Source organism: Miscanthus floridulus, chromosome 1, assembly GCF_019320115.1.
Source record: "Miscanthus floridulus cultivar M001 chromosome 1, ASM1932011v1, whole genome shotgun sequence".
Classification (NCBI taxonomy): Eukaryota; Viridiplantae; Streptophyta; class Magnoliopsida; order Poales; family Poaceae; genus Miscanthus; species Miscanthus floridulus.
The window spans coordinates 8,133,956-8,276,318 of record NC_089580.1 but is presented as its reverse complement, the minus strand read 5'-3'; the positions used below and the strand labels follow the sequence as shown (position 1 = coordinate 8,276,318).

The 142,363-nt window shown below is 45.6% G+C and overlaps 9 protein-coding genes, 1 non-coding gene and 2 pseudogenes across 15 annotated transcripts; 4 read left to right on the top strand and 8 right to left on the bottom strand.

Moving 5' to 3' along the window:
• Positions 1-7,503: 7,503 nt before the first annotated feature.
• Positions 7,504-10,003, bottom strand: LOC136472192 (9-cis-epoxycarotenoid dioxygenase 1, chloroplastic). Its single transcript, XM_066469927.1, has one exon. It carries the CDS (start codon positions 9,896-9,898, stop codon positions 8,063-8,065), a length of 1,836 nt encoding a protein of 611 aa, XP_066326024.1. The 5' UTR covers positions 9,899-10,003; the 3' UTR covers positions 7,504-8,062.
• Positions 10,004-14,299: 4,296 nt separating this feature from the next.
• On the bottom strand, positions 14,300-15,533 carry LOC136451777 (uncharacterized). Its single transcript, XM_066452466.1, has 5 exons — positions 15,504-15,533; positions 15,241-15,414; positions 14,770-15,163; positions 14,477-14,685; positions 14,300-14,392 (listed from the first exon to the last, which is right to left on the bottom strand). Exons 1-5 carry the CDS (start codon positions 15,531-15,533, stop codon positions 14,300-14,302), a joined length of 900 nt encoding a protein of 299 aa, XP_066308563.1.
• A 46,862-nt stretch (positions 15,534-62,395) lies between these two features.
• LOC136537693 (uncharacterized) lies at positions 62,396-68,089 on the top strand. Its single transcript, XM_066529682.1, has 7 exons — positions 62,396-62,876; positions 64,067-64,207; positions 64,420-64,760; positions 65,724-66,468; positions 66,552-66,645; positions 66,726-66,780; positions 67,628-68,089. Exons 1-7 carry the CDS (start codon positions 62,492-62,494, stop codon positions 67,688-67,690), a joined length of 1,824 nt encoding a protein of 607 aa, XP_066385779.1. The 5' UTR covers positions 62,396-62,491; the 3' UTR covers positions 67,691-68,089.
• A 257-nt stretch (positions 68,090-68,346) lies between these two features.
• On the bottom strand, positions 68,347-69,508 carry LOC136537780 (pyruvate dehydrogenase E1 component subunit beta-4, chloroplastic-like; annotated as a pseudogene).
• A 3,507-nt stretch (positions 69,509-73,015) lies between these two features.
• On the bottom strand, positions 73,016-78,147 carry LOC136537875 (pyruvate dehydrogenase E1 component subunit beta-4, chloroplastic-like). 3 transcript variants are annotated; one of them, XR_010779149.1, is made up of 7 exons: positions 77,862-78,147; positions 77,693-77,766; positions 77,529-77,575; positions 75,924-76,316; positions 73,767-74,420; positions 73,527-73,656; positions 73,016-73,419 (listed from the first exon to the last, which is right to left on the bottom strand). XR_010779149.1 is itself a non-coding variant. In XM_066529942.1 (4 exons), exons 1-4 carry the CDS (start codon positions 77,932-77,934, stop codon positions 76,673-76,675), a joined length of 297 nt encoding a protein of 98 aa, XP_066386039.1. In that variant the 5' UTR covers positions 77,935-78,147; the 3' UTR covers positions 76,343-76,672. The 3 variants fall into 3 exon arrangements, 1 of the variants encoding a protein (XP_066386039.1); XR_010779164.1 differs by having other exon boundaries at positions 73,527-73,839; positions 74,035-74,420; XM_066529942.1 differs by lacking the exons at positions 73,016-73,419; positions 73,527-73,656; positions 73,767-74,420; positions 75,924-76,316 and adding an exon at positions 76,343-76,775.
• Positions 78,148-78,903: 756 nt separating this feature from the next.
• Positions 78,904-80,929, top strand: LOC136451769 (uncharacterized; annotated as a pseudogene).
• A 349-nt stretch (positions 80,930-81,278) lies between these two features.
• LOC136472169 (uncharacterized) lies at positions 81,279-83,101 on the bottom strand. Of its 2 annotated transcripts, XM_066469908.1 has the most exons (4): positions 82,940-83,101; positions 82,633-82,858; positions 82,367-82,563; positions 81,279-81,654 (listed from the first exon to the last, which is right to left on the bottom strand). In XM_066469908.1, the coding sequence occupies exons 2-4, from the start codon at positions 82,850-82,852 to the stop codon at positions 81,364-81,366; spliced, it is 708 nt and encodes a 235-aa protein (XP_066326005.1). In that variant the 5' UTR covers positions 82,853-82,858; positions 82,940-83,101; the 3' UTR covers positions 81,279-81,363. The 2 variants fall into 2 exon arrangements, 1 of the variants encoding a protein (XP_066326005.1); XR_010762287.1 differs by lacking the exon at positions 82,633-82,858 and having other exon boundaries at positions 82,915-83,101.
• A 2,424-nt stretch (positions 83,102-85,525) lies between these two features.
• Positions 85,526-89,279, bottom strand: LOC136472182 (expansin-B12-like). Its single transcript, XM_066469918.1, has 6 exons — positions 89,223-89,279; positions 88,720-88,818; positions 86,672-86,838; positions 86,440-86,552; positions 86,167-86,360; positions 85,526-86,049 (listed from the first exon to the last, which is right to left on the bottom strand). The coding sequence occupies exons 3-6, from the start codon at positions 86,826-86,828 to the stop codon at positions 85,617-85,619; spliced, it is 897 nt and encodes a 298-aa protein (XP_066326015.1). The 5' UTR covers positions 86,829-86,838; positions 88,720-88,818; positions 89,223-89,279; the 3' UTR covers positions 85,526-85,616.
• A 3,849-nt stretch (positions 89,280-93,128) lies between these two features.
• Positions 93,129-97,402, bottom strand: LOC136472153 (expansin-B12-like). 3 transcript variants are annotated; one of them, XM_066469889.1, is made up of 6 exons: positions 96,996-97,402; positions 96,847-96,911; positions 94,482-94,649; positions 94,249-94,361; positions 93,945-94,168; positions 93,129-93,809 (listed from the first exon to the last, which is right to left on the bottom strand). In XM_066469889.1, the coding sequence occupies exons 3-6, from the start codon at positions 94,639-94,641 to the stop codon at positions 93,383-93,385; spliced, it is 924 nt and encodes a 307-aa protein (XP_066325986.1). In that variant the 5' UTR covers positions 94,642-94,649; positions 96,847-96,911; positions 96,996-97,402; the 3' UTR covers positions 93,129-93,382. The 3 variants fall into 3 exon arrangements, with proteins under 3 accessions (XP_066325986.1, XP_066325978.1, XP_066325993.1); XM_066469881.1 differs by having other exon boundaries at positions 97,001-97,402; XM_066469896.1 differs by having other exon boundaries at positions 96,860-96,911; positions 97,001-97,402.
• On the top strand, positions 96,971-100,265 carry LOC136451757 (uncharacterized). The gene is made up of 2 exons (XM_066452452.1): positions 96,971-97,423; positions 99,720-100,265. Exons 1-2 carry the CDS (start codon positions 96,971-96,973, stop codon positions 100,263-100,265), a joined length of 999 nt encoding a protein of 332 aa, XP_066308549.1.
• A 6,521-nt stretch (positions 100,266-106,786) lies between these two features.
• LOC136511244 (small nucleolar RNA R71) lies at positions 106,787-106,895 on the top strand. Its single transcript, XR_010772668.1, has one exon. It is a non-coding gene; the product is annotated as a small nucleolar RNA R71 (small nucleolar RNA).
• A 28,318-nt stretch (positions 106,896-135,213) lies between these two features.
• Positions 135,214-136,747, bottom strand: LOC136472143 (receptor like protein 29-like). Its single transcript, XM_066469873.1, has 2 exons — positions 136,070-136,747; positions 135,214-136,002 (listed from the first exon to the last, which is right to left on the bottom strand). The coding sequence occupies exons 1-2, from the start codon at positions 136,736-136,738 to the stop codon at positions 135,220-135,222; spliced, it is 1,452 nt and encodes a 483-aa protein (XP_066325970.1). The 5' UTR covers positions 136,739-136,747; the 3' UTR covers positions 135,214-135,219.
• Between the last annotated feature and the right edge of the window lie 5,616 nt (positions 136,748-142,363).

Genomic DNA, 142,363 nt, shown 5'->3' with positions numbered 1-142,363 from the left:
TTGTTCTTCTCTTCCTTGAGCTTCTTGTTCTCATCTTTGAGCTTCTCATTCTCAAGGATCAAACCATCATCATAAACAATAGTTTCTAGCACAATAGACTTGGTGGTTTTGAGTTCTTCAAGATCTTTTTTGAGCTTTTCATTGTCATTCTTGATCTTGATAAACTCATCATAATCATCGGCCTCAACCACTTGCTTGCCCTTGCTACTAGAACTTTGCTCAATGCTCTCAACAATCAAGTCATCACATGATGTAGCTATATCAATTTTAACAACATCGTTAGTAGCATCATGTGGCTCATTAGATAAGAATTCTTGAGCAATAACAAAGTATCATGATTAACCTTAAGAGTGGTATATTCTTCTCTTAGCTTGTTGTGGCTAGTGATGAGCTCATTATGTGTCCTCTCAAGTTTATCATGTTTATCTTTAAGCTCTTTCTTAGAAGATTTGAGCTCCTTGAGTTTGGATGATATAGCATCATTTGCTTCTCTAAGCTCAACACTAGCCTTTTCGGTTATATCACATTTAGCTAAAAGTGCATCATTTTTAGCCTCTAGCTTTTCATTTTTAGCTCTAGTTTTTATAATGATCTTAGTGTATTGTTTTAGCAATCTAGCAAGATCATCATAAGTAGGTGATTCATTTTTATCATCATCACTATCGCTATCATCATCACTAGCATGCTCATCATCACTACTATCATCATTGTTCGATACCTTGCGGTCACCCTTGGCCATAAGGCATAGGTGTGTAGAGGATGATGGTGGTGGTGGCGATGAAGATGATAAAGAGTTGATAACAATTGCAGCCACCTTCTCGTTGTCACTATCATCATCGGATGAGGCACTAGATAAATCAATGTCCATGAGCCAATCACCGACAATGTATGCCTTTCCACTTTTCTTCTTCTTGTGAAAATCCCTCTTCTTGCCATCTCTCTTCTTGTATGGCTTGTTCTTCTTCTTCATTACTTGAGTCATCTTTCTTGCCCTTGTATTTATTCTTGAACTTGTCTTTTTTGGGCTTAGTGTATTGGTGTGCTAGATGACCAAGTTCTCCACAATTGAAGTAATCTATCTCGGAGATTGGCTTCCTTCTAGAGCTAGTGAAGAACTTTTTCTTCTTGCCATCAAACTTGATGTCACTCTTGTTGAGCTTCTTTAGCATCTTGGCGGTCTTCTTCATCATAAGAGCAAGACTTTCATCATCAACTTCATTATCACTTGAGCTCTCATACTCAAGTCTTGCTTTGCCCTTCTCTTGACTAGCTTTGAATGCTAAGTCCTTATCTTTCTTTTTTGTAGAGGATGAGCCATCTTGAGGTGTGATGTGCATGTACATCTCATGAGCATTGATCTTCCCCAAGATTTATGTCAGTGTAGCGGTGGAAAGATCACCTTGATGTAGCACGGTCATAATATGCCCATATTTATCAATGGGGAGGACACTCAAGATCTTTCTTACAACATCGGATGGTTGCATTTGAGTAAGTCCAAGCCCATTGACTTCCTCTACAAGAATATTCAAACATGAATACATCTCATTAGCACATTCTTTAGGAAGCGTTTCAAAAGAGTTGAGCTTTTTCATAACAAGATGATAGCGTTCCTCACGCTCACTCTTAGTTCCCTTATGGAGCGCACAAACGTCCGACTATAGTGCATGGGCGTCTTTGTGGTTCCTCACCCAATTGAATACATCTTTGCAAAGGCCTCTAAAGATGGTGTTTCGAGCCTTTGCATTCTACTTCTCGTAATTCACCTCATCGCCTTGTATGTTAGTAGCATCCCGAGGTTTTGGGAAGCCTTGTGAGGCGGCTCTAAGTATACCAACATCTATAGCTTCTAGATACGCCTCCATGCGAATTTTCCAATAAGGAAAGTCATCTCCCTCAAAGATAGGAGGTGGTCCATCTCCGTGAGACATCTTGCTCTAGGCGGTTAAGCCTAAATACGTGAGCACGAGGCTCTGATACCAATTGAAAGGATCAAGATGCCTAAGAGGGGGGGGGGTGAATTGGGCTAATTCTAAATTTCTTTGCAATAATTAAATCCTATGGTTAGCTCAATTAACCCCTTGTGCCTAGAAAGTGTTTCTAATTGTTCTACCGCACAAAAGACTTGCAACCTAAGTTCCAATACTACTCTAGCATAGCAATTCTATGAATGTAAAGACACAAATTGAATTGCTCAAAGTAAATGCTCAAAGTAAAAAGCTCAAAGCAAATAGAGAAGGAGGAACGCGGCGATGTTTTGCCGAGGTATCGGAGAGTCGCCACTCCCCACTAGTCCTCGTTGGAGCACCCGCGCAAGGGTGTAGCTCTCCCTTGATCCGTGCAAGGATCAAGTGCTCTCTACGTGTTGATTCTTCGACACTCCATCATGGTGAATCACCCACAACCGCTCACAACTTGAGTTGGCTCACCCACAAGCTCTATCGGGTGATCACCAAGCTCCCAATCACCACCAAGCCGTCTAGGTGATGACGATCACCAAGAGTAACAAGCACGAACTCTCACTTGACCACGACAAACCTAATGAGAAGGTGGATGCACACTTCGCTACTCTTGATCTTCACTAATGAGTGATCTCTTTGGGATTCTCAAATCTCAATCACCTCACTAGGACCTTGCTCTTCTTGGCACTCTCTAAGGTGTTTCTCAGATGTTGGAATGAGCAAAAGTACCCCCACACACGAGCGGAGGTTGTATTTATAACACCGGCTGAAAAATGAATTGTTATGTGCCTCTGCGGGGTGATCGGACGCTCTGGTCAAGTTGACCGGATGCACCGGTCAGTACACCCCGAACTCTAGTGGTTAAGTGTTGATCAGACGCAAGACAGCGTCCGGTCATCACTAACCAGACGCATCTGGTCATGTTTTACCCTCACAGGAACCTTACTGATGTCGACCGAACTCTAGACCATCAGCGTCCGGTCACTTGCTGAGCAGCATCCGATCAGTAACCGAAACCTGATCAGCGTTCGGTCAGCATTGATCGGACGCGTCCGATCAGAATTCTCCCTCTTTGGGACCTTACTAGAGTTGACCGGACGCTGGCCCTCAGCGTCCGGTGACATGACCTCGCAGCGTCCGATCACTTCCAAGCGCTTTCTCCTTGGTTAAATGAACTGACCGGACCCTGAGCCAGCGTCCGGTCAGTACTTGATCCTCCATTCACTTCCAACTCTCGATCATATGTGAATGAAGTTTGCTCCATCGGATCAAAGGGCTGTTGTGGAGCTACCTAGTGCTAGTTTTAACAAGCATGCACCACGCCTAACTCACTAGACTCATCTAGGTCAAGCTACCCGTTCATACCCCCCTTAATAGTACGGCCAAAGGAAAAATAAAGTCCTAAACTACTCTAAGTGTCTCTCCAACTCCAATCGACACTTAGAACTAGTCCATCCTTAACCTTGTCGTCCATTCTTTGAAAGCCGAAGTGATTTCCATCGTAGGGGCATGACAACCATGATTGCCCAATCGATCTCCATTACCGTGACCTAACTCAATTGTTTCTGCAAAATACATGTTAGTCACAGTAATCACGTATTGTCATTAATCACCGAAACCCAACTAAGGGCCTAGATGCTTTCACCCACTCTGATGATTCATGAGCCATTTTTCTCACTACATGTTGTCGCTGCACCGACAGTGCAAGATACTGTGGTGCCAGCACCTGTTGTTATTCTGCCTATGGCAACAATAAATGATGATGAGAAACTTGTTCTTTAGGATCCTATAGAACCTATTGCCACACATTAGGGGAGCAACAACAGCCTTAAACATAAGATATGCCAAATATGGAGGTCCCTAGAAGGTCTCAAAGAGTTAGAAAATCAGCTATTCCTGCTGACTATGAAGTATACAACACTGAGGAATTTCAAATGGAGGATGATCCCACCTCATTTGAAGAAGCCATGAGAAGTGATCATTCATCAAAGTGGCTTGAGGCTATGGAAGATGAAATAAAATCTATGAATTTCAATAAAGTTTAGGACTTAAAAATAATTCCTAAAGGAGCCAAAACTGTAGGCTGTAAATGGGTCTATAAAATAAAACTTGGCTCTCAAGGGAATATAGAGAGATATAAAGCACAACTTGTGGCAAAAGTCTTTACGCAAAGAGAAGGGATTAATTACAATGAGACCTTTTCCCCAGTCTTATGTAAGGATTTCTTTTGAATCATAATGGCATTAGTGACACATTACGATTTAAAATTATATTATATGAATGTAAAGACGACATTTTTCAACGGGGACTTAGAGGAAAATATTTACATGGCACAATCAAAAGGTTTTGTCATAGAAGGAAAAGAAAGAATGGGATGCCGCCTAAAGAAATTCATTTATGAATTAAAACAAGCTTCAAGAAAGTGGTACTTGAAGTTTGATCAGACAATAAGGAATTTTGGGTTTAAAGAGAATATAGAGGACAATTGTGTCTATGCAAAGTTTAAGAATGAGAAGTTTATCTTCCTTGTCCTGTATGTGGATGATAGTAGTGATGTCAGTCTACTACTGGAGACAAAGAAATTTTTGTCCTTAAAATTTGATATAAAAAATCTTGGTGAAGCTTCGTTCGTTCTAGGGATCGAGATTCACCGAGATAGAAGTAAAGTGGTATTAGGACTGTCACAAAAGACATACATAGAAAAGAACTTAAAGAAATTCAATATACACAAATGTAGTCCCTCACCTACTCCTATAGTCAAGGGCGACAAATATGGGGATTTTCAATGCCCCAGGAATCAGTATGAGATCGATCAAATGAAAACAGTTCCATATGCTTTAGCTATCGAAAGCTTGCAATATGCTCAAGTATGTACACGCCCTGACTTGACATTTGTTACCGGGTTACTTGGCAGATTTCAGAGCAATCCTGAAACAGAACACTGAAAATTAGTAAAAAAAGTCTTGCGTTATTTGCAAGGAACGAAAAGCCTCATGATGACGTATAGAAGATCAGATTCACTCCATATAGTGGGATATTCAGATTTTGATTATGCGGGAGATGATAGAAAATCTATGTCCGGATATGTATTCACTCTCGCAGGGGGAGCTATTTCATAAAAAAGCTCAAAGCAAACTGTTACTACATCGTCCACAATGTATGTCGAATTTGTAGCGTGTTATGAGGTAACGGATCCGCTTACAAAAGGCTTACCACTCAACGTGTTCAGAGAACATGTAGTCGGCATGGGTTTAAAGGAAATACTATAATTCCTAGACAAAAGAAGGCCCAAAGTTAAGTATCTATTTCAGAACAGAGTGGTGTGTTGTAGTTGTTAAATCTATCGGTAATTGATCGTGACGATGAAACATGCTCTATGCACTAATCTGTAATGGAATGAACAAAAGTAAATGATATGAAATTAAAAGATGGTAGGAGATCAAGGAGGAGATTGTTAGATTGATCTGTAATCCCAAACTGGACCCAACGGCCCAGTTGGGCCTTTGATCCGCGCTCTGATCGGGGGCGCCCAACTCATTATGGCTGGAGGGCCCCTGTCACATTGCGTAATATATAGAGGTGGGAGCCGGCGGCTCTGAGTACGAGGTTCGCCTGAGTCGAGCTCCCCACCGAAACCTAAACCCTAATCCCGATCAGAGAGGGGCGTAGCCAGTGACGGGAAGCCACCAGTCGCGCCGCCCCGCTCCACCGACGTCGATGACTTCATTGACCTTTTCCTCGAACGTCGCTGCCCGTGCGCAGACTTCAGCGACGAACGAGATGGTGGCTTCTGGACCATCTCCCTCTGCGGTGTCAGGTTCTACACCCTCTTCTTCTACCCCTCTCTTTCTCTCGTTCTATCTACTGTTACTGTACTCGTAGATGTTCTAAAATTCACGATTTATCTAAGTGTAAGTAGACATGCTAGTTCTATACCTAGATATCATGCTTTAGGGTCTAACATGTAGTAGTATCTGTGTATGTGGACGCTCTTGTTCCCGCGCGCGGGAGTCCCGGCCCGGTGTCGCGGTCACACTCGCACGCAATGGGACGCGGATCAACGTGATCGGGATGCGCGTGGTCGGCGCGATCCGTGCCGCGGCGTCTTCACATACGTGCCAGGCGCGCGACAAAAGCAGCGCACTCCAAGCAGCGGAGCAATATATACCCCGAAAGGGACCCCGGCGCCGCGTCCGTCTCCGCGAGAACGCATGAGCAGCAGCGGCGTGCGTGACTGCGTCTGCGTGGACACACACACTTCCCGGTTCCCGCACGAGAGCGCCAGAGCCGGTGTGAAACACGACGGCAAGGCGGGCCAGATTGGAGCAGCTAGCTACTCGTCTCCATAGCGTACAGTAAGAAGATTAGGCAAATCCATCACATTGTCCATGCCTCTGCCGTCTGCCGCTAATTCTTAATCTCACTTAATTGGCCGCTCCATGCCGAAAGCAATCAGCATCAACAGCCACGGGAAGCGTATGGTCGAGCCCACGCACTCACACGAAAAGAACGCATCGCACGGGCGCAAATTTAAAATCAGTGCTGCAAGAACTAAACCTTGCCCAGCGTCTCCTGACTCTTGGCATGCAGCTGACAGAAAAGAATCGGTGCGCCTTTCTTCCCTCTTCCTATATGCAGTCTGTTCGTTTGCTCGCATATGATCGTGGATTATAAACTGGAATAGTATTTTTTTCTCACATCAAACCAGCCAGTAGTAAATAATTCATGATCGTTTACGACGAAACGAACAGGCTGATAATCTATGAGCAGAATCAAGAGTCTGCATTCATTCGGAATTCGAAATTCAGGTACCGTTTAGTTAGCAAAATTTTTGGCGAAATGTCACTGCACTTTCGTTGTTATTTGGCAATTAGTGTCCAATCATAATCTAATTAGGCTTAAAAGATTCGTCTCGTGAATTTCGTCTAAACTATGTAATTAGTTTTATTTTTTATTTATATTTAATACTTCATGCATGCGTCCAAAGATTCGATGTGACGGGAAATCTTGAAAAATTTTACAAAATAAAGTGTAACTAAACAGGGCCTCAATTGAACTGACCAAACAAAAATGTTGCCCAGTGACAGTGAGTGGACCGACTCTGAGATTCTTTCTGAAGCACATTCCACTCAATCACAATGTCCGTCGACACTCGACAGCATCTGGAAGCCCTCACCTACAGCGACGAACCGCATCACAGACGACAAACCCCCCATTTCACCTCAGTTAGCACAAAGCCCATCATAACACACACACACACACGACACACCCAACGACATCAGAACACAGTGGCAGGAAAGAACCAAAGAGCCCCCACACAAGTGGTCAAGTGGACAAAGCGGAGAAGCGTTCGCTTGCTGTGGAGGAAGCAAATTCCCATCTGCGTTCAAAATTGCTGTGCCCGTCGACAACGAAGGCTCTGCTCTGCTTGTCCCGGCAGCACAGAAACAGAAGCCCCACATCACGACACACAGATACTCTACGACTGATGAATAGAAACGAAATCGGATCTCTGAACAAAGATCGAGACAGAAACCGTCACCGTTCTTATTCTTATATCATCATCAATCATATATTATACTTCTATGGACAAATGTACACACACTGATATAGAAGCCAAGCCAGCAACACCTCAGCAGCAGCAGCAACTGGGTGGCAATGGCGAGCAAGTAGCAGCAACCAAGATCCTAGACACCCCAGTCCACTGGACCGAGTGACAACAACTGGAGCTGGATGCATATCCATGTTATCCCATCCAAAGAAAAAAGGGATAAAGCGAAGAAGGAAAAAATATACTCTATACTAGCAAGAGGCGCCACCAGCTGAGCTCTGGTTGCTCGATCTCTAGAAGCAAGCACGAGCTGGGCGCCTTTCTTCTCTCTACTACCACTACTAATCTCTCTCTAAGCTGCCACTATGGCACTATCCCAATTTAATTACACTAGTGTGAAATGAAATGAAATGAAAAAAGAAAAGCAACTACCAACTGTAACTGTGGTGTGGGGGGACGGGAAGACCCCGGGGAACTGATCTCGGCTCCCTCTGGTGACTTCTCCCCTGATCCATGGTTCCTCTGTTACTCCTCCAAGAAACGTGGAGCTCGGTCAGGCCTGGGCCTCGAGCTCCTTGCCCGTGATAAAGGTGCCGTGGAAGCCGAAGGGCACGCGGGACGGCAGCTGGACCGTGGCCTCCAGCCGCATGTCGACGGCATTGACCACCAGGAGCTCCGACGTGCCGGCGCGCTCGTCGTGGACGAAGGTGAGCACGTACCCGTCGTCCTCGCCGCGCGGGTGCGCCGCGGCGGGGTCCATGGGCACGAAGCAGGGCTCGCCGCCGAACCGTCCCTCGCCGTACTCGAACTTGGTGAGCTCGCCCGTGGCGAGGTCCACCTTGGCGAAGCCCGAGACCTTGGGCCACGGCTCGGCCACCGCGAGGTACGCGTACCGAGTCTTGCGGCCCAGGAGGTTGCGGTTCACCATGCCCACCTCAAGGTTCACCTGCTGCGACGGCGCCAGGACGGCGCGGCGGGTGGACCGGCCCGTGCGCGTGTCGAGGCGGATCTCCGTGAGCACGCTCTCGAGGCGCTCGTCGGACTCGTTGAAGATGGAGTCGGCGGGGGTCATGCAGGAGCCGATCACCACCACCTCGCCCGTCGCCTCGTCCTCCCACGCGTTCCACAGGTGGAAGCAGAAGCAGTCCGGCACGTCCACCCACGCCATCTCCGACGCGTCGGCGGCGTGCTTGGGGAGCACGCCGAAGCGCGACGTCTTCTCCTTGTCCAGCACCACGGGCGAGCCGCCGCGCAGCATCTCCTGGAGCTTGAACACCACCTGGTGGTCGGGCACGACCACGAAGTTCTCGGTGATGGCGAAGTCGTGGATCATGGTGGGCTGGTCCAGCGGGATCTCCACGTCGTCGGACTTGGTGCCGTCGGGCCTGAAGTAGAAGTACTTGAGGTACGGCTTCTTGATGACGTCGTAGCTGAGCGCGTGGAGCTCCCCGGTGACCGGGTCAAGCTTCGGGTGCGCGATCATGGCGCAGCCGAGCTGGCCGTCGAAGTCGTAGCGGCCGACGGTCTCGAGGTCGCCGTCGTCCGCGACGCGGACGTGGTAGGGGAGGTCGTCCTCGGACATGGCCAGGAGGCGGTCGTTGAAGTAGACGAGGCCGGCGTTGGCGACGCCCGTGCCGGCCGAGGGATCGACGAGGCCGCACGCGGCGCGCGCGTAGAACAGGGCGAGGCGCGCGATCCCGGAGTGGCCGTGCAGCTCGCCAATGGCCTTGGGGAAGACGGGGCGGCCGATCGCGCGCTCCTGGGTGAGGCGCGCGGTCTCCGTGAAGCGGCAGGCGTAGGACTCGGCGACGCCGTTGCGTATCCGCAGCGCGTGCACCATGCCGTCGCCGTCGAAGAGGTGGTGCCCGGCGACGGGGTCGAAGCAGGGGTTGGCGCCGTTGCGCGCGTAGACGCCGTTGATGAAGGGCGGGATGCGGCCGGAGACGGGGAGCTCGCGCACCGGAGGCCTCTCCCCGACGGGCGCGAAGTTGCCGGCGATCTGCACGGCCGGGTCGGCCGTGCTGGGCAGCCCGTGGGGCCGCTCGAGGACGTTGGCCACGAACCCCTCCTCGAACGCGTCGAGCGCGGCCGCCGCGGCGCGCTGGAAAAAGTTGAGCTGCTTCTTGCCGCCGCCCGTCTTCCGCGGCGCCGCGGCGTGCCTCGGGACGGCAATGGCAGCGGCGGGCTTCTTGGACGGCCCCGGCAGGTCGGCCGCGCCGGGCTTGTGGAACGGCGCCTGGAAGCTCTCGGCGGGCGCGGTGGCGTGCGGCACGGAGCTGACGGCGCGCGGCGAGAACCTGACGGAATTGGAGGCCCGGGCCCTGCTGGACCCGGCCGGCAGGTGCTGCCGGTGTATGGAAACAGAGGTGGGCGGGGCGAGACTCTGCATCGCGGTGGCTGAATTGGCGTGGATCGCGTGCGGGGTCGGTTGGGTTTTTGCGCGGTCGGCGGAGGAGGCTGGAGTGGAGAGCGGAGCCCGTTGGTTTGGCGGTGGTCTGTGATGGATGGATGGTTTGGAGGTGGGAGCCGGCGGTTGTATTTATAGAGAGAGGGTCGAGGTCGAGTGGCGGGGGCAGAGAGAGCAGGGGGAAAGAAGGGAAGCAGGAAGCTCAAAGCTGTGGTGGGCGGTGACTGGGTGAGTGAGGAGGGGAAGAAAAGAATTGACAGGGGGCGAGAGCGAGACGGGCGGCGCGGGTGGGGGAGAGAGTGTGGTGTGGTGGACTGGTGGGGTGGGCGGTTTGAACGGGCCTCGACAAATTCGCGACGCGGACAGGGGCGCCCACGTGGTGCACTGCGGGGGGCGGCAGGGGGGACGCGCTGACGGGGACGTGCCCCCGGCGCCCCGCGACGGCTGTGCCCAGCCCACTGCTGTTGCGCTTGTGCAGAGAGAAAAAAAAAGCCGTGTTCTTCTTTTTGTTTTTCTATTATATCACTAGTTTCTCTTTTTGCCACAGGATTTATCGCGTGCGTTGCTTTGTTTATATATTATTTCTTTTTTTTGAACAATTGTTTATATTATTCCTGGTAGAAGTGTTTTTTGGGCAGAAACAGTAGGAGCGACGAGCTGAGGGTCGCGATCGAGTCTTCTCCCCGGGCGCAGCCTATACCTCGGATATGTTGTCCCTCGGTACTTGCGCTTCCTTGGACCCGTCCCCGTGCCAAATGTGCTACAGCTGCCCAGTTCTGTGCAGCCAACTTCTCAAGTCACTAAACTTTGTCGTGCAGCATGCAGCACGCAAGACATGAGTAGCATAATGAATGGATTTCTTAGTGTAGCTAACAGTGTTTTTCTCTCACAACATTTCAGCATAAGTTAAATTTTAGCATAAGCGAATAGGGTAAATGAATGGATTTTGATTAAGCTGTGTGCTTGCTCTACCCTCGAGTCGAGTCGATGCTCCCCAAGTATACTACTGCTAGCTCGTGGTGTGGAAATGAAAAGCGAATCCGCCGCGATGATCGTGCTGAACCTGGGACAAACCGCAGCCGACCGTCGGCGGCAGCCGGCAGGGGGAGCAGATCCCCGCCTCGCGCTTGTTCTCGCCCGGGGACAGTCGGACAAACCAGATGCCCGGGTTCCCAATTCTGCTGCCAGGATCGCGGCACAACGCTCGTTGATCGCGCGCCCGTGCCTGGTCGGCGAAGAACCGGTTCAAGTTAACAAAATCTGCAGACCCAAATCACACCCGCAGACCGGCCGGCCGGGCATCCTTAAACTGAACATTACCAGCAGAAGAACCAGTGTATGCTTCCCCTGCGACGACGGATATTCCTGATCAGCATCTGTCGCATCGCAGGAACCGTCCAAAACAGGCGTGCGTGATCCGAGCAAGCCACGCCACGCCAAAGCCATTCGCCCATGCACGTCCGTGTTGCACGAGACCGCCATATCACCACCGTGGAACACGGGGACAAAAGCGCCGGTGGCCTGCATCAGGTGCTGGCAAGCGAAGCAGGCGCGTGGCCCGCGGCATGGCGCGGACGGCGGCGGCCGGCGTCTTCCTCCCGGGGGAAAGCCTCGGTCGCGCTGGCGCGCATGCAAACCTCGCCCGGGGCTCCGCGCGGCCGCCACGTCCGTCCGCCCAGGGGCTTACCTGCCGCGAGCCCGGCGGCGTCCGAGTGCCGTGCTGACACGACACAGACAGCCCACGCCGCGGCCACGCGCGGACTCCCTCCGCCGCTCTTGGTGAGATGACATCCCACATGCCTGTGCCGCGGTGCGTGTGCATGCCCCATTTGGCACGTACGTACGCTCCGCCGGACGGCTCGGCGGCGCGATGTTCCGTCCTGTCGGCGCCTTGCCGGGGCAGTACGTTTTACACGGGATCTTCGTGTGTTTCCAGCAGTAAACGCCTGCAAATAGTGCTGCTCGGTCGGTAAGGCCTGGGCCCGATCGTCGCCGACTCACCGTGGACGTGAGCGGCGCCGCGCACGACACGACCAAATTGAAACTGTCGGGCGGTGTGGCCTTTGCGAGACTTGTGTGCGCAAACAACAAAGGCGAAAGGCGACGGCCTCCCTTTGCAGGGAGCATCGCGTAGACTTGTGTGAGCTCTTTGTTGACTGTGGAGTGAGCGAGAGCGTGCCAATTGATTTTGGAGGGGCGGCTACCGACGTGCGGAGACCGGTCGATCGCTTTCTCGTCGATGGCCGGTGAATTAAGTCATTCAGCCTGTTCGCTTGTTGGTTTCAGCTAGCTTAAACCAGCTAGCCAACAGTATTTTCCTCTCACAATCAACCAGCACCAGCCAACCTAAATCAACCCAGAAACCAACCAACGAACAAGCCGATTAACGGTGGCGAATGGTTCAATATGCATCGGAACTAGTACTACTCTTCGGTCCCAGAAAAAAATGTAAACCTTATTAATTTTCTAAGGAGTCAAATATTTTTAATTTTGATCAAATATATATATATATATATAAATATTATATGATATGTTTATAAAATATATTTTCATAACAAACGTGATTGGAGATCTAAATATAGATATAATATCTTTTAGAAACTAAGTTAAACTTAAGATTTCTTGACTCCTCATTTACCTTTTTTTTATTAGGACAGGAGGCAGTAATAAATAGTCGGCAATTTTTTTCTCTTGGGCGAAGCCTGCACATTCAGCGTGCTCAGCTGCACTTTTTCAGCGATCTACTTCACTCTACAGTATTTGCAGCATTTATGGTTGCACAGCGCTGCAAAGAGTGCTGTTGAGCAAGCTGATGTTTTCTTAGGCTGTATTTAGCTCCCAAAAACTTTTCCAAAAAATGCTACCATAGCTATCACATCGAATCTTGCGATACGTGCATAGAGCATTAAATGTAGACGAAAAAAAACTAATTGCACAGTTTAGTTGAAAATCGCGAGACGAACATTTTGAGCCTAATTAGTTCATGATTGAACACTAATTACCAAATAAAAATGAAAGTGCTACAGTAGCCGAATTCCCAAATTTCACGAAATAAACACAACCTTAGCAAACTTAGGATAAGATTCCAGAGGTGTGAATGTCTAGTTCACATTGGTACGAGTTCGAAGAGCAATGAAAAGGACCTGATAGGTTGATAGATCGTGGTAGTCAAGCACAAATGTAGAGCACGTTGGTTCTTTAGCTTATGCTCGTCTTGGCTTGTTGAGCTGAGCTAGAGATTGGGTGGTGCGTTCGGTTCGCAGGTCATGTCACCTTAGGATCTGTGCTAGCAAGCTTTTTGCTTGCTAGCTCAGGAGAGCCATTTTGGCTAACCTGACTTGGCAAGGCGAGTCTCGCCCACGTGAGCAAAATAAGGCAAGCTAGACGATAGAACCAACATATGCACGCAGTTTGCCAGGACTAGAACTTTTATACTCACTTCTTCTTAACGCAAAGCCTTTTATTTATTTTACTATTTCTACTTACCGAATATAATCGTGTAAGACCTTTGGGTGTTCACTAATGGCCTACTCGCACTACTGGATTCAGGCGCTTTGCCGGGTGCCGAATGCACCCGGCAAAGGCTACTTTGCACTCGGCAAAGCCTTTGCCGGGTGCAGCACTCGGCAAAGAGCCTGCGGCAAAAAATTAGTCGGCAAAGATTTCTTTGCCGGGTGCTTTTTTTATCGGGCACCCGGCAAAGACTTTGCTGAGTGCAAACCCGGCACCCGGCAAAGAAAAGTGGTCCTTACGGCGCCAGCTCCGTCATCCATTTCTTTGCCGGGTGCAATGTCAGAGGCACCCGGCAAAGATTTTTTTTAATTTTTTTTTAAATTTTCTTTGCCGGGTGCCGTGCCGGGAGGCACCCGGCAAAGATTTTTTTATTTTTTATTTTATAATTTCTTTGCCGGGTGTCGCACCGCGGGGGCACCCGGCAAAGAGTTTTTTATTTTTTTCGTAATTTCTTTGCCGGGTGCCAGGTCATGGGGCACCCGGCAAAGAATTTTTTTTTTGAAAAAACTTTGCCGGGTGCCCTGGCCCTGGCACTCGGCAAAGCTGGGAATTCCTTGCCGAGTGCCAGGGCCAGGGCACCCGGCAAAGCCTCAAAAATTAATTTTTTTATTTTGTTTTTTGATTCTATAATCACAAACACAGTATATAAAAGATATATATCACATCTGAAGCATCACAAAGACAATATAGCATATATATATCACATCCATCTCATCACAAACTCAATCCCACACATATATATCACATCGCGAATACAATACCTCACATACACGACATCACAAACATAATAGGTCCAATTACCATCGAAACAAGTCGATAGTGGATCACAGTGCATCACATGTCCATCAAGCGGTGAAAAAGAGATACAAACTAAAGATGGGGAGGAAACTGAGTGCCTGGTGAAGGAAACTCGGCACCGCCTGCTTGCGCCTGAGATGGGTCATTCGAACCCGCCGACGGAGGCTGCATAAAGGACAAGAGATTCAGGCGCTTAGAGTGGGTCATCTAATGAAAGCACTAGTCGAAGCAATATGGATTCATACTCACTGGACTAGCTACAACTGGCGGTGGCGCTGGAGCGAACATCGGCACAGGTACACCGTTCACTTGCCCAAAGTTCTGCAGGAACATCGTAATCTCCGCCAGCTGCTTGGCCTGTCTCTCCCGCTCGGCCCGCTCGGCTTGTCTTTCCCGCTCGGCCACCTCGGTCCTCGCCGCCAGGTCCCGCAGCTCCTGAGCCATCCTCTCGTTATCGGCTTGCAACATTTCAATCGAATGTTTTAGTAATGTAAAGGTAACTAAGTTATGTAAAGATCAATGTACGTAGAGTTAAACTGGACTAACCTGGAGTGCGTCGACCCGCTGCTGTGAAGGGGACGGCCGTTGGCGTATGGCCGGGCCTCCGCTCGGGGTACTTGCTCGGATCTGGGAGAGGGAGGGAACAGAGCCGAACTCGAGGGTGCCATCGCCAAGCCAGTACCGCCCATGCTTCTTGCCCTGTCCGATCCTCATGACAGTCGTGCCATCAATGTCGTCGGTGCTTGGATCCCAGTCTGGCCCCTGGACCGACCTTGCGTCCGACACGTAGGAGCTGATGCGGGTGTGGGCGCTCGGGTTGCTGTACGACTCGGGTGAGTCATCCAGGCTGAAGGTGACAGCGGAAGTCGCCTTTCCCTTACGGGCCAGTCCATACGCCATGAACGTGGACAAAGGTTGGCCACCATGCGACGCCGACTGCGAGAAAGACAACAAGATGATTAGAAGAAACATGCAGAATGGAGCGTCAGAATACTAAAAATGAATTCACGTACCCAAGCTTGCTTGTACGCGCCGAGGCTGCGGCTGCCTTGGTGGTGTGTGGGGCCTGTCGCCTGCAAAGCCCGCTCCCGGTGGGCTTCGTGTTCCTGGATATAACCCTCTGTGAACCACCTATCCACGATCATCTCCCAGCAGTCGGCAAAGGACTCGCACCACCATGGAATCATCTACATGTCATAAAGAATTTGAGATGTAAGACGACCAAATGAAAGCTACTTAATCTCAAAACGAATTAGTATTATTCTTCTTCATTTACCTCAATGTACTGTTCCCGGGTCAGAGGCATCTGTCTTGCCTGTGTCTTGCTGACTTTCTGACCAAGTCACGTGGCGTAGTACTTGATGATGCAAGTGAGGCGCTCCTCGTAGTGCATGTCGCTGATGCGTTTCCTGGCACTTTTCACCAAGTTCTTCTCCGCCCTCTCCTCCTATCCCTCTTCACACCTAAAAAAAGTCTGCAGACAGACACAATGTATCAATTCATTATGTCAAAAAGTGTCAAATGAATGTGATGTATTGATCAAAGTTGTGCAAACGAGACTTACCCATAACTCTCTCCTGACCCGCTCCTGCTTGTCTTCATAATCTGCGTCGGGGGCAGATTTGTAGTGGTCCCACGATTTGGCCGGCCCCACAGTCCCCTTGTGCGTGACAATGCCGGGGTAATAGTGCCTACACACAAGCCCCAAGATGTGGTTGGGGTTGCGTGAGTCACCAGGCGACACAACCTCCCAGTGCCTGCATAAGTCATTAACAAACATTATTAGTTTCTCCAACAATTTTCAACAGGTTATATGAAGTAGCTGTGATTAAATCTAAAGTTAGTTACATGTCCCCCTGGGGGCGGATCACTGGGCGTAGGGGAGGAAGCGGAGGCCCAGGGAGTTTTGAGGGACCTCGCAAGTAGGGGCTAGCCGCAGCAGAGGCAGTGGAACTACTTCCAGCCTCGCCGCCCTCCTGTGCCTCTCCCTCGCTGTCCATCGCCCGAACCTCGTCTGTCGCCAAAACCTGCTCGTCCTCTGAGGAGTCCGTGGTACGGCGCTCCTCTGGCACATCACGCGGCCTGACTAGAGGAGGCCGGCCCCTCCTGCTGCCGCTCCCGCTGCCGCTGCTCCTGGCCCTCTGCCTCCTCCCGTTCGATGCGTTCTCTCCAGCATCTGTGTCTTGACGTGCTCTCTGGTACCTCAAGTTCACGTTCCTTGGCCCACTGCCGCCCGCCATCTTTGTTCAATCACCTGCAATTAAAAAGAAACAAACAAGACATCATTGCATGTATTAGAAATAGATGCTAAGTAAATAAACAAAACACGATTACAAAATAACATAGTATTACATGTATTAGAAGTAATCATCATTATTGGGATTATCTGGATCATATGTCTCGTCATCACTATCAAAATTGTCCAAATAAACAAGACTGTCCGAAGGTTCAATGTTGCCTTCATCGTCATCATCTAAATGTAATCGCTCAAGCATTTCTATGTCCTTGGCATTTTGCACCTCATCTCCTTCTTCCTCGTCATCAACCCTTTCATTGTCTACTTCCATTCCAATCGCCTCGATTAAGTCTATCACCAACCTCCCTTGTAGCCCATCTTCTTGATAGAACTCTCCATCATTTTTTGCGAACGGCCTTTAGACTTCTCTCGATTGGGTAGCACCAACGGGCCTGCACAGGCCCCCCATACGTGCCTCATACGGGAGGTGCACAATCAAATGCTGCATCGACAAGAAGAAGCCGGGTGGAAAGATCTTCTCCAACTTACAAAGCAACTCAGGTGCCACTTTCTCCAAGTTTGCAACCACGGTCCGAGATAGCTCCTTGGCACAAAGCTGGCAGAAGAAATAGCTCAACTCTGCCAGCACTAGCCAGAGATGCTCAGGAACGTAGCCTCGTACCATCGCCGGAAGAAGCCGCTCAATCCATACGTGGTAGTCATGACTCTTCATGCCGTTGACTCGCATAGTGCCTAAGTTCACTCCCCTGCTCAGGTTCGCTGCATACCCATCAGGGAACATTAACGCCTTGATCCATCATAGTACTTCCCTCCTTTGTTCAGGTTTCAAGACGAAATCGGCCTTAGGCCTTTTCTAGTTCTTGCCGTTTGCAGGAGGCCGCATCACTTGCTGTGGTCTATCGCACAACGTCGCTAGGTCCACTCTAGCCTTAGGGTTGTCCTTAGACTTGTCAGTGTCCATGAGTGTTGCCCAAAGTGCCTCGGCGATATTCTTTTCAGTGTGCATTACATCAATATTATGGGGCAGTAGGAGGTCATCGAAATAGGGGAGCCTCATCAAGCCGGACTTATGAGTCCACATGTGTTGCTCACCATATCCCACAAAACCACCTTCTTCATTGGGCAAGAGAGCATCTATCTGAGCATGAACCTCAGCACCAGTCTTCAAGTGCGGTCTAGGGTCCGTGACTGCGACACCTTTCCTGAAGTTCTTGGTGTCCTGTCGGAATGGATGGTTGGAATCTAGGAATTGACGATGTTGATCGAACGATGAATACTTACCATCCTTCTTCAACCAAATGAACCTCATAGCTTCCTAGCATATTGGGCACAGGAACTGTAACAGAACCGACCAATTTATAAGAGCACAAGTACAAAAGCAATCACCGGAGTGATCAAACCGTCATACTTGAACCCATATAAACCCGGTAGTCAACTGAAACCACGAAGGATTTCAAACCAACTTGTATACAACCAAGATCACAGTAATTCAACATAACAAGCCACATGTTACATCCATTTCACAAGTAGTTCATAAGTACCACATACATCAGAGTACACATAGTTATTACAAAACGAGTTCACAAATAGCGGAAGCAAAGTAGTTTAACACCATCACACACACTTAGTTCAAATACAAGCCAGTACCATAGTCATTTCCAGCAAAAGCAGTAAGATAAGATAACAAAGATGATCATGCCTATGATCTAGTCTTCATCCCCCGCAGGGTGGAGACAATACTTACAGAAGCCGTTATAGAGCACGTCATCTGCAATAAGGGGGAATAAACCCTGAGTACGAGAAGGTACTCAGCTAGACTTACCCGTCGTAAACCAGAAATAAACGACACCAAGGATTATGCAAGGCTTTATCGGTGGATCTAGCTTGACAACCATTTGGCATAAAAGCTTTAGTGATACGAGAACATAATTTGATTTATGAGTAAGCAGCAATTTAACACTATTAACCTATCAACTAGATTAGCACCTATACTAGAGCAAGCAATTGATTAACTCCAAACATTAGTAACCATATCCGGTATAATGTTGTATCATTATCATCATTGATTTAACCATCAAATTCAATTAAGTGCATCTACGTTGCCGCTGCTCAGTCAAGTTCTCACTATCCGGGAGAGATGGCGATTCGAATCGATTCCTATCCAGCTAGAGGGGTATTCCTAACACAAACCCAGGCATACCTCGCGAAGGCAGCCTTAGGTCACCTTTGGTACATCTCAGGAATCGCGGCTCCGAGCAGCGCCGCACCCTCAGGGAGTCCACTCTGCCAGGTGGTCAATCTCACCTCGGACTTACACCAATAGCTCCCCACACATCCTTACTACCGCCAGGGTGCGCACTTTCACTTCTCGGTCTTCCGGCCTGAGTTGAGCTACTCGGCTTCGCGGTCGGAACGAGTTATCTGGCCAACTAAGTGATAGGCATGCGTTCAACATGACATGAGGACGTACAGCGAATCGGTCCTTAACCGACATAGACGGGGATAGATCCACAACCAAGACCTCCTTGCCCTGTTGCTTCTCTATCGACCTCCCGCCCGGTCACAATTCATTATTAACACATGGTTATTCTCCACGATAGCGATTATAGCCAACCGTGATCAGACATTTTTCTAATATGCAGGTGACAGGAAATCACCCGACTTTTACCGGTCTAAGCATGGCTAAGCTTTGATTCGCTCCTGGACCTAAATAGGATTCAGGGTACATATACTGGCCAAGGAATAGGTATATATGCAACAAGTGTTCGCATCCAATTCCTATCACTTAATGCATCAATAAATAAAGATACTCCAAGTAACCATTTTGAAAACATAGGAGTCTTAGAATGCTCCGGGGCTTGCCTTTCAGAAAAGATGAAGGTTGGTGATCGGGGCACTCAAGAACTTCTTCGTTGACTCCTTCTTCGGGGGCCTGCACCTCCTGCTCCTGAGCTTGCTGCTGCTCCTCCGGAAGTACTGGCTCGAATTCCAGAAGCGTAACTCCCTCCGGAACACCTATTGCATGCATATGCATAGTAAGAATCGTGCATGCACAAGAGATGGAAGATGATGATGAAATGTATAGCCATGTATGAATGGACGCATGAAAGACATAATGATGCAAGATTAACATTGATTTTTACCGAGTAGGTGCATATCTCTTTTGGAAAACAAGAATGGCACACTCACCAAGTTCTAATAACCTAAGATAAAGTTGTTCATCTTCGGTAAGAGGTCTAGCACCTGCAACTAACAATTTATCTTAAATTAGCCTAGCATCTAAATCATCACATCAACTCATATAAAGCAAACCAGTCAGTTACTGCACTCAATAGTTTTCAGGCTGTAAACAGCAGCTACAAGTTTGATCCATAACTGGAGTTCTACAGATCCAAATACCATGATTTAAGACTTTCTGGAAAGCTTATAAAATTGTCTACAACCTTGTTATTAACCATTTTCCCAGTAAACCAATTTATCATGGGAAACTTTATAAAGTTCCCAGAATTAGCCAGAAAGACAACGCAAGAAATAATTATTAACTTACGTTGTAAATATACCAACGGACAAGACCAACTTTACTAACTCATCATACATGTTGAAAGAACACCAGAAAACATAGTGTCCATTCCTAACTAAATTATTCTCATGCCTTTAATAATTTATTTAGATACTTAGGTTAAATAATAAACACATATTCAAAGTGTACATAAAATTTCACAAAAATTACAGTAGCATATACATGTCTCCAATAGGCTACTACATAAATTTCACATCAATTGAACAAGTATCTCATCCTACACAAAAATGACAAGGCATAAAGGCTTAAAATGGCAAAAATAGGAAACCTTAGTGAAAAGTGTCAAGCAACAGATTTCATATTTTTCCTAGCATACTGAAGGTACTAGGATGCTACCCACCAAATTTCAGGGTCATAGGACTCCTAGATAATTTAAGAAAATTCACACAAGTATCAACCAATGGTAAAAGAAAAATCTACAACTCAAAAACCATACATGCAACGACTCTCAAATTTTTACCAGAGCTTCTACTCATCAAGAATAGCTCACCCACAAAATTTCATAATTTTTGGAGCACAGGAACTCAAGATATAATTTAAACAAGTTTGCATTCATTTAAAAACACATTTTAAGTTCCTATTTAATTCATCCAAAATTTATACAACATGTGCTCATGTCCTATTTTTCTTAAATACTACACTTCATTGTGACTCTACCAAAATTTACCTCACTCCATTTGGATCTACCACTGAGGAGATACAAAAATCACAAAATAGCATAAAAATCTGCATTTAAACTCAAATCTAAAACTGTATAAGCCATTGACAGGCGGGTCCCGCGGGGTCAATGGACCCACCGGCCAGTCGCAGCCGAAACAGGGGAGGTCGTTGACCGGCCACCGCTCAACGACGGCGAGGATTCCGGCGAAGGGGGTGGCACCAACATGCTCAGCACACTGCCCCGCGCCGATGGGAGTAGAAAACGGGCTCCCTAGCTACAGAGGAGGAGGTCGTCGTCGGCAATGGTGCTTGCGGCGGCGCTGCGCAAGGTACGCCGGCCAACTTCTGCCATGGCGGACTGACCTAAGCCAGGCGTGAGCATCAGGAGTTCGCAAAGACAACGAGGGATGGGAGAGAAAGGAAGGAGGGAGCTCCGGTGGTGGTTGGCCACGGCGGGCTCACCTCCGACGAGGTGGCGACGGCGCGGGAATGCCGAAAGCGGCCTCACCAGAGGTTGACTGGCTGCGTGGAGGCGACGACAAGCAAGAGGAGGTCGCGGCGGAGCTTGGAGCTAGCTGGCGACAGCGTTTTTGCAGTGGCGCGAGAGCGAGGTAACGGCGGAGGCTCGGCCGGCAATGGCGAGCGGCTGCGGCTCGGTTCGGCGCGAACTGACGAGGCCAGACACGCATGGCGAAGCAAATAGGCGAGCTGAGGGGCGCGTGGCGTCTTTGTGGCAGCAACGGCCTGATGAGCTAGGGCAGCGCCGGCGTACGACCTCCACTTGGCGCGCGCGGCCAGACAGCGGTCGGCCACGACGGCCTGAACCCAAAACCCTATAGCTCCGATTCAGTCGAACCTCAACGCCTGACAGTGCGATTTGGAGTCGATGGATCTCCGAATCCTTTGGTAATTAGCGCAAACCTCCTAAACGAAAGTTGAAGTACTATGTACCAGCTACAAAACTCCTTTAGAGATCAAAGTCTAATTCACAATGGATAGAGAGTAAAATCAAGCCAAAGTCGAGCCTGCAAAACTGGAAATCAGCCCTTAGACTTAGAAAATTTCTAAGTGTAGAATTAGCCCCAATTCTGACTTGTGGGCCATGTTTGAGACTGTTCCACACATTTTCATGACTTGACCTCTAAACAAAGTTTGTTCCATATAAAATTTGCTACAACTTTGCTTTAGGTTGCTCAGACATGCAAACACTCTAAGTTGTACTTTTTAAACAGTCAAAGATAAGAGCTCTAGGGTCAACACAAGTCAAACTATTACTTAGAAGTGTAATTAGGTAAGATGGTCAACATGAACATTGTTGCTAAAGACATTCTAAGTGTAGCTAAGTTGTTTAAGAGGACATTTGGCACACATTTGCATAGACCACACATGAGCACACACAATTGCTAGCATAAACTAAGCAGTTCAAATAGAAACACACATGAAATGATAATATTCATAATGATATGATGCTTATGAATGAGATGGTGATGCTCATGCTCATGTGATACAAGTGTTTTAGTACAACCATAACACTGGGGGGTTACAGAAACTTCCCGTGAACACACCAGGCGCTGAATAACCCATACGCCAGGAAGTCATGCATGGAGTACTGGTACCAGACGTACATTTTGAAGCTTTCCTTTGTAGCTCAGTTGTATGTCCATACCCCTTCATTCCAAGCTTTGATCAACTCATCAATCACAGGCTCCATGAACACACCCATCTTACTCCCTGGGTGCCCGGGAATTATCAACGTCAAGATCACGTTATGTCGTTGAAAGGCGACGCCAGGGGGGAGATTGAGGGGGATAACAAACATGGGCCAACATGTGTAAGGGGCAGACATCATGCCATAAGGATTGAACCCATCTGTTGCTAGCGCGACACATACATTACGAGCCTCATCGGATTTCAAACGATGCTTGTCATTAAAGCTGGTCCATGCTTCACCATCAGATGGATGCACCATCTTGTCAGGATGGTAGCGTTTGCCATTCTTGTGCCACGTCATCTGTTTTGCGGTTTCCTCGGTCATGAATAGCCTTTGAATCCTCGGCATGAAGGAAAGGTGCCGTAGGACGCGGGCGGGTATCTTAAGCTGGGTCTTCTGGCCACCACCGTCACCAGACTCTACCTCCAGGAACATGGAGGCTTTACACTTCGGACAGTACTTTGCCTCCTTAAGTTCTTCCCGAAATAGGACACACCCATTCGGACAAGCATGTATCTGCTCATATGGCATCTTTAGTGCTTTAAGGAGCTTGTGTGCCTCGTACATGGTCTTCGGCAACACGTGGTTTTTTGGAAGCAGGGTGCCAACCACGGCCAACACCTTATCGAAGCCTTCTCGACTCTAGTTTAAATTGGACTTCAACCCCATCAAGCGACTTATGGCATCCAGCTGGGAGACCTCAGAATGAGCGTGAAGGGGTTTCTGTGCCGAGTCCATCATGTACTTGAAAGCATCTACGGCTGCCTGCATCTCTGCCTCCTCACGTCCTTCAACAAACTGTGCTTGGTGAACGTCATCTACCATGTCTGCTACCCCGGCATCAGCATCGAAAGCCTCAACGCGTTGTCTCACCACCTCCTCTCTCATACGATCAGCTTCACCATGGTGGACCCACCGGGTGTAGTTCGGCGTAAACCCATTCTTGTGCAGATGTGTACCCATGAGTTCCTTGTCTAGCATTCTCCTATTACCACACTTGCTGCAGGGACACAAAGCCATTTTTGGGAATTTTGCGGCCTTGCCAAATGCACGATTCAAGAAACAATCGGTCTTCTGCATCCATTCATAGCTGGCATCACCCTGACTTGTCCGACCCATGTACATCCACTGACGGTCCTCCATCCTCTAGCATATATAACATCACCATAGGTGACCATCAATTGCATCTACGTGGTGTCCCTACTCTCTAATAGGTGAGGATAGGTCCTAATCCCACCCGCGGATGCGTAGATGAGGTTAGTTTCCATGCTCCGCTCCTATCCAAGACAGAATTTTAGCAGCACCTCCTCGTCGTTCTCCCGATACACGTCCTGCAAGGGAGAGTGTGTATCCGGAGAACAACGGAGAGGTGATGCCAAAACACCGTCTCGAACCGGAGTGGAGCATGAAAACTAACCTCAACTACGCATTCGTGGGCTGTCCAAAAAGCGTGGACAATCCGAAATAGATACGGTCGCAGATATGCAAAGGTCCGCATATCTCCGACCATATCTCTTTCGAACGGGAGACACCTAACTAGGTTACGCGACCAAAAACCACATACGGATAGAGGGGTTATACCTAGGGTGGCGGTGAGGTCCGGGTAGCGGGGCGGTGGAGAGTCGGTGCAGTGACGAGTCGACGCGGTGCAGGAAGACCCGCAGCGCCGACGAAGACGATCGGGGTCGCCGAGTCCCTCCCACAGGTCCTCCTCCTGCAAAAAAGGGCAAAAATGGTTAGTGTCGACTCAAAATTTCGGCAGCACCTCCCCTGCACGGGGAGGTTCCCAAAACCTGCAAAAAACGGGCCTGCACAGGCCCCCCATACGTGCCTCATACGGGAGGTGCACAACCGATGTGATCACATGTGGAGATGTCTGGGTTTTAGGCAGCCGACATCGCAACTTACTCGAAACTTTCTCAATTTTTTACCAGGGCCTCCACATGTGATAACAAGACACATCGACAAGTTTCATGATTTTCGGACATCGTTTGGATTTTATATAATTTAAATAAACTTCCCCCGCGAGTACATCGTCATGTTACGACAACATGATGCGCGACATTTCATGTCACTTCCTGCATACGGCCTCGACATAGCCTAAACATCATGAATACTATTTTTTGAATGACGAAATTCCATTATTTCATGTACCTGCAGTTCAAATTTGGAATAGTCGAAAAAATTCAATGAAACGGAAAAAATTAAGGAAATATAGTTAAATAACTCATAATTGTCCCAAATTTTGAAATAGGGATATATTTACTGTAGCAAGTCCCCACAAAAAAAGGGGTAAAAAACAAAAAAAAAATTTGCCGGGTGCCACCCAGGGCACCCGGCAAAGAAGCCTTTGCCGGGTGCCAGGTCAGGGGCACCCGGCAAAGAAATTAAAAAAAATAAAAAAAATTCTTTGCCGGGTTAATAACGGCGTGGCACCCGGCAAAGGCTGACGGCCGCTGGCCGCCGTCAAGCCGGCCACCTTTGCCGGCGGCCATATTTTGCCGAGTGGCCGGCACCCGGCAAAGACCAATTTTTGCCGACGGCTGGAATTTGCCGAGTGCCCGGCACCCGGCAAAGGCTGCTTTGCCGGAGGCCTTTCTTTGCCGGGTGTCGCCAGGCCTGGCACCCGGCAAAGAATTCCTTTGCCGGGTGCCCGATAAAAAGCACCCGGCAAATTTTTTTTGCTCCCGGCAAATCGGTCGTTTCCTGTTGTGTCGTCTGCTTTTTTTTCTAGTGTGGGTGGGGCTGTGGCTACCTGTCTTCTTCTTTCCAACACTGTAGCTAGTGCTTGCTTGCAGCAGTGCTGCTGCAGCAATCACCGCAGATCAGGCGAAATGATAACGACAAATGTACATTGGAACACTAAAATTGGACTCAAATTTGAAGAAGAATACCCACCTTTAAATCTGATTATATATTTACATATAGACGACACACACATGGGGACACACTGGTGGTCCATTCAAGCGCATACATGATGGATGCAACAGATCGATGAATGCATTGACGTCAAGTGTTACAGTTTCACTTTGGCTATGCGGAACCCACCGTTAATTTGTCATTTTGGGAGACAAAGGATCATAAGTAGTTTAACATTTCTTAAAGCCAGGCACAAGCTTGTTTTCAACATTATCGCCCTCAAGAGGAGCTGTGCTACAACTTCACACGGCATGAGCACAATCTAGTGCTCCGTTTGCTTCGCTGAAAAAAAAGCCGAAACACTGTTCCGGCTGATTTCTTGTGAAAGGAAAATACTATTCTGACTAAAAAAATAAACTGAAAAATACGAATTATAAGACAGACGAACAAAGCCACGAATCCATACCTTTTACCGCTAGCATGCATATGCGCACTACGTACCATCCGGCAACAGTCCTAAACGTAACACTCACTATGGGTAGTGCGACACACATGGCAGCAGGGCGAGAGATCTCGGATGGTTGGTCGAGCCTTCGCTCGTGGATCGGAGCGACCAACAATTGCGTACGTGCCCGTGACCACCGGACGGAAGGCCGATGGGGATCGGGATGGGGCCGCCTGCGACTGGGGTTAGTTTAGTTTGCAAAAAATTTTGCAAAATTTTTCATATTCCTCGTCACATCGAATCTTTGGACGCATGCATGAAGCATTAAATATAAATAAAAAATAAAACTAATTACACAGTTTAGACGAAATCCACGAAACGAATCTTTTAAACCTAATTAGACTATGATTGAACACTATTTATCAAATAACAACGAAAACGCTACAGTAGTCATTTTGCAAAATTTTTTGCATCTAAACCAGGCCTGGGAGCTGCTAGGAACCGGCCGAAGAAGACGGTCGCTGGCCGGTTTACCGAGGCTAGCTCCGATCCGACGTGATGCTGATTTGGACGGATCATGCGATCGATGCGTGGCGAGTGCTCCTACCGTTCTACGTACGCAGCGACCTCCTCACTCAACCTGCTGGCGGGTGCACGTGCAGCGCAACTATTGGTAGCCCCCGATTTCCTCCGCGTCCGCCGGCCATGAAAGCTCTGCACTGCAGCAGCTCGAAACCTGACGGGCTCTTTTTCGTCGCGACTCGCGACAACCAAAACTGCAAGACGTTAGACGTGCATTCCGGGAGCTTTCCGATGGTCTTTTTTTGTGTTGTAGCGCTGCTCGCCTGCGCCATCGACCTGACATCCTTTTTATCCTTGGTTTTATTTTTGTCGCTGATAAGGGGCCGGGTAGTCGGGTACGTGTAGCGCCGGGATTGGGCGCGGGCAATGAGGTGGCACCGTGTGGACCAACCGTCGCCATCGGCGGATGGCGTCGCCGGGTCCACGTGTCGCGCCCGGCGCGGCGCCATCTGCGTGCTTTTCATGCAAAAAACTGTTTGGTTCGGTAATCGCAAAAGAGAAAAAAAAAACTGTTTGGTTCGGTCTCGTTGGTCACTTTCGATGACTCACTCCATCGGTTTAACGGAAAACGAAGGTGTCTGGGCGTAGTACGTGCTCTGCACCGAGAAAAAAAGAGACCCCAGGCCGAGAGTAACGGCAGCATCATTCCCTTTCCGTTTGGACCACTACTTTTGATTGTGAATCGACGACGTTGAGAGCTTGGACTCGCTCTCAATGGACTGGAGTACGTACGCCAGTGTGATCAGCACAACATTTTGTATGCTGGTGGAAGTGGAACCGTGTGCTGTTCATCGCTCCATTCACATTCACCGACGACCCACTTTCAAAAAAAAAACATTTATTTACCAACGACTGGTAACCACTGTGACCGAGCTGCGGGAATGTGCTTTCTAGTAGTATCCCCAGGCTCACTGTCACCTCCGAAGCTTGCACCTAATCACCTAAATCCAGCCGGTGGCCGATCATTAAAGAACAAGAGTAATGCTAATCACCTAAGTAAGTGGCTGTAACTAATGGAGTTTACACAAGTTCAGAATGGCCATGGCCCCTGCCCCCAATTGCATTGGCCGGTGACAAGCTCCACCACTGCTCACTCACTGTTGTTCGGGTTGGATCAAAGTTGTTGGGATGGTCTATAGCATGGGTGGCACGACACGAAGAAGTGAGGCTGAGGCCGGCATGCATGCAGGTCAACGTCCCGCCCCCGGTTGAGTTCCCACGGTTGCAGTGCAGGCGCCCATGCCCCGGTGGCGCGCGCCGGTTGGGGGCCGCTAGCTCCCAGGGTGCAACAGCGACAGCGCCGCCCACGCTTTCTCCGTCCGCGGTCCGCCCCGCCGACAGTTAGCTCGGACCGGCTCAACGACGAGCGAGAGGTCTCGTGTCGTTGTGGAACCCCCCTCATCAGTCATCATCATCGTAGTATTAGTACTATTAGTTTTGATTATTTTCTAGTAGCAGCAAATATAATCCTTTTTTGTCCTAATAACAAACGCACTGATTAACTAGTATACTTTTGAAAGCGTGGGTCGTTTTTTGTCGGGAATCTTTTTTCCCCACGCATCTTCCTTCTGCGTAGCACGACGAAACCTGGTGGGTCATTTTCCATGTCTGATGTGATGATGTCTCCGCTAATTCCAGCGATAGATCATAACAATCACACACTATCTGATTAAACTAAACCAAGAAAGCGAAATGAAGCCGCGCGCGAGACGTGCGCGCATCGACGAATATGCATGATGAACGTAAAATCGTGCACGAACTCCATCCACCGTCCAGCGACCAAGTCTTGCTTACTCATTTCCTATAACTTCAGATCTACACGGATCTGTACGTACTTTTAAATGGCTATTAATTACATACCCGAAGAATTACCAGTAGAATATATTTTTGTACAATACCAACCATTATTTGTATGTCACGTATATGTGTTCTGTGTGTGCACTGTTGAACCATCTTGCTGACAGCCAAAATTACCAAAAAGAATGGTCTAGGCCGGTTTTCTAACTTTGTTAAAATATGCAATAGACTCCAAAACGTACATGGAACATCTGATTTGGAGCCCCGACGAAGAAAATGCGATTTTGAAAAGATTTCACTTCAACCAGCAGAAACAGGCTTGAGTCGGTTTTCCGAATGAGCCTCTAAGCCATTTTTTTTTCATCTTACTCAAATTGTAAATATGACTTTATCATTGTGTTCCTCTCATTGAGGTGAGCGAAATGCATATATAGTACATCAAATTTAAACTCCAAATGAAAAAAAAATCATGCACATGGAAAGTTTCACACTACTAGAAATATCCACTTTTATGACGAATAGATTTCGTCACTGAAGGAGTCAAATTCGTCATAATTTCAGTTTAATGACAAATTTATGACCAAAACCGGTTCGTCATAGAAGTCGCGTCACTCTTGCATATCTATGACGAATCTGACAAAGTCGTCGTAGAAGTGCATTGATCTGTGACGAAAAACAGATCGTCATAGAACTAATTTGGCATACGTGGCAGGGGCTGCCACGGTGGTGGGCGCTTCTGTTAGAGATGTTTTCCACGTGTACATGCTATAGCCCACGTATACATGCTATAGCTGGTTGCATTAGAGGTGGTTCGGGTACGTGTCACCTTCTTATTGTATAACGTGGTCATCTCTGGTTCTTGCACATTTCAGGTTTTTATTAGACCACGTGTCGTTTCCCTGTTGTTCCACATGTCAGTTTCCTACTAGCACGCGTGTCGTGTTGCCGTTGGATCACGTGTCATTTCTTCATTGGGCCACGTGTCGTATTTTTATTGGTCCACGTGTCTATTTCTTATTTGACCACGCGTCACTATGCTGTCCATCGACGTGTCGTATTTTTATACGTCCACATGGCTTGACGATTTCCTTCCACATGTCGGATTTTTAATAGCCCACGTGTCGTGCCCTGACCAATTCACATGTCATGCACTGGTTCGTCCATGTGTCGTATTTTTATTTGATCATGTGGCCTGTCCTGGTTCTACCGCGTGGAGTACAATTAATTCATCATAAAAATAATTCAAGATCATCACTACTACACAGACTGACTACATAACTATTTAGCCTGTCAATCAAATAACAACAATTCATATTTCACACGTCAGCAGCGAATCACTGATAGAGTATCACCATATTAAACCGGCATACGAGTCCACACATCAAACCAGCACATGAGTCCACACATCAAACCACAAATATTCACTGTATCAAGCCACAGGAGTTGAAGACTAAGAGTTAACAGAAGAGCTAAAGCGCGTGCATAGCTCACGGAGATTGTTGTACTCCTCCTGTTGTCGTTTCTTGTATTCCTCAAGCTCACTTTCAGAGCTGCATCCTAATACATCCAACAGCCATGTAGACATCATTGGCACAAAAATATGGCCTCAGATATGTTACAAGTTCAAAATACCATAAGGACTCACTAGTGGCACTGGAGCATACGAAACAGAAATATAGAATCAAGCAAGCACTGGACAGATAAAATAGTTTAAGGCAGAAGCGAAGGGCCTATATGTTTGCCTAGACAGATCTACAAGCGACACGCACCGACAAAAAAACAACCAGTGCCACCTCCTAGTTCTTTTCATCATCATTGGTCTAACCAGATCTAAAATGCTATAATGTTTCTTGTATACCCCATGTTCAATCAAGGACCAAAACAGTGAAACAAACAGAAAAATATGAGAAAGGAGACCTATGGATCAGAACTGTTGCCTCTGCCGTGGCACACGACGGACACGGACGCCAATGCTGTCGCGCTACACCGGGAAGACCCATCGCCTAGCCTCCAAAAGGAAGCCTGAGCCACCACAGCACACTAGGGATCCTTCGTTGCCGTCGCCGCCACCGTCGCAAGTCCAACGGGCATAGATTTGTTTCCACTTACACGGGATAGGAATATATCCAATATATAAGTTAACCTGTCCACACAGAGAACATATACTACACGTAAGCCATCGGGTCCCAAAGGTCGGATGATCCCACAGGTACACGTGACACGCAAACCATTGGGTCCCATGGGTCGGATGGAGATGGAGAAAGGTGCCTTCGGGGCCCACAAGTCGGATGGAGAAGGGTCCATAAGCACAAGTGACACGCAAGCCGTCGAATCCCATAGGTCAGATAGACATGGAGACAGGCCCCATAGGTTCGGGTCCCACAGGTCGGATGGAGAAAGGGTCCCACAGGTACACGTCGTATGGAGAAAGGATCGAGCGAAGACTTTTATGATGAACTGCAAGCATCACGGATGAGTAACTGCAGGTCCCACAGGTACACGTCGGATGGAGAAGGTACCTTATGGAGATCTATGACGAAGCGCCGACGTTACAGATCGAATATTTTTCATCACAGATTAGTAATTAATTCAATGACGAAGCCTTGTTCGTCATAGTTCTAAATAGGATCGTCCCAGATGAGCAGGAACAGTCACGCAAGTGATCTGTGATGAAATGATATGCTATTCTATGATGTTTTTTTGTGACGATACCCGATTTCGTCATAGATAAGGGGGGTTCGAGGTTCGTCACGGTGATCTATGACGAAACCGAAAATTTTGTCATAAAAAGCGATTTTTTTATGACGGTTTCAGATTCGTCATTATAATTTTCGTGTGGATATTCCTATTAGTGTCACCTTGCAAAAATTGTCCTAGACCAATTTTGGTACTTTTCAAACCAGACCCGGCTGGTTTTTTCTATCAAAGCCAGCACAAGCCAGTTTCGGTACTGTACGAACCGCTTCGAGCTAGTTTTCCCTTTTCCGGTCGAGTTTGAGTTGTATTTTGTAAGGGATTTCGCCCCCTCACGGAATAAGATCACACTCTCCTAATAAATATAAGAGGATCATGACCGATTGAGGTATCCACACACAATCAAAACAAAAAAACCTATCTACTCTCCACCTCTCTTTTGCTCTAATCTCTTCCAACCTCTATATTATTGTTCATGCTTGATCTGATGACCACATATGGCGTCCTAGGCTTAGTGGCTAACCTAGGGCAACCCACTGACTCCTTACCCTGACAAGTCATTCCCTGCTAGACAGGAGCTTCGACGGCTCATTGCTAGTTTCCCCAAAAAACGTTCTTTGTCACGTAAGCATGATAACTATCGAAAAACAAGGGTAAACGACAACTTCAAATCAAAACCATGAATAGGGACGAGAACAGGTTGCTAATGTGCAGGTGGAGTGAATACCTGTTCGCATTAAGGAAATACTTTTTGTGATTTCTAAATCATATAAATCAATGTTTCTAAATTTCCTATTATCATACCATGACTCATTAAGAATTACTTTTTGTGATTTCTAAATCATATAAATGAATGTGTTCATTGCTCCCATTGTTCATGCATGTATAAGCGGTCTATATGGTATCATGCATCATGCACATATACATATTCATGTTTTCTATATACAAGGGAAGATAAATGTAAATTAGAAATATTGTTTTATTTTAGTGATAATAAAATTTATCTAAATTGTTATTGCCATACTTGTTATTTTCTTGTGATAACAAAGGTGAGTAATTTGTGAAGATAAAAAAGATTCAGTAGATATTATTACCAATGATAGTTAAAGTCTGCCGAATTAAATGTATGATATTTTATGTTTTCTTAAAAGATTCTACAATTTTTTTCCTAGCATGTCTCAATGAAATTAATCATGGATCCTCCAAATGATGTCCGTGGGAACACTAACTTGGTGAAAATTGCTAAGTCTGCGTAGATGCTCTCATGGACGCTCTGGGTGTGCACCACCAGATAGTCCGAGGGAACACTGCAAAGCCCAGAAAGTATAGTTTTATGCAAATGCAATTTTCTAAATTGAAATTGCAATGCATATGATGCTCATGATGGTTATAAAAATGACCATACCACGATCGGATCATGACAATGCATGCATCGTGCATTTGTACATTGAGTTAGTGCACTTTCGGGGTATTTTTTTTTATAATGATAACGATGAGTCAAAGAGAGGCAGATTTAGGTGTTACCTTAGGGTGTTTGGTTTGAGGAGCCACTCCATTCCAGATGAGGTGGTGAATCGTGAGTTCATTCCTCAAATTTGGTGGGATGACTCCATTTCTCATACTAATACTAATTATTAGCTTTTGGAGAATGAGGTGATGATACATCAACCTATTCCATTCCACAAACCAAACAAAAATAAGTCAGGAATGAGTAGATGATGTACCACCTCGTTTCTCAAACCAAACACACCATAAGTTATATATAATGATGACATAGGTGTAAGGTCAGGAGTTACTTTATATGTTACTTTTAGTAATAGCATGTGTGGATGATTTATATGTAGAATTTAGGGATTTTTGTTATTTTCTTGTGATAACAAAGGTGAGTAATTTGTGAAGGTAAAAAAAAGATTCAATATATATCATTACCAATGATAGTCAAAGTCCGCGGAATTAAATGTATGATATTTTTATGTTTTTCTTAAAAAATTCTACTTTTTTTTTTCTAGCGTGTCTCATTGAAATTAATCATGGATCCACCAAAGGATGTCTCCAACTAGTGTATACTAAGATAATCGCAACAAGATCCTATAGTTTATTAAGGAAAAGACACTCATGGTGGCTTTAAAAAATTCGAGCCCACGGAAGGAAGTAAATTGCAAGGTAACAATTGAAAAAAAATGCTTGAGATAATAGTGCTACAGCAAATGCAAAAAACATTTGTGCCTATGATCTTGAGACTTTAGACCACTTTTATGCTGCTTTAGACCAAATTTAGAACCTCTAGGCTCTAGCCTAGAGAGAGAGAGAGAACCACGAATTCAATAAAATAAATGTAGACGATCCAACTGACTGGAAGGCCACACACGTGTTGAGCCTATCTTGAACCCGTCGGCCCAGCACGAGGCCTCTTTTTTTTTTGCCCGGCCCAAGCACGGCCCGGCTCGGTGGTGAGCGGGCCTGGGCTGGCACGGCTCGGAGGAGCAGGCCGTGCCTGGGACATACCCCAGGCACGTGGACCGGCATGGCACGGCCCGCTCCACAGCGCACAGCCCGGTGGCGGCCCAGCCAGCCGGCCTTCTAAGAGCCCCGGCCGTTAGTGTCGGCCTCCTCCGGTAGCTGGCCTGCCCCCACCCCCTGAACCCTAACACCCTTCCCATCCCCTCGCGCATCCCCCTCCCGGCCCACGCCGTAGTGCTCGCTCCTCCTCTCACATCTACGCCGGCGCCGAGGACGCACCCGCACAGCCGCACTCACGAATTGCTATTCGTGACGCGCCTAGCTCCCCTCCCTCCCTGCTTCCCACTCGCGGCATCGCTCTTGTCCCTTGCTCCCTCTCTTCGTTCGTTGGACAGGTGTGGGCGCCTGGCAGCCGGCACCGCGTGCTCCCTTCTCTTCCCTCCCCGCGCCGCACGAGAGCCACGAGCCCTTGGTGCTCTCGCTCGTCTCGCTCCTCCCCCGTCCCGCACCTCCTCCATGCTCTCGCCGGGGACCACCACCTCCGCGTCTCTCGCATCACCAGCCGCCTCCTTCATGCCCGCAGCACCGGCCTCGAGCTCGTCGGCGGCCGCCCTCCTCCTCGACGCCCCCCGCGCGGCCGGCCTTGAGCGCGCCGGCGGCCGGTGCCACGCCCCATCGTATGGCCGCACCCCACGCAGCTGGATTCGAGCGCGCTGACGACTGCCTCGAGCGTTTGCTTCCCCTCTGTTGGGCGTTGGCATTCTGTGGGCCGCGGGTCGGCACGGCCTGCTGTTTTTGCCGTGCTTCGCGGGTCGGCCCGGCCCAAAAATGGCCCAACAGGCTATGCCTGGGCTGTAGGTCAGGCACGAAGCCCGCCTCGGCACGGCCCGAGAGGCACGACGTGCCGTGCCGGCCCGACTCCCATCGGGCCGTGCCTGGCACGGGCCCATGCCGTGCCGTGCCGGGTCGGGCCGTTGGCCGTCTATACCTGGAAGTAGGTTTGGCCACAAGCATCCGTTTTAAAAGAACGCATATGCCCCTTATCTGTGCAGTAGTGGCACTCTTCTCTTCACCTGCTGGTTGCTGGTTCCAAGCAAGCCGAGCCATATTCTCTCTGTTGCACTTTGGCACTCGCCGCGGTCGGATTGGCGCAGCGGCTGCTATCGCCTGCCCAATTATTTCCTCAATCATTTGGTAGGCCCGCCGGCTGTTCTTTCTAGTCGCTGTTCATCTGTAGTAGTAGCCTGTAGTATTTCTCTATTCAATGGCCAAGACATCATCAGATAGCTCACCTCGCTGCTGCTGGGTGCCGGAGTACGTACGTGTTGCGTTGATCGGTGATGTTTGGAATTGACCTGAAACAGTCTTCGCGGTGCATGTGCATGCTCCAGTGTGGTTGCACTCGAGCTCTATAAACCGTACAGCTCATGACTCACGAGGGTTGCCCAATTCGCTTAGAAATGTACTATGTAAAATAACGTCATGTTTAGAACCAGGAAAATTTCACAGGACGTAGAAACATGAAAAAATATACCCGCATTCTAAATAGACCTTGATAAGCTCGATCAATCATATACTCCGTATATGTTGCGTGCTCTGTGGTTACAATGGGCATTTCATTCTGTTTTTTTTTAAGGACGGCAAAATTCATTCTGTTTCTGTAATTAATTAAATAATGACTCTGGCTTATTTAATTGTTTCGTGCGTCTCGACCAGTCGTCCACTTGAAAGTTCAGCAACACTAGCTAGCTCATGGATAATTGCACCGTAAAATGTAGATGACATCGAGATTGCAAGAATGCACGTCGCGATTCATTCCTAGCTAGCTATATATGGCTGGCTGGCTGCCGGGCGCCGGGCGGCGGCTCACATCTCTGTCTGTCTGTCTCTCGCAACAAGTTGCTGCAGGCGCGAGAGAGTAGAGTAGTAGTGGGCTCTGTGATGATCGCCTCAACTACGAACCTCTCTGCCCATTGCGCCATCCCGATCCATATGAGGAGCATATCCTCTCAGAATTTGCAGTGTGTGCGTGCTCACCACAAGCCCCTGTCATAGCTAGCAAAGCTTGCTACGTATAGCTCTGTAGGGCCATCATGTACAATATGCTGCGTGCACTTTTGTCGCCGTGATTGGAGGAAGCCAGCCAGCCGAGGTAGACACTACTACAGATTTGATATCACTATCGGTCCTCATCACTACCAGATTTATGAGAACTGACAGTGGTGTATCTTCACTGTCGGTTTTAAGCTTGAAAATAAAAAAATAATTGGGCCTGTAAAACCGACAGTGAAGGATCACATCACTGTCGGTTTATGGCTTGCACCGGCAGTGAATTGGCGGCCACTTATCACTGCCGGTTCTAACCAAGAGCCGACGGTGTTTTGGTGCTACCACTGTCGGTTCGAGCCAAGAACCGACGGTGATAAAATGGCAGTACAAAAAGTTGACACCGTCCTCTCCTTTCTTCTCTCTTCCATCAGAGGCACGCGTTTGGGCCGCTCCCTCCATTATTACGGCTGCTCTTCACCGTGAAGCTAGCTCTTAAATTTGAAAGAATGGCTTGATCTTTTTCTTTAAGAGTCAGTAACAAGCATCCACTCCTTTAATTTTGTAGCTTAATTAGCGTTGTTTTGATGGCTACAATGCTTGATTCTCATTCTAGTTCTTTCTCTATTCTAGAGAGCACTTTTCTGATTGGACTTTGTGCAAGGCTTCCTAGCAAATTGTGGTGAATACATCATCCAAAAGGTTGGTGTCTTTGAACACATTTAAAATCCTAGCTAATTACATGGTGGTCAAGATCATTGTTAGTATGTGATGCTATAATTAGTTCTTGATAAGAGTAGAGTAGATTCTTTTAAAATTTTGGTGAGGAAATTAATCCATGTGTCACCTACCAACACATTGTTTAGAGCTACATTGTTGTTCATGGTCATGTCTCTAATTTTAGTCTTTTGTTTTTAAAAGTAGTGTCTTCATTTTTATGTGACATCGAGTAGAATAATTGTTCTTCAATATTGTGCAATAATTATTTTTTATGAGACTACGATTTTCAATTTATATGGCCGGGGCTACCAATTTTAATTTTTCAATAATTAGTGTACAATAATATTTTCAAAAATGGGGTGACTAAATTAAATAAGTGTAGAATAAATGGTACTTTCAAGCTACAATTATTGTTCATGAAGCTCGACTTCTTATTAATTTCTCTATAATTACTGTCTCAATATTTTTTTTTGTGCAGAGATGGATCGAGAGTGGATGCATCTGTCCCAAAAGGACAAGCGGTACATGCATGTCATCAGCCAGTTTATCACCAATGCCAAAGCCTAAACTAGGAATGGGAACCCTATCTTTCATGCCAAACTATACGATATGGACTATGCAGGGTGAGGTTGGTGTGAATGTTCCACGGGAAACGATGATGATGTGGCCATGCCTGACATAGCCATCCACGATACTGACGAGGAACCCAGTGTCAACACGAAACATATGACCACAGTTAATGATATGTTTAGAAACACGCTAGCTGATGACACCGAGGATAACGATGGCATTTCTCAGCTACTATGTAATGTAGAGACCACATGTCTTAGTGAAAGACAGCTGAGAAAGTGAGAGAAAATGAGACAAGATGGCAAAACACCATTGTATAAGAATTGTCCAATGAGCAAATTAGAAACCGACATCATGCTGTAAGAGTTCAAATCGACAAACAGATTGAGCGATAAATGCTTCGATCAGTTGTTAGGTATAATAAGGAAAATGCTCCTAGAAAAAATGAGTTGCCAGAAAAGACATACCTGGCCAAGCAAATAATCTGCCCCATCGGCCTTAAGGTTAAAAAAATCCACATGTGTTCTAATGATTGCATATTGTACCGTGGAGACGAATACAAAGACTTGAATGTGTGCCCCAAGTGTGAAGCTCCATGGTACAAGAAAATGGCCGTCATATGAGGGTATCAAGACCAGAGGAGGTCCCGTGAAGGTCGTTTGGTATTTCCCAATAGCTCTCCGGGTGCATAGGCTGTTTGTATGTGCAAAGTCAGCCAAGCTATTATGCTGGCATGGCGAAGAGCGTAAGAAAGATACAATAATGAGGCACCTCGCCGATGGGAAGGACAGGAGGACAGTCAATACTATGTTCTATAAGAACATCGATGGAGAGGTAAGGCACATTTGGTTTGATTTGAGCACAGATGGGATGAATCCTTTCGACCAGGTTAGAAGCAATTATAGCACGTGGCCAGTGACGCTCTGTATATACAACCTTCCATATTGGCTTTATATGAAGCGGTCATACCTCCAGATGCCACTACTGATCTAAGGGACAAGACAACCTAGGAATGACATCGATGTGTTTCTGGAATCAGTGATCGATGAACTAGTGGAGATGTTTAAAAAGGGTGTGGAGGATATTTGGGACGAGTACAAAAAGGAACATGCCACGATCAAGGACAGTACTTATCACTACAATCACCTGACCTGCTAGGTCCAGGTTGCTTGTCTAGAGAGAAGACAAAAGGTTATATTGGATGTGTCGAGTGCTTGAACGACATCGATGTGGTACATCTACCAAAGAATTCAAAGATAAATTATATGGGACACCTGTAGGTTTCCTACCAAAGGATCACCCTTACCGCAGAAACAGAAAAGATTTTGACGGAGCTATTGAGAAACGCTTACCTCCAAAATATCGAGACGGGCCTATGATACTTCGAGAAGTCAACAAACTGGAGGTTGTCCTTGGGAAGGGGGACAATACAGTAGCAGCGCCCTGATGGGAGCGTCTAGAACAAAAAATTGGTTTTATGGAAGTACCTTACTTGCCAGTGCTGAGTGTACACCACTGTCTTGATCCTATGCACAATACTAAAAACATGTGCGGTAACACGCTGAACACCTTGATGGACACTAGGGGGGACATCGAAGGATTTGCTAGCTACACGCCTAGACATGCAACTCTTGGGAATTAGGAAGGAGTTGCATCCCATGGCGCTAGAGGATGGCCAGTTCGAACTTCCGATTGCGTCGTGGACCTTGAAAAAGGAAGAAAAGCGTGCGCTTATTTCTTTCTTCAATGAACTCAAAGTCTCGACGGGCTACTGTGCGAACCCGAAGAGGCTAGTGAATATGAGAGAACTCAAGTTCAACTATGGTTGTTTGAAGGCCCATGACTGACATGCCATTATGACTTAGCCGCTCCCTGTTGCCCTGCGTGGTATCCTTCCCCCAAAGGTCAGCGCCCCAATCATAAAGTTGTGCTCGTTCTTCAACGTGATCTCTAAAAAGGTCATTGATGTGTCCACCCTGGACCAGCTGCAGCGGGACATAGCCAAAACTCTCGTTAGGCTTGAGATGCATTTCCCGCCGACTTACTTTGACATCTCAGTGCATCTTCTCGTTCATCTTGTTGACCAAATTAGAGCCATTGGTCCAAAGTACCTACATCAGATATTCCCTTTCGAAAGGTTTATGAAAATTTTAGGAGGTATGTTAGGAACATATTTAGGCTAGAAGGGGGCATGGTTGAAGGATGGTCAACTGGAGGAGGCCATTGAGTTCTGCACATATTATCTGGACATCAATAGGATCGGAGTTCCAGAATCTCATCATGAGGGAAGACTAGGTGGCAACGGAATGATCAGGGAGAGATCTATCACAGTAGATGACCCTGTTTCTTTCAAACATGCACAGTTCGCTGTTCTCCAGTAAGCAAAGGATGTGATGCCATACATTGACGAGAATAGGCAATCGCTGCAACTTTGTATCCGAGCAGGTCGCAGGCTTGGCTTGATAAAAAACATAAGAAGGAATTTGTCAGCTAGGTTACGATGCCACTTGATTGTAACAACAGTTGGGTAATCAGCTGGATATCTTAGCCAAGGGACCTTTGAGTACATTGCTTAAGTACCAAGGATATAAGATCAATGGATTTACATTTTACACAAAAAAGTAAGATCGAAAGAGCACATACCAAAATAGTGGTTTTCGTTTCGATGCTCACAGACAAAAACGGCAACGTGCAGGCGACGTACTATGGTTTCATAGAGAAGATATGGGAGCTAGACTATGGTCGGTTGAAGGCAGCTCTTTTCACTACCAGTGGGTCCGGCTTGAGGAAATCACCACCGATAGAGAATGGTTCACTACCGTTGATCTCACCAAGACCGCATACAGAGACGACCTCTTCGTCCTTGCAAAAGATGTTATGCAAATCTTCTATGCAGGAAGACAACAAGACAAAAGAAAAGTAAAAAATAGTCCTAGAAGAAAAAAGAAAGATTGTCGGTGTTGATAGAGTGACGGACGAAGAATACTAAGGGGCTAGTCAGAAAATACCTGCATTCGGGGCGAACGTATCCCTACCTATCCTTGAAGAGAGTGACGAACCTGCTTACATCCGGCGTGATCACGCTGAGGCCCTCATTGTTGGACCCGATGAAGATAGTTAGATTATTATTAACTATATAATCATTATTCAGACGTTGTATCAGTAATTCACACTGAATATCTAATTTATATTTTGTGCGCATCTCTATAATTAAATTATTGACTATGTAATCAAATATTGAGATGTTATTCACAAACACTATTATTTGATAATTATAGACCATTAATTAATTATCATAGAATTAAATAATCAAGACACAAATTTTTGTCTAATTTTAGAATATAAACTAACTGCATTATTTCATTTAATAAATAAAAAAGAAAAGCAAACTAGCCGAACTCCTATCCTAACTCAACGGTTAAAGCCGCGCACTCTGTACTCCAAAACCCACGCTCGAATCCAAGGTGGGCCAAACTTTTTTGATTTTTCATTTATTATTTAGTAGTGCATTATGATGGGATAAAAGGAAAAATAAAACCAATCTAACTAAACTCCCTATCCTAGCTCAGTAGTTAAGGCCGCGCACTCTCGACCCCACAACCCACGCTCGAATCCTCTGCGAGCCATACTTTTTTATTTTTCATTTATTATGTAATAGTAGTGCTTTACTATGGGATAAAAGAAAATGTACAACTAATTCTAACGTAATCCCTATTCTAGCGCAATGGTTAAGGCTCCAAACTAAGAACTCCGAGACCTAGGTTCGAATCCTAAGCGTGAAAAAAATTATATTTTTTATAAAAAGGCTACGACGACAGGCAGCCCAGCTGTTGGGTGTCAGCATGGCAGGGCCCATCACTGTCAGTTTTGTATTAAAAAATAACAGTGATACAAGCTATCACTGTCTGTTCCCAGAACCAGCATAGAAGGCCACCTTCACTGTCGGTTTTTAAACCAAAACCGACAGTGATGTTTAGATGCTCCTCATAGGCCAACAGTATACCTGCTGACCACCACATCAGGAGCACTGCTCCCACCTACCTCGACAGCTTTAGTTCAAAAAATGTACCACGACTGCTAGCCCCTATAAAATAGCCCTCGGCCGAGAGCCTCTCAACAGTCAAGTCTTGCCACCCTCTTACTGCTTATTTCTCACTTCGTTCTCTCTAGCTAGTATACACATCTATGGCCTCTCTATGGGAGAAAGTCCCTCCACATATAAATTTCAATAAGCATGGTCATCCACAAGGATGGTGCAAACAAAAGGTACTAGAAGAATGTTTCTGAAGATAGAGGAACACCGAAGCTTAGGGACGCCACTGAGGTTGACAAAGTCATCCTATGCGGTGTGCTCTAGACTATCTGACCTAGAGTGGCATGGATTCATCGTAGCTCGGCAACCAGTCCGATGTACTCTGGATTGTCTGTCCGGAGAGGCATTCAATAGTGCCCGGAAACCTCTCTGTTCATCTCCTGAAGGCCGTAGCTCGTTAGCCATCTCCGACATTCTCTGGCGGCTATTCGACCGTACTTAGGTGCTAGAAGAATGCTTCTGAGATGGTTATCTTATAATGTGTTTGTACACTTCGATTGTAACATTAACCTACATGAAAACATGTTTTTGTTATCGTATATTTAATTTTAGTGTCATATCTTTGTTATCGTATATGTAATTTTATTTTAAGGTTTCTGTTATTTTATGTTGTATTTCTGTAACCGAATCTATATATATATATATATATATATATATATATATATATATATATATATATATATATATATATATATATATATATATATATATATATATATATCAATGTTTGTCTCTTAAATGTCGGTTTCATTACAAAACTGACAGTGATATGTCTGTCCCCCTATAAAAAGGAACCAGGAACATAGCCACGCACGCATCCTCACTTCACTCTCATTTCTCAGTTTTACTTACTCTCACTTCTCACTCTTTTCACTATATGTGATTTGGTCATGGCTCCTAGATATTTCATTACAGGTATATATATGTTCTCCTCTCTCATATTGTAGCTATGTATATATGCATCATCGATTTATATTTATTTAGTTTGCGACATTTTACTTGGCATATTTTATATAATGCAATATATATTTCTATTCATATTTCTTGAATTTTATTAGGTACAATGTAATATATATATTCTCATCTTCCATATTCTATCTATGTATATATATGCATCAATCTATATTTATTTAGTTTGCTACATTTTACTTGGCACATTTTATATAATGAAATATATATTTATAGTCATATTTCTTGAATTTTATTAGGTGGGATGAATGGACCTCCCCTACCACAAGAACCAGGTTTCCACTTAGCGATGATCCATTTGATCCTGATGTGGCCATTTTAAACCACCCTATTCCAGCTATCGTATGAAATATTTTCCAACATCTTATTTTTGGATGCTAATTATTTAATAATTATAGTTTAAATTCCATAATAAGTGTTGTTTCATAATATGTATGGACTCATTCAAATAATATCATTGTTGCATATGTCATAGACGATAGCCACGATAGAGTGGTTGCAAGCAGTACTTAGCTTGCTCATGGTATCAGACATCGTTGAGAACACGACATCTGCTAATGATGGTCAAACTTGGACGTGTGAACTAAGCTTCTACATCTCTTCGAGGCTACCATCAGGGCATCAAGAATATATCCGACAAACGGGATCATGGATGCCTAGCATGAGAAGCGCCCAGTTCTCTGTCGTGTGTAACTATTTAGTGGCACTTCAGCACATTTGCTATCAGGTGCCCGATTTCTCGCACTTTAAGATAGAAGCTTTGCGTGCTGGTGATGTCCCCGTTCCGCAAGTAAGCGAATACTGGGCGAGCTACAATCAAATGGATGTGGTAAAGTCGACGTCACTGATACCTGAGGCATGGTTATTTATTGTATTGTTATTGTAATAACGATCTCTTATTTTTTGTTTTGCCCGCTTGTAGGTGGTGCTCTATGACAGTACCTATACTGCATTGGGCTTGTCGGCCATTCTAGACCAAGCTATGGAGAGACTTAGGTATGACTCGGAGTACTATACTAGGAACCTCAGCCAGCACACTACTATAGAATGCCAGTTCTACATAAGATTTACTAATGGCGCCAATGATTGTTTAGTAGGTTACATCTATGGACGACCATATCATCGGTCTTTTGAGGCATGAGAGAGTGCAATCATACGGGCATTGGCCCTCATCGATAGCCTATGGTTACAGAATCCATGACATCAATTACCATGCTTGGATGCAAATGTATGGTGCTGCGCATCTACCCCCTCATTAGTGTTTGTTAGGTTTAATTTGCAAGGTTTAAGTTTAATTCAGCTTGTGTTTGTCATATAATTCATGTGTTGTGGAACAAGAACTCTAAATTTCGGTGCCATATTGGTCTCACACTTTTTCTCAGGCTTGCACGTGCCACGGGTGAATGAAATACTAAGTTTGGAATTTTTCTGAGATGGTTTGGTACTTTCTTCCGATTTAATTGAATTTTCACGCGACGTCACCGATTAATTAGAGGTTGAACTGAGCCTACCCCCAAAATGATCCAGTAATGGTGTCAAACTTTTCCACGGGATCTTATGTGCCCTAGAGACTAATTTTTGGTCAAGGTGGATGCAAAATTCTAGTGTGCCCAACATGTAATTGCGCCTGTTTTGTCCCTTTTAGCACAAAGAAAAATATAATAATAAAGAAAACGATCAGAAAAACCTAAGATCTTGTGTGGGGCCATACTTTGGGTGTACATGCTTGCAAAAAAAATTGAAGCCATTTGGACATAGGTGGTACATACCTGCTTCACCAACCTATAGAAGTCGTCTCATGTTACAATGACTAAACACCTAGGTTCCTAAGGTTTCTGTGATTCATATGCATTCCAGTGTCATATTGGTCTCAAACTTTTCTCAGGCTTACAAGTGCCACAGGTGAAGGAACCACCAAGTATGGGGTTTTTCTGACATGGTTTGATACTTTCTGCTGTTTAATTGAATTTCCACGCGACAACACCGCTTTATTAGAGGTTGAACTGAGCCTACCCCCAAAATGATTCGAAATGATGCCAAACTTTTCCATGGGGTCTTATGTGCTCCTAGGAACCAATTTTTGGTCGAGGTGGATGCAAAATTCTAGTGTGCCCAATATGTAATTGGGCCTCTTTTGTCCCTTTTAGCACAAAGAAAAATATAATATTAAAGAAAATGATCAGAAAAACCTAAGATCTTGTGTGGGACCATAATTTGGGTGTACATGCTTGCAAAAAAAATTGAAGCCATTTGGACATAGGCGATACATACCTGCTTCACAAATCTATAGAAGTCGTCTCATGTTACAATGACTAAACACCTAGGTTCCCTAAGGTTTCTGTGGTTCATATGCATTTCGGTGTTGTATTGATCTTAAATTTTTTCTTAGGCTTGCACATGCCACGGGTGAAGGAACCTCCAAGTTTGGGATTTTTCTGAGATGGTTTGATACTTTCTGCTGTTTAATTGAATTTCAATGCGACGTCACCGATTAATTAGAGGTTGAACTGAGCCTACCCCCGAAACAATCGGAATGGTGCTAAACTTTTTCACATGGTATGATGTGCCCTAGGGACCAATTTTTGGTCGAGGTGGATGCAAAATTCTAGTGTGTCCAACATGTAATTGAGCCTCTTTTGTCCCGTCTAGCAGAAAGAAAAATATAATAATAAAAGAAATTGATAAGAAAAACCTAAGATCTTATGTGGGGCCATAATTTGGATGTACATGCTTACAAAAAACATTTAAGCTATTTGGACATAGGTGCAATAGGAATATAAATACATGAATTTATTTAGTTTTAAAATGGAAAAAGATTATATATAGTCATCACTGTCGGTTTCACAAAACAGGCAGTGATGGGCCCAAAACCGACAGTGATAACAAGTATCACTGTCGGTTCCTTGTTGAAAACCGACAGTGATATCTATATTTTTGAAATCAAAATCAAAAAATTGTGCCCAGCCTCAGGTTCGAGTGCGTGTCTCGGGATCCAGAGTGCACGGTATTAACCGCTGCAGTAGTCTAGGGAGTTCGTTAGGTTTAGTATTTTTTTTTCTTTTTTATCCTATTATAACGCACTATTTAAATTATAAAATAAAAAACAAAAAAGTTTGGCCCGCCTAGACTTCGAACGCGGGTCTCGGGGTTGATAGCGTGCGGCCTTAACCGCTGCGGTAGTGTAGGGAGTTCGTTAGGCTTAGTTTTTTTGTTTTTTATCATGTTCTAAAGCACTATTAAATTATAAAATAAAAAACAAAAAAGTTTGGGCCGCCTTCGAATGCGGGTCTTGGGGTTGAGATTGCGCGGCCTTAACCGTTGTGGTATTGTAGGGAGTTCATTAGGTTTAGGTTCTTTTTGTTTTTTATCTTGTTCTAACGCACTATTAAATTATAAAATACAAAATAAAAAGGTTTGGCCCGCCTAGGATTCAAACGCGGGTCGTGGGGTCGAGAGTGCACGGCCTTAACCGCTACGCTAGGATAGGGAGTTCGTTATTATAGGTTCTCTTTTTATTTTTAACCATTTTAAACAAAATGGCAGTGGAGTTGTACATCACTGTCGGTTTGCCTTTGGCACCGGTAGTGATGCTACATCATCACTGTCGGTTTGCCGTTGGCACTGGTAGTGATGTGCCACGAGTATATAGCCTGATGGCATGGAGTTGAAATTTTTCTAAGTCATTTTAACCCCGCGCCATCCACTTCCTCCAAGCCGACGGAGCACCACCACCCCCCTTCGCGCCGCCATTCGCCAACCCTGCACCGTCGTTCGTAGCCCGAGCGCCCTCCTCTTCTTCAATGTCGAAGTCCGTGCTCCCCGTGCGACCTACGGTAGTGAGGAAGACACATGACGCCATCCTCCACACCGACATCCCCCACCCTATGGCCCTCCATGTCGGCGTCCCCCACACTCGGTCCTCCACGACCCTCCCACCGTGACGCCTGCAACTCCCAACATAGCGTGGATTTGAAGGAGCACGTGGACAGCGGCATCCCCCATCGACAGGGTGAGCGCCTCCCTCACTGCGCCCCTTAGGTGTTCGATAGATTGCCGCTAACCGTCACTACCGTACCAGCCACACCCACGCATCGCCTTCCTCCATGCCGACGAAGCTCCATCGCCACCGTGCCGCCATCCGCAGCCATCGTGCCATCCTCTTCTTCAACGCCCGACATCGTCCCTACCACGCCAGCACCCTCTTCTTCCTCGACGCCGCTGGAGCACCGCCGCCGCCCTCATCTTCCTCGTCCACCCCGTGGTACTCCACGACGTAGGCCGTACCCCCACTGCCACGCCTGCATCTCCTAAGACCGAGGCCCTCAGGAGTGCGCGGAGAGCTGCTACCATCCCTCCCACGGTGAGTGTGTCCGGCACTGCCCCTTAGGTGTTCATTGAAATGCCCAGTGAGGATGATAGCAGCCTGTTTATCCCATTTTCATTAGATTTCATGTAGAAACACTTTAAATTTTATTAGTAGCAAATGTTCTTTGATCTACGGCGAACAAATTAGCTTAAAACACTATGGTCATTTGAAGCATGGTTGAATACATACTAGCGCTCAAACATACATTGAAATGAGTTAGATGTTGAAATTCATGATTTAGTTATGTTGGAAATTGAAGTTTGAATATTTGAATATAGTCTACAACTTTGCTCGATACACTAAACTTAATTTGCTTGGTCTACAACATGTTTGAATGACATAGCACTATCAACCTAATTTGGTTAAATGTATAGGCAATCATGGCATGGTACGTAGTGCATGTTGGTCGGGTGCCTAGGATCTACCTGACCTAGGGAAGATTGCTATGCTCAAGTCAATCAATACTATAGGTAATTGTTACAAAAAATACAACACATAAGCTGAAGCTTTGAGGGCCTACTATGGTCCAATGAGTGCAAACCATGGCCATCCGCTGGCACTGGAGATTAAAGATTAGGAGAATTGCTCCTCGATCTTAGAAAGATGCCATGCTTTTATTTATGGATATGATCATTGCTTTTATTATTTGGAAGTTGATGTAGACTTTGTTTCATAGAATAGTAGGTGGACTTTGTTGTATGAAGCCAATCAAACAATGCATTTGTTATATGTGAACTGTATGTGGACTTATTATTAGACTTTGCATTAAATCTCTATTAGTTGGGTAATATATATATGCACAATTGCTACTAGTAGTTGTACGCAGTCAAAACTGACCACGATCATGTCACAACCATGTCTCGTTGTCGTTCATTAACCCGTCGTCCAAGAACTGATAGGCAACAAGAAGCGACTGATATTGGGGAGAAGGGAGAGCCGCATGATCTGAAAAACAGTGGCGGTAACAATTAGGACGCTGAGAACGAGGTACCATGGACCCCTACTGCTCTTCTTGAGCTGGATCAAGATGACCAAGATGACCAGGTAACTTAGGTATCATATGACTAGGTAGCCACACACGCTAATTAATTGAGAGTCTATTAGCTTACTTGGTGTCTCTAGTAGGAGGTTCAGCCGACCGAGCAGCCAGATGGTTTGGGTAGCAGTAAGGCCAGAACCAAGCGAGGCGTGTCATAGCTTCCTACTGGTAGGAATGCACACTGACACATCACTGAGTTTGACCAAGTCAGGGAGTCGCTCGCACCAAAAAAAGCTGCAGCCAAATACAAGACTGTCATCAGGCCACTTGTAAGGGACTACATCCCGATTAAGTATAGGAAGTGGATTGGGAAATATGATGACCCATGGAGGTTTCCCGAAAGTAAGAATGATGACATATGGGAGAAATGGATCCCACTAGTATTTCACTTTTCCACAAGACTATGGCAAGGAGCAAGTCAAGAAAAAAGCAAAAGAAATCATGGGGACATGCTTCAAGACTTTCAAAGGGATATTGTACAAGAAATTTATCCTCGAGAATAAAGAGCCAAATAGGATGGTGGATAGTACGCCAAGCAGAAGGACTTCTGGTAGGAATTCAAGCAATACAGGCAATCCGAGGAGTACTTGAAATTGAGCAGAAAGAATAAGGATAACTCGCTTAAAGAGACTGAACCCTCATAAACTTGGCTCTTGTGGCTACGCCAGTAAGATGGATGCATTTGAAAGGGAACTTGAGGAGGTGGAACGCCTTGGCGTTGAGACTGAGACTACCAATTGGGAGCCCAGATCGATATATTTCTATATGGCGAGGGGGGTACACCACGGCCCGGACGGGAGCTTTAGCTCCACAAATCCAGCCATGAGCAGCCTCGTTCAGAGGATCTATGAGGTAAATGATGAGGTGAGAAAAGGGACCCGCAGTACTAATAGGGAGAATGACATGCTCACCCAAGCACTTAGAAACAAGGAGCACCCTGGTCGTACTAAAGGAGCCAGTCTTGTTCCTTGGAAAATAGCATTCGAGAAAGAATCTTTCACTTATCGGAGCCGCTCGAGGGTAGAGCGGCACAAGAGGCAGAGTATATGAGGGTTCTGAAAGAGATGGAAGACAAATTCAAAAAATGGATTGATGAGAGGGTTCAAGAAAAAGTCAATGTACTTATTGCGTCCATGAGATCAGGAGTAGTACCACAAGAACCTATTCCAACTAGCTTTAGCCCACAGTTCAGGGGTCGCAGCAGCTGCGGATCGACCCGCTCGACGATGAAGAGGCGAATGAACCTCATCCGGTGGACAGCATCACCGAACCCATCAATGTCAGGCTATACATCTATCAGCAATGGACAACTGACAAGGTGGCGGTGGGCCAGGCCTGGCCTACGGGAGATGGGACCATTAATGGCCACCCAATTCCAATGGGGTATGCCCACGTCAGCATCAATACTATACTTGATAAGAAGTATAACAAGATACACAATGATTACCCACATAGGAAGACCGGCAACACCTTGTTTAGAACAAGGGCGCTCATGTGGCCTGGCGCAAGCACTTCATTAAGCTTGATCACCAGTTGTCTTTGGATGATGATGAGGACGACGATGAATCTTCGCCGCCTAGAGATGATCACTCACCATCTCCCAATAGAGGAGATCACACTACCTTCCCTGGTTCCTTGCCATCACCCCCGAGAAGACAGAAGTCTCCTTCTCTTCCTTCTCGTCCTCCATCTTCATTAGCCCCAACAAAAGAGAAGACTCCTCCTCCTCCTCCCACTTCATCACCCCCGAGAAAACATAATTCTCGTCGTCCTCCTCCTCCACAACAGCCCAAAATAAGATCTAAGACATCCTCACAGTCGCAGAAAAGGTCCTCGAATTCGGTCGCTAATGCTCCCAAAGTGGACCAACAAAAAAAGAAAAGGACGATGAGTGGCAGCATTACAAACTTGATGAACCAACAAAAGCCATAAGTAGCCTCCAAGGAAGACAAAGTTAGATTCTGGAATCTATTTGCCTCACTGCCTAAGTGGAGGGTGCAGTTCGAATTCAATAGGCAAACAGAGAGTAAGCACAATCAATTAAGAGTCAAAGAAATACACCATGAAGATCAAAGAAAGATAAACAAGATTGTAGAAGACAACCTTGGATTAACCAGGGATGGTGCCACGAACATCTATTATGATTCACTATATGAGACGGCAAGACCGGCAATGCAGTTTCAAAGAGGCGATTTCTTGGTGGACGAGGAGTATAAAAATTTGACAACATATACGTGTGACTTGCATGACTATTACATGGCCCAAGCACTTGAGACGGGGAAGGCGGGTTTCGAATATATTATCCGCCCACAGCATGTTTTCCATTATCCTAATGAAGAGAAGCACCTTGTCGGTTGGGATCACTTGTTTCAGCTATTCCAGAGACACGATCTCGATACACAAATATTGATGTTGTGGACTATGTAAGTACCCTACTCGCACGATATTATAATTAACTAGTCTCTCGATACATAAATAGTTAACGACTGCACATTCCCCATGAATTATGCAGGTGTGTAGCAAAACATTGCTTTAAAACAAACTACACTCATATGTCTTTCCTAGACCCTGAGCTAGTCAACGAGAGAACATGCGGAGGCATGCATGGAAATAAAATGCAAGATCTGACGGAGACACTGACTGCCATTTTTGGAAAATTCAAGATGAGTAATAAAACCAAAATACTTGTAGCCTATAACTGCGAGTATGTGTTCTCTGCTCTTATTTTTATGCTTGTTTTTTATAGTTACGATTATTCGTTAACTAGGGTTTTGTGATTGCAGCAACCATTTTGTCTTCATTGTTGTCGATATTAAAAGAAATTGTATCAAGTTGTGGGACTCGAAGAAAAAGCCACTTTCTTTGCTCGATCCCCCTAGTCGAAGTACTTAATGCGTAAGCGAACCTAATAATATATTATTTTCTAATCGCACATAACATATTCCAATGTTGCCCCTTTTTCACACCTTATAATGTGGCACAGTGTCTAGGCAAGAATAGTCGGTGGGATGAAGGTCCCATTCCTGGTTGCACCAATACAATTGGAGACCCTAGACCAGCCGGCGGGAAACAATAAATGCGGGTTCTACGTAATACGAGCAATGTTTCGCTACCTCAGCGTAAAATCGGAGGCAGCAGATGCTTTGGTGTGTATAATCCCTATTTTATTTTTATCTGTTAATTCAACAAAATGATCTACTTATTTCTCTAACATTTCTGTCTTTCAAAACCAGTTTTTTTGAATGACAGCGTAAGAAATTTAAACACAATAGGCTGTTAGAAATGGAGGTCATAGCACAGTCATCGGAGCTAGCAGCCTTCATCGTATCGGAGTGCTTGGGAAAAAAGAAACATTCTCCATTGCACAGTCCATGAAGTACAAGGCGCAGTACGGGCCAGAGCGGCTTGCTAGGCTATTGTAATTTCTTTTTTATCTCAAGGGATCGAGAGCTTCATAAGTATATTTGAACTGTAACCGTAATATTTTATAATGTTTAATGTTGAATGACATGTCGTCTACGTAGCGAATATAAAGCGAAACCTGATTTCACCAATAAAATAAATTATAAAATAGTAAAATACGAAAATAAGATCACTGTCGGTTAGCACAAAACCGGTAGTGATGGTAAAAAGGGCACTGTCGGTTCATGGCACGAGCCGGCAGTGTTGGTTGAGCCATCACTGTCGGTTTAAAATCCAAACCGGCAATGTTGCTGAAGACAACGTTGTCGGTTTGATCTACCAGCCGACAGTGATGGCTCGATCAACACAGTCGGCTTGAGCCATGAACCGACAGTGATGGCTTGCTCAACATTGCCGGCTTGAGACACCCGCTGACAGTGTAGGCTTGCTCAACACTGCCGCCTTGAGCCAAGAACCGATACTTTTGAAGCAAACATCACTGTCGGTTGGGTCTACAAACCGTCAGTGTTGTTCAACTGGACACTGCCGGGTGGAACCAGGAACCGACACTTTGCCTATAGATCAATGTCGGTTTTTAGAAACCAGCTATGATGTCAACTCTATCACTGTCAGTATGTCACTGTTGGTTCAAAATCCGACAGTGAAGAAGATTTTTAAATGTCAAAATCTGAATAGTGAGAGAAAAAAGCCAGCCGAAAAAACTCACGCCACCCCCCACGCTGTCATGTATCACCGGTGGCTCTTGCACGTCGCCATCGACTGCTGTTGTCACCTGCGTAACGAAGAATAACATTTTTCTCTCACACTAAATCAGTCAGCAATAATAATTCACGATCACAGCCGAACAGGTCGGTGATGCGCTCAGTATATACCGTGCCGCTTTGCTCTACCTGTAGCTATTAGCTAGACAGGTCGCTAGGGATTAACCAGCACTGGATCAGATTCGCTCTGCCCCACGTCCCGTAACTCTGCTGCAGTCGTGGTCGTGGGTGCATTCACGGTGCACTCGCCGGCCGGCCGGAGGATTAATTCCGATCCATCGCCGGCGCTGATCGATGCAGTGCGCAGTCCATCGTCCTGCATGTGCCTTCGTAGTGCACGCTCACTTATCATATAGGAGTACTAGCTAGCTAGCTGCATATGCACTTGCATTGGTACGTACACATCAAGGTCGTCTCTATAGTATTGTCAAAAACAAAAAGTCGTCTCTATACCGCCAGAAATTAAAACAGACGAGAAGCTAGCCTCAAGTATGTTCTTTCTTTATACAATCGAAATAGATAAATATAAAAAAACTACTGTGGCTGGCCTGGTCTCTGACTTGATCTCTGTCGTCGTCAGGCATGCATTCATATGGCCGGTGCTTGATGTAATTTTTTTTTGGTTAAGTTAACACCGTATTAGCACGGGGCTCGATGCGTGTTAGTAGTAGCATTAGCTTTTTTTTGGAAATTAGTGGTAGTAGTAGTATTAGCTTAATTAATCTAAAACCAGCTAGCTAGGCATGTGTGATAACCGCTTGCGCGTATATATTGGCATGCATATGCATGCATGAGCGGATCGGAGCTGCATGAGACTCCGCGCGCGCGGCCGGGCCGTCAGACAACGCTCCCGGCCACGATCGATCGTGCCGCGCGCCGCCCACCGCCGTCCGACGCGGCTGGTCGGCCGATCGCAGCCTTGGACGGTCACATGCTGCTGCATGCGCGGCGGAGTGATGGAGGGCGACTCCGACGACCAGAGCTATATGCGCAGCGACAACTTGGCATGATTAACTGCAGGATTAAACAAACATTAATCGGCATTTGGGGGACATGAAGGCCAGATTCAGGTACGTGCGGGTCCGCCGAGCTAGTCCACTTATTGGAGATTGTATTATACTCCTACAATACACACACTACTGTACATACTAGTACTAGTAGGAATTTGTTTTTAATTAGAGGTTGGATTGAATAGTTGGAAAGAGAGGAGAGTTTGCAACGAACTGTGGGCAGGCGCATGTAGGTCACACCTAAGGCAGGTAGTTGTTTCATGTGTGATGGTAGTATTATATGTGTGTTCATTTGACTGAAGAGTATCATATATGCTTCGATTCAGTACTACTGCTCCTACTTCGCTTATTAATTAATTGATTATCCTCTGATCTAAGCTAGTGACGGTTAACTCCGGTAGTTAACTACTTGTTTAAGTTTTCAGAACCAAGATATAGTTAATTAATTAAGTGTGCTAACAGACAGGCAGCCGTCCAACCACCGCCCAGTTCCTACTAGTTGGTAATAACAACGTGCACCAACAGGAGCGGGAGTACATGCTACTAATAACTGTGTGCAAGCGCATGAATATACGCCATGAACATCCTACCGCTTCATTCATTCGCCGGATGTATGTTCATGCATGCTCCAATGCACACGCATATACCGATGTATACTGCCAAAATAGTGGAATTTTGCTGGTGTTTTTAAGTAGTAATAAAGCAATACCACTAATCATAGCACGTGGGAACCCTCACTAGGAGGCATTTGGTAGAAAAAGTTTATACTTAAACTTTAAATGCCAAAACACTAGGAGAAGCCCACATCACTAGGAGAAATCTAAAATTATGGTTGTACATTGTATCCACACGTAAATTCTAATGAGATCTGTGTACGAAGAAACAGCAGGATATTATATAAGGTATGTTTGGTTGCTACCCGACGGACAAATGCCTACCAGACAACAGATCCTAACCACCAGGAAGTCAAAATCAATGGTCTGGATTACTGCCCGGCTAGACAAGCTTGTTGGGGGCAAGCAAACAAAACAGGCCCATCATGCCTATTCTTTAAAAGCAGTCCCAACTAAAAAGCTATGAGATAGTTTCATCAGTACTTGGCATGTCATTGAGAGCTAAAAATATTATTTCAATACGGTAAACTTTGGGGCCTCATTCGCACATAGACGACCTTACCCTTTCCGATCCATCTCCCTCCAAGCCTTATCTTCCGGCTCTCCTCCTATCTCCACTCTCCTCCTCCTCCTCCTCCTCTCCTCTCATCCTAGTGTGGGCAGCGCTCCTCGGCCCCATGGTGTGCCTCCTACATCGGCTCTATGGTCGGCGCCTCGTCAACGTCGGCTTCCTCTTCTTGGTGAGTGGCATCGTCGGGCTCATCCCTAATGTGGGGGGCACAGGTGGTGGCCCCAGCTGGTCATGGGTGGCGGATCCGGCCCCAGTGCAAGCGGCGTCCCTTGGCACAGGTCGTGGCCAGGGGATTCGGCACCAGCGCCCATGTGTAGGGGCACTGGTCTATTTTGTTTTTCTCTTTTTGTTTTTGAAATAGGCATCACTATCGGGTGAGCAGTCGATAGTGAAACACCAAGGATGATAACACTGCCAATTACTCACTGCCGATTCAAAATCCGACGACAGTGAAAGCTGGCTTGGGACCGGCAATGTATGCAGGTTGTGGGGACACATATAACATATTGGCTCCTGCTTTAAGCGTTGTTATTATATATAGCAAAGTAAGAAATGAAAGGAAATGCCGACCTTCGCGCTTGCCGTGATTTAAAGTCACCAGTGACCATGGTAATCTTCGCTTCCAACGGTAGTGTTTTCTTCAAATGAATTGGTTAATAATGTCTTGTTAAAATCTAGTCATTGCGGAACTTGCCATATCGTGTGTTGAATTCCTTATATGACGATGTGGTTGCGATACCTGTAGCAGAAGTTAGCTACAGTGGACTGATGATGCTTCTTTATTTATTTGGAGGATGAAGCCGGAACATTATTATTATTATACTGCTTCTCAATAGTACCTAAAAGAGAGTGTAGCCAACATCCGAATGTGCATCCACACATTTTAATTTTAATTTTAATTCTGGGCACCTCGTAACCAATCGAGATATCAGATCAAGAGAGATGCTCAACTGAGATCGAGACGAAACGAACTGATGATGAGCTTCTTCTTCTTTCTGTGCTGCTGGTAAACAACAACGACGACACTGGTAGTGATGCGTAGACATGCATCAACCAACACCCATGTGGCATGTGCCAGTTAAGCCGCTGCGCGCGCGGCGCCCCAACCCCAACCCCCAAGTGGTCCTAGCTGCCGGCCGGCCGGCTTGCATGCATTATATGAAGGGAGGAGGAGGAGGAGGAGGAGCACCCACAAGAACAATATCCCAACGCCACACAACGAACGAACCGACATCCCGCCGGTATCGAGATTCACCAACTGATCTGATCAACCGATGCGTGCAACAAATTAAAAGCGCATTCATATTTTTTTTTCATTCATGCATGGATTCATACTCCATGTGGGGCCCACGCGCGGCGCTGATACCGTGGCCCGTGGGGGCACACAGACACACTAGGGTCTCGATCGATGACCGACCGATCGAGATCAACAACTTCCGCCCGAGCGGGCGGCGGCCGGCCGGCCGGCCGGGAGTCGTCGGCACATGGCGGCACATGACCACGCCATGAACCCATCGCCAACACCCTCACGACACCTGGCCACTTGAGTCGCGACGATGCCCATGCATGCATGTATAATTATGCAAGACCCGATGGCCCTCCTCCTCCTCGATCTGCCGGCCCGGCGCGCGCCGTCCCAAGGAAGATCCGGGCGATCTCCGGGCCAGTATTCTATGACCTCAGTCCACATGGCCGCGCAAACAAATGCACTCACTTCCGTCATCGCCCCATCATTAACCACTCATGGCCATTGCTAGCAGTTTGTCACTGCAACCGTCTCTGACCCTGCCGCAGATTAAACAAATGGGTTGTCATGATTGCCAGTCAACAACACACAGCCCCTAGCTACCTAGCTAGTAGGTTAGTACTCTCTCCATCCCAAATTGTAAGTCATTCCAAGAATTTTAGAGAGTCAAAGCTTCTCAAGTTTGACCAAAATTATAAAAAAAATTACAAAGATTTATGACATCAAATAGGTATACTATAAAAAATATAATTAACAAAGAATCTATTGGTACTTAGTTGGTATCATAAATGTTATTATCTTATTATATAAACTTGGTCAAACTTAAGATGCTTTGACTCTCCAAGATTCTTAGAATGACTTACAATTTGGGATGGAGGGAGTACTTGATTAGTCAACATGCATGGATGCAAAGATTCCTCGGTTTGCATGGCTGGCCGGCCTTTATTATTCTTTTTCTTGTTATGAAACAAAAATATGATGAAGCACTGCGCATATATCATATATACTATACTATATTAGTAAGATGCATAGTCGGTTCGACTGCACGTTAATGTGTGCTTTGCTATATATAGCTAGGGTCACGTTTCTCTGTCAGTGTCACATGTGCCCCCTGCTGCCAAGTTGCAACGCATCAGAACGTGAAAACAGCCCACGCACCCCCGGCCCGGTTTGTTCTTGTCATGGACCATGCGTGATCCCTAGCTACGTGCCGTGCCTCGCCCACATTCATCATGATTAGGATATGGATCGGCGCGATGAGAGGAGGAGTGATTACGGCTTGCATGCATGCACTAATCATGCATGCTGCAGAACAATGTAGACGATGCATGTGGTCCTACGCATCATACAGACCCAGAAGCTAATCATGGATATATAGATCCATGGATGCCAGGCCAAACAGCCACGCATCATCGATCCTAACTAACCCTCCCCACCAGAAATAACTACCAACGGCCAGTACCTACCGGCCGGGCCGGTCTATATATGCTTCGGCCCTTGTTTAGTTCGCGAAATTTGGATTTTGGGGTTACTGTAGCACGTTCGTTTTTATTTGGCAAATAGTGTTCAAACATGGACTAATTAGGCTCAAAACGTTCGTCTCGCAATTTCCCACCAAACTGTGCAATTAATTTTTCTTTTCGTCTACATTTAATACTCCATGCACGGACCATAAATATTCAATGTGACAGGTACTGTAGCAACTTTTTGAAAGTTGGGGTGGAACTAAACAAGGGCTCAGTTATTGTATACTACTGTGTGTTCTTGATGACACTACTGCAAAAGCAGCAGCTTCCTGTGTGCGCCATACTGCCATGCTTGCTTAAATGGCAACCGTGGTGTCCGACGGTGTCTTCACCTGATGGGCTTGTATGGTACCAAGAGCTCTTTATAAGCAGTGCGTGCGTCAGAGAAGTTGTAGCCGGTGGGAGTTCTACCAAATGGGCTGGCCCTATATATTACTTGTCCATATATATGCGTAAGTGCACAGCTAATATAAGGTATATTTAACTCCGTGATATGTATATTTACTTTGCTCCGTAGTATATAGTCACCAGTCTCAGTACCACACACACTAGTCGCAGATGAGTTATGCTCATTGATGCTTACTGTTTTTGTTTTTAGCGCGATCGAACAACAGGTCGATTTTTATGCCGTGGATTATCGATAGTGACATTCGAAGAACTGGATATAATATAGTTTTTTTTTTGGCGAAAGGAAGGCCGGAAGGGAACAATATATAATATCTACACCTAAAACATTCGTATTGTCAACATCTACCCGGCAGGACCAAAACACTCGTACAATCCATATCCGGCAGGCAAATAATAACCGCATCTCATGCGATCCATAGCCGGCAGGCAAATAATCACTGTATGGAGACACTAGAAGGCAAGTAAATAAAATAGAATAAAACTCACGGAATCACTGGTAGGCAAATAATCACCGCAAATAATAACATCTCATTCAATTTATATTGCACCCGTTGCAACGCACGGGCACTCATCTAGTATATAGATATATTTATACATGATGCTACTATTCATCAACTTGGATGGGTACAAGCAGCTAGCTAGCTCGATCATCATTAAGCTGCTAGTGCAGGAAGACGATAGATTTGACCAGTAACGAATGAGCGCGCCCGCGTATGGGCATCCACATGTATGTCTGATGTCTAGGCATGTGTAGTTGGCCCAGGGAGCAGCTAGGGCACGTCTGTCGATCGATCTCTAGCAGATACTCGCTGCAAGGCGTGGCAAGTTGCAAGCATGCTGCGTGCCTGCGTACGTGCAAGTTGATGTACCGCCACTTATTGTGTGCCATCAGCTTCATGGAGTACAACTACGCTATGCGCAGATGATGATCGATTACGTACGTAGCTAGCGATGTGCATGGCGCGCAGCAGCACTCACGTACTACTGGTGCAGCGCGCCCAGTGCAACAAGTTGGCTGAGCTGCACGGGGCAACGCGCCACGACACGTACGCTAGCGACAAGGGGAGCTAGAGAAATATGAAAGGCTGTTGGCCTGTTGCACTACATCATATGCACAAGCAAGGTACTAGTAGTACCGCTGTGATTCATGTACCACTACACTATATATGTGCAACAGCTACCTAGGTACTCTAGGGCACAAAAGTTTACGGACCCTGTTGCGTTCGTCTTAGAGCAAGGCTAATAATATAGCCGGCTCGCTGGCGGTAAGGTTCCTTGCAGCCTTCTTTCAGCCCACTCATATAATAGTCAGCTCTTTACAGTTAATACATAGCCCACTTGTCTCTCTCACAGACTTTCTTGGTTCTTGTGCTCAAGCCAGCTGTAAGCTTACAGCCCGCTTCTCCTCTCTCTCCTCCCCTCTCTCCTCCACCTCAGCATTTAGTCGGCTTATAGCCTGCTATTATACTTGCTCTTACATACATGCATGCCATCAAAAAAGGACGAGCGAAGTAGGTGATCGAAAAACTTTCTTTTTTTGTTTGTCCTATCTATAAGAGGAGAGCATATGAAAATGTTCATATTCTTTCGTTTTTTTAGCTCACTGGCCATTCACTGGGAGTTTTAGGCTTAATACCAATATTTTAGCAACAAATCTAATAAATCTAACTGTGGTGGTTGTTGGTGTAAATTTTTTTATTAATTCGGTTAATTATCCTAACCAAGATCGATTGTTTGATCACAACGTCATTTCACAGGGGCTGCTGTACGTGTGCTCGGTACTCATATATCTGCGTGTACAATCAACCGGTACGAACACGACGACTCCTTTTTCCTTTTCTTTCGCAGTACCTATGGCTTGTCTCTTGTGTGCAATGCATGGCCAATGGTGGCCTTGCAGTACTAGTAGTTTGGACCCAAGAAAACTAATGCAACAAACCGGCCAGCAAGTGGTGATGGCTTGCATGCAAGCAACAGCCGCGCGGCCGGCCTTTAATTTGTACCAGCTTCTGTCGTGGCTCTCCACCAAGGGGGTACTATGCCTAGACGGCCGGGGGACAGGGCCTACTTAACACTGATGTGGGCTGTTTGGTAAAACTCTTTTGGTTTGATTGATTCTTTGGGATGAGTGATTCTGTAAGTTTCTCTAGCTAGCTTAGGGTATATAAACTCTAACATAAAGTGATTATATGGGGAGAAATAAAATCAGTAAGCTTCCAGCTTTCATATTTCATTTTAGAATACAAAAGAAGTATGTACTCTGTACATTTTAGAGAATTCACTTTCCTGTTTTTTTCCCTAATCAGAGTATATACCTTCCTTTTGTGATTCACATTACAAATATAGATGCTCCGATACATAAATGACATACATTAACTCTATGAATATAGCCTCTGAAAGATTGTAGGTGTAGGTGTCGAAATTAGCGAAGTCAGCATGGATGTTTTGTTACTCTCGATCGATGGACACATTTTTTTTTCTCGAACGTGCCATAGGCACGGTTTTCATTAAGCAGAAGTAGAGTTTTACAAATTAAAGCTAGAACGGTAATATTTGATTACCGAACCAAAGATTATAAGAGATCACGCGGTTGTGATTTGCAGGAGAGAAAAAACTTAGCGACCAAGTGAAGGATCAAGCCCCCTGGAGACCCTGAGCTCAGCGGCTAAACGGGTAAAGAGCGTCGTCCTCAAAGCCAGTGAGGTTCAGCTCCATGGCCACCGGATCGAAGCCTGGAGCGAAGAGCGCCTAAAGGGCCTCTATTTTGGAGGGCGACAACGGCTCAGCGAAGAGGGCCTTGAGACTGTCCAAAGCCACAGGGTCTGGACCCTGTGGCCTATCTGCGATCCCCAGCTTTTGCTTGAGCACATTTTGTGCTTGGAAAGTTAGGTTGGAGGCCTTGGTCTTAGCTGCCAGCCTCCCGCTCCGACGCACCACCCTTGAAGGTGTCTTGGACTTTCTCAGCCTCGGCGTGCTGAGCAACGGGGTGTTGAGTGGGATGCATACCCGCGCCTCCAATTGTGCCAGCAGGGACTGGGCCCTCGATACGGGCGGCGCCGCGTTGTCGGCGCCAGGATGGCCAACCCGCGTTGGCGTAGAAACGGCCGCCTGATCCGCAACGCCGTGCTGTCCCATCCTTGGTGGCGTGACTTGCAGCATCTCTAGCTCAGGCGACAACGGTGGCGAAACCGTCGTTAGGGAGGCGCCCGCCGTAGTAGTGGGGCAGCAAGGCGTTGTTGGTCCCGCTGGCCGGGTCGTGACGAGCGAGGCGGTGAGCTCTTCCAGCATCGAGTCAACCCACACGGGAGGCCCTGCGCCCGCGCAGGGCACCAAGACCAGTGGGCCCGGCTCAGGAAAGCAGGCAGCAGCAGCGGTAGAAGCTTTGCCCGACGTCGTTGGAGCAGCCCGTGCCAACCTCCCTAGACGCCTTCGTCGTTGGTGTCGCTGGCGGCCGCTGACGGTAACGACGCTGTCCGGCACGGTCTCACCAGTGCCACCTGAAAGCACCGTGGTCTGCCGGCCGAGCAACGGAGCTGCTGGTGGGGTCACAGTGACCCCCCCCCCCCCGTAGCACAGCCGGCTGGTGCAATGGTTTCCGGCGCCGCAGCGTTGGCGGTGGCCTTGCCGCGGTCGGCTACACCGTCGCCGTGGATGTCGGTGTTGTGTAGCACCGGCTGGCCACCGGACACATTGCTTATCGATGGACACATTGCTTATCGAAAGAATTGCATTGCACTAAAATCTAAAAACAAATATAGAAAAATATGAGTACTCGCATCAAGTTGAGGACTTAAATCGATCCGGTTGGACAGATTATTCCATCACAAGAAATCTAACCACTAGCTGTGCTTCGGCAGAGCTTCTTTTAGGACTTGTTTGGTGGAGCACTTCCTGATTATGATTCTATGTAAGAAGTGATTTTCTAACAGAAGTGATACCGTGGTTGAAAGTGATTTATAGGATAAACTCGCATAAAGTGATTATGTGCCACTTTTCAATAAAAATCTGTTTAGCAGAATTTCTCCTGGATTCATCCTAGGAGTTGCTCTAAGACCTCTGCTAAATGCCCTTAGATTCATTCTGAAAGCTACCCTACGAGCTCTGCCAAGGAGGCCCTGTCATGGCTAGGAAGCCCATGCACGCGAGTGGGCAGACTACAAAAGGCGATGATGCATGCAAAGGGTCCTGGACATGGACAACAGACCCACCGCGGTACCACCCATGAATGCGATCGATATTATCGTAAATTGGTAATCAAGTTTAACTGATCGGAGCAGAGAAGTTGAAAACTCCGTACGTTCTGATAGAATTTGAATAATCCCGAACACATACGCAAGGTGGTGCGTCGATAGTTTGTTTTTCAAATTTTCTGGGACGCGACCTCAGCTCGATCGCCTTGTCCGTTGCGCCTGCATAAGCTTGGTCGGTGCGCCGTGCGCGATAGTAGTGTGAGGACCAACATATATATGTAGGACTGTATAGGCTCAAGTCTGAAGTGAACAAAGCTTCACATGCTCATCAAGTGGTCGGTGGACAGAAGTTCGGTCAGAGACGTAAGGCGGCAGCACCTATATATACATGGCGCAGCTGCAAATAAAGCATGCATGCAACAGCATGGTGCAGATCGATGGTCCACGAACACACATGCATGGGACGGCCGATGCATGGAAGCTGGCTGCCTAGCACGAACCTAGCGTGGTTGCGTGTGTATGCATATCACGACGCCCGCCATGTACATGTACGTGGATGATGCGTACGTACGATAGTGAAGTATGTATGTACGACGCCTCTGGATCGCTCTCTCTCCTCCGGGTGGAGCCGGATAATGCGTGCATGAACTTTCAAGTATTGTTGTGGCTTGGTATTGTCTGGTCCCTCTTTATGGATGCAGGCCGGCCCTAGCTAGCTTGGACGACTGCCCTGTTCGCTTGATTGATAAGAAAGTATTATTAGCTAATTTGTTGTGAGAGAAAAATACTATTCGTTAACTAAAAAAATACGTTTTATAAACCAAACGAACATGGCCGACTTTTTGGAGGACCGACCGATCGAGACGGACGGACATGATGTGCCCATCAACTGCCACTACATTTACTCCTATCTAGGCTAAACACCCATGCATGATGCATCCATGTCCAGCGCCCATAACCGTTGTTTAAGGTTTCGACGACTTGACGACATTGAAAACAAGCTGCATGCTAGTCCTCTTTCCGTTCCAAATTATAAATCGTTTTGATTTTTTATATCTATTTTGCTATGCATCTAGATATAATAATATGGCTAGACGTATACCAAAATATGGATGAACTAAAAAAGTCAAAACGGCTTATAATTTGAAACGGAGAGAGTATATATGGACTAGTATAGTAGATAAGTACCTTTTATTTCTTTTTTTCGAGCAACAAGTACCTTTTATTTCTAGTCTAGCCATCTAGGAACAATATCGTGGATAGAATGCACAAGAGATAGCAGCGTGCTCTTCCTACTCAGTAAGATTGTTCAAGCGCCATAGGCTTGTTTTTGGTCCACATAAAAGCGGCCCGATGTGATGCAAAGCTCTACTCGGCCCAATTACCCCACCAGCCTTCGGGCCCGAACACCTCCATCCTCTTCTCGTGGGGGAGAAAAAATAGACGCCCGCAGACCACGCCCACCAACGCCCATGACCCAGGCTCTCGCGCACGTCAGAGCTCATCACGCCGCCTGCACCCGGTCCACCACCACCATCGCTCGTGCTCAGCCGGACCCCGCACGAGGATCCCCCACCCTCTGCGCCTCACACACTCCTCGTCTCGAGTCGAGCGCCGCCCCAAACCCCCAACCAAACCCTCGGCGCCGTGCCGTCCGCGGCCAGGCCATGGATCTCCGCCGGCCGCCGCGCTCCTCGTCGGGCGGCGTGGAGCCCAAGATCCGCCAGGTCGGCTTCTTCACCCCGGACGCCTCCGCGCCGTCCGAGCCCCTGCCCCCCGCCGCCGCCGCGGTCCTGGCGCCATCGGCGCAGCAGAGGCCCGCCGCGGGGTCGCCGCCGGCGTCCGACGACCTCGCCACGGGCCGCCTCACCCCCGTCATGATCCCTCCCCCGCGCCACGTCGACCACCTCGCCCCGGGCCCACCCTCCCCCGCGGCGGCCGACGTCGTCCTCGCCACTTCCGCGCCCGTGCGTTCGTCCCCGCGCCTCGACGTCGCGTCCGAGATCGGCGACGACGACTCCTGGTCACGCGCGCCTTCTGCTGTGGAGCTAGGTAATTCTGTGCCTCGCTCTATCAAATGATGAGATTGCCATTGCACATATAGCTTTGGGGGGAAACGAGACCAGTTTATGCTGTCATGGTAACGAACCAGAGGATCTTCTCAGTTTTTACCTTCAAAATAGGAAGGCTCGTGGCCATGCAATCAATACTGGAAAGTTTAAGCTAAGCAAAGTGAACTTGCTTCTCTCTGAAACCCGCCTGGACTCTTAATATGCACATAAATAATCTGTGACATCTAGATGTAGTCTTATTCGCGAAATGTTAGTACCTGAAATGCTTTTGTAAAACTAAACTTAAGAAGGTGACTTAGGAATTGCATGCACACATTTGTACAACAGACGTGCTGAGGGAGACATCCAGCCCATGGTGGGGGCGGACTGTTTTTTAGATAGGCACATACGGTCTCACAGTGCGGTTGCCAAACTCAAATATAACCATTGTTTTGATGGTTTACCTGGAGCAGGTTGTGCATGGAGAGTGTATATTAGAGCACGTCCACTGTGACCTTAAAGGACATTAGACTTTAAAAACCTCCTTGATATTACTATAAGGTCGTTGAGTGTGGAGGCCCAGAAATGTGTTGCTTCTACGTAGATTTGTGTTCTCTTGATGAATTGGTCACAAGTGGTGTTAGAATGTCTGGCTAGAAGCGCAATTAAGGTTGTTAGCTATGATTGGTCATGAGTGGTCTTCTAACTTCTTTAAGATAATAAAAGGTCAAAAGCATTTAAGTTTTTGGGTACATGACATATTCACCCAAATGAAAAGAAACCTTAATGATGACACGATGAGGGGCAACTGCTTCTCCTTTATTCTCAACCACTTTTTCCATGGATCTTCGTACTGCCAGGTGCTAGGGCTTGTGGGAAGCAGCAACTTACTGTCGGTTGTGCCTCTCAAGTGTGGTGAGGAGGGAGCAAGTGAAGAAAATTGTTTTTTTTAGTAAATTTTCTGACTCAACGTTTCAGCTGACTTGGATACATAATAGGATTCTACCTAACTGAAATTTTGTTGTTTTTTAGCATAAAGGTTATTTGGGGATGTATGAATGAAAACCAGAAAGTTGTAGTTTTGCTGGGTTTTTGTATATTAATTTTGGCTTAATGGTTAATATCTATTAAATTTGTTGAGAAAATTATTTGACAATTTTATTTATATACGTGCACATAAGTTTGTTTCAGAAGAAAACAAGCGTGGTTTGGCTGAAGTACGGAATGAGGTTGCTCCAGCATCTATTCCACAAAAGCAGAAAACCTCGAAGGCAGAGAGACGTGCAATTCAGGAGGCTCAACGTGCTGCTAAAGCTGCAGCGAAGGAGGCAGGTAATTATCTTGACATAGGGTTTTGTGGAGCGCTGCTTGAATCACACAAAGCCTCTCAGCATGTCCGACTGTTTATTTTTTGTTTGTTGGCCTAGGGTTTGGTGGTAGAAAATGTGCCTATGAATATGCTCAACTTTGTTATGGTGATCTTGCACGTGTGTAATGCAAGCATAGCACCCAATCATATTTTTCACATTACTTTGCATTTACAGATAAATCAGGAAAATCTGCTGGTGCTGCGATGTCCAAGCAAGCAAAAATTGCTCAGAAGAAAGATGTGCCACAAGCTGCAAGTACAGTTGCTTCTGAGAAGAAGGCTACTGAGCGTCCTCCAGAAAGAGAGAGAAAGTTAGATGCTCCTCATCCCCGCATGCAGTTTGATGATGTGCATAAGGTGGAGAAAGCAAAAAAACGTGCAGTAGTCAACCAATCGGAAGCTCGAAACAGAGTTGAACTGTTCAGGCATCTTCCTCAGTACGTGCATGGCACTCAGCTTCCTGACCTCGAGTCAAAATTCTTTCAACTAGAACCAATGCATCCTTCTGTATACAAGGTAACTGTTGTGTTTTAAACCTACCCTGACATTTATGTACTCCTACTATCGATCTCGAGTAGGATTAGTCAATGATCTATTCTTCACCCACGCAAAATCTTCATGCATTTGGAGTAGGACTAAGGTGTAGGAAGCTATGTAACATGCAACTGTTGGGTTACTTCTACAGATACGAGGATAGTTGATCATGATGAAACAGTCATTGCTGACTTACTAATCACCGGATGCTGGATTACCTTGCTCTCCTGGTCCTAAGAATTTTGACGTGGGCCGAAACTCAAGACACCCTCAACTTGTTTTGTCCTTGAAATGTGTCATGTATCTGCACCTAAGTTGTTTTTTTGTATACAATTCAGCCTTCTTTTTCTCTTTCCAATATCCATAAATGTAGATAATGTTAAATATGTACACCTGCCAAAGACTTTGCATAATACGTTCGTATGTGCTCTAGCTCTATATACAAGAAGAATACTAAAGATAAGCCTCCGTTGCACAAGAGCTAAGCCACTAAGGCTTATGTTTTGTTTTTGATTCATTATGAATTTTGTTGGGAATGTAGGAAAGCAGAGTTCCATGACAATAGAATTGCATTTCCCAGATGACTAGCCCTGTTTGTCTTCTGCACATTGTTGAATTCTAGAAAATCTGTTCCTTGAAATCACTTCTGCACGCACCATCTGAACTTTAATCTAAGCTATATATTGTGCTGTAAATGTTTAATGGTGTATGGTGATCCCTGTTTACTATTGAGTTGTACTCTGGTTAAAATATACCATTTAGGCCCAGGCAAAACTAGTTTGCGAGCTAGATTTATGTTGTTATTGTTATTGTTGTTGATTGCTTAGATGTTTGGTGGTGCTGACTTCTGAGTAGCAAAGAAAATAGCTAATAAAAATTAAATAAACTGATTATTGTCCATTTTGGTAAAATCTGATTGACTCATCTGGACTTTTACTATTTCAGGTTGGGCTCCAATATTTATCTGGTGAAGTATCTGGTGGTAATGGTCGTTGCATAGCAATGCTTCTTGCATTCAGAGAGGCAATAAAAGATTACACTACACCTCCAAACAAAACTCTCAGCAGAGATCTGACTGCAAAAATCAGCAGTTATGTGTCATTTCTTATTGAGTGTAGGCCTCTTTCAATCAGCATGGGCAATGCTATTAGGTTTCTGAAGAGCAGGATTGCAAAGCTACCACATGCATTGTCAGAGTCTGAAGCCAAAACTAGTCTTCAGTCTGATATTGATCGTTTTATAAATGAGAAGATAGTTCTTGCAGATAAAGCTATTGTCAGCCATGCCATCACAAAGGTCAGAGACAATGATGTCTTACTGACATACGGATCATCATCAGTTGTTGAAATGATTTTGGACTATGCTCATGAACTTGGGAAGAACTTTCGAGTTGTAGTGGTAGATTCTCGCCCAAAGCTTGAGGGACAGGCATTGCTGCGGAGATTAGTGGCAAAGGGCATCACCTGCACATATACACACATATATGCCATCTCATACATCATGCATGAAGTAACTCAAGTCTTGTTGGGTGCCTCATCAATATTATCAAATGGGACAGTTTATTCTCGAGTTGGGACAGCATCAGTGGCTATGGTTGCACATGCATTTGGAGTTCCAGTTCTGGTTTGTTGTGAGGCATACAAGTTTCATGAGAGAGTGCAACTTGATTCTATATGTGCTAATGAGCTTGGTATGGATATTTTGTCGTTTATGAATATGTTCACCTCATGCATGAGAACTACTTGACGACTTGACGTGAGTTTTCTTACTCAGGCGATCCAGATGTCATTTTGAAAATTCCTGGGAAGGCAGAGGACCATCTTAAGAACTGGGCAGACAATGCAAATCTCCAATTGCTAAATTTAACGTATGTTTCTGAATTCTATAGACCAGCAATTCCTTCTGATACTATTCCCCTCAGTGTAAATAATGTTGCACATCTAATAGGTATGATGCCACCCCGCCTGACTATGTGTCGATGATCATAACAGACTATGGAATGGTAAGATATGCTTCTCACTATAATCAATCTTCTAGGTTATTATTTTTTGAATATCGGTGCAAATGTTCTCTTTTTTAACATAATGCAACTAGTTACTGCAGTCAGTTGTTAACAATAGAACATGTGTCCTTTTTATCAGTGAATCTATTCAACCATGTAAACATAGTTTAATCTGCTTGAACTGTTTTTATTAGGCGTCTTGTTCTGTATACATAGGCTACATTCAGATTAATCATAATGTATCCAACATCTTCAACATAGTGTTTTCTCTTTGAATATTTATTACTCACGGCACTTGCACAGTTCTGTAGAAGCAGCTGGAAACTTATTTATGAACCAAGTAATGCTTGACCTTTGAACTAGGTTAACTGGTTGTGTTCTGTTGCACCAAACTAATCTGCTGAGTTGGGTAGGCCATGCCACTCTAAACTCCAAGCAATTACACATATGATGTCCCCTGTACATTTGTACTTCCTGCTGTTCGGGAACCTTTTGCCTCACACACTAACAGTGACGCACCATTATGTATTTCTTTGCCTCTATACTTGTGTTTTTGTATAATTTATAAAAATCTGATATTTGTCATCACATTAATTTGACCTTGTAATCTATTTGTACATAATGGTGCGCATGGTCCATGGATGCCTACTTTTTTTGTTCTGTATACATAGGCTGCTGATATTTATACATCTCTCACTGATATTTGCCTCTATACTATCCTGAGCTCGTTGGCTTCTGCAGTTATACATGGTCCATGGATGCCCAGTTCATTCCAATTTTGTTTAGGATTTATAGGTAACATGTGGCCCATTTGGTCAAATATTGATTGTGTTGTTTCCTGTTGCAGCTTCCGCCCACTAGTGTACCGGTCATTGTGAGAGAGTACCGCAAGGAGCAACTGTGGATATGACTCACTGCCCTACTGCGGTATGGTAGCATTTTTGGTGACTTTTGCCTGAGTGCAACATGATAATGATTGCACTGTTGGCCTGAGGTTTTTTGTCTGCCCTTGTTGCCTTTTTACCAAAAGATGGTTCGTCCTGTTTTGCGATCACCTGTATAACTTGCTACTCTATGAAGAGCTCACCCTTGCACTCATGTGCCCTCGGACATTGTTGAGTTGATGGACCAATGAGTACCTTTTTTTTTCAAAAAGTTATTCTGGTCACAAACATCCATGGCCTCAAGTTATTTCAATGGAATGTCACCTCCAACCACAGAGAAGGTTGTATCGTGAACATTTTGATATGGTCTTATACACCTCAATGTTGAACGCTAATTTGTACTGTAGTGCCCATGTTTGGCCGTTTATACAAGCATCAGTTGCCAATTTACCGACCAATATTCAGATAAATGGGCTGTGTCATTCGGAGAATTTCTCTGGGTCTTTCACCGACCAGTGCAGTATGTGAAGCATTCCTGGACTGGAGACTTACTGGTTCATGGCATCTGACCCTCCAAGGATCCACACTGATCTTGCTATGGAGTAGCTGTGGTCAAATTCTCGATACAATGTTTTTTTCTGGGACAATATAAATCAACAATAATCATATAACTCCAGCCCTGTTAGTACAATGATTCTTTCCGTCAACAATGAAATGTTCAAACCATCAAATTCGGCATTGTATAGCGCAGATAAAGGAACAAGATCGACTCCGTGCAGCTACATAGTTGAATTGTACATAGCTGACCCCCCAACGAATGCAAGTTACAGCGCAAAACTAACAAACGGAAAGTTTTTTTCATGGCAACAATGATCTCTCAAATGTGCCAGGACACAATCTATTGACATATTTGCTCGACCGCAGCCACGATCTGGGCAGGCTGCACAACGGTTGCATCCTCCAAAGTTGCAGCATACGGTGTAGGCACGTCCTGAGATGACAAGCACATATGGGGGCGTCAAGGTAGTTCCAGAAGTTGTCGATGATGGCCGACCTCAGGCTGGCGCCGATCCCACCCGTGTGCATGCACTCCTCCACGATCAGCACGCGGTGGGTCTTCTTGATGGAGTTGTCAATAGTGTGCAGATCAAACGGCTTCAACGACCTGATGTCGATGACCTCGAGATCGTACCCTTTGTTCACCAGAGTCTTTGCTGCCTGCATCACGTGGTACCTCATACGTGAGTATGTGAGTATGGTCACATGCTCCCCAGGCCGCACCATCTCGGCCTCCTCCAAGCAGAGCACATATTCCTCGTCCGGAATTTTCTCCTTCAAGTTGTACAGAAGGACGTGCTCAAACAGCACTCCTGATGGCAGCTTTCATTAGGCCTTCAGCGTTGTAAGGAGTTGAGCAGGCAACCATCAGCAGGCCTGGGATCGACTGGAAATACGATTCCAGACGTTGTGAGTGCTCTGCACCAAGTTGACGACCGACACCACCAGGGCCACGGATCACAACTGGGATTTTAAACTGGCCACCAGAAGTGTAATGAAGCATGCCACAGTTGTTTGAGATCTGGTTGTAAGCAGGGAGGAGGAATCCCATGTTCATGCCTTCAACAACAGGCCTCAGCCCTTTCATTCTCGCTCCAACTCCCATACCAGTAAATGAGTTCTCAGCAATATATCCAGAACTCGAAGGTCTCCAAACATATCAGCCAAACCTTTTGTCACCTTGTAAGAACCACCATAATGACCAACATCTTCACCAAACACGCACACTGTTGGATCTAATTTCATCTCTTCTATCAAGGCCTCACGAAGAGCTTCAAACAGCAAGACCTCATTGTTAGAGTTCGTTTTTAGTCATGTTCATCGGATCGGGATGTATTGGTAGTAGGAATAGGTGTTCGGGATCACAGAGAGACAGAGAGAAAGGGGGTGATAGGTTGCAAACCATCAAAAGCCGTAGTGGTCGAAGCTCCGGCCGGGGTTTCGTTGACGGACGCCATCTGCGCGCCGGCAGCGACGTTCGGTGGAGAGGGAGTCGGCGCTGTGGCGTCCTCGGCGGCGGCGTGTGCGTCGGGGTGGCGTTGCCGGCGTCGGTGGTGCTTCCCGTCGCTGGCAGCGCCCCTTCTCAAGATCGGGTCTAGGGTTAGGATGTCGGTGGGGTGACTGGCGGCGCGGTGAACCTCGTACTGCGAGCCCCGGCCCCCACCTTTCCTTTATAGCGCTGTGCGACGAGGGCCCACCAACCATGTAGGGTTGGGCGCCCCCGATCAGGGCGCGAGAACAAGGCCCAAAGGCCGTTGGGCCTAATGGCGTGGGAGATCAAACCTAACATTCTCCCCCTTGATCTCTCATCTATTCTTCGTTCTTTAATTTCGTACTCAAAACTTTCAATTCATATTTTTCTTGATTCCATCCTATTTCATCACAGATTAGTGCATAGAACTGTCCCATCGTCACAGCAATTAGTGCCGTTGGACTAACAGCCACAATACACTTCTCCGTTTTGAAATGTAAACTTTCTTTGGGCCCTTCGTATGTTCGGGAATCATAGGCTTTCCCTTAAACCCATGCCGGCTACGTGTTCTCTGAACACGTTGGATGGTAAGCCCTTTGTGAGCGGATCCGCGAGCATTTTCTTTGTACTTATATGCTCAAGATTTATTATATGATCCCGAACTTTATCTTTCACAACATAGTACTTTATGTCAATGTGTTTGGCAGCACCACTTGACATATTGTTGTGAGCATACTGTACCGCTGGATTGTTATCACAATACAATCTCAGTGGTTCATTTATATCATCAATCACTTTCAATCCGGGTATGAATTTCTTCAGCCAATTCACCTGCCCCGTTGCCTCATAGCATGCTACAAACTCGGCATACATTGTCGAGGATGTAGTTACGGTTTGTTTGGAGCTTTTCCACGATATAGCCCCTCCTGCGAGAGTAAATATATATCCTGACGTGGATTTTTTTTCATCTCCCGCATAATCAGAATCTGAATACCCCTCTATCTGCAGGGAGTCAGATCTTCTATACGTAAGCATGAGGCCTTTCGTACCCTGTAAATAACGCAGGACTTTCTTCACTAATTTTCAATGTTCAATTCCTGGATTCTTTTGATATCTGCCAAGTAACCCGATAACAAAAGCTAAGTCAGGGCGTGTACACACTTGAGCATATTGTAAACTTTCAACAGCTGAAGCGTACGGTACCGCTTTCATTCGGTCAATTTCATATTGGTTCTTGGGACACTGATGTTCCCCAAATCTATCGCCCTTGACTGTAGGAGCAGGTGAAGGACTACACGCATGCATACTAAATTTCTTCAGGACCTTTTCTATGTATACCTTTTGCGATAATCCTAGAACCTCTTTTCTCCTGTCTCGGTGAATCTCTATTTCCAAAACGAACGAGGCCTCACCGAGATCCTTCATATCAAAGTTTGAGGACAAGAATTTCTTCGTTTCCATTAGTAGATTGATATCACTACTAGCAAACAAGATATCATCCACATACAAAATTAGGAATATGTACTTTCCATTCTTAAACTTTGCATAAACACAATTGTCCTCAACATTTTCTTCAAACCCAAAACCTTTTATCGTTCTATCAAACTTCAAATACCACTGTCTTGAAGCTTGCTTCAATCCGTAGATTGATTTCTTCAGGCGGCATCCCATATTTTCCTTTTCTTTTACGACAAAACCTTTCGGTTGTGCCATATAAATATTTTCTTCCAAATCCCCGTTTAGGAAAGCCGTCTTTACATCCATTTGATGTAACTCCAAATCATAGTGGGCTACAAGTGCCATTATAATTCTGAAGGAATCTTTACATGAGACTGAAGAAAACGTCTCATTGTAATCAATCCTTTCTCTTTGCGTGAAGCCTTTCGCCACAAGTCGCGCTTTAAATCTTTCTATATTCCCTTAGGAGTCATATTTCGTTTTGTAGACCCATTTACAGCCTACTGTTTTGGCTCCTTTAGGAATATTTTCTAAGTCCCAAACTTTATTGGTACTCATTGATTTCAATTCATCTTCCATGGCCTTAAGCCACTTTGATGAGTGGTCGCTTCTCATGGCTTCTTCAAATGAGGTGGGATCATCCCCCATCTGACATTCTTCTGTTTCATAAACTTCATAGTCATCAGTAATAGCTGATCTTCTTATTCTTTGAGACCTTCTAGGTGCCTCCGGCACTTGTTCCACATTGGGCTGTTGTTGTTCTTCCTCATGTGCAACATTTGGTTCTATAGGTTCCTCAAGGACAGGTTCCTCATGTTCATTCATTGTCGCCACGGGAGAACTTGCAACAGGTGTTGGCACTACAGTGTCCTGCACTGTCGGTGCAACAGCAGCAGGTAGCGTGAAGAATGGTTCTTCGACCATCGGAGTGGGTACATGTACCCGCTTCTCCTGTAGGCTGATTTCTCGTGCTACCATGCTCCCCCTGATCATGTTATCCTCCAAGAACACAACGTGTCTTGTTTCTACGATCTTCGTATGTCTGTCAAGACAATAGAAACGATATCCTTTCGATCTTTCTGGATAGCCAATAAAATGACAGCTGACTGTCTTGGAGTCTAACTTTCCTATGTTTGGGTTAAACACTTTTGCCTCAGCTGGACAGCCCCACACACGCAAATGGTTAAGTGAGGGTTCCCTTCCTGTCCATAATTCATACGGTGTTTTAGGCACCGATTTACTTGGTACTCGATTAAGTATGTGAATGGTGGTTTTCAGTGCCTTTATCCATAAACTAATCGGTAATGTGGAGTAACTCATCATGCTTCTTACCATATCCATTAAGGTACGGTTACGTCTTTCAGCCACTCCATTCTGCTGAGGCTCCTCCGGTGTGGAGTACTAAGCAACTATGCCATTTTCCTGTAGGAACCTTACAAATGGTCCAGGAATTTGGCCATAAGGGGTATGTCGCCCATAGTACTCTCTACCTCGGTCTGATCGTACTATCTTGATTTTCTTATTGTGCTGATTTTCAACTTCAGCTTTAAATATTTTAAATTTATCTAATGCTTCCGATCTTTCTTTAATTGGATAAATATTACCATAACGAGAGTAGTCGTCTGTGAATGTTATAAATGAGTCATAACCATCCACACTTTTCACAGGAAAAGGACCACATATATCTGTGTGGATTATTTCTAAAATTCCTATGCTTCGTTTGGTATCTTTCTTAATTTTCTTGACATACTTTCCTTTGATGCAATCAATGCATTGTTCTAAATCTGAAAATTCTAAGTGCGGGAGAATTGATTCCTTAACCAATCGTTCCATTCTCCCCCTCGAAATATGACCCAAGCGACAATGCCATAATTTTGAATAGACAGTATCAATTCTCTTCCGCTTCTTAGTTACATCCGTAGATGGGGAATCATTCACATTCTCATCACATACATTGTTCGCATTCTCAGCAAGAGATAATAAATAAAGCTTGTCTTGTCGAAAGGCAAGACCAACACATTTATTATTAACCAGTATCTTACACTTGCCATCACCAAAATGGCAATCAATTCCATCATCATCAAGTTTCGAAACACTTATCAAATTTCTACGCAAAGAGGGAACATAAAGTACTTCTTTAAGTCTAAGTACAAAACCATTATTCAATTCTAAAGAAAAATCTCCAATGGCTTCAACATTGGCTTGCACTCCATTTGCAACTTTAATCGTTCTTTCTCCTCTTTGCAAGGTTCTCGTCCCACTTAACCCCTGTAAAGAATTTGCAACATGAGTAGTTGCTCCTGAATCAACCCACCAAGTGGATTTATCATAACATAAATACAGGAATTCATCTACAAATGTAATAAATTCATCACCTTTCTTTAGCAGAGATTTCAGGAAGTCTGGACAATCCCTCTTGTAGTGTCCCTTCTTGAAGCAGTGCTTGCACTGATCCTTTTCAGCTCCACCATACTGCTGATTCTCAGAATCCTAGGGTTTCTTTCCCTGTAAATTGGAGGAAGAGGCCTTATCCCACTTAGGTTTCCCTTGTGGTTTAGAATTCTTGCCATTAAAGTTCTTTCTTTTGTTATCCTTCACAAAATGAGCAGATTCACCTTGTGAGGACTTTATCCTCTCCTCTTCTTGAGCACACATCGAGATGAGTCTTTCTATGCCCCATCTTTCAGGCTGCATATTGTAGTTCACAATAAAGGTGTCATATTCTTTTGGCAAAGAAGCAAAAATCAAATAAATCAGGAAATCCTCCTCCTTCAAATTCATTTCTTTTAACTTAGATGCCGTAGTGTTCATCTTCAAAATGTGCTCTCTTATGCTACCACCAGTAAATTTCTCATTCACAAGCTTCTTAATCAGTGAACTTACTGTGGCCTTGGTAGACCCAGTAAACCGACTCTTGATTTTCTCAAGATATTCTTTGGCAGTAGCACATTCAGGGATTGAGTCCCTTATCTGTTCTTCTATGGTGGCTTTGGCTACCAACAGGCACTTGTGGTTGGAGAGAGTCCATTGCCTATGTTCAAGGTCATATTTCATTCTTATTTCAGCATGATCACGCTTTCGAGCAGCGAAATCAGCGTCAGATTCATTGTTACATCTCACCGGGTCCTCTGGCTCAGTAGGACACGGTGAGGTGATGGCAAAATCGACCTCTCCCAACGCAAGTTCCAATTCATAATTCTCCCGCCACACACGGTGATTGGTTCCGTTGAGTGTCGAGATGTTGGCAATGTTCACAATGCATTTGCCTCCTGAAATCACACCAGAGTAAGTAAGAAACATTTATACATAAAATTTCATGCTTTAACTCAACGTTGGTCAAATTAAAACTTATAATTCATCCATGCAAACATTTTACATCACCGTTGGGCAGAAGTAAAATTAATGTACAATTTCTCATGGATCAAAATTATAATATTGTTATTAACAACGTTGGTCAGAAAATAACAATATCATAATCGCATCAAAATTATCAGAAATTCATTTCTCTTAAAATTAAATTATCCCGTTGATTCAAATTTAATCAAAGAGAACAATAATTATCATGCATAGCGAAAACATTAATAATCTTTTCATATTATTATTTTCCAGAAGCACTAAAAAATTCATTGTTTTCTGAGCAAAATATCGTTGGATAAAATTTGCACAGAAAATTATATCAAAATCATTCAAATTCATCAAAAAATATGCATTAAAATTGCTCCTGGAAAATAATAAGAAAATTTATTTCTTCCTTCTTTCATTTCAGCCCGGCGCGGCCCAAGACGCGCTGAAAACGGCTCGGCCCAGCTGTCCTCGCGCGCACAGGCCGCACCCAGGCCGCAACCTGGGCCTGGGCCGGCAAAGTGCCGCGCACCCGCCTGGGCCGGCGATGGCCCGAGGATCCATGGCCGTTGGTTTTGATCAGACGGTCGCGCGCCGTCTTCGGCCGAATCAAAACCAACGCCGCGCAGGGGGCCTGAAAACCCTAGGTCATTCGGCTCTTCCCCTTTCTCTCTCTTCGCTCTTTCTCTCTTCTTAGCCGCAGCGAAGACAGCCGCCACCGAGCAGCCGCGAGCGAGGAAAGCAGAGCGGGCGGCCATGGCGAGCCTTGGCGCCGTCGCCGGCCCCCTCGCCGGCGCGCGTGCTCCCCAACGGGTGAGCACGCCGCCGTCGAGCGGCCTAGCCGCGGCGCTTCCTTGGCCGAGCACGGCGAGCCCGCGCCCCCGGCTCGGCTTCTTCTCCCGCACCAGCGAAAAGGTTCATCCGACGCACCCTAACCCTAACGCATTTTTCCCCTTTCTGATTTTGAGTTTGTTCTTTTCGGGTTTATCCGAATGGGAAAAACTAGGGTTAGGGTTAGGGTTCGTTCTTGCCGATTCGATTTCTTTGCTTTCGTTTCTTTCTTTTTCGTTCATCCGAATGGAAAACTAGGATTAGGGTTAGGGTTCGACCCTTCTTTCTTTCTTCTTCCCCTTTTCTCTCTTTCGGATTTGCGTCTAGGGTTCTCAGAATCCGACCCTCCCCTTTTCCCTTGTTCCGATTTGATTTGGGAAATTAGGGTTAGGTCTTAGGGTTCGATTTTCTATTTTCTTTCCCGATCCGCATCAGATCGGTCGGTTTCACTTCCCCGATCTGATTTCTTGTCGAACCGTGGCTTTGATACCATTGTTAGAGTTCGTTTTTAGTCATGTTCATCGGATCGGGATGTATTGGTAGTAGGAATAGGTGTTCGGGATCACAGAGAGAGAGAAAGGGGGTGATAGGTTGCAAACCATCAAAAGCCGTAGTGGACGAAGCTCCGGCCGGGGTTTCGTTGACGGACGCCATCTGCGCGCCGGCAGCGACGTTCGATGGAGAGGGAGTCGGCGCTGTGGCGTCCTCGGCGGCGGCGTGTGCGTCGGGGTGGCGTTGCCGGCGTCGGTGGTGCTTCCCGTCGCTGGCAGCGCCCCTTCTCAAGATCGGGTCTAGGGTTAGGATGTCGGTGGGGTGACTGGCGGCACGGTGAACCTCGTACTGCGAGCCCTGGCCCCCACCTTTCCTTTATAGCGCTGTGCGACGGGGGCCCACCAACCATATAGGGTTGGGCGCCCCCGATCAGGGCGCGAGAACAAGGCCCAAAGGCCGTTGAGCCTAATGGCGTGGGAGATCAAACCTAACACTCATGACTGAAAGGAAATTAAGTAACGTTAGGAATTTGCAGACAGACACAAAAGAAATCACATTACTAAAGAAATCAAGGATAGCCAAATATTATTCAAATCGCCAGTCCTTACATACTTCCAGTAAAAAGAATATAGACAATAAAAGAGGAACAGAGGAATGGTTAGCCAAAGGCTATTATGATTTCTAACATTGCTAACCCTGAAAGCTGACATGGCCTGTGATTTGTAATTCATATATCTGAGAACAGGTTACTAATCAGTTTCATGCAATGAACAAACTGCAGTTACTGTGAGTTAACACCCAAATCCCAATAATCTTTCTGAATGGGAGGCAGTGTTAAGTCTAGTTTACCCCAGCGTCATAATATAAATCTCTTAAGATCTATTATTTTTATCAATGATTTTACTTCTTGGATAATAAATGATGAAAACAGGTACCCCATCCAGTCTGCCAAGTACCAACTACAATAAAAACAGAATATTAGGTCTCCAGTTTTATTTACCAAGTAGATTAAGCAAGCAAAGGCACAAGGTTGAAATACTCATTTTCCAGGCTACTGTAATTACTTCAGGTTGATAACATGTTCAAAACATACTAGCCGACACAGCAAGTTCGGTGCCAAATTTCATCTTGCAATCAATTCATGGTGACAACCTCATGTACCATAATAAAAGCTTACAACATATAGTTACATAACCTAGAGATATCTACAACCCGTGAGTATTATTCATTTATTATTGTAGCCGAATTAGAAATCCATGCTCAAAATCACACTTTGCTGCTTAGTCCACTTATATATTTGCCTTTTTTTGTTGGGACATGTGAGTGCACTAGTGATTGAAAGACAGAACAGACAGATTACGGCTGCTCATTTTTCTTTAACAAAAAATCATCAAACATATGATAATGTGACATATAAAAAGTGGAGCCTCTCAAGCGTATGTCCCTGCCTCATGTCACTCAAATAGTGAGGCAATTTTCAGATGCAACAAGTTGAGAACCATGGTAGCTACCCAATCAAATAGTCCATGTACAAATCAATGGCTGTGTCACATGGTGAAACTGGTGATGCAACTACAGAGTAAGAGTATGACTGCTTTCAGGTTTCAATATGCACACATCGCATAGAACACCAAATGAAACTAACTGCCACATAAATGACTTGATCTTGTTGGAGTTTAGGATGCCATAGACAAGGGGTAAAACGTTCTTACCCGTTGGACTTGCCGACCACGGCGCTCGATGGCGCATCCGCCTTTGCCTGCGCAAGAGAACACACACACGGAGAAAATAGTTCAGCACACCAGCAGCAAATGGCAACGCGTGCTGCAACCAAAGCAAAACAGCAAACAGACTCAAAATAGCAATGTCACGCAACTGCAACCGCTGCACGCGCCACTAGCCTTCCGCGTCCGGCCGGCGCCGCCGGCGCCACGGATACGACCCTCGCCGCTGCAGCAGAGGGAACACACGAAGCAGGTAAACACAAACTTCCAGGGAGCTAGGAAATCCGAGCATATATGGTACGCAGATAGAAAGAAGCGTACCCGAGGTGGATCGGAGGCCGGCGCAGGGGGCGGTGGCCGGGGCCGCAGCGCTCAGCGAGAATGCGGTGGCCATCGGGAGGATCGGGTTTGGGGGATCTTCGGAGCGCAGAGGCCGCGGCAGCGGTGGTGGGTTGCGTTGATAGGCAGAAGAGGTGGCGTTGGGTTTGGTTCATTGGTTGGGCGTAGGTGGCGATGGTGGACTGGTGGAGGAATGGAGGCGGCGGCGGCGGAGAGAACGAGGCGGTCGGGGCGGTCGGGCCGGACCGGGAGAGGAGAGGAGGGAAGAGGCGGGCAGAGATGGGCTGTGGACCGGGTCTATAGACTATAGGGAGATAGAAGGGTCGATTTGGTGGGCCAACCCGGTCCATAGGTTTCAAACTTTTTTTTTTCGATTGGACTTTGAAGTTTGAAGTTCAAAATGGTCGGAATCAGGTAGTAGCATAAACAGAATGCACTTGTACGAGGAATTATAAGACTGACTCCAACCGTCGTTACCCAAATAGGACATGCATTTGTTGTTTTGGGTCTTGCAGGAAAAATAGGTCAGCCACCCAAACGTTGCATGTTCCAACAGGTGACCCAAAGACAGACGACCGAGCACGGCCGGTTTCATTCGCGGGCACGCCGTGAAAGTTTCCGCGGGAAACGAAGCGTGCGGACTGAGTGCGAAACTACGGGTTCCTCGAGCGGGATTATTTGCCGCCCCAGCTACGTGAAGGGACTCGAGGCGGCAGCGGCGAAGCCGGCGCAGGCTCACTCGATGAACCGTCTGCACAAGGCCGACGTTGGCGCACAAGAGTCCATCAGAGAGTGCAGGTAATCTGATTTTCTGGCTATTTGCTTGTTCGATCCTTTAGGGCTTGTGCGTTTTGGCCCAAATCCAAGTGGATTGGAGAGGATTAAAGGGGATTAGAGAAATTTTGATTTTTATAGAGGATGAAATCCCTCTGAATCCTTTCCAATCCCTCTTAATCCCATGATTTGCGGCTAATTTGTTCTTAAATCGGCTTGGCTTTAGACCTCAACTGCGCTAGTATTGGCCATGGCTTGGAGTTACATAAAAATGTCAATGTTCAGGACAGCCGCAGCATACTCCAACGACGATGAGATCATAGCCGCGGTGGCCGTCCTCACCCAGATGCCACAAAAACGCCCTTGGGGAGGTTCAGTCCCAGGCCACAAGACATACAAGCGTGATCGACTTGCAGCAGACTGGCAGCTGAATCAGGACTACTTCATTGAACGTCCACTTTACAATGAGGAGCATTTCAGAAGGAGGTACAATCTTTGGTCCAGTTTCTATGTCCATGACACTTTGTTTTAATTTGATAAAAAATTGTAATTTTTGGCTGTAGGTTTCGCATGAGACGGGAATTGTTCCTTCGGATAGTGGATGAGGTCACAACCAAAAATAGGTTTTTCCAACAGAGGAGGGATGCTGCTGGGCAGTTAGGATTCTCTGCTCTTCACAAGTGCACGGTGGCTTTGAAGATGCTAGCATATGGTGGCCCAGCTGATGAGTTAGATGATCATTTGAAAATGGGAGAGAGTACTGCCCTCGAGACCCTGAAGGAATTTGTGATGACTGTGGTCAAGTTGTTTGGCAAAGAATTTCTTCGTCCTCCTAGAAGTGAGGAGATAGAGCACATATTAAACGTCAATTTGGCCAGAGGTTTCCCGGGAATGATAGGCAGCATCGATTGCATGCACTGGGAATGGTCTAGCTGCCCAACTGGTTGGCAAGGCATGTACAGAGGGCATAAAGGCAAGCCAACTCTAATACTTGAGGCAGTGGCAACAGAGGATCTTAGGATTTGGCATGCTTACTTTGGTTTACCGGGGTCTCACAATGACATTAATGTTTTGCATCGTTCGAATGTTTTTGATGATTTGGCTAACGGGAGGGCACCCTCTGTTGAGTTCCATGTCAATGGCAACATCTATTCCCTTGGATACTATCTAGCAGATGGCATCTATCTCGAGTGGGCTACACTAGTGAAAAGCATACCAATGCCAGTTAGCAACAAGCAAAAAGTTTTTTCAGAGCGACAAGAGTCATGTAGAAAGGATGTGGAGAGAGCTTTTGGTGTCCTATAGGCTAAGTGGAAAATCTTGCATAGGCCAGCTCGTTTATGGAATCCAAAAGTACTTAATTCCATCATGCGTGCTTGTGTCATACTTCACAACATGGTTGTTGAAGATGAGCGCGGGGTTCAGCTGCCGATTGTGCACCCATCAGAATGGCCTGGAGTGGCTGACCCACCTATTAACCAGGATAGAGAAATCCGGGGAGTTGAGAAACTTGTTGATGCACAAAACATTATTCAGGACAGAGAGACGGCAGCATTGCTTCAGCACGACCTGATGGAACACTTGTGGAAGCTATACGGCCAATGCTCTAGTCCTTTTGCTCCTAATCACAGGAACATAAGTTTGTAGTTGTAGGTTTAGTTTCCTGATGTATTTTGTTGGCAGACTGATCATAGAGTCTGTAAGTGTAGGCTCAGTTGCCTGATGTATTTTGTTGGCAGCTCACGTGTTTCTAAAGTCTGTAGTTGTAGAAACTATATATACTAGTTGCCTGATGATCCTAATTACAGGAGCTTTTGTATTTTGTTGTCTAATTATAATAAATATATTATATTTCGAAGCTACCCATTTTTCCTCTATTTTTACCGTATGTATGACAAACTGACAGAGTTTCAGTATCCCCAACCAAGACAATACTGCAGCACCACCTCCCAGCAAAGAAAATATTGCACTATTGCAGCACCACCTCCCAGCCAAGAAAATATTGCAGCACCACCTCCCAGCCTGACAGTGATTCCAAATCCAATCACAACCAAGCATATTGCAAAGAGAAGCCACAAATAGACCTTCAGCTGCAAAGTGAAACTGATAGACTGAACACGGTACATTACCATAAGCCACAAATAGTTGCACACATGAAGTTCACAAGGCTGAACAAAGTACATTGCTAGATTATAGGAATAGTTGCATACAATACATATGTTCACGATTCAATATAACAGGTGTTCACAACATTACATGGTGTTCTAGTCAACTGAATGAAAGTTGCACACACAGTACAAAGGTTCACGACAGATAACATGAATAGATTCACATGATACAAAAGTTCAACTCAAGTGAACTTTTTTGAACATATATTCAACACACACGTTCCTTAGTCTTCATTGTTCGAGGGGCCGATGAACCCTCTGCTCTCCATGATTTTCCGCTGTATGCCAAGATAATAGTTTTTTAGATAAGCGGGGACCTTCTCAATGTCAACCGACATAATACTAGCCTCAGCTGTGATCAGTTGAGCCTCTGATTCCTTCTCCCTAATCTTATTTTCCTTCTTTTGCTGTTGCATACTCATCTTCATATGCTTCTTCTGAAGGTCAAAAAGATCCCTTTGAATCTTAATTTTTTCATCCTTCCTGCTAAGGATTTCAGCCATTTGCTGGTCTTGCTTCTGTTCGGTCTTCTCTGATTTCTCCTACAACCGCTGTAGGACTTCAACAGCCGTACTGGATGATGAGGTCTCTGCGAAGCTCTTTGATCTACGCCTCTTCGCACTATCCCTGCCCTCAGGCCGTGATGTGTCTATATTGTCATTCCCAGATTCTGCATGGCCTTGAGTTGCAGGAGATGGCATTACATCAGGTGATGTAGAGTTGTTTAGCTCAAGAAACTTATTGTTCCATTTGGCCTCCTTTTGAAGTTTTTTCCAGCAATGCATGATGGTAAAAGGTTCTGTCCTCTCGTACATTTTTACAGCATCATCTATCTGCGCATATGGATATAGATTACACCGGTGAAAGCCACTTACTATATAGAAAGTAAAACAAAGCAAGCTATAGAAATCAGATAGATAGATATGCAGTGCCTACAGTTTTTGGCTCAAGAAAGGGACAAGCAGATGAAGCAACTGATGTCAAGCACAATTGCAAGAAATTAGCAAACAATGCTGCAAACAGTTTATACCATACTTGCCACAAAACTGATTGTCTGATACCAACATTATATTAGAAACTTCATCAACTGACAAAAAATTTGTGAATGAACAAATAGGCAAGCACAGCGAGCTGTTAAGTAACTCAAGTCTGACAGAACTAAGCCTGACACAAGGAACTGAAAAAAAAACATGATGTCAACATGAAATTGGGAACAATATGCAGGTACAGACATGGCATCACACGCAAGATATCACAAGGAGATTCAGATTTAAACTAAAACCAGAGCTCACATCCTCCATGTGTTTAGAAACAAAACCTACAGGGTTTTGGCTCTCAAGAAAGCAGATGAAGCAACTGATCACAATTCACAAGCACTATTGCAAGAAATTAGCAAGCCATGCTACCAACAGTTTATACTGAAATCATTCTCGCATTGAGGTGCTAAAGAATTGAATAGAGTATTAAAAGCAATGAACCAAAGATCTATTGAAAATAAACATATACAAATTAGAGAGATGGAGGACAACATCAGTGAAAGTATACCCGATCCTGCTCATTTTTTCCGCTCTCATTCAGCCTATCAATAGATTCTTTGAGCCCACAGAACTTGTTCATCGCTCTTTGGATCAATGCCCACCTATGTTGAATCGCAATCTGGCTACGGTTGGACCCTTCAGGCTTATGCTCATTGAAATAATCATGCATCCTCTTGTAATAACCACCCGAAGTCTGATTCACACCTGCAAGACACCATGTTATTTGGGCATCAAAGGGACAAAGATTTCTTAAAAAATGTTGTAAACTATTACCAGTAATAGGGTCTTTGCTAATATTTAGAAATGCCGAACACACCACAGTGTCCTCCTCGTTGGTGAATGCAGTTCCTCTCCTAGCCACTTTTCCCTTTTTTCGGGGCCTCTGTGCTTTCAATGTTGGAGCGTCCTGAGACACATGGTTGTTGTCAATAGAGAACCCCTGACTAGGTTGCCCATTCATAGGTGGGCCAGACATCTGGGAGGAGCCATGCATGTTGAACTAGTCATAAGAAGAATTGTTAATCATCGATTCATTGATATATAAATAGAACAAACCATCAGATTCATGGCTGCAATAAACCTAGGGGTCTGGATGAACATCCAGAGATTGCAAAGCAGCAGAATAACCAAAAGCCCATTGATCTGCCCTAAACATTTCTTCAGATTCGCCAGGGTGCCCACTTGAGCCACTAAAAATGTTATCCATCCTCCTATTGCAACAAAGATACAATTAAACATGGCACAAAATATGCATAGAACTTAACACATAGGCATACATGCATGGTACATGATTCTTTGCATCATAGGAGAAAGGGATTTGGTATTGAATTTATGTAAACATAGTTCTCTGTTTCACAGGGGGATAATCTGCTACTAAATCACAAGCAGGTTCCCAATCCATCCCCAAATCCTCAAATCAGCAGAGCCGGCAAGGACACAAGTAGCAGGGTCAGCTGGTTCCCCATCCATCCCCAAATCCCCAAACCAGTGAATCACTAAATCAATCCATCACCTACAAGGCGGGCTGCCCAGGGAGCTGCGGCTGCCGGCGCAAGCGTGTGGTGGCGGCGAGCGGCGAGAGCGGAGCCACGGAGGCGCAGTCGAGCGACAGCGGCAGTGGCAGGCCAGCGGCGGCGCAGTCGAGCGGCCCCAGCAGCGCAGGCGAGCGGTGCCGCCGAGCGGCGAGCAGCTAGGACGGAGCCACAGAGGCAGGAAACGGAGGCGCATTCGAGCGGCAGCGCAGGCGAGCAGCAGCGGCAGCGCAGGCGAGCTGCATCGACAGCGCAGGCGAGCAGCAGCGCAGGCGAGCGGCAGCGGCCTCACGTCGTCCTCCTGCCTACGGTGGGGTTGGAGTCGTATCTTCGAAGCCTAGCTCGGTGATGCCGCCGAGGCCGAGACGCCGACGGCCCAATCGCCTGCGCGTGCGTGTTCCTCTTCTTTCCCCTCCCGCGAAACGGTTGCAGACTTGCGGTCGACGAGAGAGAGAGAGACGGACAGAGGACCTATATTTGGGTCTCGACTCGCTACCGATGCAAAATGCATCGTTCATTTGCGTATGCCGTTGGACGTCGTTTTTTTGTGTTGAACGATGCAAAATGGGTTTGGGTGCCGTAATGGCTACCCGGTTGGAGGTCTAAGGCTGCGATCTTGCACATTTTTTCTCCACATGTCACTACCAAAAATAATAAATAGGATGCTACAATCGTAAGGTCCATTTCAAACATAAGGAATTTTATATGAACTAGCAAAGATGTCCGTGCATTGCAACGGGAGAAAAAAAAACAGTATCTCTAGGCCATTAGACTTGATTCAACCTAAATGATCACCTCACCTTCCTCCATAACTCACCTTCCACCATTGAGTACTACAGCTCAAATCCAGAGCACGTGTTTCTTTCCTATCCGCAGCTACGTGGCACAATAATGTTAATTTTGTGTGACAATATTTATACTTTTTCTATAAAATATGGTCAAATTTAAAATAGTTTTACTTAAGATAATTCCGATTTCATTTTAGGCGAAGTGAGTATAAGAAAGAGTCTTCTCTAAACAATAGTAGTAGTAGTAACCATAATGGCTCCGTTCGGCTTGCTGGCTGAAAAATACTGTTCTAACTAAATTATTGTAAGAGAAAAACACTGTTCCGGCTGAAAAAACAAGCTGAACAATCCGGTTTCTGGGTAAGCCGAACGGGGCCATTAACATGCACATTACTTTCCACTACATTGTTATGCTTTAAGTGATTACATTTCGACCCCAAGATCTGGTGATGGACAGCTAAGGATGTCCTCATGTATATATGTATTCAGATGGTTTATTTGGATCATCAAGCTAACAACGAATGCAATTGAGGAGCAAGGCAGAGCACGTTCCTTAGTAGTGCAAACCGATTCGGTCCACGTGCTAGCAACATTTTCTTTTTACTGGAGAGCGTCGTCCACGTGCTAGCAAAAACCGATTCGATCCGTGCACGATGCGTGCTTGTTTTGGTGTGGGCGGGTGTTGGAGTCCTTATACAGTCTGTTTTGTTTTCTTTGTTGGTTTTTCATATCTGTTACAACTCTGCTGCGCTGCGTCGGAAGGTTACACGGATTAGTTAGAGAAGGCCGGATCAAAATAATGGTACCAGAAAAGAGGAGGAAATTTTGCCTCTTTATTATTAAGTATAAATATAAATTATATAAAACATTTATAGGATTAATTCAGTTTCACATGAAAAACACACGATTGTAAAAAAAAAATCCTGTGTTTCGAGAAAGGCCTAGACCTCTTTCACTGTGGAGCCACGGCGGTCCCCGCAGCCCAAGTTATACAATGTGTCCACATGGCACAGTGCTTATTTGAAGTTGTCTGAAATCCATGGCAGTGTGAAGCTTGACACAAGTGCTCGTGGAGGCATCACTCTACAGCGATCATGGATTATTTACTGCTGGCTGATTTAGTGTGAGAGAAAAATATTATTCCAGCTTATAATCCACGATCGTATACAGGAAAGCATCCCCTCGCCCTGCCTCGAGGTCGGCACACCACGCCCTGCCGCTCGCAGCAAACACGTCAGAATGTGCAGTCGTGGCGAAGCACGCCCACCTTTCTTGTGTAACATGGACAGAAATTCGGTGACTAGCAGAAATGTCCACAATACGAGGCATTAATCCGACCTCCACGCTACAACTACAAGAAAAATACAGAGAACTACTCAATCCAGGTAGTCCTAATTTGCACGCTCACACAGCCACCAAAATTGCATCGCATCTCAGCTCACAGCATCAATAATACCACTGACAACACTAAAAGGTGCAGTGTTCCGGCAGCCTCGTAGCGCCGGCAGCCACCGCTCCTGGGCCTGGCCCTCGTCACAGCCACGCCGCCGGACCGGTACGCGACGCCGGCGTTCCACCCCGCAGGTATGGCGTTGCTGGCGACGAGCACCCTGCCAGAGCTGAAGGTGAGGCGGATGTTGAAGGGGCCCTGGAGGACGGAGCCGGAGTTGATCTTCCACACGGCGCCCCACGATTGCTGCATCAGCACCCACTGCCCCGTCCCCGTCCCCGTCCCGCCCTGCTGCATGATGTCCACGGAGTAGAGGTCGCTGTCGCTGTCCTCGTACTCGATCAGCACGGCCAGGTAGTTCGGGTTGGAGCCCGACTCCACCGAGAAGGTTACGTCCACGCCAGGCCACTCGCACTGCACCCTGCACAATCGCATGGCGTTTGCGTTTATATATACAACTGAAAAGCACATGGCAGTTACGGAGCATTGGTAGAAAATCTCTTCCGAAGAAGCATACATTCATGTGCACATGACATACCGGGTATACTGGATTTGGATGGCGCCGGCGCCACGCAGCTGGCTCTCCTGCCCGGGCTTCGCCAAGGCACCGAACGCTGTCCCGCTCATGTCCAAATGGACCTGCTCATCGGGACACGGGCAATCAGGGCACTCGTCGGTGATGACGACAGTCACCGGGTTACCAGAGCAAGCCTCATTGCCAGTGCATACAACCTGTTGAGTAATTAATCTTCCGAATGTCAAAAGGCAGGCGTGAACGAGCATGATGCCTGAATCTCTGAGGTATACACACCTGATAGCAAGAGCCACAGCCCTTGCCAGAATCGTAGATGGAAGAGCAGCCAGCGGCAATCATGGATGAGAAGGGTGGCTGGTCCACAGCATTCTGGTATCCACACGCGCCACCTACAATATATTTCATGCAAATTACTTTACAAGGTGCACCAGTTTGGTGGAGCAAATACATGGTAATTAAGTGGTGACTATGGTGCTTTGACTTTTATGTTATGTATGTAATCTCTTACCGTTAGTTCCGGCACCATCAGCTGTGCCATACCATGTAGCAATGCCATTGGACCAACCATAGAGCTCACGGCGGAACTCAGTGGATGCACATGGGTGGAGGAAAAAAGCGAAAGCTGTGATGGCAATGGAAAACAGCAGCTGGAGCGTGGAAGCCATACAACACACCCTGTGACAGGTAGCACAGAGAATGTGAGAGAGTAGTGTTTCACTGCTGTGATGGAAAGTTTGCATAAGGACGCAGTGAAGGACAGAAGAACAGGCAGGGGCTCTATTTGGCCATTTGGGAAACGAGTTATAGTTACATGATTTAGTACTGCAGTTTCTCTAATGTAGAAGGCATTAGACACTCACTACCAAACAGCAATTCAGTAGGCAATTGGCAACTGGGAGTAAATTTGGAAGAGTTCTAAGTTGCCTGCTAATGAAGTATGTTCAACGAAGTTGTTATGAGAAGGCAACCCATACTAAAAAAAAGGGGGGGGGGGGGGGGGGGGTACCCAGTGCAGAGAGCTCCCGCTCTGTGCGGGGTCTGGGGAAGGTGTCAGTGGCAAGCCTTACCCTCGCCTGTGCAATGCGAGGAGACCGCGACTCAAACCCGGGACCTTCCGGTCACAGGCGGTAAGACTCTACCGCTTGCACTAGGCCCGCCCTTCAAAAGGCAACCCATACTCATCAAATCAAAATATTTGCATGAGATCCTGAATTGTTTACTCAGACCTTACTCCTATGTACCTTTTTTTAACCCAAGGAAGACCTTAAAATATGTAATCCAATTATAATGGAATTCAACTTTATTACATCTAACACTCTCAAAGATGATATGGTGGATTTATGACCTATTTCATCAAAAGATCTACAACGAAACTGAATAAGTCTAGGTGGTTGCAGACAGAAGTTAGAGCTTGTAGGTGTAATTCAAGGTCATAGTTACCAAGTCGAACTCCTACAGAGTGGTGAATATAGAATTCGGTAAACATAAGCAATCTGATAAATCCCGATTGGCCGATTATGAATGCAACAACCCTTTTTTAGGCCATTAGTTTCAATTTCCTACATAGTGGGAGTCTCTAGGGGCAAGCATATATTAACTCCAATCAATTTTATCCTTACCTGAATTTTCATAAAAAAATATACTGATACAGTAGCAAATCCAATTGATTTTACCAGGACCTGAATTTTCATAAAAAGTATTCTTATATGGTAGCAATCAAAAGTCAATAAAAAAAACACAAATCTGAGAATATTTTCATCTTTGTTCTCACACAATGAAATGCTACATCTAGGCTGCGGTTTATCAAAGATTAGCTACTCATGATCAACTGATTTCTTAACAATTAACCTCTGCATAGATTTGGTACCATGATTCATGATAGCCTCAGCCGACATATATTCGGTCACAAGTCTCTGATAAATAGGCATGATTAAAAGATTCACATAAGAAGTCAAAGTGCTATGCCAATAAGATGGCATCTTTTGATCACTTTACAACTTCATATCTATTTGAATGAACTTAAACATATCATAACAGAAAAGGAACCAGAACATCCAATTTGCATGCTCACAGAACCACCAGAACATCCAATGTGCTTCTAGCATAAACCTTGGTTGAGTCTAGAAGGATCAAGCAATGGCTTCCTACAAGGAATCTAGTAGAAGCAAAATTTTGGCTTGGCGACCTTGAGCACATTTGGGTAAACCAGCTGAGATAAGAACTTGCCATTCACCCCCCTCACCCTGAACTCAAACAAATCCAAACCTTGTTTAACCATACTTCCACAAAGACTAGAGCCATTAGAGAACCAAATGTGCATATCTTTGGGTCTGTAACTGCCACCTACAAGCATCTTTTATATCAGATACATTGTTCCACTAATGGTCAGGCTTGTTTGTATACTAGTAGCTATGTTGAGTGAACTCTTGTTCCTCTGAAAACAAGAACCAGCTGGAACATTTGTGCTAAGTATATTAGTTAGTGGAACCTGAAGTGTCAATTTTCGTTACCACTCTGAACGAAGGTGCCAATAAGGCGACAGCTGAGGGTTCTTACCTGCCGGACTTTGGAGACCACCGTGCTCTGTGAATCCGTCTTCCTCTGCTCACCAACAGCACAAAGCATACAACGGCAGAAGAGTGGAATTCAGTAGACCTGTAGGCTGTAGATACAGTAGTAAGCAACGGTCAAAAGCAGGGTCGAGCACGCAACCGCAATGCCCACGCGCCACCAGCCCGAGCCGCGGGCCGCGGCCGCCGTCCCCCTCCCCCACCGCAGCAACGCGCACGCCCCTCTCGCCGCCGCCCGCCGCGGAGGGCACAATGCCGTCAAAGGCCGGCACGAATCCGGCAAACAGCGAGCCTCGAGCGGCACCAACCGCACCTGCGGCGGACCTGAGCCTGCGGGTTCCAGCCGCCCGGGGACACGGTGCTTGCAGCGACGAGGTTGGGGCTGTGGTTAGGCGCTAGGGGGTTGGGTTCGGACCGAGGAATGGACAAGCTAGCGTCGTGGAACTGCCGCGGCGCGTGGAGGCGGAGCGGGAATCGGGATGCGAGCACCGGAGATTGGAGAGAAAGAAGCGGGGTTTATGCTCGCTCTTGTTGGAAAAATCCAGAGATGACGTGGAGAGCGACTCGCATAGTCACATTTACCTCGTTTGGGTTGATGATGAATTGATGATGCCATCACTGTCAGTCAAGTACCATCAACCATCCCCACGTGGCGGCCACGTCACCTCCCGAATTCAGAGGGAGAACTGGAGAGAAGAAGAAAATGGCATCGATTGTCTCTTACGTTGTGTCTATGCTTAAACGACAGCTAATGCCTGGTTTAGTTCTAAAAATTTTTACCCTAAAATATTACATTGAATCTTATGGCACATGTATGGAGTATTAAATATAGACGAAAAAAACTAATTACATAGTTTGGTTGGAAATCACGAGACGAATGTTTTAAAACTAATTAGTCCATGATTAGCCATAAGTGCTACAGTAACTAACATGCGCTAACGATGGATTAATTAGGCTTAATAAATTCGTCTTGCAGTTTCCAAGCGAGCTATGTAATTATTTTTTTTATTAGTATCCGAAAACCCTTTCCGATATCTCCGAAACATCCGATGTGACGTCCAAAAATTTTTATTTCGCGAACTAAACACCCCTAAGCTAAGAGGAATGGACAGCAAGTCGGCAACATTCAGCCTGTTGCTTATAAGCCATGATTTATCAGCCAACGAACATTATTTTTCTCTCACATCAAATCAGCCAACAGTACTTTCAGCCATGACTTATAAACCAAACCAGCCCAAACGAACAGGGCATAGATTTCGTAACATTCAGGGAAGCTCACTAGAAAACCTTGTTCTCGAGTCTTGAATCGACTACTAGGTGTATCCAACCTGGATTCAACGTTAAGGCAGAGAACTCTAGAGAATCATAGCATACTGCATACACATATATAGCTCTTATGTTGTCTCTAAGCTTACAGGACAGCTAAGCTAAGAGAGGAATTAAAAAGACGGCTTGTCGGTAACATCATTCTTGTTCTAATTCTTTGGCAAGCGATGCAAACCCAATCATGATTCACTTTATCTGGTTAGGCTGTGTTGGGCTGGCTACAATCGGCTGGCTGATCAGTTTTTTTTAGTCGGAGCAGTGTTTTTCTCTTAAAAAAACCCAGCTGTTACCGTCTTTTCGTGTAGGGCCAGAATTTCAATTTTCAAACCAAGCGCTCAAGTGCCACGTCCCCAAATTTTCCAATAATATCCAGAAAAAATTTAGCAACATATAGGAGTAGAATAGAAATCTCCTGAGTTAAACAAATAAGTCAAGGTTATAGTGTGATCATGGCTTTTCCTCTCGTTGCTTGCTTGAGCACCGGTAGTACTTAGCAGGTTGGATACACCTTGGTGGTGTTTAGTTGGGTGAATTTTGGATTTTGGACTACTGTAGCACTTTCGTTTTTATTTAGCAATTAATGTTCAATCATGGTCTAATTAGGCTCAAAACGTTCGTCTCGCGATTTTCAACTAAACTGTGTAATTAGTTTTTTTTCGCCTATATTTAATGTTCCATGCACGTATCGCAAGATTCGATGTGATGGGTACTGTAGCACTTTTTTGGATTTTGGCCTGCGAACTAAACACGGGCCTAGTAGTCGATTCAAGACTCGAGAACAAGAACAAGGTTTTCTAGTGAGCTTCCCTGAACGTTACAAAATCTACGCCCTGTTCGTTTGGGCTGGTTTGACTTATAAGTCATGACTGAAAGTACTGTTGACTGGTTTGGTGTAGGATAAAAATACTGTTCGTTGGCTGATAAGCCATGACTTATAAGCCAAATACGATCAAACGAACAGGCTATTAGACCCTAGACTAAACCTAGCTAGCTTCCCTGAATGTTACAGAATCTAGCAACTTAGAGCCTGTTTGGTTCACCCCCACTAAAATTTAACTAAATTTTAGTCACTGTTAGTTACTAAAATGCCAAACACCCTTACTAAAAGAGGTCACTAAAGTTTAGTGATTTTAGTGTTGATGCAAAAGTGGATCTGCAAACACAAAGGGCTAATACCCGAATCGATATCCAAGGCGTGCCAGTCGATTTGTCCTGTTAATCGACAAGGATGAAGATACGAGCACTTTGGTCCTGACAACAGCGATACGCCCGGAAGTCACGGCCAAGAGGTACTCACGCGGAACTCGAGGATCGCCGAAGGTCGCACTGAAGCGATGCAGCTCGCCGAATCAATGAGAACTCGTAAAAAGGAAAAATAATGCAAATTGACGAAGTCGCCGAAAAGTAAGTATATGTAAATAGGAGTAAAAATTGGTTTTGATATTGATTGATATATTTTTTCATTACATTGCCACTCACTCCATATTTATACCCTGATCTAAAGAGACACAACCAAACACAACTAGGACACCAAACCCATATCTAAGGAAACACGTGACTCTTACATGAATCATACTCTAACAAATATAGAAAAGGAAATCAACTCCTATCTATTTCCCTGTCCGCCTCAATTACGATGGAAACCTCACCGTCCTCCTTCCCATCGGCATACTCCCTGTTTCATCGGCAATAGTCTTCAAGTCTTCCTTCATCGGCATACTCCCTGTTTCATCGGCAGTAGTCTTCAAGTCTTCCTTTATCGGCATACTCCCTGTTTCATCGGCAATAGTCTTCAAGCCTCCCTTCATCGGCATCGACAATAACACCTCCAACCTCATCGGCAACGCCCGAGTCTAAATCAACCTTTCCATCGACCACCACCAGCTATCGGCAACCATCTTTACAAGCTGGCTTTTATCGGCTATCAGAATATACAGTAACTTTCCCCTTGCCGATCAGTCCACTCCGATCATTTTGACACGTGCAAAAAACGGTGTCAACATTTAGTCACCAAGAGGTAGCTAAAAGTGACTAAAAGTGGTTCCAAGTGACTTTACTCTCTTTCTCTCTCATCTCCTTTTCACTTTTAGCCTACTTTTAGCACATGGATCCAAACAGAAGGTCACTAAACTTTAGATGGGTGATTAAAGAAACCAAACAGGCCCTTAGACTAAACCTCAAATAAGTAGCTAAAGTGACTAAACTTTAGCAGGGAAACCAAACAAACCCTAAGGCCTTGTTTAGTTGGCAAATTTTTTTGGGAATGGTACTGTAGCACTTTCTTGTTATTTGGCAATTAGTGTCCAATCATAGTCTAATTAGGCTTAAAAGATTCGTCTCATGAATTTCGTCTAAACTGTGTAATTAGTTTTATTTTTTATTTATATTTAATGTTTCATGCATGCGTCCAAAGATTCGATGTGACGGAGAATCTTAAAAAATTTTGCAAAATTTTGGGAACTAAACAGGCACTAAATCTAATCATTGCTAGAGGAAATCAAGCACTCTTATATGGTCTTAAAAGTATTCTGCCACCTACAGGAGCCAAAAAATCGTGGTGTGAAATTCAACAGTGCTTGTGCACCCTACCGTCGGGTACTGGAGTTGCTCAATGTCCAATGCTGAAAGTTTAGCCAACCTCGTTGATCCTGAATTAGACTACAGAGATCACGACTATTTTCAGTTATATAGTTATGCTTCTCACTGCACTATACAGTAACAAAATTACATTTGCAAAACGGCTTGGAAAAAAAAACGACTCCCTCCATTTCAAGTGATTCTAATTCATCATCTGAAATGTTTTTTTTAGAGAATCTAGATTCTATGAAACACACGTCTCTCCACATGAAAAGTGGGATTCCCACTTTGTATTTCAAAGCATTTGTTTAAAGACTCACATTTCCAATATACAAACTCAAACTCTTTAACTTGAAACACCAAATTTCAACTCAATACTGTCAGAAAAATAAATTGTTCACTAGTTCAATGGCTAGTGACATTCAATCCATAAAAAAAATGCATGGAAATCATATAAAAAGCTAGAACCTAGAAAGAAGACATATCTCTTCCATAAAGGAATTGAGTGTGCCGCTTGACGCTTAACCAACCCAATCAGTTTCACCAAACGCATATTTACAAGGACTTCGTCCAACCTGACCAGTTGCATGCTGGTAACTCGATCACAACAAAAACGTTCACAATCACAACACTCCACCCTCAGCTACAAGAAAACATCAAAATGCACATATAAATCCCTGGATAGTCCTAAATGGTTAAATTTGCATCTCAAAACTGCCAAAGCTGAGCTGCATTTGCATCAGAATTCACAACACCAATACCACAAACATCAGAAGGTGATACACCAAACCGCTAAATGTTCCAACAACATCGTGGATCCGGCGGCCACCACTCCTGGGCCTGGCCCTAGTCACCGCCACTCCACCTGCCCGGTACGCCACACCCGGGGTCCACCCAGCAGGTATGGCGTTGCTGGCTATGAGTACCCGGCCTGAGCTGAAAGTCAGGCGGAGGTGGAACGGGCCATAAAGGGCAGAGCCAGAGTCGAGCCTCCAAATCGCACCCCACGAATGCTGCATCGGCACCCACTGCCCTGCCGAGCTCTGCATGATGTCGACGGCCGAAAGATCGCTTTCGCTGTCCTCATACTCGATGAGCACAGCCAGATAGTTTGGGTTCGAGCCAGAGTCAACAGAGAAGGTTACATCAACTCCAGGCCATTCGCACTGCACACTGTATATCCATATATGCATGCATCGTGACAAAGGTCAGCATAAATAAATGAGTTAAAAGACATGGGATAGTTGGTTGCAAGCAGCCGTTTTTGGTGCAGCTAAGTCCACGACCATGAAGAAAGAGTGTACATACCGAGTGTATTGGATTTGCAGCAGGCCAGCAGCACGGAGTTGATCAGCCATTCCAGGCTTTGCCATGGCACCAAATGCAGTCCCACTCATGTCGAAGTGGGCTCCCTCATTTAGGCACATGCCATCACTTGCTTGGCTCAGGCATGGGCCACCGCCAGGACCCTGGTCGGTGATGACAACAGTCACCGGGTAACCAGAGCAAGCTTGATTGCTAGAGCATACCACCTGATGAATCAGCATTTCTAAATGTCAAATAGCAGCTATGCACACATGCAATAGCCTCAATCACAAAGAGGCACACACACCTGATAGCAAGAGCCACATCCATTGCCAGAGTCATAGATGAAAGGGCTGCCAGCAGCAATCAAGGATGAGAACGGTGGTTGGTCGACAGCATATTGGTACCCACATGCACCACCTACAAAGGGTGTAATTGAGACATGCATGCATTAGAAATTAACTATTCAAGGCGCACACCAGTTTGAGATGAGCTATTATATGGTGACTGTTGAGACAAGGGATATTATGTAAATATTACCTTCACTTCCGGCGCCGTTAGCATCACCATACCACGTAGCTATGCCAGTGGTCCAGCTGGAGAGCTCACGGCGAAACTCAATGGAAACAGAAGGGTGAAGGTGCGAGGCAAAAGCTAAAATGGCAATGAAGGAGGACAAGAGCTGAATCTTGGAAGCCATACTGAAATCTGCAATGTGACAACAAGCTACGACTGATGAATTTGCAAGGGGAGAGAGAGAGGGGGGACAGGTAGAGTGGTGTTAGTTACGTGATGTATATTCAGGGAGCAATTGATGTAATTAACCAGATGGTTAAGGACAAAAGAACAGGGTTGCTCTTTGGGGATATCGACCCGCTGTACTTAACAGTGCAGTTTTCTGTTCTTTTTTATTATAACAAGAAATTCATGATTCATCATCATCAAAATAATAAACCCATAATCAAAGGTTAACTGGGAGAAAATTTAGGACAGCCAAACAGGTATGAAATAGCTAATGAGATATATGCACATTCAAACAAAGATGATGATATAACACAAAAGGCATGCAGCCAAGAATTGTTATTCAGATCTTACAGAGTAGAAACCAATGCACCACAACAAATCCTATGTTATGATATTTCATTATTGCGGAACCATGAGTAGTCTGCAAAGGATCTTATTCAAAGATACCTAACATCATCCAACATAATATGACAGGATTATGAATTGATACAGCAAACCTCTGGGAGATCATTAATTTCTAGTTTTTACTCTGAACAATCACTTCTACCTTCACAAGAGTATCAACATGACCTCCACAGCTTTAATTGGATTCAGATGAAGTTTCATGAACTAATGTTAGTCGCCTCTTTATCCTAATGTGTTATTCTATTCCGCATGTCCTCAGAATTTGATAGTTTCACTTTCTCAACTTGAGTTAGTCACTATGGTCAAAATACATAAACGCATTCTAATGTGTTATTCTATTCCCTTATCTGAACTTTCACAAAAGCTATACTGATATCAAATGTTAGAAACAGAAAAGCAAAGACAATTAAGCAGTATTTTCTTCTTTAATCCCACAGGATGAAGCACCATTTACATACCATGGTTTATAAAAAGAATGAGGTATGCCTAATCAATTTTTATTTTATAAATTCAAACATTTATGCACATATTTAGCATAACAATGAGTCAATGATCTTAGCATGTACTCAGGTTTAGATAAGGTATAAAGAAGTCAAAATACTATGTTGATAAGATGACATCGTTACTTTCTGTCACCTCTGAAGAAATAGATCTAGTCATCAAGGTAACAAAATAAGCTTCATCACATCATAAGAGAAAAAGGGAAATGAAGAACATACAAATATTCACGTATTGAAGTTACTTCATCTTAAAAAGGGATCACTTACTCGTTCTACAATAATCTAAGGCTTATGCTAAGAAGCAACTGTACACTGGACCATTGTAGCCAAATTCGTTGTGCTACCTTCTTTATGGGCATCACTTTGCATATATCCCTTAAAATTCTCCCCTCACGTCATCCACCCCACCACCACCATCACCCCATCCCACCCAGATAGAACTAGCACCACACCACCCTTCGTACTTGATAAATAGGGGAAGGGGGATTGGGGGGGGGGGGGGGGGGGGGGGGGGGAAGCATGCCATTCTTGCTCAAATTAATCTCTAGAAAGAAACAACATCCCATATATGTCTCATCTCCTTTCATGATTCTCCACGATGATGCCAGTTTCTAGTTCTTGCTATGGCTAGCTACCTACACAATGTTCTGGAATATCATCATGCCAACAGACTCCAAACCCTACAGAAATTGCAATCCTCACCATTTGGTGGTTTGAGAATTGAGATGAATGGGTGAATTTCTATCTCATTGTACTTTTACATTGAAACCTCTAGGTCACATGATAGGAATATTTGAATACATCTATCTACATATATTTATACTTTTTGACAACAATTGATTGACGTGAACATTGGCTAAGGACCTTAGCCTTTAACTGAGATCATTTCAACTTCAACACAACCGGACACAGGCCATATTTTAACCATACTGCGATTTTGATCTGCTAAAGTGTTAGATGCCGCTTACATTACTACAAGCATCTGGCTATCTGCTATAGGTTGAATGCCAGATTTTGCTGCAGACAATGCAGCTTTCACACTCCCTACTTCCAACTCACCTCGGATACCAGTATGGCAAAAGTTGCAAAACCACATTAGTCCTAATCAAGTCTGAGCTCCAGATATCAAAATCAAACCTAACCCAAGGTGGAGTCAATTTGCTGGTTCCTCAGAAAACAAGAACCAATTGAATTGTTTGTTCTGTATGCATCCTGAAGCATCATTTTCGAACACACAGATACGGATATGGACTTACATTAAGTTCTTACGGTCTTGTCGGCCGGATTTGGACGCCACCGCGCTCTGCGAACCCACGCTCCCCTGCACACGAAAAATACAGTTCAGTACACCTGTCATATACACCAAGTTAGAATTGAAAGATGAGGAATGAGGAACGCATCGCACCGGACCTGGTCGCCCCGCCGCAGCAGCGAGTAAGGCCCCTGGCGCTGAGGAAACGGGAAACCACCCCCAATGTCAGCAAAGCCTCAAGCGCACCAGCCGTGCATCAGGCAGATCTGAGGCCGGAGGATCCCACCCGCGCTGCGGGGCAATTGGCGGCTAAAGCCGCGGCACGCAACGACGAGGCGGCCGCCATTGGGGGCTGCGGCTTCGGCCTAGGTGTGGATACTGGAGAGGAGACGGCTTTACGGTGCTGTAATGAGAGGAGAAGATGGGCTCGGAGGAATGTGGGCGGCGGCGGTGCAGGAGTGGATGCGGCGGCGGCGAGCTGGCGAGGGGAAACAGACAGGGACACTGCGACGGGCAGAGTGGAGCTTGGGAGAGCGGGGGCCGAGACCCGAGAGGGGTCGGAGTCGGAGGAGGGAGCAGAGGTTTATGCACCTTTTTTTTTTTGGGGTCCTTTTGATGAAAGAGAAAACAGAACAGGCACCCAGAAGACGGAAAGATGACATGTGAGCCCGGACCGGAGGATGCCGGGCCTGCCGGCCCACCATCTCCGTGACCATGTCACAAGGACTTGACGTCAACTCGTCAAGGAACTTTGAACTTTGGTTCCCAAAATAAAACACTCCATCCATCCTAAAATAAATGTACATTTTAAATTTCAAGAAGTCAACAGTTCCAAACATAACTGAATATACCAAATGTAATAATATTCATGATACCAAATAAAACTCATTAGGTTAATCATATCATACATTTTCATATTAGGCCATGTTCGCTTGAACTTATCAACCATAGTATAGTGTTTTTCTCTCACAACAAATCAGCAAACAGTATTTTTAGCCTAGTTTCTCAGCGAAACAAATAGGGCAATCTATTTGGATATATAAATGTTGGTATTATTTCATATAATTGTCAGACTCAAAGTTAGTTGACTACTCAAAATACAAGATGGGTACTTATTTCGGTACAGAGAGAATAAGAGCGTTCTTGATCTGTTACTATTGGAAGTATTAAGTGTCAAATGTTGATTTTCTTTTGGTTTTATTAACTTTTATTAAGGGATCTCAGTTAGGGATCAAAGAACATTAGAACTAACTAGTGGGTTTTTATTTAACTAGTGTATACGTTGACATTACATAAGCTAGGTTTGGAGAATTGCATCCTTTTTATAATGGAGAGAGTAACTTCTTCATCGATTTTTTTTTAAAACTTCTTCACGAACTAAAAACATGTTTGGATCAGTTGGAGCTAAAAATTAGTCTAAATAGCTAGAGTTGGCCAGCTAGTTGTCTAACAACTAGTAGTAGGCTTAACTAATAGATTAGGCGATATATTAGCCCCTTGTTTTGGATGAGCTAAAGCTAATTTAAGCTAAACATTAACTAGCTAACAATTAGCCCAAAACATCGAAACAAACCCTGAATAGTTTGAAATCTAAAGATGATCTAAGTTTTAAAATAACTATGTATTTATTTCCTCATTTCTAGATTCCAAGCCACTTTAGTTTTGTCCTAAATCAAAAGTTCTCGTTTATAAAAGACACCGGCTTCTACAACATCAAATTCCTTTCACTAAATTCACTATGAATTATTGGAATATATTCTCGTTTTCATTTATTTAGTATTGTTGATGCTAGACTTTTTTCAAAAAGTTTGGTCAAACATAAAGATGTTTAACTTGAACAAAAATTTATTTCAAGAAACTTAGAGCAAAATTAAATAAATTAACTAACCAATGAGGTGAGTATGGCCGCCTGTTACTTCGAGGGGCGAGGGCCGTGCCAACGAGAATATGGCACCAGCCGAAGTGCCAAACACAACATCACTGCATCGGTGCCTGGAAGTGGAAGCTGGAAAACGGTGGACGTGCCAGGGAAAAAAAAGGAAATTATTTCCGTGGCCCTAAAAAAAGTGTTGCTTAGTTTCTTGAATTTTTTTTCTCGAACTTGGCTATTTGGCCCTAAAATGATTTTTTTTGTTTATTGGCTCTTTTGTTAGTTTGATGGTCTAACGTTGTTAAGTTATATGTGAAATTACTCTTTTAGCCTCGGCGCAGAAAGCAACAATTAAACAACCTACAGGTGCACTATACAGGTCTTTTAGGCTGCCTATTATCAATAATTTTTTAAAATAAGGTACAATATATTTTTTGAAGCATGGAATCATTATTTTTTTTAAAAAATACCTTTTTGAAAATAAATCTACCTTAGCTTATAAAAAAAATATTATGTCTTATTTTGGAAAATATATATAAAAATAATGATTACATACGGTGAGAGTGACCCGATGCAGACTCCACGGAGCAGATATGCAGATTTGCCCTGGCAGCGAGCAAATGCGGCCGTGCTGCTGCTCGATAAGAAATACAGTAAGAATTTGCAGCAAAAGTCCGTTGTCTTCAGCAATCAGCACTAAGCTACTGCTTTGTCCTTTGATTAGTCAATTCCATCTGCATCCTTGTATTGCTTCAAAATTGTTTGGGAGGTGAGACAGCTTCGTGACGCATACAGGAGAACAGCAAGCTAGCTAATCGGCGTGTTCGCTGGTTGATTTCTGGACTGATTTGCGCTGGCCAGTACTGGTTTGTTGTGAGAGAAAAACACTGTTGGCTGATTGAATAAGACCGGCTGAAACCAACGAGAACAGGCTAAATAGCCAAAACAATGAACATGGCGACAGTGGCCTCTGACCTCGGCAAGCCCACCACCTTGCGTGATGCCAGCCTGCCACCGTCGTCCTAGCCGACGACCTCGAAGCCGGCGAGGACGACACCGGCGAGGCGGCGACTTCACCCTTTACACCAAGAGCCCGTAGCTATGAGGAACTGAGGATGGTCCCCACCATGTCCGATGACGCCACCGCCAAACCCGCTGCTCCCGCCGCCGCTCAGCATGACCGGTGCGTTCTCCCCGACTGGCGCTTGGTGAGCATGTCGGCCACAGGGATGCTGCAGAAGGCCGTGGAGTTGGGCGCCATCGCCGAGACGGCGCTCGGGGTTGCGATCGCCGCCGCCGCCGCCGCCGAGGCGGACGTGCGAGAACCGCCGCTCAGCATGGTCGGCGCGTTCTCTCCGGCTTGCGCCTCGGTGAGCATGTCGGCCACAGCTCTACTACCGAAGGACGCGGAGTTGGGCGCCATCGCCGAGACGGCGCGCAGGGTTGCGATCGCCGCCGCCACCGCCGAGGCGGACGTGCGAGAGGCGCTGGAGCCTGATGTTTCTCGTTTTTTTTTCCCGATGGTTTTAGCCCAAAACACAAAACATGTGTAATTTTAGTGGGCTCACCGGTCTTCCAAGCAACGATTTTCATCTTGGACTAGAAAATAATTGCGGCCTGTAATTTACAGGGGGTTTTGGGTAGATTACCGGGCTTCCAAACATGCTCTAAATCTAATGTCCTGCTTTTGCACTTCCCATCTGCCTGCATTAGCTACATAGCATTTAACATTTCTAGCTTTCATCAAGGGTCAGATATTGTGCATTTAGCAGGTAATATTGGAACAAAAAGAAACGTAGACGGATGGTACTCGCCTTGTGGTGCGAGCTTTTGGGGGTTTTTTTGGATCAATAGAGCTAAAGACCACAAATATTTTGTTTGCATTTTCAAGCATCAAAAGCAAATAAGTTTAGATGGAACATCTGGACCTGCCCCAACTATTGTAGGTCACATTCACCTGTGTGGAAGAGATTATGTTGTAGTACATGGTAATAGTCTATTTTCCAAACGTTTTTTTTTTTTGCTTACTACCTTCAACTTAATATGGCATTGACATCTACGGTGGGTTAGATTTTGAATGTTTCAAATCAATGTGCATAAAAACCATTTGAACCAAGGAGTGTGCAAGGGCAAGTAGTTCTAAGGAAGAAATAACAAGAATATTTCTGTGTCTCTGCAAGGTATAAACAGAGGCAATCTTCAAGCTGCCAGACCACGTGGGAGTCAGCCAAGTTTAATCTCTACTAGAAAGGATATTAGTGGAAATGTTGGTTCCAGGGTATTTCTAATGCAATTTGGCCCTTTGTATGTCTTTTCAATGTACACATTTTTGTTCAGCTTATTAACTGCATCTCTTACTGCAAACCATCAACTATATGATACAATTTCCAATTTGGTATTTCCTCAGATAATAAATCACTAGTATTCTGTAATCAAGCCACTATGTGTTTTCCTTTCCCTCGAGAAGGATGCCGGCTACAAGTTCCATCGAATCTACTCCCATCCAATCCATTTCATGACGTGAGAAATCCATTTTGAAGATGTTGGCTCAATCACGAATCACTCGTTCCCAATCTTTTGTAGCGTATACCCAAGTGGGTATTGATCTCAAGTTCTCAACATTGTAATCAAATTTGAAGCATGAGGCCCTCTTAACAAGAAGCGTCCCTCTTAATTAGCAAGAAGCTATCATGTTACACATTACATTTCATTTACTTTGGTAAATGTCACTGCCTTGGTTAATACTTAAACACCAGGATCATTGCACCATCATTTTTTCCTAAGATAAAATAGTTTTTTTATTCAATAAATATACTTCAACTAATAGTTTGGTATGATTTATATTATAGGGATTCATGTAAGCTATCAACCTTATGTATATGCTATTTCTTTTGTTCTAAAAAATTGCTCAAATTTATGATAACGAGTTACCTTGCTCCAGAAATTACTCCATGTTTTTCCTCCTACCGATACAGGGTGAAAATTAACATCAGTAAGCATTGTGGACAGCTAGAAACATCCAGAGGCTGGTTTAGTCCAGCAGGGGCGCAAACTTTTGGGGGCACAGCAAAGCTGCGCCTGTTTTCTAGTGGGAATTCTGCTTTGAAGGAAGGAGGAACTTTGATGGAGAACGGGAAGGTTCGAGAGTACTCCACGGAAGGTGCACAGATTTTTTTATCTTACTAGATATATGCCCGTGCGTTGCACGGGATAACGAATTTATATCCATGTGTACAACGATGCAGGTGTCTTATGGTTTAAACAAACATATTAACAAATTTTTATCCATGTCTATGACGATGCACATAGCTTGTGGTTTCGACGAACATATTAAGAAATATACAAATTTGATTACATAAAGCATATTTTTTGATCTTCATAACCTATATCGTGTAGATTTGATTTATAGAAACCTAATAAAATTGGTTTTGTTTTAAAAATACTATTTGTGTGTTTATTATTTTATATTTTCAAAAATTAATAAAAATCTAATTAATACTCGTGCATTTGGACACTAAACTATTTCTAAATTCTCCAGGTTTTTCTTCTTCTATGTGGACATAGTAGACTAATGTGCCACGTTGTTACCTGCGGGTATCAAGCGAATCACCACGCAACGGACTCGTATGTTACGTGCGACCATGAGGTCTATCCGTTCTTCCCACGACACGTCGTTCCTTCGCTCCTGTTCTCGCAGGAGGGCGAGCGCGGTGTAGACGCGTGGCCACACACGCACAAGGCAAGCGGGGTGTAGACGCGCGAGCACACGCGCACGAGCATGCGTTGACGGGCGAGCGGGGCGAGTGTTTGCAGGTGCCCACTGCCGGCGGCATAGGCTGGAGCTAGGGCGCGCACACGCGGGCGAAGCGGAGCAAACGATGAGCACGTCGCAGAGCGCGGTAGGTGTCACGGCCGCCGCCGCTAGCCGAAGCTCCTCTGCTGCTCCAAGCCGGCTAGGTGGCGGCAACCACCAAGAGAAACAAGAAATCCGCAGCCACAACGATCCCCAAGTGCCACTAGATGCAATCACTCAAGCAAATGCACTTGGACTCACTCCCAATCTCACTATGATGATGAATCAACGATGGAGATGAGTATGAGGTGTTTGCTTAGGCTCACAAGGATGTCAAGTATGTCAAAGTGCCAAGAGAGTGAGCCCCAAGCCGGCCAAACACTATTTATAGACGACCTCAAAAGAAAGAGCCATTGAAGTCACGCAGAGGTGAGCGGACTCACTGACCGGACGCACACCTGCGTCTGGTCGCCAGCGTCCGGTCAACCCTGGCGTTGTTAAAATGTTACGCTCACGATGTTAAAGAATGATCGGACGTGCCCCTGGAAACAACCATATGCACCACAACGTGGCGTCCGATCAAGTACAGAAAGGCACCAGAGACGATTTCTGTTGACCGGACGCGTCAGGTCACGAGTGACTGGATGCGCTCTGGAGTCCAGTCCTCACTTCATCTCTCTGTCCGCACAAACCCTGCCGATGTCAGCGTACGTTAGCCGTGACCTGTTGCAGCCCCTGCGCGTCCGTTCGCTTCTCTGCTCCTACGTTCGATCGTGCCACCAAATGCCACCTCCTCTGGTTAGCATGACCGGACGCACGGCCAGCGTCAGGTCGCTGCATCCAGTTGCTTCTCAGCGCTCTTGGCCAGAGACTTCACCACGGCTATAAATGACTGGACGCGCCCGGTCACCCCGCGGACAGCGTCCGGTCGTGGACCTTCTCCTCTTTTTCTTTTTCTAAGTCCACAACCGCTTCTCCCTTGCTTCCAACTCGCTAACCACAAAGTGTAGAACTTGTGTGCACGTGTGTTAGCATTTTTCAAAGCATTTTACTAGGGTCAAAATTAGCACACTAGGTTCCTAAATGCATATGCAAGAATCATGTCACCTAGTGGCACTCGATAAACCGTTTAGCCAAAGATTTCCCCTCTTTATAGTACGGCTATCGAACCTAAGTCACTCACACCCTCTATGGTGTCTTGAGTGTAAAACAAAAACCTATCTTATACCTTTGCCTTGATCTTTTTGGTTTTTGATTTTCTCTTTCTTCTTTTCCAAGTTGAGCATGATCATCACCATTTCATGTCCACCTTCATCACCATGGATCTCATCTTGCTCGATCACATGGAATGGACCACCTTATCTAATTCACTCACTTAGATCAAAGGTTAGTCCTAGGTTTCATCAATTATCCAAAACCAAATTAGGGCTTTCAACTTGGAACAAGATAAATAGTAGCTCAGACCTTTTCATATCATACCCGTCAATTACCTAGACTTAGATTAAGCATATGCTACCCACGAGTTTCAAGTTCAGAGTAAATCCTTACATCGAACCAGTCTTATCCAAAACTCGGGAGAATTCAAGACTGAAAACTAGGTACTTGAAAGGAATTACAACAGAGCAACTATTCATCATTTCCATTGCACGAGATTATCTTCAGAGTCCATTTATTTATTCAGCTCTTAAAAATAGAAAACTAGACACACACCTTTTTTTTTCAGATCACACCTTACTAATATATATATATATATATATATATATATATATATATATATATATATATATATATATATATATATATATATATATATAAAAGACAAAGATAAATTTTTATTTTGCTTTTAGTTATGCATCTTTTTATTATTATTTTTTAGCAAATGTAGAGCAAACTTGAGAATAACAAAAGGAAATAAATACTTAGCTAAATACATGGAGGATGCCTTTCCCCCAAGCTGGATGTTGGCGTGGTCGAATGTTGAAGTTGAATGATCCTTCTCAGAGCAGATTTGCCAGCAGATGCCCTTCTCGTCTCGGGATAGAATGAGATGAAGACAATTCTCAGAGCAGATTTGCCAGTAGATGCCCTTCTCGTCTCGGGATAGAATGAGATGAAGACAACCGGGTGAACTTGCTCTTGATCTTTGTGCATCATCATCACGGCAAGGGTTAGGATTTTTAAGTCCGCCAGACAGGACTCTTCTCCTATCTTGTTCATTCTTTTAGTGCATCTGTCGGTCCCGGGGACGGAGACCTTGATGGTTACACCTCTAGTGATGGTGACTCAGATGATGTCACCTTTTCTTTTCACACCTACTTTATCTGTGGACTGGTCTTATGCGGAGTAGGTTCATCTTTTACAAGTTCTTCAGGTTCTTCATCTTCTTCCCATTCATTCCTTGGGGGTTGATTCCTTTGGCGTCGGGATGGTCGTCTACTCCTCCTAGAGCGGGTCTTCTTTGGCTGTTCATAAGTGGTATAACTGTTAAAATAGTAGCGTACCTTCTCTCTAGGGAATTGGAAGTGGATTTGTCCAGATCTGACGTAGATGATCGCGTTTGTGGTGTTGAGGAACAGTCTTCCAAGGATGATGGGTGTGTCATCTTATTCACCCATGTCTAGAACCATGAAGTCGGTAGGGGCATAGTGATCATGTATTCTTACCATGACATCTTTCGCTATTCCCTCAAGAAATCGGATTGATTGGTCTGCCATCTGCAATTGCACATATGTAGGAAACAAAGGTTCATCACTAAATAATTATTCATACGTTACCTTGGACATTATATTCACAGTCGATCCAATGTCACAGAAGGTGTTGTCGAAGATTCTTTGTCCAATGGTACACTTGATCGTGGGTACGTCTGGATCATCCTTCTTAGCAAGGAATGGTGAAGTGAGGAGGTAATCGTACTCTGATTGGAGTATGTTGATCATGTTGACTGATTCTTCTGGTGATTTCCTGGCTTTGTTCTTTCTTCTTCTGTTGTTCTTCTTCTTAATCACTGTTGTTTCTTTGGGTAGGTACGGCGTTTGTGGATGCCCAGGAGACTGCAATATATGATTCTTGAAAGAAAACTTCTCCTTTTTATCCTTGATTGTGAAATAGATCTTGGCACTGTCCGCGTAGATGATGGCTTTTGTGGTGCTTAGGAAAGGTCGGCCCAAGATAATGGGTGCCCTTACATCTCCACCTATTTCTAAAATCACAAAATCTACAGGAATATATTATTGTCCCACTCAAACAATGGCGTCCTCAAGAACTCCCTTGGAGTAGCAGAGTGACTGATCTGCAAGCTGCAAACGCATATTTGTTTACGACAAAGTATGTCTATTAATTTTATCATAGATTACCTTAGGCATAATGTTGACACTTGCTCCGAAGTCACAAACAACTTCTTGGAAAATGTGAGGTCCAATGGCGATGGGGATGACAGGTCTTCCTGGACCGCTCTTCTTTTTGGGCAAGGTATAATCTATCCACCTTTCCATCGATGGTTGTATACAATAGTATGTTGCGTTGTGAATATCGACAAGATTTGTAGTTTCTAGATTTTTTGGTTGCCCCGGAATCTTACCTTTGTCGGTCAGAGGAACAGCAGCAGCCAGCTAAGCTATTTGCGATTCTATCATTTTGTTAAAGCTATACTGGTTCTTAATAGCAGAGGAGAGGTTATTCATTCTATTATTTATATTTTCTAAAACTCTATCATTGGAAGCTAATTTTCTAGACAAGCCCTCCATTATTTTGGCTTGGCTAGAAATCAATTCTCTCAAGGGTGGTTGATTGAAATTATTGAAATTATTACCTTGAGGGTTACCTTGATAATTACCTTGGTAGTTCGACCTCTGTTGCTAATTCCATCCTTGACTTTGTTGATGACGAAAGTAGTTGTTATTGACGAAGTTCACATCCTCATGAATTTCAGGGCAGCTGTTCCCTGAATGCCCAGTGTGTCCACACTTTTCACATGTCATGCGGGAATCATGAATGTGCATGACTTCTTGCTTGTTATTGGCTTGGTCTTCAAGCTTCTTCATCAGCAGGTCCATCTTGGCAGACAGCATGTCTACCGCCTTGAGTTGATGCATACCTCTGCCTCTCTTACGGGGCTGAAGACGTTCTTCATTCCAACCTTGGTTGGAGGCCATCTTCTCCACAAGAGCTATGGCAGCTGGTGTGGTGAGTGATAGGAATGCACCTCCAACAGCAGCATCCATAGTCTCACGGGTACTATTGGTTAACCCATGGTAGAAAGTCTGCATGAGTAGCCAATTCTCCATCCCATGATGAGGACATTCTGCAATGTAATCTTAAAAATGTTCCCACGCTTCAGGGACAGATTCATCATGTTGCTGCTGAAAACTTGAAATTCTCCCACGCAGAGCATTGGTCTTACCCGTGGGAAAGAACTTGGCTAGGAAGGCAGTGGAGCAGTTATCCCATGTAGTGTTTCTATCTTTGTTGGCGTAGAACCATTGCTTTGCCTTCCCCAAGAGTGAGAATAGGAAGAGACAAAGTAGTATGGCATCTTTGGTCACTCCTTTAATGGTGAAAGTGCTGTAGATCTCCAGGAAGTGTTGGAGATGTGCACTTGCATCTTCATGTGCCTTCCCACAAAACTGGCTTGCTTGCACCATGTTGATGAGAGCTAGCTTGAGCTCAAATCCATTATCTACAACATCGACTGTTGGTCTAGTATGGATGTTGGCTGTAGTTGGAGCAGAGAATTCATGGAGAGTCTTGTTAGTCGTAGCTCCAAAAACTGGTGTTAAGCTGCGCCTTGTCTGGTTGTCTTCCAATTCTAAAGCTGAGACTTTCTTGAGTTTGGCTCTAGTTCTCTTGATTAATGCTTCTAGATCTTCAACGTAGTTTGTCCAAAGGTCAAAACCAGTCATACATTACCCTACATAAGATATGAAAGTAGACAGAACAAGGATAATCCTATTTGAGCAGAGGTTAATGGTTATGTCGATCACATCAATAAGTATAAGTTTATTAATACTTCCTTTACCTAGCTACCTTCTCCGACAACGGCGCCAGAAATGCTTGTTGGTATTTATTAACTTGTCACTTGTTTTAGTAGTCACCTAATGTATATCTATATCTCTTAACATTACTTTACTAGGTTGTCATCCCTAGTGATGATGCTAGAGATGCTTGTTGATACTACTTAGCATTACTACTAGAATAATACTAAGTAGCTCTTTATTATTTTATATGACTAGAAAGATTATATAGATATGAATGAAAGAGATCTGCAAGCGCATAGATAATATACCTTTGTAGCACTTCACCTGGGAGTATTCCTGGTATCGTTATTTATATTTTTACCATAAGGAAGGTATGGCAAGGACATGTATTGATAACTTATGCTATTGATAGAGAAGTAAACTATAACCAATATTCTACTCACAACAGGGGTAAGTCAAGAGGTAAATGTATATATGAATGGTACATAATAACTAATCATTGATCACTTACAGTACTCCTTTCTATGGCATTAGCATGATTAAGTAGAATATTAGAGGAATAATTCCTAAGTCATTCTTAATTATAAGTCAAAGCATACATTGATTGGTGCAATTACACTTAGTAATCATGGCTAAGATCAACTTCATATCTACACATAAGGGATATCACTCAGGAAGATTAAAAACAGAGCTTGTCTTCCTTTGTAACTAGATCCTACTTGTCCTATATTCGGGGAGTGGACTACAAAGTTCTCGACAGGAGTCTCACATCCGCGATCTACCACAAGACTCAAAATATAGGGTGTATCCGCAGGTAAACAACGTATAAGCACCACACTTACATAATGTCGACCACTCACCCCGCGTACACCAAAGCGAGCGCTATATGAACTTATGCATGAATATGTTGATAATCCAACTATACTAAGCATATAATCAAAGTAGACAATGAACATGATAACTAGGAACATAAACGATATGAATAATAATGCTATAATAATTGTAGCAAACATATAAAAGTAATGAGAGATACCAAAGAGAGAGGGGTACAAAGATTATACCAAACCATGCTCTTGACACGATCATGAATCCAAGCAAAACCTGCTTGCCTCCCTCTAGATCTAGCCTAACTAGCTATGCCCTAGAATATGATGGACCTCTGAGGATGATTAGGGTTTTTGTCTTCTCAAATAACTTATTCCCTCAAGGGGGGTGTTAGGGGCTGGTATATATAGGCCAGAGCATCAATCCTGAGCCCTTGGATCAAACCGACTTGAATAAACGGCGTAGATGCAAACCTTAAGGCAGTGGAGAACCAACGTAGCAAGGCGGAGGCTGACAGGTGGGGCCTCAGTCCGGCTAGCCTGAGGGTGGGACTGGCGGGCCCCACCTGGCATCCTCTCACCCTCCGCTTCGGTGTGGTGTCCTCTGGTGTCCTCTAGAACCTTCTAGAGTTGTTTATCCCACGGATAATCGTGATTAAGTTTGACATCTAGGTCCACCTTGACGGTTTTCTGGACAAACCCTGTAGAAAATATAGATTCACCAAAACTCATGGAATTTGTTAGTTTAAACCCCCAGACCTTTGTTGGTGATCATATTTATGCCCTTATACAAGTTATATTGACGGTTTATAATGTTTGTTATCCATCGTCAACAATAGCCAAAACCACAACTTAAGGGCATTTTGATCAGTTCACACAACATGGATCTCCATGCCACCATAGCCTCGAAGCTTGGTGCCATGACCTATTGGCACCAAGACGTGTTACGTTGACGTCGTACCCTAGGGTCAGATTTAGACGCACAAGGATAAATCAGAATATTTTTTGGAAGAATGTTAAAAAATAAGAAATTTGTCCTACAAAACAAAAAAATGATATGTGAGCCTAGAGGATGCTAAGCCTGGTGGCCCACCATCTCCGTGAACATGTGATAGGATCTAGATGGCCAGAGGGGTGAATAGCCTATAAAATTTTTTCTACAAATTCACAATTGACTAGAACAAGTTGATTAGTAGAAAAGATGGTGCTAATAGCTACTAGTACTTGCTCTAGCTCTAATTCACTCAATGCAAGCCTCCTACACAAAACTAGTTGCTTGGTCTCTTGGTTGGAACACACAAACAAGCAATCTACTACTTCCAACTAGAGGCTACAACTAACAAGAACTACTAACAAAAACAACTACAACTAGCTCTAGCTACCACTAGGCTACAGAAGTAACAAGGCACACTACAACTACTCAAAAGAACAAGTATAAAAGTAATGAACAAGTGAGTAGTGAGCAAACCACATAGGACAAGTGATGATAAGAGATTTATCCCTAAGGTTCGATAGCTTGCTAGCAACCTACGTCCTCATTGTGACGAGTCCTAACTTGGTGATTCGTACGCTAATTGGATTCACACGTCAAGCCCACTACACAGGTGCCACAAGAATCACACAAGAAGTTGCACTCCAACTAGCCATGATTCCACTAAAGTTGCTCTTTTTGCGAATCTCCTACAGGGAATCAGCATAAGAGCCCCTCACAATGAATCGATTGGAGTCAGCAACAATCACCAATGTCTCTCAACGATCTTCCACTACCCCCAAGTCGTCTAGTGAAAGGTTCTTGTTTGGTTTTGGTAATTGAGTGATAACCTAGGTGAACTAATATGTGTTTAAGTGAAATACACAGGTGATTAGTCCACAAGAACACTTATGTGAGCAACACATGCCATGGAGGTGAAATGGCTTGGGTATGTTGAAAAGCTCACATAAGTGATGAAGGAGCTCATTACACATGAGACATGACATGGAGTCATGTGACTAAGGTGGAGAAGATCAAGACAAGCCTTGGCTTGATGGACCGATTGCAAGAATGAAGGGCAAGTCGAGGACTTGGCACCAATGCACCGATATAATGGAGAAAAGCAAGTGAGGTCAAGATCACTGAACCAATATGGTCATGGGATGATATGAAGTGGATCATATCATTTGTTGATCAAGGTTGGTGCATGTGTTGCATCAACATTGAAGGAGATAAAATGGAATGCGCAAGGCAAAGGTATATTTGTAGGGCATTTCATTTCACTGGTCATAGGTGTGTAGAGAAGTTTATGACCGGGTTTAGGATAGATGGTTGTACTATCAAGAGGGGCAAACTTGTTTGTATTTCGATCATCTAGTGCTACTCGAGTGACCTAACTTTGCATCATTACTAGGATCGAGTGGCATGGTGAAATGAGTGATAATTCTTTGAAAAATGGTTGTGAAAATGCTAACACACTTGCACATGATGGTGTACACTTGGTGGTGTTGGCACATTTGCAAAGCAGAAGAAGTTGGAGAAGTTTTCGAGAAACTTGAGTTGAAAAATAGAAGTGATGGTCCTTGGATTGGAATTCTATGTTGATCATTGTGCTTTGGATCAAATATGCATGTGGGATGTGTAGCCGTCTGCATAAGCTTTCCAAAATGTCTAAGATCATCGAAATCGGACTTCGAAGCTAAGAGTTATAGTCGTTCTAGCGATAAACACTCTATGATAGGACGCTGCGACCGGATGCTAGCAGAGTCCGGTCACTAGTGACAGGAAGCGTCTAGTCATGTCTGGAACCTCTCTGGAAGTGACCGAACTCTAGGAGAGTTGATTCCAGTGATAGATGAAAGTAGAGTCCAGTCAATTGAGCAGAAGCGCACAGAAGGTGACCAAACCCGGCAGCGAGTCCGGTCATCATCGACAGGATGCGTCCGATCACATTTTTCACATTCTGGACCTCTCTGGATCACGATTGGACTCACAGTTTAGAGAGTCCAGTTGTTCTACAGGCGAGTCTATTCATCACTTAACAAGCACATGTTTGTGAGATGACCGTTGGAATCACACGGCTGAGGTTGAACGCAAGTGACGCATGGCTGCATCCCAGTGACCGGACCCTAGTACAAGCGAGTCCGGTCGAAAAGTGCCCGATGAAGGGGTACAACGGCTCTATTTTCTTAGGGGCTATAAAACCAAGTATTGGCCAGGCTTGGGCTGGTTGCTGAGTACCCTTGAGCCTTGATGGCTTGTGTAGGTGTGGTTGGGAGCCCTCTAACTCACTTGTGCTTGTAAGATTGTGAATCGATTGTGAGTTTGTGATTCTAGCGCGATTGCATTGAGAGATTGCATCGAGTGGCACTAGGTGTTCGTGTTGCAAGCCGGTGGTGCTTGTTACTCTTGGAGGTTGCCACCTTCTAGATGGCTTAGTGGGTTGTGGCTCCATCGAAGCACGCAGGAAGATTGTAAGGTGCTCCGGAGAAGGATTGTGAGGGGTATTGTGCTCGCCCCATGGGGATCACGAAGAGCAACTCTAGTAGAGCGTGTCATTGAGTTACCATCACTTATGGGTAGGTTCTTGCAATGCCCAACGTGTGGGCTTGTGAAAGGTCCTTGTTTGGTTTTGGTAATTGAGTGACAACCTCAAGTGGACTAATTATGTTCAATGTGAGATACATAGGTGATTAAGTCCATAGGTACATGTGTGTGAGCAACATATGCTATGGAGGTGAAATGGCTTGGAGATGTTGCAAAGCTCACACATGTGATGAAGGAGCTCATTGCATATTAGACATGACATGGAGTCATGTGATCAAGGTGGAAAAGATCAAGACAAGACTTGGCTCAATGGACCGGTTGCAAGTGTGAAGGGCAAGTTGAGTGATGACATGGCACCGATGGACCGAGGCAATGGTGAAGAGCAAGTGAAGTCAAGACCGATTAACCAACAAGGTCACATGGTTATATGATGTGGATCATATCATTTGTTGATCAAGGTTGGTGCATGTGTTGCATCAATGATAGAGGAGATGGAATGGAATGCGCAAGGCAAAGGTATAACCTTGGGCATTTCATTTCACCGGTCATAGGTGTGTAGAGAAGTTGATGACTGGGTTTAGGATAGATGGCCGTACTATCAAGAGGGGCTAACTTGTTTGCATATCGATCATCTAGTGTCACTTGAGCGATCTCACTTCGCATACGTGTTAGGATCGAGTGGCATGGTGCATTGAGTGATTAACTCCTTGGAAAATGTTTGTGAAAAGCTAACACACATGCACAAGGTGTTGTACACTTACTGGTGTTGGCACATTTGCAAAGGAGAGGAAGTAGGAGTTGATGTGGACCAACTCGGTGAAGAAAAGGAGGCTAAAAGAGGTCACTGAAGGTGACCGGACGCAGGCCTCGGCAGGACCTGCGCATCCAGTCAGTTGGTGGTGCTCTCGGTCTGCCTCTATAGCATGACCGGACACTAGGTTCAGACACTGGCATGGAGTCTGGTCATCACACGAAGAGAAGGAGCTAGGCGGCTTCGCGACCGGACGCTAAACAGTGTTTGCGATCGGATGCGCAGGGGCTATGTCAGGTCATGGCTAACGTACGCTGATGTAGCCATGGGCAGCAAGGCAGAGGAGGACTGGACATAGGAGCACGTCTGATCAGGTTGGATCTAACGCATTCGATCATGATTTGGCATCTCTGGGAGCTCTAAAAGCTCTAGTTTGGTTTTGGTGAATTGATGAAACCCTAAGTGCTAACCTATGTGCTCTAGTGGTTATGTGATAGGTAGCACTTTCCAAGTGGTGGAGCAAATGAAGATCATGGTGATGGTCATGGTGATCAAGTGCTTGGGCTTGGAAAAGAAGAAAGAGAAAAACAAAAAGATCAAGGCAAAGGTGAAACTTGATAGGAGCTTTTTGGTTTGGTGATCGAGACACTTAGCGAGTGTGATCACATTTAGGATCGATAGCCATACTATTAAGAGGAGTGAAACTCATATCGAAATACGGTTATCAAAGTGTGTAGGATCTCTGGTTGGCCTAGAGGGGGTGAATAGGCTTGTCAAAACAAACACTCAAACTTTTATCAAATTCACCCAGCAGCACTGCCGCTCTGGAGAGCAGCACTGTCGGATTGTGGCACTACCGGGCCAGAATAGCGGCACTGCCGCACCTATAGACAACTTTGAATCATAGTTCAAAATCCATGAATAAAAACTTAGATGGGAGAAATTTCCTATCTTACTGTAGGTATGACAATCACTGATCAAGAGCTAGAAGTGGTAGGAACACCACACACAAGTAGATCGACTAGAAACCCTAGAAATCACCTCAACCACAATATGTCATGCAAGTAATGTAAATCAAGAACAAGTGACACAATGATTTATCCCGTGGTTTGGCTCGCCACCAAGGCTTGCCTACCTCCATGTTGTTGAGGTTAGCCACTAAGGCTTAGGGCTTTCTAACCCTTCCTCATTCTCAAATCAAGAGACTTAACTCTTGAGATGAGGGGTGAGTTTACTAACTTCAAGAGATGGTTACAAACCTCTCAGGGCTGCCACACAAGTTGGCAAGCTCCATGGGCGATGCTCTAGCCGGCTAGGAGCCAAGCTCCAAGAGTAACAAACACAATCGCCGGCTAAAACATGGACCAAGTGCTCTTTAGAGTTGAGGGAATCAATGGAGCTGCTCTCTAATCGAGTTTTGGACCCTTTTCCCTCAAGGATTGATGGGGAAATAAATGGATTTGCTTGGGGCTTGAGGTCAACAATGGAGGGAGAGAGAGAGCTCCTACTCTGTTTTGAGCATGTTGAAGTGAGGAAGAAGAGGCAGATAGCCGTTAGGGAGGAAGGGAGAAAGGCATATATACCCTCCCATCCCCCAACGGTCACCGTACCCAAGGGGTCAGGTGAGATGGAGCCCATGGCCTTGAGGTCGGGCGAGATAGAGCCCGCGGCCTTGAGGTCGGGTGAGATGAAGCTCACGACTTTGGGGTCAGGCGAGATAGACCCCGCACCCAAGGGGTCAGGCTAGACGGAGCCTGTGGCCTCGAGGTTGGGCGAGATGGAGCCTACAGCCTCGAGGTCGGGCGAGACGGAGCCCATGACCTTGGGGTCGAGCGAGACCTTTTAATGCGTCTTGAGCCATCCGGGGAAGTCAGCGTGGGTGCTAACTTCCTTGTGACGCAACTCAAGTGTGGCAGTGCCTCTCTTCAAGTGCGGCAGTGCCGCACCACATAAGACAGCAAGAGTAATACTGAAGTGTAGACTGTCTTGGCTATGAATCTAAGGATGCATGTGGTTGTTTAAGCACTTGGTAGCACATATTAGCTTAAGCATTGTGTCCCCTTTATAGTATGGCTTTTCCTATACTCAAATGCAAAATATAAAAGAATGTAAACCTCCTTTGAGTTTGAAGCCATCTACATTTGTAATTGGGGGCTCCTCCATTTCGTGTAGCATCCTTGAATATAAATTCGCTGCTTGTCATCTCGATAAACCTCATTAGTTCTCTAATTGCGTGGTCATTATCACCAACACCCACAATTTGGGCTTGATTGCACTTTCAAAGTGCCACTAGATGTTTTAACTCATTGCATATGCATTTAGGATCTAGTGGAGTGCTAACACCCTTGAAAATGTTTATGAAAATATGCTAACACACGTGCACAAGGTGATACACTTGGTGGTTGATACATTTGAGCAAGGGTGGAGAAGTTGGAGAAGTGGAGAAGTTGTCTTTCACTGAAAAACACTGACCAGACTCTACTGTCGAAGTGACCGAACACAGGGTGGTGAGTCCGGTCAATTATAAAATCATTGGCGCGCTCAAGCTCAGTCTGGTGGTTGACCAAATGCTGCATAGTCTTTGAGACCAGACACACAAGGCCTGTGACCGCGGTCACAAGTGACGTACGCTGACGTAAGCAGTTTGGCGAGCGAGAAGAGGACCTAATGCTAGGCGCATCCGGTCATCAATTCGACTCTCTAGAACCTCTCTGTAAACGACCTAATGCTGGGAAGCTACGGGGAGCAACGCGTCCACTCATTCGGTGTAGGTGTTGGCACACGCGTGGGCTAAGCTACGGATCGGCGTGTCCGGTCCTTGTGACCGTGCGTCCGGTCATGACTTAACGCGAGCGCGGGAGAATATAGTCGTTGAGATCTAGCGGCACTCATTTGAAGGTGAGGACGCGTGGCGTGCATCCGTTGACCGGACGCTGGCTTGGGTGCATCCGGTCACCCTGACCAGCATGTCCGGACGATGCGCAATGGGCTGCTCTATGAGCCTAATGGCTCTATTCATGGGGGCTCTCTATTTAAGCCCCATGGCCAGCTCAAGCTCACTCTCTTGGCCATTTGCATTGGCATGGCAACCTTATGAGCTTAGCCAAAGCCCTCCCACTCATCTCTATCATTGATTCATCATCTTTGTGAGATTGGGAGAGAATCCAAGTGCATTGCTAGGGTGATTGCATCTAGAGGCACTTGGTGTTCGTGTTTCGCAATGGGATTCGCTTGTTACTCTTGGTGGTTGCTGCCACCTAGATGGCTTGGTGCAGCGAGGATCATCAAGCGGAGGAAGGTGCTTGTCTCTGGCTCCGATCATGGTGATTGTGAGGGGTTCTTGTCCTTTCTCCGGTAGAGAGCCAAAAGGTATCCTAGTGGATTGCTCGTGGCTTGTGTGATCCTCATCTTGTGTTGGTTGTGCAGCACCTGATTGATGGTTTGGCGTGTGATGCCAATTAGCGCGTGAACCTCCAAGTGAGTGAATCACCATAATGAGGACTAGCTTGCCGGCAAGCAAGTGAACATCGGTAAAAAATCTTGTGTCATCATTGTCCAAGGATTTCATTTATTATCTTGTGATTGATTGTGATCATCTTGTGATTGGCTCACTCCTCGACACGTCGGTATAAGTCATCACTACCATCTCTTGTATTACATTCTTAGTGTTGCTATGCTCTTTAGTGTAATTAGTTTTGAGAGCTAGCTTGTGTCGGGTCTAGTGGCTAGTGAGACTCTTTAGTTAGTCTTTGAGAGCTCACTAACTTAGTATAGTGACTTAGCAAATTGTGTGCTTAGAGATCATAGTCACTAGAATTGTGGTAGGTGGCTTACTTTTTAGTAGGCTAGCGCAACACTCGATTCACCGTTTAATTGTCTAACATCTTTGCTAAGTGTTATTGTAGAAATTTTAAATAGGCTATTCACCCCCTCTAGCCATTAGGACCTTTCAAGCTCTCTGTTGCTGACCGGACGCTAAGGCATGGTGAGTCTAGTCAAGTTGAGTAGCGCGTCCGTTTAGTGGTTGCTGGCGCGCGCACGAAGTAGCCGTTGGTGGCAACGGCTAGTTCAAACGGCTAGTGACACATGGCATTGCTGAAACGACCGGACACAGGGACCGACGTGTCCGGTCATGTGGACCTGCGTGTCTAGTCGATGCGCAGAAGGCCTAGTGAAGGGATAACGGCTCTATTTGTTCATGGGGTTATAAATAGAGCACTAGGCCAGCCTTGGGCGGTAAGCTAAGCACCGTTGAGCCTTGGTGGCCTGTGTAGGTGTGCTTGGGAGCCCTCTAACTCATATATATTTGATAGTGATCATCCGATTGTGTGAGTGAGCGATTTCTAGCACGTTGCATTGCGAGACTGCATCGAGTGGCACTAGGTGATCGAGTTGCAAGCCAGTGGTGCTTGTTACTCTTGGAGGTTGCCACCTCCTATATGGCTTGGTGGCGAGTTCTCTGTCGTGAAGCACACAAGAAGATTGTGCGGTGCTCCGGAGAAGGATTTGTGAGGGGTACCATGCTCACCCCGCGGGAGCCACGAAGAGCAACACTAGTAGAGCATGTTGTAAGGAAAATGGACCCTAGGCCCATTTACTTTGGATTTTGGTGTTTGATGACCAATACAACCAAATTGGACTAATGAATTTGCAAGTAATTATTTTATAGTTCAATAGGGTGCAAACGTGACTTGGACGAAGGCGACATGATGATCCGATGATCAACACCTTAAGCAAGACCCTAGAAGCGCAAGAGAGGATCTAAGATATCAAGCAAAGTCCAAGAACGAAGATAGGAACCAAGCCAGACGCAAGATCATGAAGAAACAAGTTCCACAGAGGTGAACGGACGCGGCCCTATGAGGACCGGACGTGTCCAATCAGTTGCTCGGCAACAATAGGCGTCAGCAGTAGTGACCGGACGCTGAGCGAGGCAGTGACCGGACTCACGGACTTCACTGTTCATCATCGCGGCAACAACTCAGTGAGGACTAGACGCAACGGCACTGGATGACCGGTCACACAAAGTGCAGTGTCCGATCATGTCCAGAGAGGTTCTAGAGCAGTGCAAATACGACCAGACGTGTCCAATCGATGATGACTGGACTCGGCAGTGCGTTCGATCTCTACATGCATGCTCAATGATCGAGACGATCAGATGTGTCTGGTCAGGATGACAGCAGTGTCCGGTCAGTAGCAGAAAGCTAGGTTTTGCCCCCAACGGCTACTTTCTCCATGGGGCTTATAAATAGACCCCCAATCGGCCATTTGAGATGTTGAGAGCTGAGGAAACATACCAAGGGTGTTGATACACCATTTTAGTGATCTCCACTTGCATAGTGCTTAGTGATTCATTAGGTGATTAGCGTAGGTGCTTTGCGAAATGCTTAGGTTGATTAGACCACCGCTTATGCGCTTGCTCTAGGTTTAGGCCTAGTGTTTAGTGAGGTTTGCACACCTCTTATCACTCGGTGCTTGCGCGCACCATTGTTTTACATCGGAGGGGCTTGTAGTCTTGCGAGATCACACCAACCATGTTTGTGGTGTGGCCGCCATCGTGTATCGGAGGGAACAAGGCCCATGGTGGTTCAGCCGGAAGCTTGATAGTGAAGACGGTGGGAGTGGTCCAGAAGAGGCTTGCTATAAGGCACACCGGAGACCCACTTGCGCGTGGAGAAGTCCTAGAGCTATCCATGTAGTTACCCAACTAGGAGCTTGGCCCTTGTGAGGGGCTCCAATGGGGACTAGGGGGAAGCTTGCGTGCTTCTCGATACATCTGTAAAAATACCGAAGTCATCGACGGGAGTTTGCATATCTCTACCTTACTCTTTAGCTTCCGCATTTACATTGCAATCTTGGTTTGTGCTTTACTTTCCTAGCTTAGTAATAGGCTAGTTGATAGGTTTGGAACCTAGATTGCATAACTCCTTTTGCGATAGAGATAGCAACACACCTAGCAAAACCATAGTTGCACATTTAGATAGTTTATCTTTTGCATAGGTTTTGACTAGGTGAAATTAGAGGCCTTAGAGTTAGAGTTTTAAGTTGCCTAATTCACCCCCCCTCTTAGGCATCATGGTACCTTACACATGTCATTGAGCTACCCTCACCTGTGGGTAGGTTCTTGTGTGCCCAACGTGTGGGCTTGGCGGGTGATGCTAATTAGCCGCCGAACCACCAAGTGAGCGATCGACACAACGAGGACTAGCGTGTTGGCAAACATGTGAACCTCGGGAGAAAAATCACCATGTCAACCTTGTTCTTCCCGTTGGTTTGCATTCCCCATACACAAGCTTGTATTTACTTTTTATACATTGTGCTTGTGTAGTTGCTCTTGTAATTAGTTAGCTTGTGCAGCTTGCTAGTTACCTTCTTGCTTGTGTAGCATAGAAGTAGCTCCCTTATGTGACTAATTTGGTTTGAGTAACCTTGTTAGTCACATTGCTGAGTTTGTGTAGCTGAGTAATTTGCGCTCTATAATTTGGCTTGTATAGCCTTGTTATTGAGCATTGCTAGTGAGCTTATGAGCTTTGTGCTTTTGCTTACTAGAATGTGTAGGAGCTCCCCTATGCTTGAAGTACTAGTTGCATAGGTTTGTGTGACCTTGCTTCTAGAATTGGTTAGATGAGCTCTAGCTAGCCTGACACCTTAGTTGCTTAATTAGTATCTTTGTAAGGTGCTAGAGAACTTAGATAGAGGGGTGTAGTCTTGGCTAGACCGTTAGTTTTAATTCCATATTTATTTTGGTGAGACGGTGCGATTAATATTAGAAAGAACTATTCACCCCCCTCTAGTCCATGATCTCGACCCTACACGTGGTATCGGAGCTAGGTCTCTCATTTGTGGTCTTCACTGATCTGAGAGAATGACGGCTTATGGGCTAGATGTTGAGTGTCCACACACTTTTGATGGCACACACTTTGCACGGTGAAAAAATTGGATGACATGCAATTTTAAGTTTATTTCCCCCTAAATGTGGTGGATCATAGATGTGGGCTTTTCTCGTGCGTTGGATGAAAAGAATGCAACTAAAGCGCAAAAAGAAATGCCTACATCTTGATTGCCAAGCTACTAACATATTTTATCAATCTTTGAGTGATAAGATATTTGATATATGGGAGGGTCTCCGATGATGATGATGATGAGCCCAAGGAGAAGGGACATGAGTGTGTTGAGCATGACCACAGTTTGGTGGTTATGGAAGATTGCTCTACCTCATGGTCAAGTGATGATGATGAAGGATCTACCACAAGTTCACTTGACAAGGTTGATGGTGATGTCCCAAGTGATGCAAATGATGATTCTACCTCAAGCACACTTAGTGATGATGGTTCATGCTCGGGCCATGATTGTGATGCTACTACAAGCCCATCCACTACACCATATTGCTTCATGTCACAAGGTGACACTAAGGTATCTAATGCTAATATGGTTGATCATGTTGATTCATATGATGAGCTTGTTAGTAGACTTGCTAGCATGAACATAGCTTTAGAAAATGAGATGGCTAAAACAAGTAAATTGGAAAATGAAAACTCATTTCTAAAGAACACATGTGAACAACAAAAGCATCTACTTTATGTCATTAGTTTTTCATATGAGGAGCTAAAATTAGCTCATGAGGAACTTAGTATTGCTCATGATAACTTGGTACAAGACCATGCTTTTCTCACTAAAGAACTTTTAAATGAAAGATCTAAAACTAGTGAGAGCTTATCACATGGGTCAAATGATCAATCACATATTATTGCTAACCCTTGTGATGTAGGCAAGAAGCATGTATCCACCTCTTGTAATGATTTATTATCTATGCCATGTTCTTCACAATTAGATTCTTGTTCTACTTCCTTGTCTTATGAGACTAACCTTTTGAAGGAGAACAATGAGCTCAAAAGTGAAGTGAAGAATTTGAGCAACAAGCTAGAGAGGTGCTACAACTCTCAAGTCACCTTTGAGCATATGTTATAAACTCAAAGAAACTTTGGTGACAAGAGTGTCGTCAGCTTCAAGACTAGCCAAGTCAATCATCAAGGAAGCCGCAATGACATGAGTGGCATTGCCTTCAACTAGAGCAAGATCAAAGGCAAGAGATGGGGCAAGAGAAGATATGAAAGAGAGATGAAGAAGCAAGAACAAATGAAGCTATCTCATTTCATGTGCTTCAAATGCCATAAAGTGGGACATCTTGCAAATGGTTGCCTTAATAAAGAAAAGCTCAAGTTGAAGAAAGAAGAGGAGAGGCTAAAGCATGTCAAGTGCTTCAAGTGTCACACATCGGGTGATCTCACCTCTATGTGCCCAACCAAGCAAGTGGTGAAGTAACAAGAAGAGCCTCAATCAAAGCCACAAGTTGAGCAAGAAGAGAAGCCCCAAGTTCAAATCAAAATCAACCATAAAGATGGTGGTGATTTGATGATGAAGAGGAAGAAAACAAGAAGGGGTGGAAAAGCAAGAAAAAGAGCAATGCATCCAAGGATGAATCAAGACACAAAGAAAGTGAGCAAGAACAAAGAAGAAAAGATGAAGATGATTGCTCACATCAAGTGCCATAAGTGTGACATATTGGGCCACCTAGCTTCGGGTTGTCCAAACGAGCTTGAGAAGAAGGCTCAAGCAAACAAGAAGAAGCAAGACAATGAGAAGCACCACATGAGCAAGGAAGAGAATGCTCAATTAAAGAGAAAGTGCTACTCTTGTCGGAAAATGGGACACATGGCAGATTCATGTCCCTTAGGTAACTCTCCTAAGCCTATTTCAATCGATGATGATTTTATGCTTAGGAAGGATGGCAATGGTACCTTATTGGTTGCAATTGCAAAATATCCCGCTATTCATACTAAGGCTATGCCTAAGTATGTTGCCCCTAACTTGAGAGGACCCAAACAAGTTTGGGTACCATCAAAAAGTGGATGAATGTGTGTAGGTACCATCGGCATCGGAGGCTTGATTCAATTGAATTCTTGTTGTTCATCATATGTTGAGTCAAGCATTGAAGCCTAGTGCTAATCCAAACCCAATGCCAAGTCAAAATGAGTGAAGTCCAAGTGCTACAATATGCAAGTGTCATTTATCAAGTCGTGGTGATTGTTTGGAATTATTTGGTGGTTTGCATATTTGAGTTGAAGCTTGCTATTGTATGATCATAAGCTAACCAAGGTATATCTATAGTTGATCTCATTCATTTGGGAGCATATGAGTTGATTGAATTGGATAAATATGCATATATTGCTTGCTATGAGATGATTAAATGGATTAATTGATTAGTAATCAAGTTTGAATTGATTTGAGTTCGATAAGTTCATAAGATAACTTTTAGTAAGTGGATTGAATGGATATATGTCTTGTTAAAGTATTCAAACAAGTTGATTTCAAGTTTGATTCACCTTTGATGAAGTATAGCTCAAGTATTGAAATCTGTCCATTATTGAAAATCTAAGCTAGCTGAGATCAAGTCTGAGTTTGAGTGATCAAATCTGTTTAGATTGACTTGAAATTTGGTATACATGCTCTAGACTTATGATATTAAGTTTTGTACAAATTTCATGAGAATTGGATAAGAGATACTTTGGTTTTAGAGTGGATCTTGTCAGCTATAGTGCAACAGTTTTCAGCATATAGCAGTGGTGGTAGAATTGAAATCTGGAAGCAATATAGAAGTCAAATTAAGCCCAAATTTTTACAGATGCTAGGTGACTTAGTGAATCACATCTCCACCAAATTTCGTAGTATTTGGATCTGTACATTGGGAGATATAGATTTTTCTTTGAAGAGTACAGAATCTGCCAGAAAAATGACATCTATTGGATTGATCAAGAGTCACTTTGATTGAAAGGTCCTTAAGTTGGAAACATGTTTAAAAGTGATTGAGGCACCTAAGTTTGGTTTTCAAATGATCTAGAAGCATGACAAGTAAAGAGTACAAGGCCATTTGATTATGAAGTGTGCTTGGCACACAATTAGTACTCAATTGAAGATCAAGACGAAGCTCAAGATGAAGATGCAGTTTAAGTTCTAGTGCTTGTTGAAGATCATTTGGTAGAAAGAAAATAACTTAAATAAGTGAAAAGAAAAGAACTTAAAGAAGGGTTCAAGGTTAATCATCAAGTTAAGTCCATCACTTGGATCAATCAATCAAGATATTTCAAGTGAGTGTCAAGAATGGTTCTTTGAAGAGAGGTCACTTCTCCCTAGTATAGGGGCGTGCCGCCTTTTATAGGTAAACCAAGCGTGGTGCTTGGAAGGCTAACATGAAAGTGGTGATCCGAGGAACATTTGAGATGCTTAGTTGAAGCAATCAAAAGGGTTGATCAAGAAAAGAAAGCAACACCCAAAAGAGAGCTAGTCATGATTTTCAAGTGGTATTCTCACATTGATGCTCTCATGCAAGCAAAGATGAAATAAAGAAGTAAGCCAACCACATCATGATAGTGCACTTAGTGGTTCTCAATTGATATGGGTGAAGAATGGACTCTATCTATGATGATTGGTCTTCACCAAGTTATAAATTAGACTTCACATTGCTATTGGAGTAATGAATTGGAATCTATGTGACTATCCTCTACTCTAAGATAGCAAAGGTATTATTGTAATGTGCATGATTATTTTCATCCCTTACTAGTATGCGCTTAGTGCACTTAGTACATGCTTATTAGGATCATGCATAACAAATGAAAAGTTTTAAAATTCATAGCGTACCACTATTGCTTGAATGGCTGATCGATTTAGTGGTAGTGTATGAATTTGTTCATGAGCTAGTGAACCCAAGTACTTGAGTTGATTTGGATTGCTAATAAGTGACAAGTACAACATTGGCAAGATAACCCTTGCAAGAGGTGTGAAGAAGCTTGTCATTGGTTTAAACCGGACTTGGAAACTTAGGCAAATCAATTTAGTTCAAGTCAAGAATTAAAGCTCGTAATAGTGAGAAGAGTACATGAACAAGACAACAATGCAAATGGATATCTAGTTTGATTGTTTAAAATGGTATCTAGACTCAAACAAATTCACAAGTGGTGTCTAGATCAACTTACAAGTGATATCCTATAAGTGGTACTCATGAAGATAGAAAATGTTCAAGAAATTATTTTATTGACAATTCAATCATACACGTGGTATCACATCTCTACACATGGTATCAATCATACAAGACAGTGGTTCCATAAGTGATACTCAACTTTAAGTGATCATCAAGTGAAGAATGCATCCCTCATACAAGAACTCAAGATTATCAAGTGAATGACCCATGCTATAACTTAGGGCGAGGTGTCCCACCGATTGGTATCAAGGTCAAAGATCCAACATGAAGTATCTCAAGGGCGACATGTGGTGTCATTCCAACATTTGGAGGTGTCCATAAAAATGTAAGATTCAAGTGTCAACCATCTACCCCAATGCAACCCTTTGTATCGAAGAGATGCACACCTTTTTGTGGAAATTGATGAGAAAGGGGGAGAGATTATACAAAGATATGAAAGCTTGAGGGAGAGATTCAGACGAAGAAGTAGAAGTTGGACATGGACATGGACAAAGAGGGAGCAACATTGAAGAATGTGACAAAGCGGGAGCAACATTGAAGAATGTGAGGGGATCAAAATTCTTGGACAAGAGACATGCATATTCATGTGATTGCTTGCAATGCATAAGTTTTTCAAATTAATATGCATGCTTGTGTGGTGTATGCTAGTTGTAGAACTTGAATGATGATATGATAACTAGCATGCTTAGGATGGTAGCTAGACTTGTATTTCCACACGTGGTACTAGAACCTTGCTTATAATGTTGATCTCACAGGGTTTCTAGTGTTTATGTTGTCTAGCTACTCATGGTGCTATGGATGGTGTAAAATGTGCGCTCCGACTAGTATCACGCAACAAAGGTTTATTCTTTATACCTTAGCATCATTGGTAGTAATTACTCTCCCACAACTCAAATCTATGCATATGTGCAAGCTTCAAACCAAACACTCTAGCACATATGTAGGGAGAGCTAATACTACCAATTCAGGTTTAAGGTACTTGTCTAAAATTATTTACACATGGTAAAATTGCTTGGGCAAGCAACATGAATCCAAAAGTGCTTAATTTCTATATCTTTGTAGAGTTGTCATCAATTACCAAAAAGGGGGAGATTGAAAGGTCCTTGTTTGGTTTTGGTAATTGAGTGACAACCTTAGGTGGACTAATTGTATTCAATGTGAGATACACAGGTGATTAAGTCCACAAATACATGTGTGTGAGCAACATATGCCATGGAGGTGAAATGGCTTGGAGATGTTGCAAAGCTCACACATGTGATGAAGGAGCTCATTGCATATGAGACATGACATGGAGTCATGTGATCAAGGTAGAGAAGATCAAGACAAGACTTGGCTCAATGGACCGGTTGCAAGTGTGAAGGGCAAGTTGAGTGAAGGGCAGCAAGGCAAAGGAGGATCGGACGTAGGAGTGCGTCTGATCAGGTTGGATCTGATGCGTTCGATCGTGATTTGGCGTCTCTGGGAGCTCTTTGTTGTTGACCAGACGCTGTGGCGTGGTGAGTCTAGTCAAGCTAAGTAGCATGTTCGTTCAGTGGTTGCTGGCGCATGTGTGAAGTAGCCGTTGGTGGCAACGGCTAGTTCAAACGGCTAGTGACACGTGGCATCGCTGAAGTGACCGGATGCAGGGACCGGGGCATCCGATCATGTGGACCTACGCGTCCGGTCGATGCGCAGAAGGCCCAGTGAAGGGGTAATGGCTCTATTTGTTCATAGGGTTATAAATAGGGGTAACAGCTCTATTTGTTCATGGGGTTATAAATAGAGCACTTGGCTGGCCTTGGGCGGTAAGCTGAGCACCCTTGAGCCTTGGTGGCTTGTGTTGGTGTGCTTGGGAGCCCTCTAACTCACATATGCTTGATAGTGATCATCCGATTATGTGAGTGAGCGATTTCTAGTGCGTTGCAGTGCGAGATTGCATCGAGTGTCACTAGGTGATCTAGTTGAAAGCTATAACACCCTCGGTGTTACATTGTGCTGCCTTTGTTAAAACACTACATGAGCATCATACTTATGTGCAAATGTGTATAACATGAATTATAAATCAATGTTCAGTACTTGAAACATTTATACGAAACAAGAAATCATTTTTACGTTTCATGTCACATAATATGGTTTAGTATTCTAACCGAATTTTTATCGAACTAAAAATGCTATAGAACGTCTATGCGAACCTTGATAGAGTTGGTAGTACGTACTTCATAGACGACAATGAAATATGTGTGGTCGAGGACAAGGTTCATTAGCTAGCATACCCAATGGGTCTAAATTGGGATTCGACGAGTAACCGTTCGAAGTTAAGTCTTTTCGCGCAAGTTTGAAAAAGGGTCGATGAAGCCACTTTTGGCAATTGTTGTAGAGCGATTAGCTTAGCGAGTGGCATGATGTCATGACTCCGATCGATAGCCCTACGTACCCTCTTGCGCATCGAACAACTGGTTTGGCGTTTGGAGTATTGGTTTTGAGTTTTTGAACTGCTTTAAAAAGCGTGCATGGCACATAGTTTAGCTCCTGGCGCGGTCACCACCCTCTGCTGGCCTAGCACCGCTGCTGGCTCGCCAGCGTGCGCTGCCGCGCCTGTGCGTGTACGCACACATCCTATCCTTGCGTTGCGGGCCAAGGCCGTCTGCCACCGCGCGTTGGCCGTGGCCACTGCCGCTGCTCGGCTTGGCGTTGCTGCTGGCTCGCCCAGCGCGCGCGCCGAAGCGCCGGTCGCGTCCTCACTGCTGCTGTGAAGGCACACACGCATAGGGTCCTGGTGCTGCTGCCTTGTCCGCCTGCTGTCACTTGCTGGCGCGCAGGTCACGTCGCCGTGGCTGACGCGCTGCGTCCAGGACGCCGACCCTGCCCTGCCCTGCTCTAGCCGGAGGCGCACCAGGTCCCGCGCTACACACCACCAGTGGCCACGCCCGGCACTGCTTCTGTTGGCTCACCGTGACTGCTCGCGCGTAGGATGATAGCCTGCTCCACCATCACCTCGGCGTCACGCTGCGCTGTGCTTCTCTTGTCCAGCGCTGCCCACTGTGGCGCCGTACCAGGTTTCATCGGCGTGCGGGCTCAGCCATGTGGACAGCCACCTGGAGCACGCCCCGCTGTCCCCCATAGTTGTGCATGCTTGTATTTTGCGTTCACATCCACAGCCGGGCCGAACCAAGCCGTGCCAAAGCTCCCCTATCCTCGCTATCGCCATGGCCGGCTAGACCCCCCCTTTCCTTCAATTCGCTGTGACCGCAACACTATACTCCAATTCGTCGCACCCTCAGCTCCGCTAGGTAGCTGGCCGCGCAACCGTCCCCACCTTGCTGCGTGTACCGTTGCACAGAGCTTCAATTTATAAACGCTGCCCCACCGGGTCCATAAGACCGGACGGACACGCACCGTCGGCAAGCCAACCATTCCGAGCACCTAGTAGCAATTCATCGCACCACCATCTTAGTCTTACCCTCCTAAGTACCCCGTGCACCTCAATCGTAGCTTTACAGTAGCCCCGCCTTTCCCGATGCGGCCGTGCCACCGCCGTGCGCCATCGCATCATCGGTGCGCACGTGGCCAGCTCGGCTCAGGCCATCTCTGGCTGAACCGACACCTCAACGGTCTCCATGGGTAGTTCCTTGAGCTCGCTAGCTAATTGGTTTGCTCCGCTTTCGCTGTGGCTCACGGGAACGCACCCGCCATCGTAGGTCAAGGACCACCGCCGGGGAGGGAGCTTGGGGCCACACCCCTGTTCACCGTATCGCCTCTAGTCGCTGCGCATTGTCGTTGAGGTAACCATCGGTCCCTTAGATAGGACATGGAGGGTCGGGTGACGCTGGCGTGGCCGCTCGGTGCCCGCGCCGTCGCGCCGGTGCGTGCACGAGTGCCGGGGATGTCGCCGCAGCGAAGAAGAAAGGGGAGGGCGTAGTTGTAAAACCATAGACTAGAGGAATAGTGCCTTAGAGCTCGCAGTAAATACAGATTAGTTCGGGGGCGTTTTTGCATGTTTGCCGTCGCGCGCGGGTCTCTCCTGTCGTGGGCCGTTGGCCGGCTGGGTCGCGCCCCCGCGTGGGCCGTGCTTCGCTAGCGCGCGCGTCGTGCCGTCGTGGGCCGAGCCGCGCGAGTTGGGCCGCGAGTCAGAATTCGTTTCTTCAATTTCCAGTAAAATAGAAATGCTTATTTAATTTAGTTTTTAGGCTAAACTTTAATAATTTGTAGTAAATTGTGTAGTGGTCCAAAAATAGTGAAACAAAGTTTGTTAGATTCACAAAAAATGCCCTCTATTTGTTAGTATAGTTAGTTCACAGTTAGCTGTTGTGATGCTAGGTTCGTGAAGTCAAAATAGAAAAACTTAATATTAGCTAGCTTAATGTTGTAGGAATTCTTGTGGCAAATCGGTAATAGTTGTAGCTTTAAAAATTTTACAGTAGGTTCCCTATGATATTATGTACTTGCTGTAAATTTTGTAGCCTTAGAATGTGTTGCTAAATAAAGTAGCTATCACCCTTGCTTTATCGTATATAGCGTAAATCGGTATTAGGAGTACGAATAACCGTAGATGTTATAATAATAATGAATGTCATACCTCAATTTATCGGTAACAATAGATAGCTTAGCACCATGATCGGTATCACTAGCTTAGTAGTAAATCGATGTACTTTTATTTTTAGAAATTCCGTTGTCATATTATTAAACATTGCATTGTCATTTCATGTAGATCACGAGCTAGTAGAATTTGTGCCCATCGACGAACAGGAGTACGGCGAGGTGATCGAGGAGTACGAGGAGGAGATCTTCGTGCAGGAGGGAGCCCAGGAGCCTATTGGTGCTGACCTTACTGACCCGTCGCCTGCCTAAGGCAAGCCCCGGTGCATAACCCCTATTTTAATGATCACTAAATATATATATGTGATGTGCATTTAAGTTACAGACATTTCATGGAAACTACATGCATAAATATAGCTACCCATGAGTCCTACTAGTACAGGGCGAATAGCTGATATGCTCAGGATATCGGTAGCGTGAGTAACCTGCCGTTACTCGCAAATAGGTGATAAAATATGATCACTCATGATAAAAATGGTGGAAAGGTAAATGGTGACCGGGCAGGGATATGGTTTGGGTATTGGTGGGTGTAAAGGGTTGTGTCCTGCGGCCAACAGGGCATAGCTCGGTTACACTTTTTCCCTGTCTGTGTCGATTAAGGACCGGTCATTGCATATGACTCTAGGCAAGTCACAAATTTATTGTCCCGAGCGCATACTTGGGTATGGATGTAGGGAAGACTTCTTGTTCTCTTGTCGTGGATCTAGTTCTTTCCGGACTGACTGATTGGAGGCGGAGATGGTGGAGGTCCTTGCACTACACTGAGTCTGGGACTCAGGAGTGGGGGCTTGGAGTCCAGGTTTGGACGGGGACCTGGACACCCAGGACAGGAGAGTGATGGGTTAGTCCTGCTTGTGCCTAGGGTACAAGCGGGGCATGTGTTTTTGGGGCACCCAGCTGGGCACATTGATTCGCGAATCGCCGGGCGATCCGGTATGGCTTGTCTACGGTTTAGCACTATAGTAAGAACTGAAAGTTGAAAGGAGAAGAAATGGAACTGATTGCTCAACTCTTGCTTGAAAATAGAATAGGTGCTTATATAGACTGGCTAGATGATAACTTAATACGGCTGATAATAATACATAAATAAGGACTCACTATTAGTATGGCTTTCTGCAAAAAGAAACCAGCAAACCATAAAGCTTCTCATATTCCTTGGAGTCGGAAAATTATTCCCACTAGTCAGATAAGTCTTGCGAGTACATTGTGTACTCAGGGTTTATTTACCCCTGTTGCAGGTGATGTTTCAGAAGTACCTTGTGTGGAGGATTCTTCTAGTGGGCTCAGACGGATCCTCGTCCCTATCGCTAGATGTATATTTTTAAATTCCGCTGTTTATCATTCCACACTCTGATATTTGGTATTGTAATAATGTACTTTTTAAGAAACTCTGATGTATGAAATGGACTTGTATTGTAACGCGTTCTTATTATTGGATCATTGGGAAAAATGTGGATCTTTCGGGTTCTCCCTTGGGGTGTGCCCGACGGATACCGCCCGTTGTAGCTTGCTTTCGGGGTGCTTAGTGTCTGGTGGAAGACGAGCGCCTCCGTAAGTGTGCTATTTCGGGCGGTTCTGTCACAAAAGCCAGTGGTGCTTGTTACTCTTGGAGGTTGCCACCTCCTAGATGGCTTGATGGTGAGTTCTCCGTCATGAACCACGCAAGAAGATTGTGCGGTGCACCAGAGAAGGATTTATGAGGGGTACCGTGCTCACCCCGTGGGAGCCGTGAAGAGCAACACTAGTAGAGCATGTCATTGAGCTACCCTCACTTGTGGGTAGGTTCTTACGGTGCCCAACGTGCGGGCTTGGTGGGTGATGCCAATTAGCCGCCGAACCACCAAGTGAGCGATCGACACAACGGGGACTAGCGTATTGGCAAACACATGAACCTCAGGAGAAAAATCACCGTGTCAACCTTGTTCTTCCCGTTGGTTTGCATTCCCCACACACAAGCTTGTATTTACTTTTTATACAATGTGCTTGTGTAGTTGCTCTTGTAATTAGTTAGCTTATGTAGCTTGCTAGTTACCTTCTTGCTTGTGTAGCATAGAAGTAGCTCCCTTGCATGACTAATTTGGTTTGAGTAACCTTGTTAGTCACAATGCTTAGTTTGTGTAGCTGAGTAATTTACGCTCTATAATTTGGCTTGTGTAGCCTTATTATTGAGCATTGCTAGTGAGCTTAGAAGCTTTGTGCTTTTGCTTACTAGAATGTGTAGAAGCTCCCCCGTGCTTGAAGTACTAGTTGCATAGGTTTGTGTTACCTTGCTTCTAGAATTGGTTAGGTGAGCCCTAGCTAGCCCGACACCTTAGTTGCCTAATTAGTATCTTTGTAAGGTGCTAGAGAACTTAGATAGAGGGGTGTAGTCTTGGCTAGACCGTTTGTTTTAATTCCACATTTATTTCGGTTAGCCGGTGTAATTAATTTTTAAAAGGACTATTCACCCCCCCTCTAGTCCGCCATCTCGACCCTACAGCTTGGTGAGTGATGCCAATTAGCCGCTGAACCACCAAGTGAACGGTCGACACAACGGGGACTAGCTTGTTGGCAACCAAGTGAACCTCGGGATAAAAATCACCGTGTCATCCTTGTCTTCCCGTTGGTTTGCATTCCTCTTTACACAAGCTTGTATTTACATTTCATATATTATGCTTGTGTAGTTGCTCTTGTAATTAGTTAGCTTGTGTAGCTTGCTAGTTACCATCTTGCTTGTGTAGAATAGAAGTAGTTCCCTTGTGTAACTAGTTTACTTTTTTAGTAAATTAGTTGTCTTGCTTAGTTTGTATAGCTAAGTAAATTGAGCTCTCTAATTTAGCTTGTGTAGCCTTGTTATTGAGCATTGCTAGTGAGCTTAGTAGCTTTGTGCTTTTGCTACTAGCATGTGTAGGAGCTCCCCGGGGCTTGAAGTACTAGTGGCATAGGTTTGTGTGACCTTGCTCCTAGAATTGGTTAGGTGAGCTCTAGCTAGCCTGGCACCTTAGCTGCTTGTTTAGGATCTTTTGTAAGGTGCTTGATAGAGGGGTGTAGTCTTGGCTAGACCGATAGTTTTAGTTCCGCATTTGTTTTGGTTAGCCTGTGCGATTTATTTTAGAAAAGTCTATTCACCCCCCCTCTAGTCCGCCATCTCGACCCTTCATCTAGGTGGTGGCAACCACCAAGAGTAACAAGAATCTTACCGCTCAACTCGATCACTAATGCACTAGGATCACTCCGAATCTCACTTAGGATGAAGCAATGACCAAGGAGATGAGAGGGAGGTGTTTTGTTATGCTCACAAGGTGTATCAATGTGTTGGGGAGCAAAGAGAGCCGGTCACAAGCCAGCCAAGTGTTATTTATAAGCCCTAAGTGAGCCACTAGTTGTTACCTCTTCATTGAGGAAAAATCGGGACCATCGGATCGGACTCTGGCCACCGTCGGACCATTGTCTTTAGGGTCTGATACTCTGATGCCCTACGTGCTCGCCACATGTCCCGAACATTTGAAGTCGACAGTTGTAGCCCAACGACTCTCTGTGCGCATGTCCACACCTCAACAGTCTAATGGTCGTTGGACCAAACGACCTCCACAGTCCAACGCGATCCAGTAAGGTTCCATAACTAAAAATCAGCCATCAGACTGGGCCGATGCTGGTCGTCGGACCAAGGCCAGGGTCCGACGACCGCCTTGACTGCCTCCTGCGCACGATGACTCAGGGTCCACGCGGTCCTTCCGATGCCGCCCCGAGCGCGACCATCGGACCAAGTGCTAGAGTCCAACGAGACTCAGTGGCGCTGTGCGCACACCCGGCTCAGGGTTAGCCGTTGGACCCAACTGCCGATGGCCCGACACTCTCGTCAACAGGGTCCGACGCCATGCAGTGGCGCCCTCTAGGCTCTAGCTCATTTTTTCACCCTTTTCTCTCATGTGCTAACTCCAAAGTGTCCCAAGCACTTGCGCACGTGAGTTAGCATTTTTCAAGGGTTTTCAACGTACTCACTAGGTCCTAATGCACATGCAACATACATTTTCATATTAAATCTATTTTGATATATAAATGTTGATAATATTTTATATAAATGTTAGACTCAAAATTAGTTGACTACTTGAAATACGAGACATGTACATATTTTGGGATAGAAAGAATAAGGGCGTTCTTGATCTGGTACTACTAGAAGTATTAAGAGTCCGATTTTGATTTTTTTATTAACTTTTAAGAGATCTCAGTTACGGGTCAAAGTACATTATAAGTAACTAGTGGGGTTTTATTTAACTAGTGTACACAGAAATACGTTGGTATTACATAATCTAGGTTTGGAGAATTACATTCTTTTCAGAACGGAGAGAGTAACTTCTTCATTGTTTTCCAAAAAAAAAACTCCTTTACGAACTAAAAGAATGTTTGGACCCGTTAGAGCTAATTACTAGCTGGAGCTAAAGATGAGCCTAAATTAGCTAAAGTTGGTTAGCTAATTGGCTAACAACTAGTTGTAGTCTTGGCTAATGATTAGCCTCATGTATGGACTAAAGCTAATTTAGGCTAACACATTAGCTAGCTAATTATTAGCCTTAAACATTACCGTAAATAGTTTGAAATCTCAAGATGATCAAAGTTTTAAAATTACTAAGTACTTATTCCCTTATTTCTAAATTCCAAGTCACGTTAGTTCTGCCTGAAATAAACTCTCTAGTTTTAATCGAGTTTAAAAAAGACAACAGCATCTACAACATCAAATTCCTTTCACTAAATTCACTATGAAATATTGGAATATATTCTCATAATGCATTTATTTAGTACTGAAGATGCTAGAAATTTTTCAAAAGGTTTGGTCAAACATAAAGATGTTTAACTTGAAAAAAATTATTTCAAGAAACTTAGAACAAAGTTAAATTAACTAGTGAGGTGAGAGTATGGCCGCCCACTTCGTGGGGCGAGGGCCGCAGTGGCAACAAAGATAACTTGAACCAGCCGAACAGCATGGGCCATGGGCCATGGGTGCCTGGAAGCCGGAAAACGGTCGACGTGCCAGGAAAAAAGAAACGCGTCCCAGTTCCTCAAAAAAAAAAAAAAAAAAAAAACGGCGGTTAGCCGGAGCACCTCCAGTGTTGGAGCAGAATCGAACCGAGGGCCTGTCCAACCGAACCGTCGACACTACCGCCATCGAACCGTGGATGTCAGAAACAAGACGCGCCGAACACAGGGAATAAAATAATCCCAAACAAACGCGAACGAGCATGGAGCGGCACTTTGCGTCTGTCGCATGACTGAGCTCATGGAGAGAAATAAATTTTTTTATACGTAACGGGCCCACACAACTGATATCCACTCTACGGGCTAGTTTGGAACACAAGAATAAAAAAATGGGAATAAGAAAAAATATAGGAATAGGATGAGTATATAGTGGTAAAACAGAGAAAAGGAAAAACACGGGAAATAACTAGAAGGGGGTGTTTGGAACGTAGGAATCCAAAATACAGGAAAAACGCTGCGACGAGCTTGGTTAGCGCACGAGCGGAAAGTTTTCCAAGAGGTCTGACCGCATTCTTTTATTCCTCCAAAAGTACACGCCTTGTCACTGTTCCTCTGGAAAGGTTTTGCTGAATTCCTTTGTTCCAAACGCGCGGACACAGTTCCTTTCCTCTAGAACCGAATCCTCTACTTTTCCTACGATTTTCCTTCATTCCAGACGCGGCCTAGAGGTTGTCGAACAGAACTTTTGGTCTGCTCCTTCCAAACCATACGGTTATAGATGGCCAACGGGACGGCCCGGCACGGCACGGCACGGGCCCGTCAAAAGCACGGCCCCGCGCTAACGGGCCAGGCACGGCACGCTGGGCCACCGGGCCATGCCTAAAAGGGCCACAGGCCTAGCCGACGGCCCAGGCACGGCCTGCTGGGCCATTTTTCGGGCTGGGCCGGCCCGAAAAGCACGGCCACTCCAGCGTGTCGGGCCAGCCTGAGGCCCACGAGAGAGGGAAGGGGAGAGCAGGACGCAGGGCAGCCACGGGAGGCGGCCGCCGCCGTCGGTGGGCTCGCCCCAGAGGCAGATCCGGTCGCGGGAGGAAGACGGCTGCGCGCGGGAGGGAGATGGCCACACGCGGGAGGGAGACGGCCGGCGCGCTCGCCCTAGAGGCAGATCCGGTCACCAGCACGCTTGCCCTAGAGGTGGGGCCGCGTGGGGAGGCATGGAGGAGGCGGTCACCGGCGCGCTTGAGGGTGAGCTCGCTGAGGTGGGGGAAATAGACCTCGCGCGCCACCGGTGCCGTCCTCGGGGAGGCGACAGTTGGTGAGCTCCGCGGTGCAAAGGGACCGAAAGGAGAGGAATGAAGGAGGGAGGCGAAGAGTCTCGTCGGAAGGGTGCCGGAGGACAAGTTCTAGGAGGTTTTTGGCGGCGAGGGAGTGGATCCAAGAGTCGAAGTCTGAGGCGGAGAGACGAGCGATGAGGAGATGGAACCTCACGGCGTTGCCGCGGTGGGAGGCGAGGATCCGGGACACGGCAGCGGAGAGGAAGGAGGCAGGGACGAGGAGGTGGGAGTCGAGAAGGTGGAGTGATGCGGAGGGCCATAGGCGGCGCCAGTGGTGGGATAGGACTTGGGTGCACCCAACGGTAGGGAGGGGGAGGAGGGAGAGGATGGTGGTGGCGGTCGCGAGCGGCGCAGCTGGGAGCGGGGTAGCCGGGTAGGATTTAGGGTTCGGGGTGAGACGGCCGAGCGGAGCGAGGAGCCGAGGAGTCCCCGCTTATATACACCGGGCGCGTGGGGATGCGGCAGGCCAGGCCGCTAGCGGGCCGGCTGCTCTGTAGCAGGCCATGCTGCGCCGGCCCACGTGTCTGGGGTAAGGCCCAGGCATGGCCTGCTCCTCCAGACCGGGCTAGCCTGGCTCCACTAGCCGCCGAGCGGAACCGTACTTGGACCGGGAAAAAAAACAGGTTTTGAACCGGGCCGACGGACTCGGACTGCATGGCCAACTATGCATACGGTTCGCTGCAGCGCTGGAGCTGCCCTGTGCACACAGAATCAGTGAATCACGCAGAAAGCGACTGGAGTTACACATCACATCACAACTGGAACACGAGCACCAGACACGACACAAAAAGATGACACGCCGACCCGTCCAACAGGCCGACGGCCGCGTAACACCGTCGTCGCCCACCGCCGGCCGCCGCCGCAGCACCGGATCTCTCCGGCGAGCCGTCGCCGTTGCGCCTGTCCACGCACGGCGGAGCCCCCAGGTAGCCGCTCCCCTGCAGGCCCCTGCCGACGCACAGCTCGTCGTTGCCCCGCACATCGAGGCGCCTGCCGAGCCGCGCCACGAAGTGCCCCGGCAGCGCGATCTCCCCGGCCAGCCGGTTCTGGCTGAGGTTGAGCTGGCCCAGGTGCGGCAGCGCGGCCAGGCTCGCCGGGATCGGCCCGTCCAGGCGGTTCCGGTCCAGCGACAGCGCCGTGAGGCTGGCCAGCGCAGCGAACGCGCCCCGCGGGATGGGCCCCGTCAGGTCGCACCCGGACAGGCCCAGCACCTGCAGCCGGCGCAGCGACCCGACCACCGCCGGCACCGCCGTGCCGAGCGGGTTGTCCTGCAGCAGCAGGTACTGCAGCCTGGACAGTCCGGCCAGCGAGGTCGGCAGCGGGCCCGCGAGGCTGTTGTGGCTCAGGTCAAGGAACACGAGCTCCCGCAGCGACCCGACCTCCGGCGGCACGCGGCCGGCGAGGCGGTTGTAGCTCAGGTCCGCCTTCTGCAGCCTCTGGAGCCTGCCCAGCGGCGCCGGCACGCCGCCGTCGATGCTGTTCCAGCTCAGGTCAAGGATGGTCAGGCTCGACATGGCACCAATCTCCTCGGGTATCTGCAATAATGCAAAAATGAAATGCATGTCCACGTGGCGCGTAGTTATAGGCCATAATGTACCGTACCTCGCCGGTGATGTTGTTGTAGCTGAGATCGAGCTGCTGCAGCGCGGCGAGGCAGCCGAGCTCCCTGGGGATCCCGCCACGGAAGCCGTTCTGCGAGAGGCTGAGCACGCGCAGGCTCCGCAGTCCGCTCAACGTCGCCGGAATGGGCCCCCCGAGGCCGGGGTTGGACTTGAGCACGATCTGCTCGAGCGAGGACGACGCCGCGCCCGCGAACAGCGTGGGCGGCAGCTCGACTGCGGCGGCCTGGTCAGCGGCGCCGGAGAAGCAGCCGAAGATGGAGAGCGTCCGGAGGTGCGGCAGGCCGCGCAGCGAGGCGGCGTCGAGCCTGGCCCCGGGCCTGCAGGGCGGGGTGGCGACGTCGGGGCCGAAGTGGAGGCGCGTGGCACGGAGCACGCGCGCGTCGTCGGGCGCCACCTCGCACTGCAGGCCCGGCCACGGCGTGTCCGTGCAGGGCCGCGGGTGGAGCCGCGGCCACGCCGGGTCGCCGAGGAGGTCCGCCATCACCCGGAAGATGGCCGCCAGCTCCGCCCTCGGCAGCTGCGGCGCCGGCGCGTCCCCTGCCACGGGAAGCACGGTGGACACCGACACCGGCACCGATCCCGCGGGCCCGGCCTGGAGGTTGAGCAAGAGGGCGAGGGAGAACAAGAAGAGAGTGGAGGCGGCGGCCATTGGAGGAAGGCGCGGGCGTGGGCGTGGCTGTACTTGCTATTCTGAGTGGGGTATAACGGAAGGCCTAGCTTTATGAGGTGATATGATATGACTAGAGAGGATTTATTATTAGAGTGAAAATCTTGTGTGACGGAACACTGATTGATCAATGGACTGACACGGGATGCCATGAGCTCCATGAACAACGGGGACTGCGTGTCAGCAGAGTCTACACATGCACAAGCGCTGGACACGATGCGATGCATGGACACTGGAGGCCTGGCTCCAGGGGGCCACGAGGCAGGAGCCCACGAATAGTAGGGGCCGATGCACAGATAAGGCTGGGCAAAAATAACCGAGAACCGAACCGAAAAAACCGGAACCGAAACCGAAAGAATCGGAATCGAAAATTTCGGTTAGCGGTTCGGTTCTCAGTTCCTAGGAACCGAATTAACTGATCAAATTTCGGTTCCTGGGCTCGGTTAACCGAAATAACCGAAGCAACCAAAATTCACAAACAAGCCCAATAAACCTTACAACCTAGGCCTAATATTAACTTAACCCTAGATATAAAAGGTGGATGACACCCCCTCACAGCCTCACCCTCACATTTTTTAAAATCTCGGCATTGTGCTTTTTTTAAAATCTTTTTTCCTATTTTTTCTATTCTTTTTTTTTGCTGCTTGTGTAAATCTTCGGTCAGTTCGGTCGGAACCGAAACCGAACCAAATTAACCGAAACCGATTTTGCTCGATTCCAAGATTTACGAAGAACCGATCGGTTCCTATTTATAGAGAACCGAATTTGTGTCATAAACCGAAGAACCGAACCGAAACCGATCGGTTAACCGAACGCCCAGGCACAGACCACAGAAAAAGTGACGTTGCAGGTTTGTGGTGGGACTCGGCGACCAGACGGTCGTGTTCAGTCGTTGGATTAAACGCGCCGGGGAAGCGGACACGGCGCAAACGCCAACGGCAGGGGCGGCCCAGGCGACCAGCGCACACTGTGGCACCTGTGTCTTGTTCGTACTTGGGCGCAGGAGGCCCGGCACATACACAGTAATAGCAGTACGATCGAACTAGGGCCTTGTTTAGACGCCATCCAAATTCCAAGTTTTTTCACTCTCTCTTCATCACATCAATTTTTAGCCGCTTGCATGGAGTATTAAATATAAGTAAAAAAAATAACTAATTACACAGTTTAGTTAGAAATCACGAGATGAATCTTTTAAGCCTAGTTGGTCAACGATTAGACAATATTTGCCAAATAAGACGAAAGTGATACTATTCATCAGGCAAAAAATTTGTAAAGTGAACCAGGCCAGCACAGAGGGATACAACGAGGACGGAAACGCTTATTGGCGCTTGATTTTCTTTCAGCCTCGTTTAGGCATGCATTCTGTTCTTTGTACCCTTCTGAACTTTTCCAGGGACCAGGCTAGTACTCTCCCATCTCTATACATACTGTTCAAACATTTTCAACTTTGACTAGATTTATAGAAAATACATGTAACATTTAAATAAAAATTTATGGGCGATCCTTCGAGTTGACAAGAGGTGTCATCTAGGTCCCTCTACTATTAAAGTGCCATTTATGGGTTCATGAACTTGGCTTCGGGTGTCATCTAGGTTCAAACGGGTCTTAACCCACTCTACATGCTGACGTGGCTGCTGACTCTACAACTTACGTGTGGGGTCGTCGTCCACCTCATCTTCTCCTTCCCAGCACGCTCTCTCTCGGTCGATTCAAAGTCGGACGCTAGGCAGGAGCCCGACGCCAGCACGCCACCATCCCCTCCGCCGTCCCCACCAGGCGAGCCCCTGTGCTCCCTGTCTCTCTCGGTCACCACGCCCGTTGCCCGATAATGGAGACGGGGATCCCGATCTTCCGTCAGGTGATGGTAACTATCGCTGTGGCGGAGAATGACACACCGATCCGGCTTCAGATCGAAAGATCGAACCCTGCAATCTTAGCACCACAGCTCCTCTGGTTATCAACCGAGTCACGGACCAGGTTGACCTCGCCAAGAAGGCTAATCCCTGCCTACGCAACGAAGAACACAAGCAAGAACAAGAAAGAACACAACCAAATTGCAGATGAATGATTAAACTCACGAAGTTGGAGTCTCACAAACCGATGAACGGCGAAACTGTTATTGACAGAATAATCTAAGCAAAACCCGAACCCTAATGGAGGGGCGGCGGGTGTTTATGAATACTCTAGGGTCGTGCAAGACCCCTGGACGCGCCCCTAATGGGCCCAAACTCGATACATGGTCCAACGGACCAAAAGACGGTGTCGCTGCACCCTGGCAGATTCTGGACGCTGACTTGTTTCGATGATTTCCGTTGATTCCGAATAGCTTTTGACGTGAAACCACTTGGATTGACTTCCTTATTAAATTAGCTTTCCATCCATATGTGGATCATCGAAAACGGAGTCCGGATGTGTCCTGAGTGACCAGTTTAAGGCAGACTGATCCTGGAGGCCGAGGCAGACTCAAATTCTTGTTGGTCTAGGCCTCCGACTTGTGTTTGACGTCCTTGCTGGTCATCATCACCTCCACCACTTCCTCTAAGTCCTTCATGACCCTCTCCAATGTTCCTAAGCAAGATAACATCATTAGGTAGTAGTCTATTCTCAAAAGTATAAAAAATATCGCTTAAGAACGAGCTCACCTCTAAATTGAGTTGTCGCTTTTGAGCCCGGGTCATTAGACCTTGCATGACGGTTGGAGGATCAGCGGGTACCTCTGAAGAAGTGATGTCCTCATCATCCTCCCCCTCTTGAATTGGAGTCGTCCTCGACTCAAGCTCATCTTCTTCTCCCAAATAAGGTTTCAAATCTGCAATGTTAAAGGTGGGACTAACCCTGAACTCGGGTGGCAATTCAAGTTTGTAGGCATTATCATTTATTTTCTCAATGATCTTATAAGGACCAGCTGCTCTTGGCATTAATTTAGACTTACGCAACTCAGGGAATCTATCTTTTCTTAAATATAACCAAACCAAATCACCGGTTCAAGTTTAATCTCTTTTCTACCTTTACTACCAGCAATTCTATACTTTTCATTCATTCTTTCAATATTTGCTTTAGTTGTTTCATACAACTTACGAATAAAATCAGCATGCTCTCTAGCATCACTATCTATTCTCTCAGTGGTAGGTAAAGGCAAAAGATCAATAGGAGCACGGGGGTTAAAACCATACACTACCTGAAAAGGACTTACCTTGGTGGTGGAATGTTCCACCCTGTTATATGCAAACTCCATATGCGGCAAACACTCTTCCCACATCTTCAAATTGCGCTTCAAAATGGCTCTCAACATGGTGGACAACGTTCGATTCACAACCTCAGTTTGCCCATCAGTTTGGGGATGACATGTTGTAGAAAACAGCAGCTTGGTCCCTAATTTATTCCACAACGTGCGCCAAAAATGACTCAAGAATTTTGCATCGTGATCTGAAACAATAGTAGAAGGCATACCATGCAAGCGAACGATTTCTTGAAAGAAAAGTCAGCAATATGAACAGCATCGTCGCTCTTATGACAAGGAATAAAATATGCCATCTTAGAAAAACGATCAACCACCACAAAAATACTATCCCTCCCCCTCTTAGTCCTTAGCAATCTCAACACAAAATTCATAGATATATCTGCCCAAGGAGTAGAAGGAACAGGAAGAGGCATATACAAACCATGTGGGTTCAACCGTGACTTAGCTTTTTGACATGTGGCACACCGAGCCACGTACCGCTCTACATCTCGCCTCATCCTTGGCCAAAAAAGTGTGTGGACAGCACCTCCTCCATCTTCTTGGCACCAAAATGTCCCATCAATCCGCCTCCATGTGCCTCCTGCAACAACAAAAGATGAATGAAACCAACTAGAATGCATAGGCGGTTAGCTCTAAACAAAAACCCATCGTTGATCATAAACTTATTCCATGTGCGTCCCTCTCTACAATTAAGCAACACATCCTTAAAATCAGGATCAAGCGCATATTGTTCTTTAATGGATTGAAGACCAAAAATCTGGCAATCAAGTTGGGACAGCAATGTATATCTTCTAGACAAAGCATCAGTAATCACATTATCCTTCCCTTTCTGGTGTTTGATAATATAAGGAAAAGATTCAATAAATTCAACCCATTTAGCATGCCTACGATTTAGATTATTTTGAGAACGAAGGTACTTAAGCGATTCATGATCAGAATGAATAACAAATTCTTTAGGCCAGAAATAATGACGCCACGTCTCTAAAGAACGAACAAGTGCATACAATTCCTTATCATATGTGGAATTATTAAGAACAGGACCATGCAATTTTTCACTAAAGTAAGCAACTGGTTTACCATCTTGCATCAAAACACCACCAATGCCAACTCCACTAGCATCATATTCTAGCTCAAAAGTCTTACTAAAATTTGAAAGTTGCAGCAATGGTGCGTGTGTAAGCTTGTCCTTCAAAGTGTCAAAGGACTCCTCTTGTGCCTCTCCCTAATGAAACACCACTCCTTTCTTCATCAACTCATGCAATGGGGCAGCAATGGTGCTAAAATCTTTGACAAAGCGGCGGTAGAATCCTGCAAGACCAAGAAAACTCCTCACCTGTGTGACAATTTGGGGAACCGACCAGCTCTTTATGGCTTCAATTTTCATCTCGTCCACCTCAATTCCCTGTGGAGTTACAACATAGCCAAGAAAAGAAACTCGATCCGTGCAAAAGATGCACTTCTCAAGGTTACCAAATAGATGTGCATCACGTAAGGCATTAAAAATAACACGTAAGTGATCCATATGTTCATTAAAAGACTTGCTGTAAATCAATATATCATCAAAGTAAACTACCACAAAATGTCCAATAAAAGCTTTTAAAACCTCATTCATTAAGCGCATGAAAGTGCTAGGTGCATTTGTCAAACCAAAGGGCATTACTAACCACTCATACAACCCGAATTTGGTTTTAAACGCAGTTTTTCATTCATCTCCAAGTTTCATTCTAATTTGGTGGTAGCCACTTCGCAAGTCAATCTTAGTGAAAATTATAGAACCACACAACTCATCTAGCATGTCGTCTAGCCTAGGAATAGGATGACGATACCAAATAGTAATATTATTGATGGCTCTACAATCAACACACATACGCCAAGTTACATCTTTCTTAGGAACCAAAAGTACAGGAACGGCACAAGGACTAAGGCTTTCATGTACATACCCGTGGTCCAAAAGATCTTGGACTTGCCGCTGAATTTCCTTAGTCTCCTCAGGATTGGTTCGATAGGCAGCTCGGTTGGGCAAGGTCGCTCCTAGAATCAAATCGATTTGATGCTCTAACCCTCTCATAGGTGGCAGCCCCGGGGGTATCTCAGCTGGAAAAATGTCCTCATACTCCTGCAAAAGGTTAGTGATAGCAGGAGATACCGAACTAATAATATCATCAAGTGAAAACATAGCTTGTTTGCATACCAAAGCATAGCAAATATCATCATAAAAAATTTCAGCAAAGTCACATTTTGTTGTAAGCATAACACCACCCTTCAATTTAATCCCCATAGCCTTAGAAATAGATGTAGACTTATCATTTTTAGGTGGGAAAATAGAATTAGCAACTTGTTGATTATCATATTGAACATCATTCAAA

Excerpts from the sequence above, each read along its gene's own strand:
- LOC136472192 (XM_066469927.1), bottom strand. The coding sequence starts at position 9,898 with ATGCAGAGTCTCGCCCCGCCCACCTCTGTTTCCATACACCGGCAGCAC.
- LOC136451777 (XM_066452466.1), bottom strand. The coding sequence starts at position 15,533 with ATGCCTCTGACCCGGGAACAGTACATTGAG. Across the intron at positions 15,415-15,503 it reads CCCGGGAACAGTACATTGAG|ATGATTCCATGGTGGTGCGA; the intron begins GTAAATGAAGAA and ends TATGACATGTAG. Across the intron at positions 14,686-14,769 it reads GGTCGACGCACTCCAGGTTA|CCGATAACGAGAGGATGGCT; the intron begins GTCCAGTTTAAC and ends AAATGTTGCAAG.
- LOC136537693 (XM_066529682.1), top strand. The coding sequence starts at position 62,492 with ATGGATCTCCGCCGGCCGCCGCGCTCCTCGTCGGGCGGCGTGGAGCCC. Across the intron at positions 64,761-65,723 it reads TGCATCCTTCTGTATACAAG|GTTGGGCTCCAATATTTATC; the intron begins GTAACTGTTGTG and ends TTACTATTTCAG. Across the intron at positions 66,781-67,627 it reads TCATAACAGACTATGGAATG|CTTCCGCCCACTAGTGTACC; the intron begins GTAAGATATGCT and ends TTCCTGTTGCAG.
- LOC136537875 (XM_066529942.1), bottom strand. The coding sequence starts at position 77,934 with ATGGCCACCGCATTCTCGCTGAGCGCTGCGGCCCCGGCCACCGCCCCC. Across the intron at positions 77,767-77,861 it reads CGGCCTCCGATCCACCTCGG|CGGCGAGGGTCGTATCCGTG; the intron begins GTACGCTTCTTT and ends CCTCTGCTGCAG. Across the intron at positions 77,576-77,692 it reads TGGCGCGTGCAGCGGTTGCA|GCAAAGGCGGATGCGCCATC; the intron begins GTTGCGTGACAT and ends TCTCTTGCGCAG.
- LOC136472169 (XM_066469908.1), bottom strand. The coding sequence starts at position 82,852 with ATGCATGGCTCCTCCCAGATGTCTGGCCCACCTATGAATGGGCAACCT. Across the intron at positions 82,564-82,632 it reads TAGCAAAGACCCTATTACTG|GTGTGAATCAGACTTCGGGT; the intron begins GTAATAGTTTAC and ends GGTGTCTTGCAG. Across the intron at positions 81,655-82,366 it reads GAAAAAATGAGCAGGATCGG|ATAGATGATGCTGTAAAAAT; the intron begins GTATACTTTCAC and ends CCATATGCGCAG.
- LOC136472182 (XM_066469918.1), bottom strand. The coding sequence starts at position 86,828 with ATGGCTTCCACGCTCCAGCTGCTGTTTTCCATTGCCATCACAGCTTTC. Across the intron at positions 86,553-86,671 it reads TGATGGTGCCGGAACTAACG|GTGGCGCGTGTGGATACCAG; the intron begins GTAAGAGATTAC and ends AATATATTGTAG. Across the intron at positions 86,050-86,166 it reads ATCCAAATCCAGTATACCCG|GGTGCAGTGCGAGTGGCCTG; the intron begins GTATGTCATGTG and ends GCGATTGTGCAG.
- LOC136472153 (XM_066469889.1), bottom strand. The coding sequence starts at position 94,641 with ATGGCTTCCAAGATTCAGCTCTTGTCCTCCTTCATTGCCATTTTAGCT. Across the intron at positions 94,362-94,481 it reads TAACGGCGCCGGAAGTGAAG|GTGGTGCATGTGGGTACCAA; the intron begins GTAATATTTACA and ends CACCCTTTGTAG. Across the intron at positions 93,810-93,944 it reads CTGCAAATCCAATACACTCG|TGTGCAGTGCGAATGGCCTG; the intron begins GTATGTACACTC and ends ATGGATATACAG.
- LOC136451757 (XM_066452452.1), top strand. The coding sequence starts at position 96,971 with ATGAGGAATGAGGAACGCATCGCACCGGACCTGGTCGCCCCGCCGCAG. Across the intron at positions 97,424-99,719 it reads AGTCGGAGGAGGGAGCAGAG|CCTGCCACCGTCGTCCTAGC; the intron begins GTTTATGCACCT and ends GCGTGATGCCAG.
- LOC136472143 (XM_066469873.1), bottom strand. The coding sequence starts at position 136,738 with ATGGCCGCCGCCTCCACTCTCTTCTTGTTCTCCCTCGCCCTCTTGCTC. Across the intron at positions 136,003-136,069 it reads ACAACAACATCACCGGCGAG|ATACCCGAGGAGATTGGTGC; the intron begins GTACGGTACATT and ends GCATTATTGCAG.